Raw genomic sequence first — 144,179 nt, forward strand, 5'->3', positions numbered from 1 at the left:
CACATTTGGTTCCTTTTAAGCAGCTTGATCTTTTGGAGAGCTTCTCGTATGAAGCCAGTAAGTAACAAAGACTCGTGTTATAAGATTATTCTGGTAGTGCACATGAAGGACACGTCCCATGACTGCAGCTGCGGGCTGCAGTCAGTGGTCGGTGAGTGGAAAGAATGACTCGGCAAGAAACAACGAATTTATAATGGAACGTAACTGTGTTGTGGTCTTTTTGTAAGTTTAGAGTCTATGGGCAGGTTTTGCACATTTTTTTTTCAGGTGGGGAATTAGCTCAAATGGTAGAGCGCTCGCTTAGCATGCGAGAGGTAGCGGGATCGATGCCCGCATTCTCCAGTCTTTTCAGAGCGGATGCGATTACAAACCACATGGCAGCAGTTAAAATTATTTTCCTATTTACACCTAATTTTTCTCGTATAAGGTATAATTTGAGAAACCTGAAAGAACTATAATTTTTTTAAAACTGTATTGATTTAAATATTTCATTTTAAAATTTCAAAATCACATGTTTGTTCTTTTGTGTAGAGGAAGTAAAAAATATAATCTTTGTGTGAAATAATCAAATTTACTGACATCTTAATGCAATAAGAAATGACATGTACAATTTTTTGAGAAAGGGAAATTAGGATTTTTTTAATTGGTCCTTAAGTATTTGGTTAATGATTTCGTTCATTAGTTAACATTACATTTGATATTATAGTTAAGTGTGTAGTGAACAAAACTTTGTATTCATGCTCTGAGTAAGACTCATTATTTCTGCTCTATTTTGGTTGTATAGGCTGTTAATTAGAAAGAGTGGGATAAAACATTCTGTAGTTCTTTTGCATCTGGTATCAAGATTGTGCCTTTTGCTTAACTGAAATACCTTGGAAATTTTCTCTTTGAATATATGCTTGCACATTTTAAGGCTTCATGAGGGGTTTTTTTTTTTGTTTAGTGGTTTGTTGTTTTGTTTTGGTTTTAATTCTGATTTTATTTTCTTACTTGCTCATTCAGATATTTAACTGCTTGCACTTCCAGTCTGAGATAGCGTGAGGAAACAAGCAGAATGTGCTTCTTACACATACAGTGAATTTGTGCAATTAGGAACTTGGGAGTGCACATATTAAAACAAACAGAAATGGGAAACAAAAGTTATTAATTAGGCTCCATGTTAAGGGAGGAGGAGGAATCCTGCTGCATGGATTTACAAGTAGCACCTGTGAAGAAAGTAAGGGACATCTTCCTGTGACCATGGCAAGAAAGGAATTAACTTCTAGATGGAATGGGATAGAAATTGCATTTACTTATTTCTTATGTATTCTCCAAGTACTGGAGAGAAAAGAGGAATTGTGACTGTAAGGCTGCTTGATGCCTCTTCAGATGAAGTCTAATGGAGAGAAAAGTATTATGGTCTTGTCATGAGTCCCTTTTGGACTCAGGTAATAATTTAAATGTCTGTTTGCTTGGAATGAGACTCTTCAGTAGTCTTCTGTGGGATTATTATTGCCTCTGTGTATTCTGTGGTTTTGTTACTGCATAATACCTGACACTTTCTGTGCTTTTAAAGGGAATGAGTTATATTGCTCTTCTTGGCTGATCAAATGTAAATTGTGCACTGATGGAATCAGGGAATTTGGTGGGGCTCTGTTCAAGTGCAGTCTGCAACCACTTGAAAACATGAAAGCTCTCAGGACTATGACTTTTCATTACATTTATGCCCAGCTTCCTACATTGGGGCACTTCTGTCTATTAGGGCTTGTAAACACTGGAAAAGCTTACTTCTAATTCTGTTGGTGTAAATATGAATAGAAGTAAGAGTCTTTTGCTCATCCCAAGTGGTGTTTTATGTCCTTATTTTTTAGGTAAACTATCCTGTGAAGAATTTATAGGATTGAGAGACACAAGGGTCCTGGCTCTCAAAAGAACTACTACCTGAGGAAGTATGCTACTTGTTAATGGGTAAGTGGTTCCCAGTTCCCCATGTCAAAGGAGTGACCACACTGGGTCTATCTATGCTTTCTGAGTCAGAAATTGCCTAGAGATATTCTGTGTAAAGAACCATGAGCTTTATTTGTACTGCTATGTCTTTGTTTGTTGTAGTCTGCAAACAGGAAGTAATTATTCCTTAGGTGACTTTTATTAATATCTTGCTCCAAATATTACTTAGAAAATCTTTCAGGCTGAGATGGAGCTTGGGGACCATCATATGGCAGCTCTGGAGACAGTGTTGTACAACATGAGGGCCATCTATAGAATCTCAAGCGTTCAAAAAATCTCAACTCTGTGAAACTCTTCTTTTACATAAAATTATTTCACAACATGATCATCAAACATTTATTTTCTGCGTTGAGCACACTGCAGTTCTGATTTTTCTCTTGATGGGTACTGTGTGATATTTGACAATAACGTTTATGAAAGTTTTTTACTGAAATGGCTACCAATACCCTATTTTAACCAAGTTGTAAGCAGAGGTTGTATTTTGAACTCTTTTTGAAGTGAGTGAGAGGTGAGTTCACTACCATGTGTAAGCACTTAGAAACCTAGAACTGTAGAATTGTTTGTGTTGGACAGGACCTTAAAGATCATCTTGTTCCAACCCTTCTGTCATAGGGAGGGACACCTTCTTCTAAAGGAGGTTGCTCTGAGCACCATCCAGCCTAGCTTTGAATAGTCACAGCTTCTCTGGGCAACCTGTTCCACTGCCTCACAGTAAAGAATTTATTAATAATATCTAATTTAAGCCTACCCTGTCTCAGTTTAAGGCTGTACCCCTTGTGCTATCACTGCATGCCCTTGTGAAAAGTCACTCTCCAGCTTTCTTCTAGGCCCTCTTTAGGTACTGCAAAGCTGCTTTTGCTGGGGCCACATCTCCCGTATGCTGAAAAACCCCAACTCTTTCAGCCGGTTTGAAAGGAAAGGAAGTTACACCTTTAAAATGTGTTGAGCTTCCAGTTGTCAGATATTTTTCTTCTCAAATTCAGTGTTAAAAAAAAAACAAACCCTAACTTTGCCCAATATAAGAAGAGTGAAATAAAATAGTTTTTAGAGTCATTCAGCAGAGGTTTCCTCACCTAGGCCAGTGACCTTACACCTATTTGCCATTTTGGCCCATGTTTTATGGTTGCAATTAGTATTGCAGTAACTTGTTGCTGCTAAATGTAAGCCTTGACATCTAATGGATGGGTCTGGACACAGATGGACTGTGGAGTCTGCTGTATGCTTTCAGAGACTCATGAAATACAAGTGGGCTTTGGTTTGGTGAGTCTGTGGCTCTATTTCTGTCATGTCTCAAGACATGTAGGTGTGCTGTTCATTGTTAGCTAGAATCACCTAAAAAAGAAGGATTTACCTTAAAAATATATATGATCAGGCACTGGGTGACCTGTGCTTCTTTCTGACCTTGGAGCTGAGCAGGAATGTGAGCAGGAATAGGAGCACAGCCTGGTTACATGGACCACAGTGGACAAAGCTTGTGTAGAGGTTTCTAATAGCCCTCCTGCACCTGCTCTCAATTCCAAAAAATAGGAGAAGGGCAGCTCTTTTTTTTTTCTGTTCAAGGACACAATATTTTCTACAGTGATGTTACAACAGGGGAGAACTTTTCAAAATACTCTTTTTTTTCAGTATTGTTACTACTTCCACGAAAATACTGAAATAGGCAAGAGAATCCTTACAATCAGCTTGTTTTGACAACAGAAAGCTCCAGAGAGCATTTAAATGCAGCTTAAGGAACAGTTTTACTGGCATAGCTTACTTGAAATTCTTTTTGTGTAAATATTGAAACTCCTGCTTATTTCTATTGTTGCAGAAATCTGGTCAAAACTAGTAACTTGATACAAGAAAATAGAAATCAGTGGAAGGACTAAGAACTATTGTAGATTTATAATTTTTGTGTATGCAGAGATAGCAAAAACAGTATTGGGCTAAAAAGAACAAAGGATAAATGCAGGGAGGCAGAGCATTTTATGTGTGATGGTGGAGATGGTGCTGTGCAGGGCCAGGAGTTGGACTCTGTGGTCCTTGTGGTTCCCTTCCAATTCAACATATTCTGTGATGTCAGTCCTCGATGGGGAAGAGGTTTCAGGTTAGCTGGAAGAAAAGCATTTTGCATTGTTGCTCTTTCTGATCTCTGCCAGAAGTCTGTGAATTAGTTTAACTCTCTATAAACTGTGAAGGAGAAAACTGAGTGTTATTTATAAAATAGGATGTCAAGAACAGCATGTGGGTGTTGTCACTGGTTAGCAAGGTGTGTGTGACAGTCTCTTTTGTTAGAGACCGCTGCTAGCAGCAGCGCTGTGCTCAGGCTGCAAGTCCTGGGAATCCCTCATTGCAGTGACCCTGGCACAGGTTTTGGGATGTGTCCCTCTTTCAGGTGTGTTCGCCTGCAGGTTTCCTTGGTGTGCATTTCCCTCACATCCATGGGAATGCTGGCAGGGCCAGCATTTTAGGTTGTTCTGAGCCTGCTGCGCTTCACGAGCCCTCTGCAAGAGGAGCTGCCTTCTCCCACCTGCTATGGATCCCCAGCACGGTGCAGATTCTGGTTCCCAGGTGGGATGTGCAAGGTGCTACCGCAGCAGCCGCCTGCAGCTGAGCTCGGCACTGGCTCCAGGGGAAGGGCCTGGAACTTCAGTTTTGTGGTGGACTTCTGCAGGTGAAGAAACATGTAGCATCATGCTTAGACATTTGTGGAATTAATTTTCCACAGTTCTTATGCTACTGAGTGTCAAGTATTTCAGCCTTTGAAACTGTCACATCATTGAGGAGCTAACTGTAATTAGCACCTCTTCGATATATTTCTTCTGGCATTTTTATGGCTTTTAAATTTTTCATCTCTATTTCTTTTCTGCCTTTGGCACTTTTAAATTTTTTTTTTCTCCAAAGATCCTTCTGAATCTAAGTGTCTTGTTTGAAGTCAGGCTGGAAAACCAAAAAAAGTAAATGAAGTTTCACCGATTTCCTTATTACTGGAGGTTGGGGTGCGGGCTGAGCGGGGGTGGCAGGGTAGGGATGCAGCCACGGGAATTTGCTTCCCTGGTGTCAGACGTAGCAGTGCCTGGAGAAGGGGCTGTACCAGGAGAGGAGAGCACGCCCGGGAAGCTCGCTGCCGAGGGCTCCCGGGGGAACGGAGCCAGGCCGGCTCCCGGGACGGGGGCGCGCCTCGGGTACCGGCCCCGCCCCTGGCCCCGCCCCCGGCCCCGCCCCCCGCGCTCCCAGGGATGCGCCTCGTCCTGCCTGGCGGGAAGTGACGGAGCCGCTCGGAGGGGAAGTGACGCGCGTGGCGTGCGGGCCCGGAGCGGTGTGGGGGGGGCTCGGACAAGATGGCCGGATCCACAGGTCTGTGAGGGGGGGCTCGGTGGGCCCGGGAGAGCGGCTCGGGCTGGGGAGGCGCCCCGGCAAGGGCCAGGGGCGGGTCTCCTTTCTCCGGGATGGGGGGGGCGAGCTGCCTCCGGCGGGAGAGACACGAGTGGGGAGGAGTTGGCTTCTGACAGGGGGGAAAGGGAAGCTGCAGGGGCGCCGGGACAGGTTATCGCAGAATCCCAGGTTCACTTAGGTTGGAAGAGACCTCTGAGATCATCGAATTCCAACCTATGACCGAACACCACCTTGGTCAATTAGCCCACAGCACCGAGTGCCACGTCCAGTCTTTCCTGAAGTACCTCCAGGGACGGTGACTCCACCACCTCCCTGGGCAGCCCCTTCCAATGTCTGATGTGAAGAAATTCCTCCTAATTCACTTATGCCACCGATCCCTTCCGTCCGTGGGGCAGCGACATCCTTGTGAGGGCCCGGCCTGGGGGGTGCGTGATGGGAAACAGGGCTCCGAGTGCCGGGAGGGAAGAATCGGCCTGCCAAGAGGCAGCAGTGGATGGATAGGTGCTGGTGTACGTGAGGAAGGGAGGACATGTTGTTAGCCTGGTAACAGGTAAAAACACTGTGCGAAAGAAAGGTTTGTACTGAAGATTTGTCCTGGCATACCACTGGGTGAACAGAGAAGATGTGGTATAGTGGTTTCTGAAATAAAGGATTGTCTGTGTCCCCTTTTTATTTGGGAGAGAAGGGCTTTGGGCCTGTGCTGTGTTTTGGGACAAAGGTACTTCACATTGGTGGTGACTGTAGCATAGTGGGAAGGAGTGGAGTTCTCTTCCCTGTAGCATCCATTGGAGCCAAGGGGTCTCTCTCATAGGCAGATTTAAGGGCAGAGAGCTGCCAGTCAGCCCAGGAAGCCCATCTCAGTAACCAGCACACCATGTGCAGAGCATCAGTGTGGCAGAACTTTGTGGAAAGTGGTGGCAAAGAAAGGGACAGGCGTATTGCTTCAAGTGCTAAATGTAGAAGCACAGTTACACTGTCTCAGTTTCATTTCATGAGAGGCTTGAAATACAAAAAGACCTTTCCCCCAGTGCTAAAACCTGAAATCTTCAGGGGTTTGTTTCCTCTTCTCTCACCCTTGAGACTTCATAAGTGGGATTGATGGACCTCAGGATAGAGGAATGAATTGACTTCAGCAGCTAGTCTAGGGTGAATGTTGGTCATTAATTTATTTCTGCTGCCAGTCCACTGGATCAATGGGGGATTGGGACTATAACAAAACACGAGAAACATTTGTATATTTAAACTGGCCTTGGTACCTTGCTGTTGATTCTGTGAGAGCTTGGGCAGGTTTTGGGTTCTTTTTGGAGAAAGGAGAGTCATCTCCAGTTGGTAATACGTTTGGTGATGTGGAATTTCCAGAGTGGAATTTGATAAAGTTACAACAAACTAGGTTGTGACGTAGCTTTTGCTGCTGTGGAATAGCAGTCCAAAAGATAGCTATTGCCTTCTATAAACTGAGCTAGAATTGATATATTTGGAGAAACCTAAGTATTTACTCATCTGGGAATTACTGCATTTTATTTTGTTAGGACTCTTTTTTACTTTTTTTTCCGGTTGTCTAAGAGTAAAAGGGTTTTACTACAGAGCATCACTGAAAGACTTCAGCTTATATCTAGGCTCTCACTGGAGATTTCCTGTAATATGCTAGGAAGCAAAGTTGGTTTAGGTTGTGTATTGAGTACTGGCATTTGGCATTCAACCATATTTTGTAGTGTAGAATATCAGTTACTAAAAATTTTTGTAGTGAAAAAAGCTCTTCCTACTTCAGCCTTATAAGAATAAATATTTTTGGCTGAATTTTGATGGTTTCACTGCTGTAAGTGTTCTTTGCAGTCTTAAGAGTTATTTTAAAATCTCTTATATACAGCTACTCAGGGGGGGTGTTTTTGACTCTGAAATACAGCCACACTTAAAGTTCATAAAAAGCAGGAGATGTTGGAAACTCTTAATACTGTGTGACTGCTCCAAACAACGTAAAGGGCCAGTACTGCATGTACGCCTTGTTGAAGAAATTAAATTAAACTAATTTGTTGTAGTAAAATGCAGCAAGCAGGCTGAATCATCCACAAAACTGCTGGGAAAATTAGTCAGAGTTTCTAAAACAACATATTCTTGTGGAGAAAATACTGGAACTTTTTATTGGTACACACATGGTGTGGGGTGGGGGGGAGCGTTTGTTTTGTCCTTTCTACATAGTATGCAAAAATTCAGACTTCACCCAGAACTGCTCTTGCCAGGAAGCTGTGTTATAATCATTTGTGGAGGAGGGAAGGGAATGATTTTCTACAGACTTAACTTTGTTACAGATTTAAGATTTAAATCTACCTAGCTCTGTGACTTTAATTTGCTCTTGCTATAAAGTTCAACTTCATCATTATTTATTTCAGAGAAAAAAAGTAAATTTGATTGCATGAAGTCCTGGAATTAAATTCTAGCCCCAAGGAAGTCAGCAGCAAAACTTTTACTAAGATCAACTTTCTTATCCCAGAAATTCCTTTCCTGAGCTTGCTACTTCTGTGAGCAATCTTGTAACAAATGATGTGCATTTGACAGCTGAGGATTTAGTTAGAAAATAACTGTTCTTTAATGGTTGCCAAGGAAATTGTATATGTCAGTGTTACATTGCCACTTATGAGCATCCTACTGTCTTTCTCAAATCACCTGTAATGAGTAAATTTTATGTGTAGATACTGCATGTGCTAGAAATGGATATTGTGAGCTGCAGTTTGATGTGATATTGCAGCTCCTGCTTGAGGCTTGGTCTAGGTTATTTGTGTGAGTACTGCTGGAGGTCTGGGGTTAAACAAGCCAATGTTTCAGAGAAGAGAGCAGCTATATATAATATATAATCATCCAGTTTCATGTTGCTTAGCTGGAGATTAATTTTGTTAATCTGTTTGAAAATACATAGTAGAAGATGTAAATAAACACAGTTTCAGGTTAAATAATTCACTAAGGCATATCATTTAAACATCTCATGTGTATCTCAAGAAAAAGAAGCAGATAAAAAACATTATAACGAGTTAATTCAAGAATTAATTTCTGCATTTTGATAATTTGGGTTTCATTTAATATTGCCTTTTATATATAAGGTTTTTGGATTTCATTTAATATTACCTTATATATAAGGTTTTTGGATTTCATTTAATATTACCTTATATATAATGTTATACATCTCTGTATCTGTATATATATGTCTAAAATTTGAATGTTCCCTAAAAGAGTGATGGTGTCACTAAGTGTTTAGAATGTATGTGGGAAAATAGGAGAATTAAGGCAGCAGTGTGAAATATGGTACTGTAACTATGAGCTGCTAATTCTTTTTGCCTCCTTCCTCTTCCACTGAGAGCTTCAGTAGCTTGGGGGAGGGTGGATAAGGCTGAGTTAATGAAAATTCCCCTTGATTTGCTGAAACTGAGTGCTTGGTGAAGAAAAGTTGACTGATCTGCAGTCAAAGTTATATGAGATTCCTGATTTACTTCTAGTATGTAGTTTGAGCAACCTTTTTTGAGAGTGTGTTTGAAGGTATGCAACTGGATCCCTGTGAAATATTTTTTTCCTGTCAAATCTATACTTTTAATTTCCAATTATTCTACTCCATAAGGATGAAAGAGTTTCACTGTGTAACTTAAGTTGCCAATGCTAAAATGTCCTTCCCTTTGATTTTATAGATGATTGATTCTGTGAGTAGAAATGGCACAACACACATCAGTGACTTATTTTCATGCCTTTGTTTTTTACTTCTATTTGCCACCATTTGGTGGTTGTAGAAGCAGTTCTAAGCATGCATGATTACAGCATAAGGAAGCTGGTGTTAAAAGTGAAGGGCTGGAAGTGGTCTTGAGTGTGTTCTAGACTCCTTGAGCTGTGAAGCAAGGACTGAGTGTGCCATTCCTGATGGTTAGGGCTTCTGCTGTTGTTGATTTTGGCTTATTGTGCTTTGAAAGTTGGGGTTTTTTCCTTCCTCTCTTGAAATTCTCAATTGCAAGAAATTCTATAACGTGAGATATTTTGCAATACTTTTTCTTAAATGCCTTGAAACTCTTTTATTCAAAATGTAGCTGTTCTGTGCTTAGTAGGGTAAAGACTTATACCCTGTGTGGGAGACACCTGTGTTAAGAGCCATTCAGAGGAGTGAAAAAGGGATATATTCATAAATGGGATGTAGAAACAATGATTTAAAGACCATTTTTTCTATGTAAGGATGTGATATAATTTAAACTTTGTCTAGAAAACTCTGCACAGGTAGGCTTCTCTTTTCCTCTGACCTGTTGAATGTTCGTTTCCGTCTTCTTTTTTCTCCTTGTCGAGGAAATAGTTGTCTGTTTTCTATCCACTGTGTTTTACCTTGAAGGATGTACTAGTCCCTCCCATTTTCTCTTCTATGTGTTCATCACATTGTTCATTTATTCAGAACTGGTCAAAGAAGTCAGTTTAAGAGCTTTTTAAAATTTTACAGTTCTTGAAGTTTGTTCTGTGGGTTTACAGTGTTAGCTCTGTAAGTACCGACTTCTTGAAGCTGCAAGTAATCAAACGAAACAAAGGAAGTAAAATACTGTGTTCCATGAGGCAGCAAGTACTCTGTGTGGAGCAGTTTTCCATCCTGTCCTATACAACAAGGAATTGCAACTGTGATTGTTCTGCCTACTTAAAAACATCTTGACAAACTACAAATAATTTCAGCTGGATTGAGGCAAATTTAGATTACAAATGACTTTTGCAAAGAAACTATGTATAGATCATCAATTATTTCCAACTTTGGGGAGTATATAAGAAAGATACTCTGTTTCTTCTCAAAGCTTTGCCTGTATCATTTTCCAGGTTTTGTAACTCTGTCTTTAAATACAAACCTACTTATGTCTTTCTACCACAATACCTGTATAAGAATGTTCTTGCAGCAAAGCAACTTACCTCTGCAAAAGAAAAGTGGCCTACTTTGTAATCTTCTGTTTGTTTAAGAGCTTGTTTGAAATTCAGGGATGTTATCAGACATGGTATTGAAGCCCGTTATCTAAACTATTCTGTACAATCCTGGAAAATTTCAGCCTGGATAAAGGTACAGCAGAGTTTCAGGAAGCTATGCCTTTCAGCAGTTGGAGGCAGATGGTGTGTACTATAAACCTAAGCATTCATGAGAAGACTTTTCATGTAAGAATTAGATTTCCAAGTTTTATGAGTAGTTGGTGGAATTGAATTACATATGTATTTGTTAGTGTTTGTGTTTTGCCTTATGGAAGATTTTTCCAGAGGCAGTGTTAAATACATGCTGTGAAACTGTTCAGCTTCTTTTTGTTAAGACCTTTCCTCTCTCTTTCCTCTACTCTTTTTATCTGCTATTATCTTTTATTATTATCTGCACTATTCACTCTTTTTATCTACACTGTAGCTCACATTTCATCTTGACTGAAACCTAATGTAAAGTACTACATCAGCTTCAGCTACTCCTGTTAGGTTTTGTTGCCTTGTTGTCTCAGTTATCCTGTGGGAATCTCAGCACAGACCATGGAAAGACAAGAGAGTGCTGTGGGGAAAGCATTCAAAGTAGCCTTGATTTGAGTGTTTGGAAGGATTTTGCTATATGCTGTCCTCCCCAAAGAATGTTTTTCTTTGTATTTGTGATTTGGAATATACTAACGAGATATAATTCAAACAATATTTTGAATTGAATCAGTGCAGAAACTTATGACTGTGAAGCTGTCAGACTGATTCTGAATAACATGAGCTTCTGGTTTACAGTCTTTTCAAAAATGTGTGATGATTTAAGTCTGTGACTCTAAACCATTTCTAGTTAGCATTTTGGAAGGAGTGGAATCTTCAACACTTAGAACCTCAGAGCTCTACAATCTTTATTTCAGAAGGATGAGGTGCTTCAACTGGGTTTTAAAAATAGTCAGAAAAATTATAGATTCCATATGCTCTTTCCAGTGTACTCTAGATGTATGTAACAGCATAAAGAAAAAAAATCACCTCCCTCCATTGTATTTGTGACTATTCATAAACTGGATGATGTGTTTGCAATTTGCTTGAGTAAATCAAAACATTTTGCCCAATACATATAAAAGGAATGTCCTTTATTCAGTATATTTGTGGAAAATGTTTTATTCATATCCAATTTTATTGATATGACTTAGAACTTTTCCAGAGAAGGAATTGCACTTTTTTTTTCTTCTCACTGAAATAGAATGTGTAATCAGGTAAATACTAAATAATTTGAACAGTTGAGTACCACAGCATGTAGATAACAGCAGGCTGAAGTATGACCCACAAAAATAATGTAAGAAAATAATTTAGTCGCAGTTCTTTTTATTAAATATGTGGCAATTGTTGCATTTACTGATTATATCCGTAAGTGTATGGTTATGTATATAACTGAAAGAATAATATTATTTGTTTTACATAGATAAAGGATCTTTATGTTTTGGACTGTGGATAGGTGCTGAGTCATGTTGGCAAGGACCTTCATGCAAATGTTAGAACAACTGTTTGCTAATCAATGACTTGTAACCCGTTTAAGACAGCTTTACAGCTTTGCTAGACTAAATCCTTGATGCTACTCATGTTATCTGGGTCACACATTGTATTCTTAACTTTTAAAGCAGACCCTGGGAAAGCTGTTTCATGACGAGATGTTTGGCTCTGCTAGGTTCCATAGTCTCCTACTCCTGCTCTCCCTTTTTCTGGGAAAAAAAAATGTTTCTATGTCATTGTAATTTAAAAGGTAGCTTAAAAAGGGTGTGTTTCAGATAATTTTTTTCTTTCTGCCAACACAAAGCCAGGCTTAAAATGAAACTTTCAAAAATGAGCCATTTTAACTTTCATTTTTTCCCCCTGCTATTATTTAGCTTTGTGCTTTTAATAATGGGGTAATTTGTACTAAACGAGTTTGGGGGTTAGTTTTTAACTTTTGAGGGTAGAAACCAGAAAGATTTCTTTGCCTGGTAAAACCTTGATTCCTTAGACTGTTAAATCGGTTAATATTGCTGGTGGTTTTTGAAGTGACCTGTCTTTTCTAACTCCTGTTTGCTGGCTTCCTGCCTTACTTTGTTTTGTCCAAGATTGAAATAGTAATTCTCAATTTGCTAAGCATCACAACGTGTCACTTTCCATTATCTATCATTTCATACACTAAAACATATGGGAAGGTGGTTGAATTATTTAATATCTCATGTGTTTCATTCAGTGGTTGCCTATAAAGAGTTAAGTTTTAAACCTGTAGTCAGCTTGTGCACTTCCACCCTTCACAGAAACAGCCCGGATGTCAATTGATGAGTTATTTAGTGACTTAACTGTTTAGTACCTGTAGGGTTTTTCTTCTAGTGTGAGGCACCACTGGTCATGCAGTGTCTGAGTTAACAGAGGTCTTGTTTATAACAAAAAAATGCAGTTAGATATAACATAGACTGATAAAGAAATGCCACTAATATCGGTGCAAATTTGTAAAATTACTTTTAAGTAATTTGCACCTGTTTTCTTTTGGGGTTGTAGTCCAGTTTAGTGGGTTTTATAGTGTAGTTTTTTGTTTTTGTGGTAACTTTAAAAAAAAGTTTGTTTGGTTAAGGTATTTTAATTAGTTAAAACATTTGTGGGAATTTCTGAAGGCTGGGGTTTTTTTCTTCTTTATTTTCCCCCCATCTTTGTTTTTGCTGAGAGCTTGCTTATGCCTTCTCTATTATGTAATCTTAACTACATTTGTCATGAGTGTGATTTTTATGAGCACCGTTAGTCATTTCATGACAGCAGCAGTGCTCAAGATGATCCTGTTTGCATGGAAATGTAAAGACAAGGCAGTGTTGCTGCATCCTTGCTAACAAAGCTGAGTCCAGCTGGAGTTGCTCTCAGGTCTGGACTATATTCTTTGTGTGCACATGTTCAATCTTAACTACTCTGTGCTTCTTACTGATGTGCATATGATGACTTTTGCTCTTCTCTTGTATCTTGTGCAACTTCAGGATGTGTAGGGTGTTCTTGTTCCATAAAGAATTGGGAGTGAAGAGGGCATTTGGGAGTTGGGCTGCAGGAGTTGCAGAATGGAGGTTTTCAGTGAGGCATGAATCTTGGTAAGGAGAGATGGTGGAGATTGGGAAAAACTGGAATTTTTGAGAGATTGGCTCTTAATAGATGGGTGCTGGTCAGAGGTCAGAGCAGCTCTGATGAATCAGGTAGGTAATGGCAGCTGCACCTCCATCTACTGCTCCTCTGAAAAAGGTGCATAAGGGGAAGGGGGTGGCAGTGGGGAAGCAGGAAAAGAGGGGAGAGAGGAGTGACCATGAGCATGGTTAGAAGTGAATAAAAACTGAACAGATCTGATGTATTTTCCTGGGGGATAGTGACCATGACAGGGAGAGTCATGTGCACAGGGCTGCCTTCAGTAAATAATCCAATGGTTTATGTAACAGAATTGGTAGAAATCAAAGTTACTGGAAGGAGTAAACTCACTTCCTTCTAAATGATGCAAGATAAGAAGGGAGGACTCAAGTGATGCCTTGGTAAGGTAGCTATTTATATTGCTAGCAATTTCTCACACTTTAAAGCATAATTAATAAAGCCTGAAATTGTACAAACTTCTCCCTAAGAAGTTTTATATTTGGAATGTGGACTCTGCTGGAGAACTCAAGTTTGAGGTCTCGTCATTCTTAGTGTGAAACCATCGGCAGCTGAAACATATTAAATGAATTGATGTTGCTTTTACAGTTTTGATATGCTGAGATATCTTACTCCAGCATCAAGATTTGTGGTTTAAACCATTTAAACATGTTTGTAAATCAGGTGTGTGTCTGCCAATCCAGCTACTAATGGCTAGCTGTCTAGAAATTTATTTCTTCCCACCCCAATGAAACTAAAGCTAGCACTGAAAATGTCATTCTGTGTAGAATTTATCATTTTCAATTATTATCACTAGTAGATGGTTGATAGTGTGCTAATGTTATGAATATGCATATGTAATGGAAAGCCAGGTGAAAAAAACCTGCTTCTGTAAATCTATGTTGTCTTTATTTTTGGGGGGTTTTTAAACTAGTGTTAGTTCCCTGCCCTAAAGAAAGAAATACCTGTTCAGCCCTTTTCCCTGTCCACCAAAATCTGAATGCTGAGTTGCAGTAAATGACCAAGACTTCTGCTGTCTTAACAGTTTCTCATTAGCTGCCTTCTTAATATAAGCCATATTTAGAATGTTTATGGCTGTGGCTGGACTCCTATGAAAGTTATTTTCATGCAACCTAACTTAAGTTTTGGACTGCGCCTATGAAGATATTAGCAAATGTAGGCTTTCACTTGGGTGAAATAAATAGAAATTTTCACCAATATAATTCTGAAAACAAATATTACTTTACTTAGCTTTAACCAAAAATTAGGTTTTAAGATAAAGGGTTATAGCTTTCACCCTGCTGTGGCTCTTTATTGGCTCATGCTGAGAAATGTTCCTCAGCAAGTGACATATCTTTATATGAAAAAAACAAAACCCAAAACCTGATGAAATGCATACTTCAGTGTGATGCCTAGAATTGCACCTCTTCCTTGCAGTCTTCCAACCTGTGTGCTTTCAACATATTTAATTTCAAATATTGTAGAAGAAAAAGAGGTTTACCAGTTACGGGGCTCCTACGTAGTGTTTTATATAAATATATGCAAATACAGTAATTTCATGACCATAAGGCGCACTGGACTATAAGGCGCACCCCCGGGGAGTCGGCGAAATTTGCAACTTTGTAGATCAGATAAGGCGCACCAGACTATAAGGCACACTTTTTTTTGCAGCGAGGCTCCGCCCCCAGCTCCCCCCGCATGGTTGCTGGCCGAGGCCCCGCCTCAACCCGGCAGCCATGGGCCCCCGGGCCTGCCTGTACCCGGCAGGGCTGGGGCATGCCCGCCGCTGCTCCATGCCGCCTCTCCGGGGCTGGGCTATGGCCCCCACCCCTCTGTGCCCCCTCCACAGGGCCAGGGCGTGCCTCTGGACGGGCAGCTCCGCCTCCACGGGGCCAGGGCGTGCCCGCAGCTGCTCCGCCCCGCCTCCACCTGGCAACCATGGCCCTGCCGGCTCCCCCCACGGCTTGCAGCTCTCACTTCCGGTTTGGCAAATTTCTGAACTTTGTGCATCAGATAAGGCGCACCAGACTATAAGGCGCACTTCCAGGTGTGGGGGAAAGTTTTAGTCAAAGGTGTGCGCCTTATAGTCATGAAATTACTGTACGTGTGTGTGTGTGTGTGTTTGTGTGTGTGTACACACACACACATACACATATATATAGTTTTATTCCTGCAAAGAAATGCAATAACCCACTGAGTTCTTACCACTTCATACCTGTTCAGTATTGTAGCAAAACTGACTCTGAGTTACAGTGAGCATTGAGCACGTTTAATTCATGGCCATTTACTCTGTAGTATTCTTGGTGTACATCTACTTACTTGAGCTGTGGAGTCTCACCTTCTGCTCGTCTCTTATTAATTCTTCAAGTTGTCTTGTTTCTTTCTTTTGGGATGAATAATTTCTTTCTGCTTGGAACTGAATTTTTATCTGATTTTCTTCTTGAACTTCTGTTCCTAGAAAATTTCCACAGGTAAACATAGCTAGATCTGGAAAATCATTAAGACTAATGTAAAGTGGTATTGCTCACAGTTCTGTGAGGTGCAGACTTGATTAGTACCTTATTCCTCACCCTGATCAATGTGCATGGGCCACCTAATGGCTGCTAAATACCTTGGTTTCACCATTTAAGTTAACGTAGTATAGGACTTTCCCAATTTAAACTCAAAACTGTTCATGCAGAATATTCTGTTGCTCAAATTTTGTGGCTTTGGGACATAACTTGCTGGAGGAAAGTAGAGAAAAATAACATAGAGTAAATTCAAATATTTATGAATATGGCTGATATAAAGAATTATGAATTTGAATTTTACTGAAATGTATTGGAACTTTCCTGGAAAGCCATTAGAAATGTCAATTTTTCTTGAATAAAAATCATATTGTCTTGGTTTTTGGAAACAGTGATTTTACTATGTGTGTAGTAACATACTTGATTTTAAAACGAGCTACAAGAATAACAAAGTCCATTATTGAATTGCTGCATTCCACTACTAATGCCAGCAATAGAGTTCTGTTGTAGACAAAACTGTCATGTCCATCTTGGTGGTTGTAGAATATTTCAGGGTTTTGGAGCCTGGTTCCTGTGATCAATCTCAGATAACTGCATTATCACTATGGTACACCTGTAATACCTCCTGATAGTAGTTTCCTGATAGTAAGGCTTTTCTTGTGTGTATTTTCAGAATATTTACTAGACTAAAGAGTATGCGATGTCAGCAGGGTAACTGGCAAACAAGAATACCCATTAAGTTTACAAAAAAGTAAGCTTTTTTCAGTGGAACATCTTCTGCAGCCTGTAGAATTATTTCACATGCCCTGACCCTCTTTCCTTTCTATCTGTCCTTAATTTGTTTGTTTGTTTTGTTTTTAATGTATTGACCATTTCAAGGCCTGTTTAAGGCTTTGGTTGTTTTATGTTCTTTTGTGGGTGTGTGGACTGGTGTTAGTACAGCGTTTCAGGTTTTTGCTTCATTTTGTCCGGAGCAAGATGAATTGTTCAGAGACTGAAAGGAACAAGTTGTTTTCTCTGTGTTTCTCTTTGTATCTTTTTTTCTTCCTCTCCCTGCCCCAGGAGAAATTGTATTATGGCTTGAAATTTGCGAGACTGACGTCCTTCCCCGTTTTCCCTGTCCTTAGGAAATACTTACTTTGCTGCAAGCCTGAAGCTGATAAATGGGGTTTGAGAGGTTTTTCTCTTTGTTACCAAGCTGAACACAGTTTTCAATTTCTGTTTTGCTGAAAGTCAGTGTGCAAGAGCTAACTCATATATTCAGAATTGTTCATACTACAGACTTCCTGACATAGTTATCTCAATCAGGAAGAATAGCATCTCTGACAGTGTCTGACTATATTAATGTAGGATTTTTTGATATGACTTATTACTGTGTGCATATTAGGATTTGTTTCTAGAGCTGTCTTTTGGATTGTTTGTAGTATGAGGTGTGCTGATTTAACTATGGTAAAATGGTCCTGGTACTGATGTAACTTTCAGAGTGATTGAAGTCAAGAACTGAGGGAGATTTTAGGAGAAAACAAATGTTGGTATGGATATTGTTATGGACGATTATTCTAAAAAACATAGTTATGGGTCTAACAGAAAACTTCCCACTTCAGGCTCTGAGCCAATCTGTTAAAAATTTGGGTTATGGTTTGCTTTTGTAACCTGCAGGGACAAGAGCAGAGTGTAGGTTATCCCACTCTTGCCTGCTACACAGGAAAGAATCATTTGATGTCTGAGGAGCTTGGACTGCCAACTCTAATTGCAGGAGTGTGTCTGTGAATTGTTTAAAAATGTGATTTAATGTATCCAGTGAGCTCAGTCAAATCTGACCTAAGTGCACGTAAGTGTGATTGTGTGTTCTGTCTTAACGCTGCTGATTAAAGCACTGTATCACTGAGTGATTTGACATTACCAACTGTGGAACTCTGTCTAGCAAGAACTGGTCTCTCCAGGCAATTCTCATTTGTTACTCTAGTGAAAGTTGTTGGTGCTGCTAATGGACACTGAAGATTCCGTTTTATATTCTTTCCTGATTTTTTTCCCCCCCCAGGTTATGCAGATTCTGGATAAAAGCATAGCTATAACTTTTTTCCTGACTCATTCTTTGTGGTAGTGTGTTTTTTATTTCTATTAATTTACTGATTTAGAATGTAATGTCTGAAGTAGCTCCATATATATGAAGGTAGACCCTTATGCTTAAATGACGAGTTTTGTTTACTGAGTCTTCTTTCATTCTCTTCTAGTTCCAGGGTATTAAATTCACTGATAATTTCTTGGATTAGTAGTCCAGTTTCATGATTAAATTTTAAAATTAAGAACTATTGGTATATGTAAGCATGAGTGATGTTTTGTTTGTTTGTTTAACTGAAATATATTTAATTCATCTGTTTGTGAGAATTTGGTAAAAGTTGCTTGGCAGTTCCTGTGACAGTTTTTGGGCAGGGGTGTCAGAAGGGTGTTTGTCAGTAGAATCCACTGTGAGGTGACCTTTGCAGGTAAAGTGAAAAGAAGTTGAGTGGGGTGTGCTGCTTTTTCTCTTTGTTTTCTTAATCTGGATGAACTCGTCTATGTTTTCACATGCAGAACCTTAGTCCATCGTTGCAAAGAGCTGTGCTGGATTCAGTGTTGCATTGAGCTGTAAATCACAACCTGATGAAGGGAATTTACCATGCCTATAGCTCTGCCCATCTTAATATCGACAGCTTTAATCCCCGTCACTTGGAAGTTCGAGGTTTTAGCTGAGGAGTGCCTGTGACTGAGAGTAAAACCAACCTGTCCGTGCCTGTCTGAAGCTGCTTAGTGGTTGCATCAGCAAGTGGCATTGGGGAGGACACCTGGGCTCTGGTTGTCAGCTGAAGAATCGTGCTGGTTTCTGTAATTTCATCCTGCTAACTAGCTGCACTTTAGAACAGAAAGATGTTGTTTCATTGTCCAAATTCTGTAAATGAAATAACAATTCTTACTCAAATCAGTTAGGAATGTTGCAGAATTTTCAGCAAATACTTGATGAATTGCATTGTCTGGGTTAGAGATAAAACTGCAAGTTATATATGCACTATTAACATGCAGTTTAGAGTGTGCCTTCTGAAATAGCGAGAAGAATTTTTTTACTTTCTATTTGTACTAGGAGCAAACTTAATTTCTGGAAAAATCCTTGACTGGACTTCTAGACAGAAGTTCTTGTTTTTTATTTGGAAGGCGGCACAATCTTGAATGTGTGTTCCTTTCTTCAAGCTAGGTAAATTTGTTTTGTGTAAGGATTAAGTGTGATCAAAGCAGGCATGTAGAGTGCAATAGTGAGCACAAGGGCAGGAGTGGATGCTCAAGACAGTATTTAATTCCAGTTAATTTTTCTGGAAGTTTCTAAGACTGTAATTATAAGTTGTAGTAATGGGTTGTTTTTTGTTAGGTTGTTTGTATGTTTTTAAATCCACTGTGTTAATTTTTAAGGTATTCTGTGTCACTTGTCAGAAGTCTAGCAATAATAGTTTTCTGTTAAAATATTCAGTAATTATTTCAATTGTAGTTTGAAGTATTGATGATAAAACATTAATCATATATGCCAGGGACGTAGAAGCAATTTAGTGAGTTTTTGGGAGGAGAGTTTTGTTGTTGTTGACAGGGTTTTTTGTGTGTGTGTGTTGGTTTTTTGGGGTTATTGCATACTTTTTTTTTTTTAACAGAAGGTGTTTTTACTCTTATTTTTTAAAACATTGTTTTGCTACTTAGCTCTAGCAGTGATAAGAATGTTAGTGTGGGGAGCATGACACTTGCTCTCAGATGATTGGTCTCCTTTCAGAGCAGATCTAAATTATTTTCTGGAGATGTTCTGAAAGTTTCCCAAGTCCTTCACTGCTCCCCTTGGGCACTTATGGGAACCAGTGAACGCAGATAATATGATGGAAAAAATGTGATGAGCAAAGGTCAGTTCATCATAAGGGATTGTTATTTTCTAGTAAGTGTCATCTCCCACAGTTCAATGTGTTGAGTACAATTTTATGATACAGCTGAGTCAGTGCAGTGGCTTTGTGTCACAAAAAGCTCCTTTATCCTCACACCCATGGTTTTGCAAAGGAAGGCACTGAGAGATACCGAAGTCAGCTCTGGCATTTGTTTTTCTTTTTTCCCGAGTCAATTCAGTTGATTAACTGGTTGGATTTGATTTTTGCCTGAAGGAAAAATAGCTTTTTTGCTAAATTAGTGTGACAATTTGGCTAATAGAAGAGTCTAGTTAGTGCAAGAACAAGAGTTGTGGGAGAAGGCATGGAACATCAGGATAATGAGCAGTTGGGTGATCTCAGCTGTGTTGAAAGGTGATAGCACCTAATCAGAAATAAACGTAAATCCTGTTTGGTACCATCTTTTATATTCTTTTTAAAGAGCTAAGCTGTGACTCAGAAGTTCTGCAGTCAGAGCAGGGGTTCTGAGAAATGGTCGATTTAAGCTACTGGGGGTGCCTAAAGTAATGTGTGAATGCTAAAGTGCATGAGGTTTGTGGGTAGAGGTTGTTGTGGTTTTTTGGTTTTTTTTTAATTTGGGACTGAACATACCAATCAGAATCTATTCAGTCATGTGATGCAAAGTAGAAGTTTATCATTCTGGTTTGGCAGACTCAACTCCAGAACATGCATGAATGTGGAGTTAAGACTTTGTGGTTGAAGTGTGATTGTCAGTTCTTGTCTCTAGTCGGAATTAGATACATAAATGTACAGACTTCATGTTTATCACAAATCAGAATGGACCAGAGGAATGGGAAAATGCATTTCAGTGAAGGTTTTTAAAGGCTCTATGTCAAAAAATTGAGACGTGATCTGCTTCTTGATGTACTCTGCTGGTGCTTTCAGTCTGTGTGTTGTCTGGGCTGGTTTGTTACGCTGTGAGGACACTGGCCAAAATGTATAATTTTCTGCTCAGTTAACAAACTCAAGTAGTTCATTATGGGCTTAGATGAGTGGCAGTACCAAGGCAGGACAGAAGGTGAGGCCACACGTGGCTTAATTTCCTTCCACTGCCCTGATACTATACCCATAATGCATTTCCCTGGGAGTTTGGAGAACTTGGACATGATAGTTTCTCCAATTTTTAGAAACTTCTCCCTAGTTCTAGGGAAAAAAAAGTTTCAAATGCTGTTTCAGAGAAATTATAGTTCTGCAAGATAAGCTGTTTGAAGAGTTGCTAAAAGGTGTGTGTATCTAATACTGGTCCATATATCTGCATCTGTTATCTGAATAGATAATAATATAGTTTAGTAAAACTCTGTTTCTTGCATAGAGACTGCTTGGAGTACAGACCAGGGTAATATAAAACCTGAAATCACAGTGATATGCAAACCTGAATAACTGATATGCAAAACAGTTTTCTTTGACCTTCATCTTTCTCAAACTTGCTAATAACATCGTGTGTATCCAGGCTTAACTTTTAGTTTTATGGAGTACCTGGGTTCTTATAGTACAGGAAATGATCTTTAGTAGAAATAATGGGTAACACTACAGTTGTAAGAAGTTACAAGAAAAAATAAGTGACTACAAGAAGCTATAAGTAAGTGGAAGTTTTATGGTATTATAATATTGTTACTAAATTATTGTGCATATTTTATTTGAAAAGAAAAGCTTTCCATGAGTGCGTGCACAAGTGTTAATTACCTTTCTTCCCTCAGTGCAGAAGTACTTTTGTAGCTTTGATGCTGTAAAGCAATTGAGCATCCAGTTGTTTAATATCTATCAATATCTGCCTTTTTTCATGAATAATAATAAAAATCCTGTAATTATAGTTTGGTTAGTGACTATTAGTTGGTGCTCTCTAAAAGCAGTTAATCTTTGTATTCTTTTATGAATATGTCTTTATCTCTCTTTAACAATTTAATCAATGCTTCTGTGCATATTTTTTTCTCCTCAGGCAAGTGTGACAGCATTAATCACTAGATCTAAAAAGAATTGATTTTCAGTTTGTTTTCATATATTAGCATTTTGGTTTTTTTTTAAGCAAGTGAAATCAAGTGAAAATATTTCAGTCTTAGAGTTGACCTTTATTAGGATAATCTGTGTTAAATGTTACATACTATAATTATGTTTTGGAGTAAATTTGCCATATTGATTTTATGTGGATTCTGGTTGATTTGAACTTGACAGTCAATTGATTTTGAACAGTACTGGATCTAAACAGTATTGTGCTTGGGAAAGAGAATCTGAACTAAGCCATCTTAGACTAAAGAGAGCTCTCTTGTTTTCTTTTTTATAGCTTATATTGGTATTACTTGGTGGTAATTAACTTCCAGTGAAGCAGTTAATTGCTTCAAAGCAATTAGAGTGCTAAATAAATTTGTGCAGGCAATATTTGTTTGACTTGGAAAATATATTCAGCAGTTGCCAGTGTGTAACATATAAAAACAACAAAGTTTTTTACCTTTTCCTTAATGTGAGCAGTTAATTACATTATTCCATTTTTCTCTAGTTAAAGTACCTCGTAATTTTCGCTTGTTGGAAGAACTTGAAGAAGGGCAGAAGGGAGTAGGTGATGGTACAGTAAGCTGGGGCCTTGAAGATGATGAAGATATGACACTCACCAGATGGACAGGAATGATTATTGGGCCACCAAGGGTAAGTGTGGTGAAATAAAACGTTTTTATTAAGTTTTTAGGCAATGCAAAGGGCAAAAAAATGTTAGTGTTATACAGTGTAGAGGAATTAGTTAAAATTCAGTGTATGAAATCATAGAAAGAGTATATAAACCTTACTTTCTGGCATGTAAGTGTTTCAGGCTACTGTCCCCTTTTTCTGCAGCTGTCTGTAAGAGCCAGTTGTGATTTGAGACCTATTTTACTGAGTTACTGAGTTACGAGTATATTAATTCTGTATTTCCACTGTTACTGAACATAAGTATGCACTGATAGTACAGTAAACAGGTAACTATTTCTCCATTTTGTCATATGTGCCTGGTAATTTCAATTTTGTAGTCAACTGGCAATATATTTTTAACTTCCACAAGTTTTATCAAATAGTCTTCGAGTATAACAGTGTTAGAATTTCAGTTGAATCATACTTAAATCCAGAAGCTTTTAATTACCTCTAATCCTTCTGACCTTTGAAGTTCTGTTGAACTGTAGATTTAGGCTGATACAACTTACACACAAGAGGTGATTACTCCTTTTCCATCAGCCACATTAGATATGAGTGGAGACGTCTTCACTTGACTTGCTTTCTCATAAGTTACAATATGATGCAAAAGATCAGTGTGTAACTAAGACCTTTAAATGACCTTTATCTAAGCAGCCCTAAGTTAAGACATCTTTCACTGCTAGAATGAAAACTATCTTGTATGTCCCTTGGTGCTGCAGGGCTTACAGAATGAACTGTCCAAGATCAGAACTCTGCCTCAATGAAAATGTCTTCCAAAGTAGCAAAGTTCCAGGGACAGATTCAGTGTAATTCCAGTTTCTTTTGGAAGTCCGTTGCCACTTGCAGTAGGCTGCTTTGAACACCTGGATGACTTTGCTGAGCTCCTAAGGTTTGGGTGCAGTTGAGAGAGGACAGATTTAAGATACAGTTATAGTGACTGTTTGCCTCGGATATTGGCTTCTGTGGAATCAGTGTTTGAGTACATTTTGAAGGAAGTTGTAGTCTAATGTGTTGGGATAAAAACGTGAAAATTTGACCTAGCTGTCATAGGGTCTCCCTGGCTCTCCAAAAACTCTCCAGAGCTGTCAGTGACTGCTTTGTTGTTCAACTTAAGGTAGACTATTATGCATCTTTGAAAAGAGATTATGATGTGTATAATACTATACTTATAATACTGTTATGTAAGGTCCCACTTGTTTTAAAAAAATGATAAAAGTACTCAACCTGGCTTGGGATTCACTTGATAAAGAGTGCATGCAAATAATATATCTTGTGCCATTTCGGGGTCATGCAGCCTTACAGATAAAATGACTTGCAATATGTAGTGGCTGTGGAAAGTGGAAGCCACTAGCTCCCAAAACTGTGACAGCACCTTGAGAAGAATTGCATATCTAGTTTCAGGGTCTGTAAGAAGATGAGTGTTTTTTGGAGTTGGCTGGGTTAAGTAGATGGTGCAGTAGGCTAAAATGGAGAAACTTGCTGATATAGCCTGTGAAGCTCTTGTCATATGCGACTTCTCTACAGTTGGGAAAAAAAAATTGCTTATCAGTTTTTTTCCTTGCTTAATTTGAAAGGTGACCCAACAGCAAGAGAGGAGGGTAAGATTTGTTTTGGATTAATGGAAACATTTTTCTGACTTTCAGAAAATGGGATTTTAGTGTTTTTGGGAAGTTGGCCAGGGATGCCTGGCTTGCAGTAAAACAATGACTTGATAAATTGAGCAAAATTGAGAAGCCACCTGGCTAGAAATAAGGGAATGAGAATGAATGCTGTTCTTGGGATTTTCCGGACTTGTGAGCAGAGTTATATACATTTTGGCCTATTTTGACTATAACTGACAGCATCCCTCTCTGGGGAAGCAAATTGTTTTGCCTGAATGAATAATGAGAATTTTAGTTACTGTGTTTTTGTGCTGTGGTACTAACTATGTTAGCTGTAGCAGGATAAGATGACTTTTATCTGGCCTTTAGCTTTTTATCATAGAATCAGAATGTTAAGGATTTAAAGGGACCTTAAAGATCGTCTTGTCCCAGCACCCCCTGCCATGGGACACCTCCCACTAGACCAGGTTACTCAAGACCTCATCTAATCTGGCCTTGAACACTGCCAGGGTTGAAGCATCCACAACCTCCCTGGGCAACCTTGTCCAGTGCCTAATTGCACTCACAGTAATGGGAAAGAATAATAGAAAACCTTTTGTTTTGCATTGTTTCTTCTGACCCACTTGCTGTTCAGTCTCTGTGCTTGCTCAAAAATTATAGTACACAGTTAGGGTGCTTCAGTAGTCCTGTTTTCAATCTGCATTTTAATTAATCTCAGACTACACTGTTGTTTGATAACTTGGCTATGTGGTTGATATTTCTACTTGGAAAGTGACAGCTGACTGATGCAGAGCAGGTTAAAGATGCTACTTCTGAGAAACTGAGAAGCATGTTACTGCTTTTTTGTTCGTGTTGGCTCTATCTGTTGTGCCAATGCAAAGGCAGGTGTAGAAATGGAGTTCATCTTCCTTTTGGAACACAGAGGCACGTGCGTCAGTGACCAGCAAAGCACTGATCCTTTGCATGGCCTACTTGACAAAATTAAAAAAAAATAGAACCATATCTAATTTTAATGTGGCTTTGTCAAAGTATACTTGCACTTAGAATTATCTGTTCCATGGTCACTTTGGAATGACATCTGCAAACTAGCAGTCACTTTACTATCCAAGCTCATATATCCTTCAGTAAACCATGTAATTCTCAGCTGCAGAAATTTCAGACATTTTCTGTAGTGCTAACTACTTCCAGAATATGTTTCTCTTGCAGGTTATATTTTTATTTTCTTTTTGGTTGTATCTTAATCTCTGTCTTTCTCCATTTCCAATTTTTTTACAGTGTTAGGTATTTCATTACGGGAGAAGGTGGTAATTTTCCTAAAGCTAATTGATTTCTCAATTGTCCTGTACTGTGCCACTGTTGTTTTGAGGATGTAGGTGGATAGAAAGGATGAGAAAAAATGTGAATTAAAACCAGAATTGTATTAAAATTTGTGTATGGTGTAGTCAATAAGCAGTGTAATTTCTGTATAATAATAAGTAATTAATATAACCAAAGCAGTTGAAATCATTCAGTAATCCAAGACCTTCAGTTAGTACACAATATTAACAAATATATATTTATTTCATATTTATTAATTGTTATTCCTCTTGCCTTGGCTCTGTTTTAAAAATTTTCTTAATATTTAGCTTTCAGTAAAATGCATTAGTCTGTCTTTTTGCTTTCTAGACAAACTATGAAAACAGAATATACAGTCTGAAAGTAGAGTGTGGACCTAAATACCCAGAAGCACCTCCTACAGTTAGATTTGTAACTAAAATTAATATGAATGGAATAAATAATTCCAATGGAATGGTAAGTTGAAATGGTAAGATCAACCATGTTGTTAATTTATTCTAAAAAAATTTCTGTGAAAATCAGGTGAGGAATATGCATGTTGGTCAGAGCTTTTGTATTTAATTTTTGTAGTATAAATACAGATTTAAATTTAATTTTGGTGGCCTACTACTTCAAATCTTTGTGGCTTTTTGTGGCTTACCATTGAGATGAGCATTATTTATAATATTGAGACAGTTGTTTCTTTTAAATGGAGATGCAGGTTTTAGTTTTGTACAGAAAACAGTAAGTGTTTAAGCTGTGTGTAGGTATTTCCCTCATAATACCCTTATAAAAGGGGATTAGTTACGTATTGTAGTAGGAATATTGCAAACTCTCTCTGATGTTTCCACTAATTAAAAATGGAGGTTATTCCTGATGAGACTCACTCTGGATGTATTAACTCACCTCTAATGAATTGGTGTATTATACTCTTGTTTACTTTATACTGGATTTGTTCAAATCCAAGGAGATTCTGAACTGCGGTCTGAAGACCTTTTGATATAGCTGGTAATCACTTGCATTTCAAAGATCAATTTGCCGTAAGTTGCTTTTCACTGATCCTCCAGTTAGGGTGGGATGAGTTCACACACATAAGCTGTTGCAGCAGCTCAAGCGAGATTGTTACTCTGTTCCTCACCAGGTACTTAAATAACTGTGAGCAAGCGAGCTGCCCCTTTGCTCAAAGACAGGAGGTGTGAGCTGGCTTACATTTACAGTGGTGTATGCATTTACAGTGGTGTATACACAGTGCTGATGTGCAGTGGTGTAAATCAGCAGGAAGCACAATCACATTTGTGCATACACTTGTCTGTAGCGAATGCACAGTAATTGGGTTAAGGTAATACCTAAAGGTGCATTAGCATCTTTGGCTTTTAAATAATTTGTAAGATTTAAAAGAAAGATGGACTTGCATCAGCAAGGTGCGTTAGCATCTTTGGATTTTAAATAATTTGTAAGATATAAAAGAAAGATGGACTTTCATTTCTGTAATTAACAGTACTGAACTGTGAAGTTCAAGTGTCTCAATGACTGAAGCAGCAGAAGAGGTTCTTAGAGGGCCTTTTGAGCTGTTGTAGAGCAGTGTTCTGGTTGGTCAACTAAAGCTAGCGCACTAATGCTTCAGAAATAATCTAAAATTACTCTGAAAATGCTTTTATGTAGCCAACAATCTTACTGTACCTGAAGATCTTGTTAAAATTGCTGTCTGCAAATTGACTCACGCCCTTAATCACAGCTGTGCCTTGTTGTCTAAGGGTGTGTGTTTATTGAGAAGTTGTGAGAAGCAAAAGCTGCTCATAGTATGTTTGGAAGATGATTTTCATACCTCTTCCTGGTACCATAGGAACATGTTTTATTGTGATTCAGTGAAGAAGTATGCTCTCATGGCTTCATCTCTGCATACCTCAAGGTATAGATGTTGATTTTCAGAAGCAGGACTTTAGACTAGCAGAGCCTGAAGGCTCACGTTTACTGAAGCCAGTAAGTTTGAGCTTTTGCTTGGAAAAGTTTATGCTCGCTCAGCTTGCTGAGGAACAGGGTGACTACTGTGACAGGAAACCTACCTGGTTGTTTTAAAAGCACTGTTCAAATTGAGTCATTGCTACAGGAAAAACTGATTTTAATAAGTTAATAACCTTACATCAAACTATCATTAATTTTTCCCCCAAAGGAGAAACTTGGGTATCTTATGAAGGATTTGCTATACAAATGCATAACTTATTTTTTAATGGACTTAAATAGGAATAAATAGTATTTCTAATGAAAATAATTTTCATAATTGATGAATTTAAAACACATTTATTATGTAATTTTTAATGTGCCCATTGTCACAGTGTCTTGCGTTTTATCTTACTTTGTGGTCATTAGGGAAGCTGTGAAATAAACAGTGGGAGCATGTTCAGCATCCTGGAGCAGTTAATATTGCTGCTACCTGACAGTTCTTTCATGTTTCTTCCAAGCTGTTCTCCCAAGTTCTGGTCATCTTTCATTTAATAGATCATAAGTGATTTGCTGCATTCTTTGAATTAATGGCAGGGTTTCATCTGCAGACTTCCTCTACTGTACGTTCTTGTGCAGGGTTTTGATATGTTGCCAGCTTTTGGTCACATTGCTTATAGATATCAGGAAGAAGTTGTGACTTGCCAAAAAGAGACCTGAGACAAACAGCAGCTGTAATTGTTTCATTTTAGCAGATTACACTCGGAACATTTGCAATGTTGTTAGGGTAGGCTTGTATGCCAGTTAACATCTGTGGAAAAGTAGGGCCCACGCTGGAAGTTTTAGAGGGTGATAACTTCTGTTGAGTTAGATTGTGAGTGGTGGAGGGGAAAGATGGATAAGTGCAGTTATTGGGGATCTAAGGAAACTATTCTCAAACTGCCCTCTGGGCAGTGATTCTCAACATTCTTGACTTAAAAATCCCGTTACACTTTGTATGAAAAGGGCATGGGTGCAGTGAATTTATCAATACTGACAGGTACAACTTTATTGACTTTTTGTTTGATTATTCTGAGGGAAGAGTTTGTAAGTAACTTTTCCGCCAGCAGTATAAATTCAGGAACCACTGTTTGATAAATTTAGTGCAGGAAAGGAGAGAACTAGTTCAGTAATATTTTATCTCAGAAGACTTAAGTGCTCTGAGACACACGGTTAAATTGTCTTTCTTATCTGCAAGTTAGTTTTTTGTGGTTTTTTTTTTATTTACCTGTGGAACTGCTGCATTTGTATACTGAATTAGATTACTGAGGTCAAAAACACTAGTCCAAGTACTTGTGTAGGGATGGACAAAATGCTTTTATGTGCTAATGGCATCACTGTTGTAAAACTGTAGATTATCATTCCTAATGCTACAGGGTCTTTTCTCTTGGAGACTTACAGTATCCCATATTGATAAAACACAGGTTGCATTCTAATGTCCTGTTTGTTTTCCCATTTTCTTTTGAGGTTGTCTGTTTTTTGCATCAGATATGCATTTTGATAGTGCTCCTCAGTGGTCTGTCTTGCAGGATTTCACTTCTGTTCATTTAGATACCATTTACAGCTGGAAATACTTGTTTCCTTTTAAATCACTTGGGACTCTCAGCTGTAAATTTGTAAGCTGTCCAGTTACTGCTTTTAGTATGTTTGCTGTAGACTTTTGCAATTTGTTGAAGTTGCTTGGAATATTGTAAACATCGAACACTTTGTGGTATTGTGTAAAATAATTTGTTTTATTTTCAACTGTTTAGAAAAAAATAATGCATTTTATATATTGCTTCTCTTGCTATTGTTCAAGGTTCCACAGTGGTGTACATCCCCCCAAAACAGTGTAAAATAAAATAGTCTTCAGATTGCAGTTTGCAGTTTTATTAGCTTTTATGTGACCTTGAAATGTCTCCCTCTGTGTTCCGAGGTGTGCATTTGAATATTACCTAATGCTTTTGTGTGATTTGAACATAGTTTGTGTCACTCTCTTAAATGTCTTTAAATGTCTTATCATTGTTCTTCATAAATTGAGTTTATTATGCACTAACTTGCAAATCAATTCTGCAAGACAGAAAACAGAACCTGAGCCAAAGTCTTTGCTGCTGCAAGATGTTATGAAAGAAGTTGGTGACTTGCAGAAAAGAGACTTGAGATAAACAAGCAACAAAAATGTCATGTTGCAGCAGTCTTTAGTCAGAAAACATTCATAGCAATGTTAAAGAAGAGTTTGGAGTCTGTGAAATTTTTTTTTTTGTTGCAAATTCCCAGCAAAAAAGAAAACCAGGAGGAGCTTACTCTTAAGTGATCAGCCCTCATGTTCCAGTCTTTGTAGAACTGCATTATTTGAACAGCAGTGGTAACTGGCTGCTGTGTGCTGTAATTGAGGCAAGCATCCAGACCTGAGTGAGCCAACAGAGGCCAAATTGAGAAGCAAGGTGGTGTGAAAGCAGAATTTCCAGACTGAGGATAGATGTTAATTTCTGTAGTACCGGAGGAACTTACTTTCCAGCCACTTTGCCTCCTATCTACCACATTAACTTTATGAAGTAGTAATAGTACAGGAATTTCAGTTATGATTTCACCAGTGCTAACTTCCAAAACCTTTCTGAATTAGCTCATACCCTCGTGTATTTTAAATTGGCATGATGTTGCTGCATAGTAGAGCTTTTCTTTTGATGCTGTTTTTCTTTTTTATCAAATTAGTAAGTAATCTGAGTGCCATTTGTACTGTATCTTGATGATACATTGTTGTTGGCAACTCTACTGACTTTAGGAGGTTCCCAACTCTGAGCACACATTGTGTGAAAAGAAATGCTTGTAAGTGCTGAGCTGTAAATAAGGTCAAGGAATTCTGCTTAGGGACTTCTTTCCAAGGTGTTGTTTTAAACTGGGTGGGTTCTGTCAGTTCAGTTCAGAAAATATTCCCCCATATATGGTTTACCTGAGCTGATAGGCAGTAGCACTGTTAAAGAAACTAGAGAGGGAACAGAAGTTTCTTGATATAGTATTGCTGCTCAAGCCAGCATGTTGTTAAACCTTGGCCTCAGTTTTCTCCTACAAAAAGGTTTAGTATCATCTGAGGCTTCTGAAAAGCCTCACTTAAAATAATCTAGAAATAAAACATCTGTGTTAACGTTCATATTTCCGATTCCAGGGTTTTTTTCTTTCAGCTTGCCCTAATTAGGATGGGATAAGAACCTTCTTGATGTTTTATGCTGCCTAAATCATAAAACAGTGCTTTCCAGCACTCTTGTAGCCTTGCAATGTAGGGCTGCAACTCTACCAAAGGAATCCAGCAGCATGCAATAGCCCTATTCCTGCCCCAGGGCCTGCTTTGCAGCTGCACAGCTGTAGGCCCCTCTGTGTTCTTAAGTTCCTCCATGCAGGGGCTGGGGCTTAACCTGCTGCCAGAACAATTCCCAGGATGACTTTCAATTGCTGACTTTCCGATGGAAACCTCCCCATTATAATATAATTGTGTAAATTGTCCCACAGGTTTTATAAACGCATAGGAGAAGTCCCATGTCCTTTCCTTTCAGTTCATATTCCAGTTGGTAAGTGATGCACAGTAATCTTCCTGGCTCCTTAAGATGACTTACTGTGAGGAGGATGCAAAGAACTAAGAATTGTCCAAGCATTACAAACCAGTTATCTCAGTATTTCAAGACATTTCTTAGTACATATAGTGGCTCTAGATGTATCAGAAGCACCATGTAATATCAGTGTGAAAGAAATCACTAACAATACTTGTAGCAAAGAAACAGCAAGGGAAATGTTCCTTTAGAAAGGTATTCTATGGACTCTTGTGTGGCAGATTATTTTAAAGAACTGAGGAACACCCAGATGCATATATCAGCATAGTGAAGGTGATTACTTGTTTCTTTTCTGGGGGTAATTTGAAAAAAAACTATAAATTTTGTGAGATAGCAGCTCCAGTTTTGCAGTGAACAGTTTGCTGATGTCCTCCTCCCTTCGTCCTTTCCTTCTCACTAATATAAATAACAGCGCAGATGGAAGGGTCCACCTGCATGGGTTTTATTGCAGAATCTGTGTCTGTGTGTAAGTATATGATTGTTTTCCTGAAAATATTTTAGGAACACAGGGACTTAATGCCACAGAGAAGGTGTCAGGCAATGCCTAGACCATTTCTTAGAGCAATTAGGTCGATAACAGTTATTTACATAGAAATTTTGTGTTCCATTATAAATTAGATTTCTCTCTTCTTTTTTCAGGTGGATGCACGGAGCATACCAGTGTTAGCAAAATGGCAAAATTCATATAGCATTAAAGTTGTACTTCAAGAGCTAAGACGTCTAATGATGTCCAAAGAAAATATGAAGCTTCCACAACCTCCAGAGGGACAAACTTACAATAATTAATTTTAGCCGATTCTCAAACTTCTGTCTTAAAACAACAACCTTCTACTCATGTAATGTCTTGATTAAATCTCACAATGCAAACACCCACACATTTAAGAATTTCAGCTGGTATACATGACCTGGACATTTGTAAGAATATATATAATATATGTATGCCCAATATGTTTTCAGGCACTATGGGAGAAAAAGGCAGCACAATTATTTTTTTTCTCTTATTGAGGCACTGTCATTTAAGCATAAGCCTGAAATAGCCTATAATTGGAATTCAGGTTTTACAAGATGAAAGCATGACAGAAAGTGTCAGATTGCTGTGGAATAATATATGTTACCGAAAATAATTTCTGGAGAAGGCAAAATATAAATGGCATGCTTTATCCATCTTGCTTAGTAAAAGAGCTGCAGTTAAATTTGTTTTAAGGTAGCAGGTACAGTGAATACCGTTGCTCATCTTGTTTAATTTTGCAAGGGTGTGGGTGCCGACTACTAGTAGTGTCACAAAGTATGTTCAGGATTGTTTTGATACCTGTATTTATAAAATGGGGGGATTAATTTCTGTTAAGCAGCTCCTGTGTTACATGTATTGGACATGGCAAATATTTGTTTACAGTCTTTGTTCTAATAAACCATGCATTTAAGTTTTAGTGAAACAAAGGAAATGTATGGATATGTGATTGAGATTAAAGTTAGTCTTAAAATGTAAATAAAATGTGGAAAGTGTCTGAGGCTGTGCCATTTCTATAATAGTCATGTAATATATGTACAGTAACTGGCAGTAGTGGAAAGCCAAACATAATATTGCTGCTGGTGTTACGTGCACCTTTTGTTCTTATCACTTTTGTATGCTTAGTTTACTTGAGAGGTCAAGATATTCCATATGTTGCAGGGGAGTAAGTTCTGTCATCTGTAGTATCACTTCTTTAGACAAACTTGCGCTCTGTGTGTGTGTGTGTATATAAATATATCTAAAAAAAGTCCCCAAACACCAAACCAAACCCAAAATAAAAGCAAACAAAAAACCTCTTGCCTACCCATCTTCCCTTTAGTTCCCCTATAGATTCTTTCAAGAAATGAGCATAACTTTCACTTTGCTTACTTGACCTCTAAGCAGTTTTCAGATCACATTGCTGAAGTCTGTCCTACTTATCAGTCCTTTGTCTTGCTTTCTTGCATCTTTTCCTCTTTTATGTTACTTGCCTTTTTTCCGTGTCTGTTCCGCTTCTGCCTTTTCAGAAACACACAAAAAAGAAACTTCAGGAGGCTTTACTAAAAATCACACCTGTGCTACAGTACATCATATTTCCATTTGCTTAACATGAATCATTTGCTGTGATGCCACTGTGTTTGTAGCTAGAGGCTTTCTGCTTTTCCTGCAGTTCTTAGTCTTTTTTTTCAAGACAGTATTCTGTCTGGTGGGAACAATGGTTTTATTTCTGTTACTAATTTCTCATAAGCAAGTAGTTAATGCTGTTCTTTCAGCTATTACACCTTTCCCTGCCCCTCACCTTGGAGAATGCAAATCTTTGTTCATTTTGGTGAGAATATGTAACATTGGGAATGAGTCAACTGTTTGCATTGAAAAAGTGGATATAATCAAAAGCCATCAACAGCTAGGTAACTTCCTTTGATAAGCCTTTGCCTGTTTCTGATGTAAACAATGAAAAGCAATAATAGGGTTGGGGTTTTTTTTGTTGGTTTTTTTTTTTTTTTTTTTTTAGTGGAAAGGTTTGATTGATATTTGTCAATTTATGCTTTTTAGCCAAATTGGGCACTTCCAGAATTGGTGGATTTATAGCTGCCAGCTACCTCGTGTCTGTATTTATGTAACATATCATTTGTGATGGTTTGGCTGAAGTGCATTGCAACATTTTTTTTTCCCCTTGGTTTAATTTGAATGATTTTGATGCTATTAAATCTTCTTTCTTACACTAACACTGCTAATCTATATTGAATCAATTAAAATAATGGAACTGTACAGTTCTGAGATGTGAATTTTTGGGAAGATTACAACATAAACTATTGAGAGAATGCTTGTAGACTATTTGGTTGGTAACATAATTTAAGAGACTGGCTTATTCACAGAGCATCAAGAAGAGGTTGTTGTTTGCATGGTTGTGTGTGATGCAAGGTGATCCTGTAATAGTGTGTCCATTGTATCTATGAGAATCTGCATATCCAGCTCTAAACGGATACATTTTGCAGAAGGAAAAATCTGTTCTGGAGGGAGTTGAGCTGATTTCTGACACTGGAGTATGTAATACATGGATGACTATAAAAGTATTTCTGCAGTGATCTTAGGTGTATTGGTTTTCCATTTTGCTCACACTGGGACACTGAAATTAATTAATTGTGAAAATTTTAATTATCTTCAACTACTGCATAAAGTTCAGAGCCTCCTCAAAACTATACTGCTACGTGAAGAAGATTTTGAAGCACTGTGCTTACTCTCCTCCAGAAAAGTTACGTTTTGCAAGTGTCTATGTCTGATCAGTGTTTATTTCAAGTTTGCTTTCTCATATTCTTATGGTCTCCTTAGGTAGCCTACTTAGATGACAGAATTTTCCTCTCATGAGTATATAATTTCTGTTATATTATTTTGGCAAGATTTTAATTTGCCCTTGTTATCAAATGTGTATTTTTTTTTCTTTTCAAACCCATATTTGAAGCAAATTGAGTGAGGAGCAAAGTGGAAAAGCTCTGAATGCATAATTCTTTTAGTGTTGGTGGCCATTGGCTGGGATTTAAACTAGCTCTGTACTCTGAAGCATTGCCAAAGTTCTTGTGTTGGTTGCTTGAGGCAGGGGTACGTTTTCTATGAAGCAAAGGAAAAAAGCCAAAGATGGTATGACTCATACTTTGTTAAACCTTAAGAAACAATGAGCAAGCCTATGGAAATAGCCACATTACAAATGTTGTGCCTTACTCATAGATAATAAAGTGCAGAAAACGTTGCAAGGTGTGAAGCTACCAATGGCCTTGATTGCTCTCCTCTTCCTGAACGCAAGCTGAGAATACTTTTCACCAAGCAAGACAGAGTCAGCAGTGCATCCCTCAACTATTATCAAATAAATGCAGAATCCACATTTCTCCTCAATGTTTGTTACTGTATAGGGGATACCTAAAGAAAAAAATCTAGTGCATATTACAACAGTTGATCATCTATAATGGCAACAACTGTATAATTTGAACAAGTGTTTGTGTTTTACATGGTTACTTATATGGTGAGTTTGTAGCTATTTAGTAGCTTTTGGGACAATAACTCAAGGCCTAAAAATATTTGTTACACTTATGCTCTCTTTTGATGCAGAAGGCACACTTAGTAGGCCACCAGATAATTGTCCTGGGGCAGAGGCAGGATGTCTGACTACTACTTGCTTTAATTCTGGCCTCTAGTTTGTGAAAACTCAGCCAGATTGCCCTGGTGTGGCCAATTTCAGCTGCGAGAGGAGGAGCAGACTGGTACTAAGCAAGTCTGAATGTGCGTTACTGTACCAAAGAAAGATGACTTAAAACTTGTGTTGGTCTTTTATGTGAGTAAAATTCCAGATAGATGTGAAGCAGTGTGACAAAATATGTTTCTCGTCAATGTTTCCAAATAATGTGTTCAGAACTCTTTTGTGAAGTTTGAAAGATTTATGAGGTGGGGAGTTATTGGAGGAACATGACTGTCTGTAGTCTTTATTTAATAATAATGATAATAAATTTTAAAAATCTTTAAAACTTGTTAATCCATCTGTTTTAACTCTCTCTGTTGAAACAATTGTGGGAGGTTTTTTTTTTCTGTTTCTTTTTCTGCTGATTGCCTTATTTCCTGAATCAATGCGCTATACATTTTCTGTTGAAGACTCAACTGATCATTGGCTAAAGTATGAAGGATGTAATGCTGGAAGTATAAAAATAACATACTTGATGCTTTAAAAAACTCCCCACAAAATGACTTCTTAGATTACCATAGTGTTACTATCACAGTGGTCATAGTGGTTTATAATATTCTTATTTTCTGTTTCACTAAATGGATGTATACTTTCTGCTCAATTTGTAAATGGCTGTAAGTTTATGTGCAGTCAATTCTGTTCTTTAAAATACACGTACACCAACTGTCAAGTATCATTTTTGTATGCAAGCAGTTCTATAAAGATTTTTAGTCTTTACCATTTAAAAATAGTGATAAACATTTAAAAAAATTTGTATAAGCGACCAACTGTATAAATGGATAACTTCATGGAAGATGTTGAGATAATGCACATAATAACCCGTGTTCTGGATCTCTTGATAAAATTTGTGTTTTCTGTACTAATTTTATGACTTTTCACCATTTCTTAACAGCAGCATCCCAACCTTCTGCTTTTAATGCAAGCAGTATGGATTAAATGTAAACATGGTTTTATAATCTATAATATATAAACTATGTAGTTTGGGTTAGAAAACTCCAAACTGTGTATTTGTTAAATCAGAAGTATTGAAGGAATCGCTGTGCAGTTGTACTATGAAGGTTCTCCTAAGCTGGTTTGTGCTTGTTCCCACTCCTTGCTGATTGTTACAGATGTGTAGGTATGCTGATTTAACGCATTGGTATTTAAATTTTAGTATTACTATATCCTATTATTATTTTTAAGCACATGGAAATGACAAGAGAAGGGGGGAACAGTTTGATTTCCCTCTGCAATTTCTACTAAAAATTATCAAGAAAAGAGGAAACCTTGTAGAGGTAAATACATCTCTTACTGACTTGAAAATAGCATATGGAGAATATTCTGTATTTTTCCAATTGTCATAGAAATAAGAGCTGTTTCAATTAGGATGAGAGCAACTCAAACAGTAGAGCTGTGAAATTGTCATGAAGATATGGAAGAGGGTGTTTCTAGCAGATCTTCCAGCATCATGAAAATTGGGTTAATATGGGTGTGAGGGTCTTGGAAAATGATGTAGTGTTTGGAGCTCTTAAAATCAGCCTCAAGGACTTAACCCAATTCTCTTAATCTCTTTCACTTTTTTAAGATAGAATGTTCCTGCATACAGTTGTTAAAACATTGTGGGGAAGTATGGCAGGTTGAGGTGACTTTGTTTCTCTTAAGTTTTGGCAAAACTTGCTGCAATGAGGAGCTGTGTAAACCAAAAGTGTGGAAGTGTGTGGTGGTGGCAGCTGGCTCTTTAGTTTCCACATTCATCTAAGTGCTTGGTGATCAGCAGTTTTGGGTTTTAATGTGTGTGTGTAGTTAAGGAGTCAATACTATACTGAAAAGTCTATACTATTACTGAGAAAAGTCTACTAAAAGCTCTGCTTTTGTAATGGTATTGGGCAAATTGCCAACAGCCCTGACCTTTTCTGGCCAACAGATTCCTCCAGTGTTTCTTGTTTGCGTGACTGCAATTTTGGGAGAGAGCATTATTTCCCATCTCTGGGAGGTATGCTGCACTTTGAACTCTGGGACTGTCAGCTTCTGAGAAATCTAAAATAACTCCTTGCCACAACATCACAATTTGAGGATTTGTGGAGATGGTCATAGTCATCTTGGGTTGTGTTTTCTGAAACGATTTCCTGTCATATGTACATTTTTCTCTGTTTGAAGATTTGCAGATTAAATTTACTGTATCATATGATACTACTAACCTGTTGCACTATATGAGATTTATTACAGCATTATCAGAAAATGTTTCAGCATCTATGTCCTGTAAGTCACCATCTGTATGAGTCGTTGCATTTATAGGAAAATTCTCACGCCAAGTTAGTACTATACTTTCATTCCTTAAATGGTGTGACTTCGAAATACTGAAATAACATGAAATTTGATAGCCATGACATTTCTAGTTAACAATGTCTTTATATCTCTGTTCAATGACTTATAATTATTTGCTTCCTTGAGCTGTCATTCAGGTTGTGCATTAAACACTCATTATTTGAAGTCTTTGAGTGTCACCTCAATTAGTAGTGTAATGGTTTTTGATCTTTGGAGTGGGATGCTATGAACAGAGTACTGCTTCAGAAGCTGTTCATTCTACCACCCTGCTTTCAATCTGTTGAAAAATGTATTCTGAACTGCTCGTGTTCCTTAGAGTAGAAACTATTTATTCTGGCATTTCAAAACCTCTTCACTTTTACCTACAGATTTGTTAGGAGTTGATGTGTTACTCATGCAGTGTTAACGACATTAACTTGCAGTCTCTAATCCTTAATTGTATTTTTATGATTGTAGCATCCTATAATATCTGTATGATTCTTGTATTAAAACTGAAGTCAACAAGAATGGTGCACTACTTTACTTGACAGATGGACAGATCACATATGCTGCACTAAATGGAGGCTGCGGCTGAAGACACAAGGGCAGTGGAGAGGGAAGAAATTCTTATCATTTAAGTATATACAACTCAATTCAAAAAGTACGTGGTTCTCTGTCTACTTAAAACTGAGATGCCAACTAAGTATTTGCCTGGTTTTTCACATGCTTGCCACTACAGAGTTAAAATTACATTATAGTGCTATCTAGCTAGAGGGGTGACCAGTAACTTGTGCTCAGGTAAAAGGGCATAGCAAGGAGGTCGTGTGGTAGGTGCTTTTGTGCATAATAGCTGGAATCTGATTTATGTCTCTACTGTTTGAAGACAAGTGGCAAAATGTCTTAGTATTAAATTCATATCTCTACTGCTGTTTGGTGGGGAGTTTTATTTGGTCTGGCTTCTAATTTAGCAACTCTTACTTTGTATTTTCATACTATTAGTTGGGGTTATTCCATCTTGGTCTTTTAAGGGATTAAGACTACATCTGATGCATGCATGCATATACTTACAAAGCATTTAGGCAAATAAAATTGTGTTGTTCCTTAATCTCAGTTGTTTGGGAGAGGAGTTAGATGAGCTAGCCCAAAACTTTTTTTTGAATGGCCAGCTGCTGATATGTGGCAGCTGCATGCATTTCTGCTATGCAACACACCTTGCTATCACCCAGATCACCAAGTAGAAGAGGTCCAATCCTTTGCTGGTCTTCCTAGTTTCAAGGAAGTTACTTTCCAGGTCCTAACTGGAGGTAGCCTGGCCCAGCCTGCTTATGTTTACCAAGGAAAAGAGAGCCGTGCCAGTGTCTGCCCACCCTCCTTATTTGCCCATCACCCTTTTGCAAAGTCCCATGGAGGCTGCTTGGGAGTGGAACAAGAAGCTCTGTGGCTCCCAAATGGGGTCTTGGCAGCTTAAAAGCATGGGATCTTCTCACACTGGCCTTTCAAAACTCTTTCCTAACTGAGTAAAATTAAATTTATAACTTGACTCCTCAAAGTATTAGTTTTTAGTGGTGATGAATACATTCCTTCTTTCCCTCCTTGTCTCCAAAGCGGCCATTCCCAGTTAGGCTGTGATGAGGACTATTAAGTCGGGTAGCATGCTTTGCAAAAGTCAGAAATTAGTGAAAAATCTGAGAACTGGTTGCAGCCTGGATTCTCTGATTTCCTTACATAGGTGACGACATTTTATCTTGTAGTATTGAGAAGGTATTTTTTTCATCATTTCCTTTGATTTTCTTTATCCTTTGATTGTTCTTTATCTTTATGGCAAAACTTGAGTTTTGGAAGCTCTTGAATAAGCAGAAAGATCTTTGTGTGATGTTTAGAGATAAAAACATTGCAGAAAGCAGGACAATCCTTATGCAAATTTCACAGAACCAAGAATACACAATCTGAAATACTTTTCAAAAGAAATATGAAGATTCACGTTCTGCACTGGGAAGTGTTCATGTATGTAACAGTGGCAGCCAAAATGCATAGGTTTTGGGTCAAATTCTTACAGGCTAATTAAGCAGTGTGTGTGCTTAGGAGAGGAATGTCTGGTGCAGAAGCTTTTACCACCCCAGTCTACACTTGCCTTCATGTCTCAGTCTTCAGGTTTCATAGTAAATAATCAGAGCTCCATGTGTTTATCTGTTTTGCAAGGCCTTGTCTGTCCTCTAGAGAGTTGTCTCAATTCCTGCATCTCAGGGATGCAGCAATTCCCCTCTGCAATCTCAAATCTTGCTTTGTTTTTCACTATCTAGCTTTTTAACCATGGTTGGTTGTGCAGTGCTTCTCAGAGATTCATGAAATGTATTTCGAATAAGTGAGTGTACTGGTGGGTTTAAGATGACTACAGAGGAGTCCATGGGGAGCAGTTAACTAGGGGTCAAAGTTCAAAAACACATTCTTACGCTATTTTGTTTTTTAAAATTTGAATGCACAAGTGGGTGTTTGTAAGAATTTGCAGTACAGCTGAGCCACTGGTGCAGAGACTCAGTCTGGTGGAAGAGGAGTTGTCAGCTTTGGTTTTCTAGCAACTGGGGACAGCAAAGAAATGCTCAGGTGTGCTCTTATGGATGGGAATGATATTCCTATTTGGGTAAAAACAGCCATCCTGTTTATGTAACAAGTCATTGTGACATGGAGTGAGGAATATCTGTGTTGTCTGTGAACAGTGTGACTTGGCCTCATCTGTTTCCCCTAGAAATGTAACTTTAGTTTCAGTTCCTCTCCCATCCCCCATCTGTATTGTTCAGTGGATTTTGTATTTCTGTTTGTGCTGCAATCTTTGTAATACCGAGATCTATTCAGATATACCATTTGGTCTAACAGAACTAGAAAATGACATCATACAAATTCCCATGTTCCAGAAATAAATGGGCTAGATGGAGACCCTGGGGTAGCCAGTCTGGCATACCTGAATGAAACAGTGATGGGATCCCAGCTAGGACCTCTGCTCAGGTGCCTGCTTTTCTTGTCTGGCTTCTGCTTTCTTTTGCTCCATTTAAAGCTTGAAATAGGAGTAGTTAAACCCAGCTTTTGTGCAAGCGGAAGTTAGCAGTCTAATCTCATTTTTGTTCTTGAACACAAAACTAAGGTCTGAGGTTTGGTTTGTGAAGTACTTCCCACTTTATACATTATTAGTGTACATAATCAGTCAGACACCTGCTGTTCCTTAATTCACCCTTGACTGGAATGATTTAATTGATCACACAACTTTTGTTTGTTGTTAGATAACTTCACTACGGAGGTGTTGGTGGCAGATACATTTATTTCCCTGTATCTGAAGGAAGGTAACTTTTCTAATACATTTACTGTTGCTCGTAGCTATTTGCACAGTTTCCAGCGACAATTATATTCTGCAGTCTTTGATTTTCACCTATATTAGTTCTCTTCAACTCCTTCTCTTTTTTATCAGTTTGATGTTGCCAGGTCTGCAATTTGCATGGTACTTTTGAAGTCTCTAGAATGAAATGCCTGACTGAGCTGGCAAAAAACCCCAGTCATGGTGTAAAAAGTTTGGCTTAGGCCATTGCTATATCCTGACATGGATGTACCCTCTGCCCTGAGCAGTATTTCCTTCATGACCATGTGTTGTTATATTTGAGAAGTGTGAGTAGGGACTACAAGGAAACTTTCAGTGTTGCAAAACCATGAGTCCAAAAGACTTTATTTTGGGCAATTGGCATGTGGCTTGTGTAAAGAGCTTTTCTTCCTTTTGCCCTGTAGTACTTGCTGATTTGTAACCAGAAACTATTTACATTTCTTCATTGCCTGGAAAAGAGCAGGCTTTGGGGTGACCCAGTTACGGCATTCCAGTACCTGAAGGGAGCCTACAAGAAAGATTGAGAGACTATTTACAAGGGCATGTAGTGACAGGACAAGGGGGAATGGCTTCAAATTGCCAGAGGGTAGGTTTAGATTGGATATGAGGAAGAAATTTTTCACTCTGAGGGTGGTGAGGCACTGGAACAGGTTGCCCAGAGAAGCTGTGAATGCTTCATCTGTGGAAGTGCTCAAGGCCAGGTTGAATGGGGCCCTGAGCAACTGGGTCTAGTGAAAGGTGTCCCTGTCCGAGGCAGAGGACACTAGATGATCTTTAAGGTCCCTTCCAACCCAAACCATTCAATGGTTTTCTGTTTCTGCAATTATTTGAGATAAGACCGTGCCAAATTCCAGTTGGTGGAAAACAGCAGAAATCCTTTTGTTCTTTTCCTTTGGTTACCACAGTCACACCTTGGAGGTGGCAGATACACAGCATGCTGCTGATTTTGATTCACAGTAAACATTTGACATGCATTGAGTCTTTTTATCCTCCCCAGCTTGTAAACTCTCTGGGGTAAAGCATCCAGCATCCAAGCTCTAGTACCTTTGGTAGAGAGAACACCTGCTGCCCCATGAAAGTCTGGATTATTTGCCCTCACACACAAATTTTTATAAGAAGTGGCTACAAGAGCAAACATACCTTAAATAGTGTTAAGTTGCCTCTAAAACTATGTGTAATTTGGACACTCCAGGGAGGTGCCTGATAGCAGAAGAAATTAAAAGAAAAGTTATTGTTTCTGCATACAGGAAAATATTTTGAATGTAGAAGGGGGCCAAGAGATTAAAAGCATGTTTTGTAAGTGCTTATGTCTTTGCTCTTCACAACTTACTGAATATACAAAAATGAATTAAATTCTTAACTTCTCAATGTATACAACTTAAAAGGAAGAGACTTTGCAGAAGTTTGGGCAAATGTTCTCTTACTGAGACTTCTTGAAATTAATTATAATTGTTTTAAAATTAATCAATTTTTAAAATTGCTATTAAAAGTAATTAATTTTTTTTTCTCAGCATAATCTGCAGGAATGATGATGTTTGAATCTCAGTAGGCCTGCTCTAGTCCTAGGTGATACTTAAAATAAATTGGTCATTATTACTGGTGCACAGTTATTATTAGAAGTGTGAGTTTAGGAATGGCAGAAACTGAAGGTAAAACTTTGCACATTTACATGATGGGTGCTCAGTGCATTATTGCAGTTGAAGGAAAAAAGGGATTGCTTTCAAATGTTCAGAGTGCTCTACCAAATGTTTAACTACTGGGTCATATGATTGGTTTTGATATGACATCAAGCATTCAACATCAGAGACCAGACTGCATTGGTACTTCTATATTAAAAAAAAAACAATCTAAAACTAAAAATCCAACTGTATTCCTTACCCAAATGAAAATCGCTTTCATCTAAAGGTAAATCTTTGTTGAGTGCACACTTTTTTAAAAAGAGATACAGGCAAGAGCAGCCTGTTGTTCAGGCAGTCACAGGTAGTAATCAAAATGCTTTAAAAGTGGAATTTGTGTCCTTGTGGGAGGCAGCATGGCAAATAATCCTGTGTTATGGTCTGAGAGGTAACTGTGTCTTCCTGTTTCTAGAAAAGAGTGGGATCGATGGCTGCTGATAGGACTAATCAGAACAGCAGCGCAGGTGCTGGGGTTTTTGATTCATCAGATAATTAAGCCTCTCATCAAATTGAAATGGAACCTGGTGGAAAATTACCTGCAGGTGAGCAAGAGAAAGTCAGAGTGACATTTTCTGTGTTAGTTTATTAGGAAATGCATTGAGTTTTAACTGCCTGAAGGTGCTGCCTGTGGAGGCGAGTGTGGAGTTCAGATCCCCTTGTGGTCCGCTGTACAAAGACATTGATGTCCTTTGCTACAGCTTGGCCTATAGTACCATATCTGATATTATATACAGTAATTTCACGACCGTAAGGCGCACCGGACTATAAGGCGCACCCCCTGGGAGTCGGCAAAATTCGCAACTTTGTAGATCAGATAAGGTGCACTGGACTATAGGGCGCACTTTTTTTTTGCAGCGAGGCTCCGCCCCCAGCTCCCCCTGCGTGGTTTCTGGCCGAGGCCCCACCTCAACCCGGCAGCCATGGGCCCCTGGGCCCGCCCGGGCCCGACAGGAGCGGTGCCGCGGGCCCCCGGGCATGCCTTCACCCAACTGCCGCGGCACTGCCGGCTCCCCCCACGGCTCACAGCTCACGCTTCTGGGGTGGCAAATGTTGCAACTTTGTACGTTATATAAGGCGCACCAGACTATAAGGCGCACTTCTGGGTTTGGGGGAAAATTTTAGTCAAAAGGGTGCCCCTTATAGTCGTGAAATTACTGTAATATACAGTATAATAGCTGATTTTGTTCTTGTTGTGGGATTGATGAAAGCAGTCTTTACTACACTGTGGCCTTCCTCTTCTTTCTTGTATGGCAGTGGCATGTGCTGCTTTAGGTCTGGGTGATATCCAAGGGGATGGATTAACTTTCATTAAGGTACTTAGTGAGTGTGGAACTGATATCAGACATATTATTTCATTCTATGTCTGGGTCAGCTATATTTTCAGTAATAGATTATTGTATAATTATTGTCCTTGATGGCTATCATTGGCTCTGTGGTAATTGGAATGGTGCTGGTAAAAATCACTGAATGGAGAAAACCAATATAAGTGTTAAGGCATCTCTGACCCTGACTGCTTGGTTTTGCTTACCTGTAGAAAGAAGCAGATAGTAAAATTTTCGCTTGGCTTGTGGTATCTATGGTAGATGGTATAAATATTGAAGAGTTTCTTGTGAGAAGGGGCTTTTGAGCTTTTGTTCCAGCTGAATCCTGACCAGGCAGGTCAGGAATCCTGTCAGCTGGTGCTGGGGGAGCCTGTGAAACCATCCATCACGGCATACAGCCAGCAGCACTTTGTGCAGGAGGAGGCCACGGTCTGGGCTGGCAGTGCTTTTGTGTTCAGCAGCAGTGGCAGGGAGCTGCCAGAGGTGGTCCCAGCAGAGAAATTACCCCTGACTCAGCAGAGGCCACAGCCCAGAGCAAGCTGCTGAGGAGGGTGCAGCTCTGCAGATTTGGGGCTGGGGATCTCTCACTGAGGCTGGAGAAGGCGACAAGCTCCTTGTAGTGGGTAGCTGACACTGCTGCACACTGCAGTGGCTGGATAGAGGCTCTTTAGGAAGGCCACACCATAGATCCTAGTGGGAATGGTTGTGCTGATCTGAGCTTGCAGATCAGTGTTAGAGGGCAACAACACGTGGGGTGGTGCTGTGGATGTCTGCTGTAAACTGTGAGGAATTAGACAAAGCTGGTTTTAGATATTTGGAAGAAGTCTTGTGGTCACTCTCCCAGATCCTTGTGGGAGTCTAGCCAAACATCCCATTACATGCTGGAAGGACAACGCGTCAGGGCACAAGCAATCCACGAGGTTTCTGCAGTGCATTGATAACAACTTCCTGATGAGGTGATCAAGAAGCAAATGAGGGGACACACTCTGCTGGACCTTGTACTTGCAGAGAAGGAAAGACTGATCAGGGATGTGAGGTTGAGGGCAGCAGTAGCCATGAGTTTGGGGTGTGTGGGATCCTGAGATGAGGGGGAAAAGGTGGAGAACTGGGCTTCAGGAGAGCACTTTGGTCTGTTCAGGGATTTGCATGGAAGAATTGCAGAGATTATCCTGGAGAGAACAGGGGTCCAAGAGGGCTGATTGGTTTTCATCCATGGTGAGGAGTCATCCATTCCAATGAGCGAATCAAGCAAAATGAAGCATGGATTTATAGTGGACAACAATTTTCTACAGTGACATGACTGAAACAGTGGCTGTTCTTTATTTCAGCTTTATAAAGGCTTTCGTCACTTGTGTCCCATAACAGTCTCATAGACAAACTAATGGTATATGGATTAGATGCTTGGACAGTGAGATGGATTCACCTGGCAGAACTGCTGGGCTCAAAGCATTATGATCAATGGCTAGAAGTCCAGCCTGAGGCTGGTTCCTCAAAGGTATACCCCAGGGGTCAGTCCTGGGGTCAAATGCTGTTGGATATTTTCACTAATTACCTGGATGATGGGGTAATGTTTTGGTGCACCCTCGGCAAACTTGAAGACAGAAGTAAAAATAAAAGGAAGCAGTGCTTGATAGACCACAACTGAGGCCAACAGCCTCCTGGGCTGCATTCAGACTGTTATCAGCAGACTGAAGGAAGTGATTCTTCCCCTCTCTTCTGCACTAGGGAGGCCACATTTGGAGTACTGGGCCCGGTTCTGGGGCTCTCCAGTGCAACAGAGATATGGATATGTCTTCCAGTATTCTTTGGACTCAGGATAATGGAATAATACTGCTAACAGCTGAAGGACAGATCTCAATAACTTGCACAGAAATGCAAGGGAAGAGTTATTTTGCAGAACAGATGGAAGCTGAATATATCAGAGGAAATATTTAAAAAATGGACAAGTTTAGGTTTTCCATGAGGAAAGCATATATAATCCTCTTGGAATATTATTTTCCTTTTTTTAATATACAAACTATGTGTATGTTTATAAAAGATATAAACAGTGGATAAATACACATGCTAATGTGTATATATGCATTTGTATGTATATACAAGCATGTGTGTGTATATACACACTGAAGTATAAGTAAATAATACACAGAAAGAAACCACACTGTGACTCCAGGTCATCAAAACAACTGTTGCACACACTCTTGGTCCTGCTCTGTTACAAAATCTATCCTATTGTATTATTAATACAGAAGGGCAGGAGGTAAGCTCTGACATCAGTACAAATATGTAATTCCTGCCCTGGGAGATCTTCCCATCTGAATACCTCCTTCAGCTGCAGATGAGCAAAACTCTATTTTTGTGCACTTTTCTGTTTGGCCATGCTGCATGATGGGTTTACAAAACACTTAATGTGATGGGCTGCTGGGAAGGCTGTAACCCTGTGACCTCAGAAACACCAGGGATGTGCTTGACCTGCACCCACCATGTGTCACAGCTGAGCCCTGTGGAAGGCAGAAAAGTGTGTGGGAGTTGAGGAGCTCTGGAGAGAGCACATGTATGATCAGCCCAAACACAAACAAACAAGCCAAAAACCTGGGGTGACCGAAACATGTGTTTTGAATGTGAGAATGCCCACTATGGGAGATGTCCTTCTGGTTAAAATAAAGCAGGAAACAGCTTGCTCACTTATAATCTGTCTACTAATAACAGCTGCAAATTCATTAAGGTAATTACAGATCTAAGACTTTGAAGGCTCCGATCAGGTAAAATGCCTGAAGACACCAGAGAGTGATTTTGTGCTTATTTTTAAGGTACCTGAACCCTGCTTCTAGCCTGAAAAGGGCCTTGAGGAATAACAGTGTTTCCTTTATAGTTTCTTTAGAGGTGGGCAAGAAGTCCTGGGAAAAAAATCCCATGACTTGACACTGAAAATCATAATTCCCTTTACCCTTATTCACTCCCTTCCTTCTGAAGAGCCTGCAATGCTTATTTTGGTTTTTCCCTGTCATGTATCTCCTGCCTGAAGAAATTTGTAGCACAAAGGATGTAGTACAAAAGCACAAAAGATGATATGTAGTGCAAAAGCAGGACCTGGTGTGTGGGTGCTGATAACCTGGCTGTGAGTGCTTCTGTCTCAGCTGCTGGTTCTCCCTCTGGGTTCTGTGTTGGCAAATGTTAGGTCTCCTATGCAATAAGTCAATAACACTGTGATAAACTAAACTCTTCCATGTACTTGTTGTTTCAGTATTTTATTGAGAAAAACCAAAAACCCGCCTCAATTATACAACCCCATTGGAGAGGTCTTTCTTGGCTTTCAGCCTTAACTTGGATTCCACCACCCATAACTTGTATAAAAGTGTCTGGGGTGAAATCAGTGGTGGTGGCAATGCAATTTACACTTAGCATGTGGTGTTTATAAAATAAATACAAGTGGCAGCTGGTATAACTCATGAAAACTCTGTGTTTAGAAGGGGCCTAAGCCAAAGACCATCAGTCCATATAAAAGTTCCTGTTGATTTTAGATTGATCATTTAGCTGTGCTATGTGGGTATTGCGTGTGGCTCAAGTTAGTGCTTTATGAGGCACCAAATCTAAAATATTGAGCCTTTTTGTCATTTACTGTCCTGCTGTTTTCAATTTAATTATAGACAGGCAATTAACAGTGTAGGTGAGAGAAAAAGTGAATATTTTACTAGACTTACCCCAAAATCCACCAAGAGTAGGAAAAGGGCGTTTGCTGTTATGCATACAATAACTGAGCAGGTTTAAGCTTTCTAAAGACTGAACTGATCAGACAAATCACAGAGGTTCACATGTACACCTTGCCCCACAGACAGCCTGTGCAAAGATGAGAGGCTGATGGGCTTCAGGCATCAGGATGGAGGCTTGGGACAGGGATCCTTGTCAGTTGTTTTCCTCTCTCATTAGCCCCAGTATGTGTACAGCAACATTGTCAGGAGCTTGAATTTTTGTACTTTGCCAGAAGCTGTATAGGCATCTGTGTTGTCTGCTAATTCTGGGAAAGTTTGTTTGTGAACAGAGCAAGGTGAGGGTCACACTGAAAAATTGTCCATAGACACATCTAGCACATCAACATCTAATAATTGTTGACTGTTTCTTTTTTTTTTTTTTTTTTTCCCTTTGCAGTTGTTTTGCCAGCAGCTTCACTGTATGGCATGCCAGAAATCATTGGGTATTTTGAATGGCACTTCTATTCAACATCATTTTAACATCAAGACATTTTTAGGGACATTTCTCTCATGCATGCTGGCTGTAGCCTACAGGATCCTCTGTGAGCCAGAATGTCCCATGATCCGTTTGGGGTGAGAAATAGCAATTCGCAATGTTAAAGCTACCAGGCTGAGGGTATGGCTTTGCAACATCTGTCTTAGTAACAGCACTGGCTTAAAAAACACCCTGCACTAGGAGCTCTTTTCACCTGTGCTGTTTCCCATCCCTTTTTCATTAGCACAACTATTCATGCTGTGTAGTGAAGGAAAGGATTTGTTTGCTGTGTGTTTTAAATACTGGCTTGGTTCCCTAGTACTATTCCCTGAGGGATGCTCAGCAAGCGGTTATCTGGATAACTGCAGTCAGTTTAGCTTCTGAAAAGTCACCTGCCACACAGTCGTGGCCTGCTGGCTGCCTTACATCTCATGTACCTGCTTTTACCTGTGTGAAGTCTGTATAAAAATAAAACAAGTGTCAAGTGGTTTCACACAGCAGGGACAATTTTAAAGCCACCTGCCCAAGTGCCCAAAGTGGCTGTGCAAGGCACAGACTGATGGAGTTTGTGTTTCCAGCTTGGGAACACGGTGGCCACCAGTGCCAGCTGAGGGCAACCACAGGAACCAGGTGCTGCTCTGCAGGTGGCAGACTGCAAGTTGTGTTGGAGCTGCTTGTTTTTCATGCAGTGGTGTTACACTGTGTTTCTAGGTGGGGAAAAGTAGCGTTTATAGCCTTTCTGAAGGATAATGTTAATGCTGCCTTCTTATGTACAAAGGAAGAGAATCCCCATCACCCTGCTGTTGTCCTTGGCCTTGTGAGGGGGATGGAGGAGACTTGCCTGGTCCTTCTGTGTAGGTCAGAGGGATCTTAAAATTTACTATGTTGCAATGCAATCAAACTTGGTAACTGCGGGCCAAATTTTGGGGTTTTTTGTTTGTTTTGGAAAGTGACATAATTTCCTTTATTCGTCATTCAGAGGAGAATCCTTTTGCACTTTATTATCTATCTGGAAGCATATCTTGAATAGAAATGGTAAAGTTGGTCTCTGCTAAAAGGATATAGATTGTTTGTTGGCTGTTTTGCTGTTCTATTTCTGATCCTTTTTGAGGTTGGAAAGTATTCATCCTTGAGGTTTGTTCTCCCCTCTTCACCACCCTCCCCACCAACCATTCACATTCTCTGCTGCTCTGTGGCTTTATCCTTATTTATTTATTTATTTACACAGAGGTGCAGCACCCTAGGGGATGACTCAGATGTTCAAAAATAGGAGTGCATGGTTAGTCAGAGGTGGCCACAAACCTTGTAGACAATGCTTCCCAGGGGTTAGCTCTCCCTTTTGGTTTCTTTTGTTTTCTTTGCTTTCAGACATTTGTCTCCAGGAGCTCAGAGACTGCAGCTGTGATTTCCTTTTTTTCCTTCGTGCGGGGTTGGTAACAGTGATTTGTGAGCCAAAAAGTTGAATCATATTTCCATGAATAAAGTCATCACAGTATCAACGTGATGCCTTTTCAAAACATAGGAATTAAGAGCTAGTTTAATTTAATTTAGTTGGAACCCTCCACCATTTTTATTAAACATAAACACAACGTAAGTTGCTAAAAGCCTCTGAGAGATTTATTAAGGCTCCTAATTTAAGTCTTGTAGAAAAGTCTTCCAAGATTATACAATGAATAGATTTTTCATTCCACTAAGGGTTTGGATTTTTTTTTTTCCCCTTTTAAATGTAATTTGAAGTGCTACTTGGGAACACACTGTAATAATTTAAATCATCACACGTCTTCTGTTAGAAGTAGGGCTGTTCTGGCTGCCGTGGTTGTTAACCTGGGAACAGATGATTGAAATGATGAGCTCTAGTCTGATGTGTCACCACACTTGGGCAGGCTTAACATGCAATTCTTCAAAGGCAGTTCATGGACTACCATCATCTTTGCAAAAGAGACATTTAAGTCTCTGAGTCAAGAACCTGACATTCTTTAGTAGCTTCCTCCTTTATGTCAATGGGTCTTTGCATATTTAAAAGACATGTTCAGCATTTTCCATGTTTAAATCTGTTGAAACCAATCTGGCTTTGCTGCTGCACACTGCTAAGGCTCTGTCCTCCTCTGCCTTTAACTGCTTTATGAATAATTTACCAAAGAGCGCTCTCAATTATACAACATCACTTTTAGTGCTCCCCTGGGCTGTGGCCTGAGGCAGCTGCAGTTGGACACCGTTGGCAGGCACCTCCCAGTCTTCACCAGCTGATAGGTAAGAAGAGATGTGGGGCTCTGTGAGGGCCACCCCACCACTGCCCTCAATGCCCCAGGGGTCTCTGGTGAGCCACTGGTGAGCCCAGTGCATCTGGAAGGGAAACAGAGATGCTGCACCAGCAATCCTTCAGCATTCCTGCTCTTTGTCACTGGGAAAAGTCACCCACTCTAATTAGAAGAAAGTTGTTTAATTAAAAGAATGTTCACAAGTTGCTTAATACATTAATACAGAAGACATTTTTCCATTGCTTTCTGGGTTATATAAGGAGGGAGAAAAAGCTGGATTTTTACACCTGGACTTCATCCTTAAATTAATGATGCTGTCACAGGAAAAAGAGATTATGGGAATCGCCCAATGTTCACAGGGGGTCTTTGCTTTATTTTTTGAGTTTTGAAAATGTAAATTGTTTGTGACACTTTTTTAGTCTGGCTCTTCTCTGCTCATGTGACATAATGCTGGTAAACCCTCTCTTTTGAACAGTTTACTGAAATTAATGACAATTAGTTTCCAGGAAAAGAAATTGCGAACACTTTATGGCTTCTTGCTGGTATTTATTGCCATATTGACATACAAAACCATGTTTAGTTTTTTAAAGTAAGGATTAAAAAAAGATCCTGTGTGTTAATATCCTCAACAAATAGAATTCAAATGAACAGTCACTTGAACAACCTGTAGCTTAAAAGTAAATAAAAAAGCATCAGAGGGAAGATATGGGATGTCCTTTGCCTTTAGCCTTTTAAGATCAGTCATTTAAATAAATCTGAGATGTTCTGGTTAAACAAAATGTTACTCATGGAAGAAATCAGCAACCATGGTAAGAAAAGTGGAGAAAATTATTTTCTGTGCAGGATCCAGAATAATTAGAAAGAAGCGCTAGCTTGCAGTCAGGAACCATCCTGCGGAAGCAGGGTGTATGAAGGTTCTCTTCACAGAGGGAGCTGCTGGTGAGCAGCAGAGATAAATGTCAGTCTAAGGGAGACTTCTCTTCTTTACAAAGCCCAGGATGACAAACTCCCACTCTCCTGGTACCTTCTGGTTCTGAATAGGCTCAAGAGATGTACCCACTCCAGGCACAGTCACAGGCAGAGCAGTAATTCAGCAAGCATTAGGCTGTTGAAGGCACTTAAGGCATTCCTCCATCAGAGAGCTCTACTGGGTGTGTTGGAAGGGTCCAATTTCATTGTTGATACCACTGCTGGAACAGTAGCATGTGCAGCTGGCTGGAGCTGAAGCTGGGGATGTCCAAGGAAAGCTTGCCCAGCTAGTGCTGAGGCATGCATTACCCCTTGAGTTCCCTTCTGCTGGAAACATCACTGGGAAAGTACCACATGTAAGTAGAAATCCATGTACAAAAGCGTCCTAACATTTGTGAATTAGGAAATCAGACATGAAGTTACCTATATGACTTTACTGGTGAGTGTTGTTAAGGATTTTGACACGACCTCTTTGATTTTTTTCCCTTTATTTTTTCTCCATCATCCTCATTGCTACCTGTCCTTACTGATGAAACTTGTGAACACTACAAAGAAGTTAAAAGTGCCTCCAGATGTTTAGAGATGACTCTGACTGGTGTTTTGTTGGTGGTTTTTTTTTGTTTGTTTTTGGTTTTTTTTTTGAGAATTTGCTATTTGTTACTATTTAAAATACTCAAGTGTTTTTTACACTCATTGACTTCAGCTGGTACCAAATGCTCAGCATGTCTACAAATTACCCCTGGGGTGTCAGGTAGCACATCCAGAGGATGCAAGTTTTATCAGCTTTTGAGCACTATTGATTAGTTCATTATATGCATCAGCATCACTCCAGTAACCCCCACAAAGGCTGGACTTGAGTCTGTTTTTCTAAGACAGAATTCAAGCATAATTTTATTTCCTCTTTCTAAAGCCTTCCCTTTGTTTTGCACACTGTGGCCTCCTTTAAAAATGTAACATTTGTTTGATGCAGGATGTTGTTTTAGTAGAACAAAATGGGTGTTTTGGAAAGAAAGTTATGTTGTGTGTGGGAAAATATATAATATAAATGTTTGGGGAAGACTGCCTATTAATGCCTTTTAAAAATAATACTATAATTATTTTCCTCCCTCTTTTTCCTCCTCCTTTTTTCTTTTTGTTTTTCTTTTTTCTTTTTCTTTGCTGGAGCTGGCTCACAGTGCAGATCTCTGCTATTTGAGCTCCTAGTGCTGCTTTCAGCAATGGAGTTGCTCCTTGAGGCATATGTGGGCTCCACACCTCTACAGGGAGGGAGATGTGGCATATATATTCCACTTGGGTTTCTCAGGCATTTGCAGACTGAGGCAGCACGTTGAGCCTTCAGGCTCCAGGACTGTACTCTCTAGTCTATTCCAAGCTGTCTTACCATTTTTCACTGCAGCTCCTCACTCCTGTGAGTGCACTACTCCAGGATGGGAAATGGCACATCTGCCATTTCTTGGGCTGTTTGGTGCCAGTTCAGCAGCTTACTTGATACCCATGGTAGCCAAACCCTGCTGTTGGGCTGAGGATTTTGTCAAGGCAAACATGTCTGAGCTCACATCCTAGAGATGCAAGGCACTATAATAACCCCATAATATACTAGCAGGCTTTGAGAGGAAATTATGATAGTTTTTGTTTCTCTTTTTTTACCTGTTACCCACATTTTGTCTTTCCTACGTGCTGCAGGCACAGTTTCATTACAGCTAGTGCACAAGCAGGCATAGCTTTGGTATTTTGTGCTGTCAACAGCAGACTCTTGTTCTTCTTAGAAGAAGTGGGACACCAGGCTCCTCTCCTCTCCTCTCCTCTCCTCTCCTCTCCTCTCCTCTCCTCTCCTCTCCTCTCCTCTCCTCTCCTCTCCTCTCCTCTCCTCTCCTCTCCTCTCCTCTCCTCTCCTCTCCTCTCCTCTCCTCTCCTCTCCTCTCCTCTCCTCTCCTCTCCTCTCCTCTCCTCTCCTCTCCTCTCCTCTCCTCTCCTCTCCTCTCCTCTCCTCTCCTCTCCTCTCCTCTCCTCTCCTCTCCTCTCCTCTCCTCTCCTCTCCTCTCCTCTCCTCTCCTCTCCTCTCCTCTCCTCTCCTCTCCTCTCCTCTCCTCTCCTCTCCTCTCCTCTCCTCTCCTCTCCTCTCCTCTCCTCTCCTCTCCTCTCCTCTCCTCTCCTCTCCTCTCCTCTCCTCTCCTCTCCTCTCCTCTCCTCTCCTCTCCTCTCCTCTCCTCTCCTCTCCTCTCCTCTCCTCTCCTCTCCTCTCCTCTCCTCTCCTCTCCTCTCCTCTCCTCTCCTCTCCTCTCCTCTCCTCTCCTCTCCTCTCCTCTCCTCTCCTCTCCTCTCCACGGGTTTGTTTACAGGGGTAGTTTTGTATTTTTTGAAGCAGAGGAAAGAGTTCTATTATGGGTATGTCCTGTGGGAGGAAGTAGATGCAGGGGTTTAGTCTTGTCTCTTGCAGTGTTTTTGCTGGGGGAGTATCAGAGAAGGGGGCAGCTGGGATTGGACAGTTATCAGATATGTGGGTTATGGAAACCTTCACACTTCACACCTGGAAATCACTTACATACAATACAGAACGTTTTGTTCAAAATTGCAGTGAACAGACAAAACATCTAGTGTTTGCTTCTTAGCTATTCATAAGAATTTTATGTGTTAGTGCTGGTTGGAAAAAATACTTTGAAGTAAAGAAAAAGCAGAGAAGTTCTTAAATAGACTGTCCTCCCCTTCTGCAGCTGGCACAAGCACTGTGTTGTTGTTGCAGGCATTGCTGTACTGTGCCCCTGTTCCTTGGTGCTTACAGATTAAACATTTGAAAAGATGCAATCACTGTTTGTTCCTAATTGCAAAATGGAAGTGACCTTCAGCCTCAGCTGCCTTTGCATTATTCCTTCCAGCATGACACAACCTTTTACCTTGTGTCCACCTAAAAGTAATTGCTTTTATTTTCAAGTGATTCATTAATTTTTATTGCTTATGATGATGATGATGATTCAATAGTGATGTGCAAGTATCAGGATCTTCACTTCTTCCAGCCTAGATACCCTTCTTCTCTTCATATTTAACTTGGAGATCAATTAGTGAGTTAGAAATAAACTCCTGGTATTCTGAATCCAATCCACTTTTTGCTAGTTTTTACTATAGGTAAATTTTTCCTAAAGTAATTGCCCAATCATTTTCATTGATCTCTGAATTTCTTCTGGCTTGTATCCCTCTTGCAATGCAGAAACTAAAGATCAAAACATTTTCCACATGTACCTATACCTCGGATGAGGAATTGGGCAATGTTTGCATACATGTTCCCTGATAAATTTGCTTTACCACAAGTTTAGCAGGGGAAAGTGGAGTAGACATTGGGTTTCCTTCCACCCAAATCCTTTTTGTGGACCTACCCATAGTACAGGTGCCCAAACAGCTGCAGTTACACACCAAGCAGATAAAAGTTTGTGGCAGAAAGGTGAGGCTATGTGGGCAGGGAAGAGGTCAAGCCTTGTGAAGACAGATTCATTGCTGAAACCAAAGTATTGTGTAATGAAAAGCTGCATGCAGAGGGGAAAGTGGATTCACTTCTGTTGCTGTTTTACAATATGTTTTCTGAAAAGAGCAGTGGAGTCTGTCTCCTTCTATCTTCTCTTAGTGTTACTAGAGGAAAAAGTTAGTTAAGATTATTAGGAACATAACTTCTGGCAGGGTTCAATAAGTTTTTGGCTCTTAATGTTGTGCAGATAAGCAGAAACATTTTCATTTCACTGAACATGAGACTCAGGGGAAATTTTGCTTTTTGTATATTTTGTGGCATTAACAAAACACAGTTTACAGTGAATAAACTGAGTTGAAAGCCTGTGGGTTATGTTTCTCAAGAAGTTATTTGATTTTTTCAGTTTCATTCTACCTAGCATAATGTTACCAGGGGAATTTATTGTACCCCAGAGCATGAGATTTTCAGGAAACTTCACTTTATTTTTACATAGACCATAGGATTAATTCTAAAGGTGAAACTTGCTCTGTAGGTACCATTTTTCTTGATGACTGGCCAAAGCTTGTGGTTTATATTGCAACAAAAACAAAGAGTATACCATGCCACCTTTCAATTCCAGCCAGTGGAATACTCTCTTGACTTTACCTTTACTGCCACACACATGCAGTGTAATGTTCATATTTTACATGAAAGCAAATATCTCAGTATATCTTTTCCTTAGCAAAAATGGAGTTAGGGAGAAAAAAACAATAAAATCATGTATGCCTATTTTTAGTTTTAGTGCAGGATTGGAATTAAGTAGAATATAATGCAAGATATTTGGATCCCGAAGTAAATAACCAGATCTTTTTTTCTACTTCAAATTCCCTCTGCATTCCAATGCCTTAAATATTAGATGTCTTAAAATCCTTTGGAAAAAGATGGATATTGTTACAGCTATTGGTAAAAATAGCATTGTTAAAGTCCTGCTTAGTACACAGAGTATCTAGGTGTACGTAGGTGATTGTTGTAATCCTGGTTCTAAGGCATGATACACCTTAAGTCTGTCCCTGCTCCCTGTGACTGTGCATGCAGGTGTTGAATTTCTGATGCCAGGGAATGGCTGCTGAGATTCTCCCTCTTCCAGACCCAGCTTTTCTGTCTGCAGCACCCTGTGGACCTGCTCTTGAAGCTTGGATGGATTCGACCTTTTCCCTTTTCAGGAAAATTTCTCCTTTCAGGAAATACCACCCATGTTTAGTACAGCCACCTGGTGAATTTGTTAAAACCCAAGGTATTTGTAGCAAGACCAAAAATAAGATTAGGAAAAGAAGAGAAGGAAGGAGAAAAAAAAATTTGAACAATAAGAGGACCTCACACTCAAGCAATTTAAGTTGGGTTGACAGCTGACAGTTTGTCCAATCCCCTAACCTCAAGACTACGCCAGTTTAAGGTTTTTCGCAGGCAACTCTTGACACATGACCTTCCTGCATCCTGGCAGGTAGCTTTTTATACGTTCTATGATCTCTTACTTTGGTCAGATCCTAATCATGACAAAAAGCTGTGTAACTCTAAGCCTGGGTTAGGGAAATAATATCCACACTACATTTAATAGATTACCACTGACTTCTTGACCCCATTTTGTTGCCTGGAAGATGAAATTAAAATGTGTTATTGCTTTCATGCTTGCTGCTTGTTGAGGAGTCAAGCAGAAAATTCAATTACGACTACAGCTGCCAGATTATGTTCTGTGCCTTTGATTTGTTGTTTTGTGTGTTATTCTAGCTCAGCATGAATATCCAGAGTTTTACTTAAATAAATTTACTTATAAACTATCTCAATGCACATGAATGTAGATTGACACTTAAGAAACGAACATTCTGCAAAGCTCTGATTCAGCAAAGTCTTTTGAAGAGCTCATTAAAGCCGTTGTATTGTGTTATTTAGATGTAACCTGAAGTGCTGAGCACCAGTGGTAAGTGCAGAACATCATAGTTTTCTGGCACTGCTGTGCCATCAGCAGTGTGTACCTGTTTGGTTCCTCTTCTGTGAGGTGTACAAGAAGAAATCAGCTTTAAATGAATTAGCTGAGTTCTCTAAATCAAAAGGAAAGATTTATTTCCTCCATGGAAATTACTTTGAGGTATCAGGTCTTGTGAGAAAGGATGCAGTAATTCATGTCATTGGCAGGGTGCTTAGAACAGTTTTCTCCTTTCTTTGACTCAGATTAATAACTTGCTGGACATCAACATCTTGGCCTTCATTCCAATCATCCTCCTTGAAGTGTTTAGAGATGTTCTAGGAGATTTCTTTTTTCCCTAAATTTAAGGATGAATCAATTACATATGCAGTTCTTTAATTCAATTCCAATGTCATCCCTTAGGAAAAAAAGCAACCTTTTGGAGACTGCTTATATTTATAAGTAAATAATATGCTTCTCTTAATTATATAACAATTACAGAGACTAATGAGGGCAGGTCACAAACTGCTGGATGGAAAAGTGAATCTGACCTACTGGTACTTAGTAATGTGCAACAGAGGAAGGAAAACATGGATTTTCAAAATGCATATATGTATTTAATGTTGGTAGGTATATAAAAATAGAGAAGATTATTTTTTCTTTGTTTGGTTTGGTTTTTATGCTTGAAGTATTTTACCTGTAGAGTCACTCTGCTGCTGCTCTTCTACTCTGATGATAATTTATCAGCTTACTGACACATTGCAGGTGTGTCGGTGCTTTTGCATTTATTTGCAATCTATGGAGAGTTCGAATAAGTCGTGATGGGACCACTTTACATCTAGGCTTTGGAGTTTCCATTTGGTATCATACATCTGTGGGGTGAGTCATGCCATTGGAAAAAAAGAAGGGTATAGGCAAAGGGTTCCTGTATTTTGAGTATTTTAATGGTTTTCAGTTTCATGCTTTGGTTATAGCTTAAGCATGATGTTATGAAGAACATTATGACCTTAATAATCCTATAAAGACAGGCTGAGAGAGTTGGGTTTGTTCAGCCTGGGGCAGAGAAGGCTCTGGTGAGGCCTTAGAGTGACTTCCAATACCTGAGGGGGGCTGTAGAAAGGCTGGAGAGAGACTTTTTACAAGAGCATTCAGTGACAGAATGGGGGGAATGGCTTCAAACTTAAAAAGGGCAGGTTTGGATTAGATACTAGAAGAAATTCTTGGCTGTGAAGGTGGTGAGATGCTCGACAAGGTTACTCAGGGAAGTTGTGTACTCCCCATCCCTGGAAGTGCTCAAAGACAGGTTGGTCTAGTGGAAGGTGTCCCTGCTTGTGGCAGGGGTGGGTATTGGAACTAGATGATTTTTCAGGTCCCTTTCAATGCAAACCATTCCATGATTAAATGTGAAGAAAGAAAACCTCCAGAACTTTTCTACTGCACTTTTAGTCAATTGTGCAATTTTGAGATTCTCTGCAAGTTTCTTTAGTGAATACCTACTTGTCATAAATTTTCTTTATTTCCATAATTTTTGAGGAATTCTTTCTGAGGAGTTCTCCAGTCTTTTAAAGTGTTGAGATAACCTATCTTTAGGGAAACTGGTGCACACTAAAGCCCCTTTCTTCTGCCTTCTTACAGCCAGACTTGCCAATATGTTTTATGTATCTCATATCTGGTTTCTTTATATATCCTGCTTTCTCTTCTCTCCGTGTTGGACAGAGGATTGCTCAACTGAAGACCAGTGAAATGGCTATAGAGATGCTCTCCTCCCACCAGCCCAGACATCCCTTCAGCAGCTTCCACTCCGAGCCGGTAAAAATACGTAAGTTTTAGGGAAAGGCAATCACCTTGACTTGCATTGGCAGCCTGCATGATACTGGGAAGAAAACAATATTTTAAATATGAGAGAGGAAACTTTTGGAGCTGAAAGGGTAAGTAACTGTAGGTTGAGGCACATAGCCAAGTCTCTGCAAGCTCTCCACACACTGGTACAGATGCATGTTTCCCAAAGGTTTGCCTCTCCATAGGGTCAGAAAGAGTGCATTTCATTTAGTTCTTGAAAGTTCTGTGCATGCTCTGGCAGTCCACCACCTCCTCTGCCTAGTCCTGCTCTTGGTCAGAGCAGCAATCTGCTGTTGGGCTCTCTGTTGGCACATAAGAGGTGAAATCTCACCTGGGTAGGAGGAAGAGGAGGAGGAGGGATCCCGGTGAAAGGGCTGTGCTGGAGTACGCCCGTGCTGTTGATGACAGCTGAATTTCAGCTCCTCTTAGTGGCAGGATGCTGGCATTTCTGTTGGCAGCTGAGTTTGCTCACCATCTACTCAGGGAACACACCCCGATGAAGCTCACTTCAAGCTTTTTGCTTCCATGTTTGACAGAGTAAGGTCAGTAAGGAAAACAAGATTTCTCAGCTTTAGGGAGAGTCTTTCCCCTACCCAGCCATCTCACGTTGTGCTACAGCTTTGTGCTACAGGTTCATGGCTCTGTGCTGTTGAGCACTGCAGTGAGATATCTTAACCAAAATCCAGTTTTCAATCCAGCAGGGTGAGGAGCCGAGTCCCATGTTGACTCCCATTAGCCCTGTGGAAATGCCATGGTTCCCAAAGGACCTCTGTTTGCAAGAAGCTGGGTTTGTAACAATTACTGTTTTAACAATTTGGAGCTGCAGTGCTATGTTTGACAGCCATTTCCCCTGCCACTGGGAAGCCTTTGGCTTTCTCATGGTACATTACAGAAACCTTGCACAAACTGCTTAAGCACATAAAAAACACTGCTTATTGCTCTCTGGAGTAAAAACCAAAACATGCATCAACACGAGCCAATAAGAGCCAGTATGTTAGAAGACACTATAGAATTAAATGTAAGATCATCTAGCAGAGATTTAGTGCCAGACATAAAGAAAACACAAAAAAAACTCCTAAGACTTATTTTATGTTGTTTAAGAAGCGGTGCCTTGCTGAGTCCAAAAGTTCATGGAGTGGTTAGCGCCTTGCCAGTTCATACCTGAAAATGGGAGAACAGCATGTGTTTTGTAGGGCTGTGGTGCTTATAGAGCTTTTCTGTTTTAATATATTCTTGCCTTAATCCTGCATTTTTTTAATTAATTTTTTTTTTTTTTTTTTTTACCTTAACTTTGTAGCACGAACTCTTATTCAGGCTGCTTTTCCTTTTCTGTTAGCTCTAGAAGATCCTGTTCAGGTCACAGTCCTTATTTTATTATAACTTGGCAGAAAAAGGCAGGAAAGAAACTGTTTGATCTGAGAGAGAACCATGCAATACTTTTTTTTTAATAAACTCACATAATGAGGCAGCTGAAAGAAACTATGTCACAGTGACTTTAACCAAAAATAATCTTGTATAAACCAGTTTGCATTTAAACTTGGAAAGAACCCATCACAGTATCTTCCACACCCACAACCTAACCCGGAGTACCATTCCTTTGACTGGAATTGAATATCTAATCTTCAGCCCATAGATTAGACGAAGCTGTCTTCTAAGTGCCCTACTGCCCCTTGGCCTGCATTTGCTTCTCCTCAATTCATCACCTTTCTCTCTGTGAGGAAATCACAATGTAGATAATGTTTTGCCAAGAATCTGGCAGAGCTATCTTTCTTTTTCATTTTTTTTTTTTAATCACATTGAATAATGCTTCTGTTCCAAAAGCTCAGTGTTTCCATGAGCAGGGTGGACAATTTAAGGATATATGCATATATACTTAATATGTAAGCTGTCAAAACTTTAAAGGGATACTTGAGAGGATTATTTTCCTTTCTACCTAGCTGTGAAGATAGGCTACTGCTTTAAATGTGTAGCCACAGGCTGCAGGCTAGCTGTCCTAGCTCCCTTTGGATTTTGGAGTTTTGGCAAAAAGTTGACCTGGGTTTGAACTGTCCCAGAGTTGAATTTTCAGAAACAAAACCTGACCTAAGCTTTGTGAAGACTGAACTACTCCCAGTTTCATCTATCTGCTGTAGATGTGTTCTGTCCATAAGCTTATAATATTTGAGATACAGGGGAACAAAGGCTTGAGATACAATCGTATGACAACTTGTGACAACTATACCCAGCTGAATCTTGGCCTAAAGGCTTCCATAAATTTCTATCTGAACTATATTATGATGAAAAACATAGCACTGAAATGCATCTGTGTCATCTCATGTAAAAACTCCTTTTTTGCTTTTGGTGAATGCAAAGCAGCCAGTGAAAACACTTTCTGCTGTGTTCTATTTCAAATGGTTTTGGTTTCATTCATATTTACTTAAAATGGGAATATGGAAAACTAGAAGGACCTGGTATCTTCAGCCATTTGGAATGCAATGTCTCCACGACATAGCATCTAATTAGCTTTAGGTTTTATATCTGTCTAGTACTGCTAGGATGTCTAGGAACTACTTTCTGTTGATTAACTGAGTATTAATCCTGTAATAACATCCTCATGAGAGACGGGAAGCAACAAGTTAGAAACAAGTATTTAACTGTTCATACTGACCAGGGACTTCAAATTTGCGTAAATGGGGAGGAATTTCAATAGAAGTAATGTGACTCACAGCATACTTTTAAGTACCAATGGAAAAAAATTCAATGAAAGAAGCGCAGGTTCCCGAGTTCCTGCTGTGGCAGCCTGCAAAGAACTTGGTCTGGCTGCATCTCCACCATCTGCCACGGTGCAGGGTGGGCAGGCTGGCCGTGTGTAGAGCATTCCATGTGCTCCAAACCTTCCTGGAGCTACCAGTGCTCTCTGCTGGCCACTGAGTCCGAGGCCAGATCTTGGTTGCAGCAGCCACATCCCTGAAGTTTGACTGGATGAATCTCGGCCTTACTCATTGCTTATGAGCAAATGTGGGATACATGGGCAGGACAAAAGGGCAATTTTCTTGTGGTAAGTGATGGCATTAATGGGTTTAGACACCTTTCTTACTTTTGGTCCATCCTTACATCTCACAATGGACTGTTTGCTTAATGCCTGCAGGTATGTAAGACAACTACTACAGTATATTTACTGTATTTCCTTCCTTGCACTCTTGTCTTGAGTGTCAGAAACTACCAGATGAGAAACAACTCAGAAACATCAGTGGGGAGGATCACCATGGGCATGTCTATGTGAATACAGTTGTTAACCATTTCTTCCAGTTAGCTCTTACAAAGATTTCAGATGGAAAAACTCCAAAGGTGTGTCAGACTGGAGTATTTAAAATGAATTCATGTAGACAAAAGTCACACTTAATCTTTTAATCACTGAAATTTAATCACACCTAAACTTTTCCAGTGAGAGGCATTTGCTGACATGTCAAAATAAGGGAGGATAAAAGGAAAAAGAAGGAAAGAAACAAAAGGGAGCTAAACATGTAGAAGAGCATGAAATGTGACTGTATGGATCACACAAGTTCTTCTTCAATTTGGAATCCCAATTCTGTTTTACAAAACATAAAGGCCTTGTAGATAGGTAGATAAGTCTATGGCAGGCAGGCTGTGCTTGAACTGGAAATCTGGAACTGGAAGCAGATGAAAAATCTTTGTTATTCTCAGCTCCAGTTGGCTGAGGGACATGATTTGATCAGTCCTCTCTGTGGGAATACAAATAGGTAACCCAGCACAAAGTGTCATCCAGAAATTTAAAATAAGTTATTAATTATTTTAATAAATAAATTTTAATATTTATCTTAATAAATACACATTTAATTATTTAAAATATTGGCAAGTATTGTGTTAATAAACAGACAGGGAATATGTGGCTGAATGGCTTTGAATTTTGTGATTAAACAGCTGAAGAGGTCCTGGAATCTGATACAGGCTTTGCAATACAAGTATATTTCTTAAGAAATATATATGAGGAATCCAGAGGAAGTAGAAAAGTACTTGCTCAGAGTGCATTAAATGGCAGCTTGATTTCACAGCCATTGCAAATGGCCACTTCCAACTTCTAGTTTTGCAGATTAATAAATTAGTAAAATATATTTATTCATCCTTCCATGTGGGCAGGATCATATACACATTGCATAAAACAAACTTTAAATACTGACTAGCTTGCCATTAGTGACAGGAGTAATTTCATGGTTTAGGAATGGTATTCCCCAATTTAGTACTTCCATTAAAAACCACAAGCTGCTCCCCTTCCCTCTCTAGTGGGAGAAAAAAACAGAAATCACAGATTGAGATAAGAACAATTTACTGGAAATAGCACTAAAATAAGGAAACAAATAGTAACAGCAAATATAGTAATAACAGAAATATACAAAGAGAAGGTGATTTACATGCCAAATGCTCACGAAGCCCAAGTCAATGAAAAACAATGATGGACAGACCTCATGCCTTCCTCATGCCTCCTTCTTGGAAGAAAAAGAGCCCTTTCCCCTGTCCCTGGCTTTTCAGATGTCCCAGGTGTAAAACGGTATTGAATGCTACAAGATCTTTGCCACATCCCATCCCACTGACCTGGGTCAGAATCCAGGACAGTTCTAAACAGCTTACTTAAATGTATGGAAAGCACATATTCCCTTGCTTGCCACCAATTCTAGTCTTTTATGTAATTATAATATTTGATTCAGTACTGTTTATTACAATAGGTATTTACATTTTCTTTTTAAAAGCAGCCTTTGTCACTTAGTACCAGGACTTGGTATCTATGGCTATTTGGGTTGCTACAGGAAAACCTTTTCCCTCACTCTGACATCCTTTTTAATTTTCCCCCCTCTTTATTTTAAGGACTAAATGCTTGCAAGATGTTATTTTTCAAAACAAAACTATTTTTTGCTGTTAAGGAAAACCATCTGAAACCACGACAATTTTTTTTGTCTATCCCTGAATCAAAACTAGTCAGGCTGATCCAAACTAGAGGCTGGATGGTCTTAGTGCCAATTTTTCATTTGGTGTGGCTTCAAGTTATAAAAAGTACATCATGTTGAAACTGGACAGATCTGAAAGGAATTAAACATCAAATTGTTCTGGACTTTGTAAGGTCATGCACATGCTGAAGGTAGCGATGATGTCTCTAAGGAGCTTGTAATAAGACTAGATGTGGAAAAGAAGCTTGTTCACTCTTCTCTTTTTCTTAGGAATTGAAAAGGGGAATTATCATTGCAGCTATAAGACTTTAGTTAGGATCATTTAAATTTGGCTCATCTCGGAGTAATGTGAGCTTATCAGTCAGTGCTCCAGAAGCTGATAAATATAATTGCGCTTTTGAGATCCAGCAGATTAGTAGTAAGCAGTCTTACCACAGGAGATGCAATAAGAACCAAATTACAAAGAAATTGTAGGATGCTGAGTTTTGTCTTGTGTACTGATCCAACTCAGTCAAGTGTATGGTTTTGCTTTTAAACTGTGGTAGTGGAAGATTGAAGCTCCAGATGGGTTGTATGTGGCTATGCCAACATGACAGCACTTCCTTCCATCATAGCTTCTCCTCACTGCACAGTGCTTTTGGTAGTGTTTTGTAGCTCTTCCAGCAGGCACTGGTAGTCCTTGGAGAAGGAGGAACAGGAGGTTACAGGAAGGCAAGAGAAGGAGGGAAAGAATGAATGGGTTTTTTCCATCAGCAAGTGTCAGTTCTGCACAGGTATTCCTGCAGTGTGGCAGTGCAGTCCTCCTGCTCCCACCAGGGAGAAATCTGCCTCTAGTAAACGCACTGACTCCAAACAGGAAGAGTTAATGGTACAAACCCCTGCGTGTGAACAAGCCCTACACCTCCACACTGTGCTTTATTCTTCTTGGTCAACCATTTGTACTTTAATTGTAAACCCCTACTTTCTTCTATTGTTTCTCTCTCAGTTATTTTGGCATTGCTGCAAGCTTTGAATTGCTTCTCAGATGTGCTGTTTTTTGAGTGTGCATTCCTTTACTGGTAGCAAAGACATATGTACAGAACTTGAGGCTTTGATACGAGTTACACAATCATATGGCTTCGAAACCAGGACAGAGTAATCAGGTTTTTCTTCTTTTATTGACCATTATGAATTTGGAATATATTCTTGTTTGAGAGGTCGGAATAATGTAAAAAGCAAATACAAGATTGGGAAGTATCTTGTGTCCCTTTGGTTGCCAATCTGGGGTCTGGAAGAAATTTTCTTGCACTAGATGTTGGCTGCATTTTAATTTTCCCTTGTAGTTCTGAGCAGGAATCAGGTGGGTCAAATACCACAGGTCTCCTGCTCTTTGTTCCAGGAACAGAGTTCGTATGGTTACTGTCTCAGTTGTGGTGATGTCCAAAACATGCTGACTGGTTTCCAGACTGGAAGAAGGAAGTTGTACCTGCTTGGAGAGTTCAGTTGTTCCAGATGACAGAGATTGAGAAAGCATCCAGGAATAGCAGAGCTGTACAGAAAGGCTGGCTGTGGTCAGCATGATAACTGGCAGTCAGAGCTGCAAAATGTTGAAATAACTGGTGCTAGTGTTTACCAAAGGAGAGTTTTGAGAACGCGTGGGACAGACATCTTTGAGGTGTGGTTTGAGTATAGCCTGTGCTGCTGTGGAAGAGGAAACCTCTGAGTCCTTCCAGCTCTCCATGGCTCTCTCCAGTGTGAAGCTTTCTAGTGGCAAATGCATCCATCAGCTCCGAGCACTGTGCTTGTGCTCCTCAGGCATGATGCATTCTTGGTCAGCTAATCCCCCTTTTGGCAGAGTTACAATGTTGTGTGGGCAAAGTGGCCAAGGCCAGGCTAGGCATTTTAATTTTTTCCCCACATTTTCTGCATTTAGACAGCATAAAGTGATTTCTGTTTTTGGGAATTTGGGGTTTCAGCAGCCAGAAGTTTATGTATGCTTATGAGGAATATAATCATTAATAAACCAGATAGATTAGTAGAATAAATAACAAACGGATCTAGTAAACTAGATTTATTAGTTAGCAAAGCAAATTAGTTAGGATATATCAGGTAAAGTTGAATTTTTGTATAAATCAACACATTCTGTACAGGCAGCAAGGTAAGTTATATTCATCCATTTAATATTTTTTTTTGTTTTGCTTTTAATATTTAAGCATAAATCAGCTCAAGAAGAGGGAAATTTCAGAAACAAGCTGTTCATCAAGTGCATGGATTGGTCCAGATGGAGTCAGCTATTCTAACCAAGCTTTCAATCAAGATAAGGGGAGTTACGTGATTGATACTTGAGAAGAAACTCAAATAGCTTGAGGGTATATTGAAGCATATTCACTCATAAGGCAGGTTCTCTTTAAAGTAATGTAATGCTCTCTTCTGACTTATCAGAACTAATCAAGACAAACATGCTGGGAAGATCCTGAGTTGCTACCTCTGAAAGGAAGGAGGGAAAGGAGTCCTGCTCAAGTAGTCCAGTCATCTTTCTTTGGCTTAAATCTCTGCAGTTTCTCCTTATTTAGGTCAGGATTAGCATCACACAGAGCTGACTAGAGAGAGTATACATTCCTTGTTTTCTTGGAAGTGCCCCAGGTGCTGAGGCTGTGAACCCATTGCTTTTTAAAAATAAGGTTAAGGCAAACTACTACAAACTGCATTTTTGTAAAAGGACCTTTTAATGTTTTGTATCTCTGCGTGTCTCTTCCTCTGTGTTACAGATGCTGTGCTTCCAGTTGAAGGTGGGAAGCAGGGATCACACAGCTTTTAAAAGGGGGACTCATGAAGAATGTGGATGCACATCTCTTTGGCATTTTATTTCATCCTTAGCTGTCGAACAGCAGGTTCTGGGCTTGACAGTGGCCTGGTTATTCCTGTCCTTCACTTCAATCCTTGTTTGTGCTTCCTGTATGAAAGGCCTGTGTCAAGCTGCAACAATCTGAATTGTAGGTTGAAACTTGGCAATAGCAAAGCACCAAGTGCTTGGAGGAAGCTGTATAGGTAGAACAGAATGGGTTGCTTGGAAAGAGATGCTAAAATTGGGGGAAAGAATGAAGAAATATCATCTGAGAATAGCTGTGGAAGGACCATAGCCAAAACTGTGGACTTTCCAAGTGTAGATCATTTGAATCCTCTGGTGATCCAGAAAGAGTCTCAGCTTCTGGCTCCCTCTCTGCAACTGGAGGGCTGTGGGTTCAGATCCAGACTTTTCATCTGTTTCTTATGTACGTAATAGCCTGAATCTTAATCTTGGACATAACACCCTGAACTTTGGAGAAAACTTCAGTTGGGTCTTTGTTGTAGTTTTTAGAAAGATGTTGTGGACTAGAGCAAGGTTCTTGCAGTAATGCTGAGAGGTTTAATCTACAGCAAGCAAGGGGTCATGGCTGGAGAGTGCATAATGCCATTCAAAAATATTGAAAAAATATAAAAAGAGATAGTTGTGTGCACAACCTCCTGCCTCTGCCCTACCCCTCTGTATTCAACTCCTGCCTTCCCCAAACTGTTGTCTAAATCAATTTTTAATATGCAGTGTTTGCTGAAACATGGTTGAATAGAGTTAAATCTATCAGTCAGCACTCATGTTTTTGACCCGATAACATAATTTTTATAACCAGTCTAGAACTACATAGAGTTTTAAAAACCATTCCAGAACTGCATCCATCAATCAAATAGATCAGTTGTATGAATAAACAGGAAAAAGGTTATGTAATGGTGCACGATAATGCTCCTTGAATCATAGAATATCCTGAGCTGGAAGGCACCCACTAAGACCATGAAAGCCCACCTCCTGGCCCTGGACAGGACGCTCCAAGAACCATACCATGGGCCTGAGAGCATTTTTCAAATGCTTCTTGGACTCTGTCAGGATTGGTGCTCTGACCACTTCCCTGGGGATCTTGTTCCAGTGCCCAACCTGTTTTTCTAGGTGAAAAACATTTTCCTAATATCCAACCCAAACCTCCCCTGTCAGAGCTTCAGGCCATTCCCTTGAGTCCTGTCACTTCTGTCACTGAGTGTGAAGAGATCAGTGTCTGCCCCTGCTCTTCCTCTCACAAGGAAGCTTCAGACTGCAATGAGGTCTCCCCTCAGTCTCCTCAAGTCTGAGCAGACCAAGTGACCTCAACCACTCCTAAGGTTTACTCTTCACCATCCTCATGGCTCTCCATTGGAGGCTCAATGCCTTTTTTATGTTGTGGTGCCCAAAACTTCTCCACAGAGCAGAGCAGAGCAGGACAATCCCCTCCCTTGCCCAGCTGGTGATGCTGTGCCTGATGCCTCCCAGACAGGGCTGGCCCTCCTGGCTGCCTGCACATTGCTGGCTCATGTTCAACTTGCCATCAACCCCTGGGGCCCTTCCTGCAGTGCTGCTCTCCAGCCTCTCGTTCAGCAAAAAGTGGTGCTGGAGAATGCGGGCATCGATCCCGCTACCTCTCGCATGCTAAGCGAGCGCTCTACCATTTGAGCTAATTCCCCCTGTGCACAGTCAGAAAAGAAATAACTATATAATATATATCATAAAAAATGACTATTGTATGAATAATAATAATTCACGATTTCTGGGAAGTGAATGTACAAATCCTGTTCATTGACACTTGAGTCTCTATGTCCAATTCCTTGCATATGGGATGGAATGTTGTGTATCACATCAATTACCTGCAAAACTGTGCTACATTTTGGTTTGGCTCTTCAATGCAGGTTGGTTTCAGGACTCCTGGGTTGTCTTCACAACTTCACTCCTGGTTAGTTTTGGCCGAGTCCTTAATACCTATTACTCCATTTTGCCCATTTATTATATGACTGTAATATTTTACTTGCCAGTTTTGTGGGGTGAATGCAGACTTAATTTTGAGAAATTTTAAAAGGCTAGAGTTCTAGAAGTGTGGCCTTTTAATCTGAAATATCCCAGTGTGCATTTCTGTGACCTATACTTTTGACTTTTGCTATAAGTTTAATTCTCATTGTGCTTGGAAGGACATGAAGACAGACATGCAGTTAGTCCCTCTTATTCAGAGTGTGGTAAATCTGGCAGCTTCATGCTTGTGATTGGCATTAAGTAAATGGTCATACTAAGGAAGGTTACCAGAGCTTTTTGTGCAAAAGGAAGCACTACAGAACCTGAAAAAATTAATCTGGGATGAAAGGAATGTTAAAGCATTTCCAGAAAACACCATCACTGGCAAAAAGATTGCTCTTTTTCTTCTTGTATACAGGTGCAGAGGAGCTTTGTAGAGCAGGATGATGGGATTGATCCTTGTTTCTTTGATTGGTGTTCAAACTAGTGAATATGCAGTATGGATTGATACAGGTCTCTGCTGCCATGGGAGCTGCCTCATTTTTCAGAGGTGTTTTAAATCTAACCATCCCCCTCACTGTGATAATGGTAAGTATGTAGAGTTTCCGAGTATCTTTTCTTTTCTTTTCTTTTCTTTTATTTTATCTGGGACCTTTTACTTGTGGATTTTAAGTTTGGAAGTAACACTTTGACTGGGAAATCTGACCATCTTTTTTCCTATTTTTAAGTTTTTTGAGATTACAGAAACAATAATGCTATCAGTGGTTTACAAAGAATAAAAGGAATGTTTCTTCTGGGTTACAAAACAGTTGTAGGTTGCACTGCTTGCCTTGTGAATTCACTTCTGTGGGGGATGAGGGCCTTGTACAATTCACCTTTTAATGCTGGGGTTGAGTACGGCCTCCTGGATGGAGTAAGTGAAGGATTTACAGTATAGGCAAGTGATTTAATGGGAAACCTTACAGGTCTCTCTGGTCAAGTTGTGCCTCATAGATTTCAAAATTTTGGGATTCATTTGGACCACATTTCATACTTCGGTTTCCCCCTCCTTTCGTAACAGAACATCATGAGTCTGCACTACAATACTTTCCAGGCAAACTTTCTGAAAGCTGAAGTATTTGCAAATAATATTCTTTTACTTAGAGAGGGTGTTCTTTGCTGATTGCAACACCTGGGGACAGTGAGTTGGAACGCACAGCTGAAATTCAGCTTAATCAACAGAGAAGTGAAGTTGAGGTCACAAAGGGGAAGTTTTCACCCTTCCACAGCAGGACATTCAAGGCCTGTGAGTGTTAGTGTGTGTGGAAATTTCACCCATGACTAAACCCAGACTTGGCTGCCCAACTGGTTTTGCCCAAAAATATCTCACTGAAATCTTTGCAGATGTCAGAATTCACATGGAGTGACTAAGCCTGGATTTTCCCTCCTAGTACGCTGTTGCACAGTGTTTGATAAAGTGGCTGTTCATTGGCACTCACACCAAGCTGGGTCCATGTTAGTGATAGGTTGTGTAAATTGTGCAGGGAGCATTTCTCTTTTTTTTAATGTTCTAGCTTGAAAGGTGTCATGCGCCCAAAAAACCTTTTCTGTTGCAAAATAACAACTAGATTGATTATGGAAAAACTCCTTCAGTATCTTCTTGGTGCTTTAGCACTTACTTATCAATTAAATAATTAAGTAAAAATGAACTCTGCTATTTCTGCTTCTGTTATTGTTATTATGCATATTTTAGAAGTTACTAAGTGAATTGTTGACCCAATAAGTCTGTAAGACTTGAAGGGGAGAAGTTGATGCCCGAACGCTAGATGTAAGTTTTCTGAGAGCCCAAATTATGACTAAGCATAATGTCTTTTTCAAAGTAGGCCTGGATTTCCTCATAATGCCTCAATATATTTTAAGTATCATTACTGTTACCTTACAGTCTTTCTGCAGGTATAAGTCTTTAGGGGCAAAAGCAGTTGATTGACATTTTCCTCTGCACATGAGGCTGTGCTTTATCACAGAGAAATGAGAGGTGATTATATGCCAGAACACTTGCTGCTCTTAGATGCCAGGAACTGCTTTTCAGTCAGCTCCAGCACAGAGAAAATCCCTACATTTTCTTTTCTTCAGTTTCTCCCTACCTTCCCCACTACCTGTACTTTTTCTCTGTTTTCTAAGTGCCTCTGCACATGCAGTGTTTTCAAAACAATATCTGGGAACTCTTAAGAGCTGTAGGCAACCGAGTTGAAAAGGCCCTAGAAAAATGAGGATTGCATTGCAGTGCGTTCTGAATTCCCCTAGGTGTCATGTTCTAACCCTTCTGCGCCTCTCTGCACGGGCAGATTCTGTTTCAATTCATGTTCATCCAAGATAAATAGCTCCATTGCTTGAGGAAATATTAATTTTTGAGGAGAAAAAAGGTCTTGGACATGACGATGCAAACACATAATTAAAAGGTTGTGCCCTCAAACCATAAAATGCACATATTTTTCCTATATTGTCTGATGGGTTCAAAAAGAATTGGGAATGTTTGTTTTGGCTTTTCACAGCCTTCCATTTGGAAACAGTTATGAATGTGGGACTTGTAGTGAACAGGTTTGTAAGATGCTTTTTTTTCCCCCTTTCCCTCATGGCAGACCCCACAGGCATCTGCCCACCTCTTCTTTCTTGGCTGCCTGTTTCTACCCCCCATGCTGACACTTGACCCTCATCCTCAGCTTTTTGTGGCAAAGGGTAGATGTGGTGACATTTTTTTTGGCAAGTACAAGGAATAGCCTTATGACTTGCCTTCCCACAGCCTTCTGTTTCCCATGTCTTTTTAAGTGTCATGTGTCCTGAGCTTGCAGGCCTCAGGGTGCTCTAGATGTGAAGACGAATAGCATCTTTCCACAGTGTGTTTGCTCTCTGGCTAATTCTGTATTTTAAACTTTCCTTTTATTTTTATTTCTCAATAAAAATGTCTCACAAATGTTAAAGAGGAAAGGTGGCTCTGGGCTAGCCCGGTATTAGTCTGTGTCCAGTACTGTTGATGTGCCTATGTGCAAGCTGAGAGAAGTTTGCACCAATTTGGATCTTTTGTCCTATGTGTTGTTTTTCCTTCTATTACATATGATAAGAAGAAACCCTGACTGTCAAACCTTTCTTGACTATTCTGTTCAAACAGAATTAAAGCAGCATATCACTTTATTGGCCAAATTTATTTCTCCAAGAAAGCTCTTCTGATGGATATGGGAAATGCAATTAATCCTGAAAAGGTTAAGACTCTAAACCCTTCTCTGAGTGTGAAACACTGGAATATCAGGCTTTTGACAGAAGTAGACTAAAGGAGAAAAGAGATTATTCCTTAACATTTGAAAGTGGAAATGCAATGCTGTTATATAAACCAAAGGCAAATCTCCCCACAGGATTAACTCTCCTAGGACAGACTCTGTCCCAGAGTCTCCTGTGAATGTGGGGAGCTGTGATTGCTGTGAATGTGGCTGCTGCGAATAAACAGCTTGTGCTAATGGGCATGATGTTGGTACTGAAATATGACCACCCGATGGGGGTTCAGACCATTATGAAAAGTTGCTTGTTAATGTCTATCTGAGTCTGCAATATGGCAGAAATAGAAAGCAGTATATAAAATCATCTGGTTCTTAAGACAAGAATGAAGGCTCAGAAATGAGGTGGGTTCATGCTTTCTGTTGTTTGACACCTACATTAAAACAGGCAGAGCACTGTATATGATAAACTGCACTGCAGTAAGTGACCACTGTGCTATGGTTAGAAAATTTGGTATGTATTTGTTACACATATTCCATTAGTAATGAAAATGAACTTTTAATTTTTTCTATAATTTGAGTAGCTCACTTGTAATGTACACTTCTGACATGTTCCACAGCATTGCTGCAGGTCATCTGGAGTAAGTCTGATGAAATTGCTCGGACAGCATGTAGTAACAACTAAATCCTCACCTCTCCCTTCTCTGTGTATTCCTTCAGTGCTTCTAATTTAGGCAAAATGTACTTACCTGAAATTATAAGCAGGATGCATTGTTGCAGATTCTGGGGTTACAGTAATTTCACGAATACAAGCCGCACCAATTTGACCAAAAGTTTGGTGGAAACCCGGAAGTGCGGCTAATATTCCGGGGCGGCTAATCTATTAACAAAATTCTAAAAGCTGCCAACACGGAAGTGAGAGCCCGCGGCAGCCCCAAGCCAAGCTGGAGCCCGGCCGGCCCCGGCAGAGGTGGGAAAGCCTGGCAGAGGCGGGGCCAGCAGTGTGGGGGGCGGGCGGCAGAGCCTGAGCCAGCAGGGCGGGGCAGGGGGGCGGCAGAGCCCGGGCCAGCAGTGTGGGGGAGCCCGGGAGATCTGGGGCGAGCAGTGCAGGGGAGCATGGCAGAAGCAGGAAGGCCGGCGGGTGGGGCTGCCTGGCAGCGGGGGAAGCCCAGCAGAATCGGGGCCAGCAGCGTGGGGGAGCCCGGCGGTGCGGGGGCCTGCAGTGCCGGCCAGGGCGAGCAAACGCGGCGGCGGTGCAGACGGGAGGGGGCGGCCGGGGAGCCTGGCGGCGGCTGCCCCGCCGGCAGAGCCTGGCAGCGGCGGCAGCCCTGCCGGCCGGGCAAGCTAACATGGCGCAGGGCGGCCGGCATGCCTGCCAGCGGCGGCGGCGGCTGGCCCGCCGGCAGGACGAGCAAACACGGCAGCGAGGCGGTGCTGACGGGAGAGGGGGGCCAGTGAGCCCGGCGGCGCCTGCAGCACCACCCGGCCGGCCCCGTCGGCAACCATGAGCGGGCCGAGCCTTCCTGGCCCCGCCCCGAGCCAGTAAAGCCCGCTATGCCGCGATCCTGTTACTAATTGGCCAATTTGTGAAAGCTGCGCACGGCTTCTCGCTACGAACGAAAGTGCGGCTAATATTCGGGGTGCGGCTTATCTATTGACAAAGACAACAACATTGTCGAGGCACCGGAAGTGCGGCTTATACTCCGTGCGGCTTGTATTTGTGAAACTACTGTACTCTTCTCAGTTCCTCTGAGAGAGGCTCTCAAAAAGTTCAAGTCCTTTCACAAGAAATTAAAGTGGGGCATTGTTTTACAGATGTGATGTGAGGATACAGCACAGACAACCACCCAATCCAGGTAACTAGAGGGAAGTTATAACAAAATCAGAATGGTGATACAAGATGTTAGAAAGATAAGCAGAAAACTTCTAAAATGCATATCAAGTCTGCCGGGTACCAGTGCAGGTTTTTCACCAGAGAGTTGCTCATTTGTTGTAGGACACAAGATGCTGCACTTGAAACCCTTTGCAGTGATGATGATGCAAGCAGGAAGGATATTTTTGAAAATACTAACACAGATATAAATTCTGAGTCTTTCCTTCTCGAGTTGAGTAAGCTAATAGTGCATAGCTGATATTTGAAGACCAAACAGTGGAAGAAATCTTTGGCTGCTAAAGAGATCATTAGGAGGCCAAGAATCCTCATTGACTTTAAATCAAATTTCTCTTGAGGGAGTCTAGATCTAATGGATGAGAGCTCTATTCTACAGGCAAAGATGGATAAATTGTACATTAACTGGGCAACAATAATGATGTATATCAGGCTTGGATTAAATGTGGATATTAATTGGGTGTAAGTTCTCAGGTTTCTTCTTGACAAATGGGATGCTAGAAAAAGTCTATATAGCTGTGCCTTTGAGCATCATTGTGGGTCTCTTCCAACTCAGGGTATTCTGTGATTGCTCATTACATGAAACAGTAGTGCCTGTTTGCCTTGAGCACCCCTACCTCCATTTGGGTGAGGGCTGTTTCTGCCCTTGACCTCCTGTTTTTCCCTCTTCCCCTCTGCTCCTTAAGCTGGAAAGTAAGGGTGAAAACAGCCCACAGTATGAAATGGTTTGTCCCTCCACGGTTTATAAGTGCCTGCTGTGTTGTGTAGGCAATGAGAGCCTGCAAAGGTTGTTACTCCAGGAGGGGCTCTGGCAGAGCTGGCCGGACTTGGAGGTGAAAAAGGTTATCAGTCCAAACTATGTCTTATGTGAGACTTGCTCATGCACTTGCTGCCTTAGAACTTGCCATGGTAAGAGAAAGGCCAAGGTCAGGTTGGATGGGACTCTGAGCAACCTGGTCTAGTTGAAGGTATCCCTGTCCATGGCAAGGGGTTTGGAACTGGATGATCTTTAAGATCCCTTCCAATCCAAACCATTCTATGATTCCATGAAGGAAACAATAAAAATACTCTTTAAACAGCTGAGTTTAGAGTCAGCTAGAGTGCAGGTGCCTTTCTGTAATGCATAGTTTCCACCTACTTTGTCTTAAGCTAGTTTTCTTCGTAAATTATTAAATGGTCAAAGTGAGTGCTGGCACAGAGCTGGGCTTCTGTACCAGTGCCCTTATGTTCCTGCAAATGGAGCAGCAACTGACCCTGAAGTGATGGGCTCAAGAGCTGTGGCACAGCTGTGCTGTGAGATTCAGAAAATGGAGACTGTTGGATCTTGCTCCATGACAGGTTTCCAGGGCAGGTCTTACAGCATAAGTAATTACAGGAAGCAGGATATTTTGCAAGATGTCAAATTAAATGTTTAAATCGGTCCTTTTGGTCTTAAGAGAAACCAGTCTTGTTTTCAGCACATAAAACATGGTGTTACATCTGGCTAGCTGAAGAGGAGGGACTTCCCTTCCAAACTCAGTGCCATCCAAAATGCGATCCTTTCCTTGATAAGGATTATAGTTAGCTGAGGTGCGAGGAGAAAAATTCTCTGAGAGCTGAATATGCTTTTGGCATACCAGGAGGCAGGAGAATACATTTGAAATACATTAATTTCTTGTTCATGTGAAAGATCTTATGGTCAAGTAAGATTGATATGATCTTATGGTCAAATGTAGTAAAATAACTCTGTGGTTGGAGTGATGGTAAACACTGAAGTCTGTAAGAGCTTGTTTTTTCACAACCACCCGGTTTAGAATGATTTCAAAAAGTTTGCTTCTCCTCTGTTTTTGACCAAAAATGAGGACTTCAGATTTTTTTTACAAAAACCTCGTTGTTCTATGTAAACATTTTTTCTTTAAGGAATGAAATATTTGTCATGAAACACCAAAGAAACTGGAGGCCCAATACATGGTGCATCGTGGGAGACGTAGTTTAATCTAAGAGGCCAAGCCAAATCCAATTTTAAAATTCTCAAGAGATGACAATATAGCATTCCAAATGAAAGCTTCTTGGGTTCTAACCTAAAAAATACTGCTCTATAAGGATGATAAACAATTTGTCAGGTCACTGAAACATTTTATAAGGGATGTATTCTTGTAGGGAAAATGAAATGAGCCCCTTTTCTCTTGTAGCCTTGTGAACTCAGCCCAAGGTCAGAACAAGTCCCCCCTGATTCCTTCATAAATCATCTGTAAAGAAGAACTACAACTATGGGACAGTTGGTTAGCCTGAAGGTAATTCCCAAACTAGAAGAGAATCCAGCTCTATCTCTAATGTAGCTGTGTCAGCTTTGGTACCAAGTTTTATCAGTAAAATAAACAGACACAACTGAATTGTACATGGATTCAATTGGCACTGAAAGTTCAGTTGTGCATCTGAAATATTGAAATCGAGATTGCATCTCTCTTTTAAATACACACATTGGAAATTAAGTTGTAATTTGAGAAGATAAGATTTTTATATAGTCATTTTTCTGGCTCTAGCTATCAGTAGCTTTAAAAAGTATTTTATAAATAAAGGGATGTAGTGTATTACAACATGCAGTGGTACATTTGGGACATGTAACACAAACCTTAATGAAAGTTCACAAGAATTTAACATGCAGAAGTTATTTTAAATTCACAGTATCTTATCTATTTTCAGGTTTTTTTTGAATTGCAAAATGCAATTGGGATGTCTTAAGAACTAATTCTTTGCCAAATTTAATTTGTTTCCATATTAAAGGCATTTTCCAGTTACATGAAAGCATCTGAAACCATTAACTGTTGTTATATTTTTAACTTTAAAGCTTTCATAATGCTGCCAAGAGTGTTTTTTACAAATTTTGGAAAAATTATTTATCTCTAGTACAAAAACTACCACAATAAACCCTTTTTTTTTTTTTTTTTAAATTATCTTTTCTGGCCCGAGGGGTTCATAATAGTTTTGAATGAAACTCCCCATGTAACTGGGTGCTCTGATGAATGGGGGCTTGGGGCCAGAAATCCCCATTTGATTACTGGACCCTGCTGAAACAGGAGTGAGTGGTTACACAGCACAGCAGCTGCTGTGCTGGGCACGATGTGTCGGTGGGATGGAGGCTCCTACTGTAGGTCCTGAGAGAGGTAAATCCCTAAGGAAAGACCATGGTCCCCCTGGGGCAGAACAACTTTTTATTTGCTACGGTTTCTACATGTCCTCTGTTTTTTGGAAGAGGAATAAGATTGGGTCCAGGACACACAGTGAACGTGGATGAAAGGCATGCTGCTGTCATGAGCAAGACTGAATGGAGATGGGCATCAAGGGGAAGCTGTGAAAGTACATGGAAAGTGGAAGCATTGAGGAAAAGAGGAGTATAAATGGCGTCCAGTGGGGACCTGTCCTAAGGACAGCTCTTTTCTCATCAAAGAATGATGATGGAAAAACTCTTGAGTGCCTAGAGGATGTGGCAGAGCAGAGCTTGCAGACCCAGATCTGAGCTCTTTTCTTGTATCTCTAAAACAAAATCATCCCAACTAACACCCCAAACTGGCAGTGGCCAAGCAGGTTGTTATCCATTGGTGAGCTGTGCAGCAGCAGGTGATTTTTGAGCTGCTGCTGCAATGTGTGAAACAGCAATAGCTGACTTCAGACAGGACAAAGTTGCACAGACTGTGGAGACAATTGGAGTTGTGCTGCCTGGTGCTTCAGATCATGCAGCAAATGCTCGACATCAAGTCACTCTAGTTATACTGCTCCCATTTCACCCTGTTCCTCAGTCTGACCCTTGTTTAAAGAAAACATAATTTATTTGGAAGGCTTGAGTCATACTTTTCCCTTTCTCCCACTTGTTTAGCAGAGTGTATGCAATACTCGGGAGGCAACAGATGAAGACAAGGGAGAACTGGCTGTAACAAATGACTGCATCCTCACAGCACACTTTGGCAGCACAGACCTTGGGAGATTTCTGATTGTGCCTTCCTGTGACTTGCTCAAGATGGAAGGGCGTGAAAGGGACATTGTGTTCCTGGAACAGACATGGAGAGAAAATGATAGGGAGCACACTCTCTGTCAGGAGACGCACTGCTGTGTGAGAATGCAGTAGAGGCTCATGACAGGTCATGTTGTGCTACATAGGTGTAGATGAGAGAAGATTTTGACCCATGTTTCAGAATAAGTACACATGTGCATGCTCTGGATCAGGGAGCATTTTTTTGCACTGCTGGCTAACACGGCATGTCCTACAGAGTCCTTACTGAAAGGGCAGGAAGGCATATGTGCCCACCCAACAGGCAAGTTCAAATTGTCTCCTCCTTAGTTGCTTAAAAATAGTTCAAAAATAGATGCCTTAAATGCTGTTACTCCAGCAGGATTACTCAATAGTGAATTTAGCTTTGGATTCTCTCCATGGCCACAGTCTTAATTTTAACTCCTCATGAAAGAATGCCACAAGGCTTCTTTTCCATCTGATTTTGGTGGGGAAAGGAAAATCTTTTGCAGAAGCTGGGACAAATGAGTAGTATTCAAGATTTTTCACATCATGTTTCCTTAAAGAAGGCAGAGGAAGTGCATAATTATTTGGAAAATAATTTGGCAGATTCTTCCCACTGCTAGGCTGTTTAATGCATCATCCCATCACGCTTAAACCATTTAGGGATCACTTTCCGTTTTTGATTACACCTGAGATGGTTCACAGAAATTGTTTTGACAAGGCCTAGCTTTCTGTTACTGAGCTGTCTGATATTTTTTCTAATGAAAAGATTAAACTTGAGTAAAACAGTTTTTCAAAAATCTTTGAGCCTGCAGATATTCCTAACAGGGTAAGCATTTGCTCTCCTTCCACTGCCTGTTGTGAAGAGCCCGGTATGTTCAGGTGGTTTAACAAAAGTTCAACACTTTTTCAGATTGAAACCTTTTTACAAAGAGGAGGAGATGCAGAATACTCTGGTACAGATTCTAGTCTTATTCAAATTAATCCTAAAATAATTGGAGTAACAATGCATAATCCGCAAACTGTTCAATACACTAGGTCTACTATTTTCTGTTGAATTTACTCCAACTAGGGAAAGAGCACTGTGTATTTTTTGGCACTAGCTTTTCTGGAAAATGAAATAAGTGAAACTATTCTCACAGAGAAGGGGATGGGGAATGGTTTCAGGACCTCAGATTTTGTAATGCAGTTCTTTAAGAAACTGGCAGTGAATGAATACCTGTGCTCATTTAGACAATAGCAAGATTTTGTAAGTTTTCTGTTACTTAAGGTCTAATTCCCACTGAAGTTAAAGTTGAAATGAGTTTCTCAGCCTGTGGTGTAGAGTATTTGTCAAAAAGGCTCGGTAAATCCTTGTGTATTCTGTGCTGTCTGTAGTTCAGTGTCTCCTTCTCCAGCCTTTTCTAGACCTCAGGAGCTGGGGACATGAAGACTTCTGGCATTCTGAAGATATCGGTTTTAGCTTCACTTAAATACAACAAAGATTCACTGAAGTTGTCTACTTTATTTTAAAAAATGCTCATGAATCATAATTAAAAGCATTCTGCAATTCTGTGAGTTTAAAAAGTACCAGCTTGCTTAGCTGGGTTATTATACAGTACGGAGCTTGTTTTGAAAAGATTTAATATGTGAGCCTGCTGAATGTTTGGGCATATTCAGCAACACACATACACAATGCTGCTCTTTTTATTAATAGAAAACTCACTTGACACAACATGCACCAGTGTTACCTTTCTGACACAGATTTAGATGGCTTTGAAACCTCCTTTCAGGGTTTTATGTCTGCTCTGTACATAAGGTGAAGAGCCAGATTACAGAAAAAAAATCACTGATAGATGTCTTTCCAGGGGATTTTGGCAAGAGTCATTGCTATCACCAATACTGTTTCTGATACCACTTGCATCCATTGCCACAACCTGTCAAAACAGGTGTATTTATAGGCCTTGAGGGACAAGAAATCATTGTACAGCATTTTCCATCAAGTTTCCAAGGACTGAGACTCAAAGGATTTTAATATGTTTCCAGGGATTACTTAGCCATGCTGAGTATTTCTGTGTTCTCTTTAGCAGTCAATGTCCCGCTTCTGTACTAGGTCGTAGAAAAAAAAATGTTCTACTAACGAAATCATCAACAAAATGCTGGTTGGCTTCAGAAAAAGTCACAAAAATATTTAAATTCACATCAGAGAAAACTGGCATGAGAGCTTACTTAACACTATGAATTAAGTTAAATGAAGAAGTAGTGCACCAGTGTGATTCATCAGGAGTACTTTGCTTAAAAAGTATGTGCCTTGCATTGAGATATTTTTTCGTGCTCTGTCTTGGCAGCAGTTAAGCTCTAGGGTACTAGAGGCTGCCTACTCCTTGTAATGGTTTGGAATAGTTAATGGTGTTGAGTTCTGGAAGAGGAAGAATCCCACTAATTGTGCAATCCTCCTGGCACTAGGGTTTGGCAGGACGTCCTCACAGTGAACCTACGCTGGGTGTGCCGCCCTTTGTAGAGTGTGATGCACAGCTTCGTGTGCCTCAGGCTGCAAGAAATAATAATTTTCAGCAGGGTGAGGGAACTTTAGTGCATAACTTTTCAGGGCTAGCATGACAATCGTGACTTTTGAGGAGATTTATGTTTACTGTAATGCAGTATCCCACTTTTCCAAAAATTTTTAGCGGTGATGGTGGTGAGTGATAAGGAGACAGTAAAGCAAGTTGAGTTAATGAATGTAGTCCTAAGATTATAAAGGATTTCTTTAAAGGTGAAGTGCACAGGAAAGGAATATTTTTCACTTTGTTTTAAAAAGAGAGATTAATGCAAGTTCAGGAAGGGAGTATTCAGTTGTATCGATATGTGAAGAAGGTGCCTCTTTTGGCATAATCCCAGATGGAAATAGTGGATCATGATAATGGCATTTTAATTCATAGTTTGTCAAGACATTATTAAGTGGCAATTAAAGTGGCTCAAGTGTTCCAGCACACAGGTTGCTGAGGGCCAGCAGATGATAAGACCAAGATAAAAGAAATTGAAATGCAGATCTACATTGTCTATGAAATGGTTGTGACAATACAAGTAACTTAATCTTGTTTGATGTTACTTCCATAAACTCCTATTCTCAAGAAAGCTGCATGCACAGCTCTTTTACTTCTGTGAATAGGGAATTGTAGTCTTCTTCCATTTTTTACATCAAATGGTTAGCTTACAGCCTTGTTCGTATTTGCTCCAAGAGAAGAATGAACAAAAGTTTTCCTCTGGCTACAAGCCTTCCACCCTTTGGAAATGTTCTCTTGACTATGAACAATTTTTTCTTGGTGTCTTTTATAAATAGGAGCAAAAATTTCCAATGAGGGAAGTTCTGGTTGTACGCGCGAGAACTGAAAGGTGCTTTCCAGGGGGAGTGTGTACTCTTCCACAAAATCTGGGAGAAGACTGGGGAACTGTGCCTGGAGGGAGTGTATTGTGCCAGCTGCAGCCTCAACTCCAAAACTGTTTGATTTGGCTGGTAGTACTGAGACTTCATGTCCTTTCCCATCCACCCCCTTTTTAAACTTGCTCCCATACATACTGCCTTGTACCTTTGTCCTGTTTCTTTTCCTAAGTGTCTTCTTAATTCCAAGCCTTTTAGTTTAGTGTAACCTTGTGAAAAATGACAAAATGATCTCTTCCAGGGTGTTTGTTTCTTCCAAGGATGATGATTTTTATATCATCTGAAGGAAAAATATTCTGCCTTGTCTTTGTTTGGTTAGCCAGACAGCTCTTCTATTTGAACAAATCTTGAAAAAATAATTAAAATGCAAAACAAATACATATTTTTTCTCTTTTTGATGGACCCTCACTTCTGCATTTGTCCCTGTAGGCTGCGAGTAGCAAGAGAGATCTCTGGCTAAGTGGGTTTTCAGTAGAAGAAATAAAATTGATTTGCACTATGTAGCTAGCTGATGATTTTTTTCTTTTATATTATTGGAAATATCAAGAGTTCAGGGAATATTCACTGTGTCAGCAGCCTTGTGCCTAATGAGGTTGTTTGGACTCTGCTCTCTGAGCCAGAGTAAAATCTTTGAAACATGTTAGTCACAATTTAACTGAAAGTGGAGGAGGTTTTTAACAGTGAGCTTTAAGTAAACTGCATCTTTTTGAATTTCCTGGGCAGCTGCCTTTCTCCCTTTGATGTACTGTGCCTGGTGATGCTGTTAATGAAATGCATAATTATGTGTTATATAATAAAACAGACCTAACATGAAGGTGCCTAATAGATTATAATGATGTGGAGGCCTGAGAAACTTAAGACTATTGGGGGCTGTTGAAAAGTTCCTCTGGTGACAAAGATGATGTCTAAAGAGGATTGAATAACTGTGCTGATAAATTAATTGTAGTCTCTTTGTGTGTAAATTACATTTTTGAGGATTTTGTATATAGAGAGATTATTGAAAAAGAAGTAGGTACAATTTACTAGGCTGCTGATGTATGAAGTGTCAGCACTGAGTGCTTCCAGTGCCTATTAGAGCTGCTGGCTTTGCATAGATGGGTGCCCTAGGCAAAGACATTTTTGGCACAGCCTCTCTCACCCGTAGGATCAAAAGGAACAACAACAAAAAAAAATCTGGCAATATGCACAGAGAGTAAATTGCATCCTAAAGAGCAGCCCCTAGAATGCAGTCTTGGAATGAATATCGATAAATGAAACATCAGGCTTTACAGCTGTAGAGTTGTAGGCATTTTGTGATTGCCCCAAACTTCCCTCCCTCCTTTCTCTGCTTTTGTCACCTATGTTTTCTCTCTCCCTCTGTAATAATCTGTATAACTTGCTCCTTTCTGAGATCCTTTAGGAGCTGGTTTGTATACATAGGCATTTTTCAAAGGACAGGGTGTAAAAGCTTCCTGCCCATGACCACATGGGCTCCTGATGGTGCTGGGCTGTGGCTGGGCTTGCTTGGCTGCTGCTCTGGGCTCACAAGGGCTTGTCTGCTGGGAGAATTAACATGCAGGGAGCTCCAGCATGGATTTACAGCCTGCTAGTTGCTTGGCACTAATTCCCTTGGGTGGATGATTCTAGTACCTACTAAGAGTGCTTTTGCACAGGTTAGCTTCAAGAGTGCCTTTGTGTGAGTTAGGCTGGCTCCTTTTTGAAGGTGAAACATGCTGTTTTTCACTTCCCAAGCACCAAGGGTACCCAAACGGGCTGTTAGTGCAGAGTAGCTAATATGCAGTAAATTCACACCTGAGCTCACTGAGCATGAGCTTCCCCACGCAGCTGAATCCCGAGGCTCTGCACTTTGTCTCTCTCAGCAGGGAGCAGATGGCCCTTCTCTAAACAGGGAATGCCAATAAAGCCTTATGAGGAGCACAGATATGTGTGCATGAAGTTTCGTGCCTGTCCATGTGCTTATATGAGATTACTTGAATCTATCACAGTTCTTGAGTTAACTTCTGCTTCTGTGATTTTTGTTAAGATACCCTAAGGAGAACTTGGCTGCTGAATTACCATCGTCCTTGCCATTAATAGACTGGAGTCTTAGCTGCAGGTTTTGGTGATTTCTTCCTTCTTCCTCAGCACTAAGACAGCATACATTTTATTATATGAATCACTGCATCTTTTGTGTGTAAATCTTTATTTGTTGCAATTCCCTTTCCCAGAATTTATTTGAACTCTCAATAATGGTTTTCTCTAGCTCTCTGAGTATTTGAATGTGAAATTAAGTCAATTTTCAGATAAGACTGCTTTAGGCTGGGGTTCATAAATAAGTTGATCTATAATTAGTGCACAACTTCACTTTATCTTAAGATCACATTATGGGTTAAATTTCTGTGCAAAGTTTTCTTGATATTTTATAGATTATTTTATCTGGTTTTATGCTTATGCTTCAAATATATAATTGATTTTTAAGTCATCTGCACATTTTCTTTATGTTTTTTCCTCCAGTATTGCCTATATCCAAGAAATTCCATCTATAGTGAGAGTTCAGAAGAACTCTGCAGGCACTATTGTGGCCAAAGTTTAAATTTACTTACATACAAAAGATATTGCTCAAAATGCTTTTAACATGTCTTTTAAAAAATGACCTCAGCCATCCTAGCCTGCCAAAGATAAACAGCATTTCTTCTCGACAGGCGTTAACCCTTGGAGGAAGTGAAGTCCAGCACTGAACTCAGAGGCACTTGCTCTGAGCATTCAGAGCAGAGGGGACCCATCCTCCCTCCAGATCCCAGTGCTCAGGAAGGCTGCAGGGCTGGGGAAAATCAGCACAAGCCTCAGGGTTTCTCAGTCACAGATGTAAAATGCTGGCTGAATGTTTCTGACAATAAAGGAGGAGGGTCTGGGCCAGGTCAGCTTGACTGTTCTTCCTAGAGGATAGAAGGGTAGGAGGAATGGATAAAATGGGATGAAAACCAAGAAAAGGTGACTGGAGAGCCAAGCTCTGGTTGTGGCTGTTCTGAAGATATTCTGTATAGGTTAAAACAATCACTTGAAAGTATTTTTCAGAGTTTAAGTTTCAAGTTTATATTCAGAGTTTCAGTGTGCTTTTATAGCTTTTTATAGTAATTTTTGCTGTTGGTTTTATTCCAGAAGAGTTTCCTGTAGCAAGATACTTTAAAAAAACCTTAAAAGGAATCCACAGTAAAGGAGTATCCATCTGTGTGAATGAGTTGCAGCAGATAAGATGAAGCAATTCTTAAAATCCCACAGTTGCTGTTTTCCTTTCAACTGACATGTTCCTGTTTTTAAATAAAACAGTTGAATGCTAGGTTTAAAGAGAAATTCAAAGAATGCTGTGGTGTTATTGGAAATCTCTGGCTATGTCCAAGCAGAAAGAACAGTTGCATGACTCTGTTGTACATGGCTGACCAGGACATATGAGTCCTTTGTTGGGAGATGCTGTAAATCACCCTGAATGTTATCTTTTCAAATCCAGAACAGAGACAGAAGGAGGGTGAAAATTTGAGTCTGGATAAATTTCCTACAGCTTATCATGCAGAAATGTGTTTATTGGCATTCTTTGAATGTAGATATTTGAAGTGCCTAACAATCTCTAACTGATGAAGTCTATTAAATGGCCATGTGCTGTAATTTACTTTGTCTGAATTGGAGAAAAGTTCCTGGGCAAAAGCGTCTTAGTCTTATGAGGACATGTTGCGTATTTAGTCCCAGGGTAATTGCTAATGAATATACCTGTTTAATGCAATGCAATGATAGGGGAAATAATGGGATGTGAAAGGAGATGGCAATTTTCACTAAAAAGCCTTAGTAAGGCATCCTAAGGAGAATATTTCTGTGCAGTGGTTTTCACTATAAAAAATATTTGACTTCAATTTGAGTGTGAGACTCACTTCATTGTGGGTCTAAACAGCATTAATTACATTCACATCACTCTGTTTTGGGTGTAGGAGGATTCTGAGTCCTTTATTCAAAGGCAGCTGTAGTGGTGTGCTTTAAGTCACTTCCACCACAGGCGTCAGACATTTGCAGTAGCAGGTCAGGTGAATTTAGTCTACCTTTGTGCTCAGTTACAGTGCTTGTATACAACCATGGAGGTAAAACAAATTAGCTCAAGGGTAATAAAGGATTAAAACATACTACATACCTCACCACTCATCTGAACATACAGTCACTACACAGGGAGCAAGGACAAGTGTACTTAGAAGAGGCATTTTGGGTGAGATACCATAATTTGTGCATATGATTTTCTACAACCAGAACTTCATGCCAATTCATAGGTTTGTGGCTGTGGGGACAGGGACCCATGCACCATGCCTTGCATGCCCAACATTGTTCTGCATGGTGACTGATGTTCCTTCTGCTTGATCTCCTGAGCTGGACTTCTGCTGGAAGCTGCTTCATTCATCTTCTGGCATCCTTCAAGACAATGTTTGTACAAGGAGCTTGTTCTGTCAGGAAGCAGGAGTGAGGGAAAACAATTTTATATCTCCTAAGCTCAGCAAGAAAGAAAAGATATTTGGATTTGTTTGCATTTTTAAATATTTGTCACAATGCCAAGCTATTTCAAGCAATCTGGCTATTTCATCTCTACTTACTATCCTCTTCTACATCAGAATTATCATAAACCATCTGAAATATGGGAATCAGATGTCAGTTTTAATGTAAGAGTCATGCTTCAAGCTGACAGGGATGGGAGGGGGAACTGTCACTGCATCAGCCAAGATTCTCTTGTGGAAGTGTTGATTGATAACCTATACCTGGAAAAGGAGGAGGTTGCTTTCCATTCCCTTGTGAAAGAGGTAGGTTGTCCTGTGCAGCCATTGCCTTCATCTCCAGGTATATGAAAAAAAACCCCAACCCAAACCTGCAAAGTCCTTTGTTCTGTTTTTTCTTTAGGTAGAGCTCACAAATGATATCCAGTCCTCCTCATTGATGGTGCTGGCTGTCATATTGGCCAAGATGGTTGGTAACTTGTTCAGCAAGTTCCCTCATGAAGCTGAGATGCATTCCCTACTTGGATGTGGAACCTTCTGCTCCTTACAGGCGAAAATGGTGAGATCTCTCATGACGCTGAGCTGTAATTTTTCTGTGCCGTGTTTTTTGCAGAGGCTGTGTGGGTTCTCTGAGACCTGGGGCTTAGAGAGAAAAAGGGAAAATGGAGACCCTGATCCTGAACAAGTTCCCCTCTTTGCTGTACAAAAAGAATGCAAATCTCCTGTTCTCTTCAGGCTTATGGTGGGATCTGAATTACCAATGCAGTCCTGAGAGCAGTAAGTGCTCCGTAAAGCCCAGCTGGATGATGTTTGTTAGTGGTCCGATTGAGAATCCAGTGGGGGTTTTCACAGACCATTGTCACTGTTTCTTGTGAGCAAAAGCTGTAGAACAGAGGAAAACAACAGAGTATGATGGAGTATGGTTTGACTTCTGGATGACTGGTCTGGGATTCCTGTATTTTGGGTACCATAAGATGTACACTTTCAGGTGGTGATTCCTGCCATCCAAGGACAGCAACTAAAGGGAGGTAAGAAGAATTGTTCTCTGGAAATGCTTGCATTAAGACTAAATGAATAGCTTGGAAAAAAGTTGCATCCTTTATTTTTTTAATCTACATTAATCCAACATGTGTTGTCTTTCAGTGTATGAACCAGTTTCCAAAGCTTTTTCATGGCATTTATGCCAGGTAATATGCACCTTTTCCTCTCCTAAGTGTAAGTACTGGGTCTGTATTTATCCTCGGTAGTGACAACTCTGTAATACTGTCTTCTATAAAATAATTAGCAGAAATGCTGGTTCTTTGAGATGTTCTTTAGGAATTAATTAGGTATATATCCACAGCCAGAGCTCTTTGCAGGACACTTCACTTTTCTCCCATTACTGAGGTCTACTGGACAACCTTTTAGCTTCAAATGACCCTCTAGAAAAATAGAATGTTGGCGACTCACTTTGTCCACATTTTCTTCCAAATGTAGCCATGTCTGAAAGGTTTTAATAAGCACATTGAATGCTGGGTATAATCTAACTATTTATCATGAGAGGAAAAATTGCCAGCAATGCAGTAGGAGGAAATAAAAACAATCTGTGACATTATGGATGACTTCTATATGTACCACGGCAGATAAAACAGAAGGGAAGAAGCCATAAAGTTTCCCATGGTATTCCAATTAGATGACAAGCTCATGGAAAGAATTATAACTGCTTTTCTGGTTCAGAGTGAGGTCCTATTCACTTGAAGGACACATATATATACACATATATATATATATATAATTTCATTTTCCTCCCACTCCTTTTTTTTCTCTGCAAGTGCATTACAGAAAGTTTCTGGATAACCTGATCACAGATTATACCAATACGGTATAGCAAAATACAGAGCATCACATCTTGGTAAGGATTTTACAGCTTTACAGACTGCCAAGTTTTAGCCTAAATCCTCTTAGACATAGTCTGAATAGGCTGATATATATCTCAAATAGCAGATGTAGTTGCTAAACTGCTCTCCATCATATTTAAAAAGTCATGACAGTCAGGTGAAGTCTTTAGAGACTGGAAAAGGGAAACTTCATATCTATTTTTAAGAAGGATGAAAAGGCAGGCCCCAGCAACTATCACAGACAGTGGAATTGTAACCTCAGTAAGTTTGTGGATTATGAAAAGTTGAGTAGTGCTGTTTGTCTGCTTGAGGGAAAGGATGATGCCATCCATAGGGGCCTTGGGAGGCTTGAGGAGTGGGCCACTGTGGACCTCATGAAGTCCAACAGAGTCCTGCACCTGTGCTGGGACAATCTCTGGCGTCAGTACAGACAAGGAAATGAATGGACTGAGAGCAGCCTTGCAGACTTGGGGATACTGGTTGGCAAAAAATCAGATGTGAGCTGGCAATGTGTAATTGCAGCCCAAAAAACCAGTTTTATCCTGGACTGTGTAAAAAGAAGTGTGACTAGCAGGTTTACTCTGCTGTTGTGAGACCCACCTGGCACACTGAATCCAGATTTGGAACCCTCAGCACATGGATCTCTTGGAACAGGTCCAGAGAAGGTTCACAAAAATGATCAGATGGCTGGCACACCTTTCCTTTTGAAGAAAGGCTGAAAGAGTTGTAGTTCAGCCTGGAAAAAAGGCTCTGGGACACCTTGTTGCAGCTTTTTAATACTTGAAAGGGACTTACAGGAAAGATGGAGAGAGACAGAGAGACTTTTTGTCTGGGTCTGTAGTGACATGGTAAGGGTCAACAGTTTTAAACTAAAAGAGAATAAGTTTAGATCTGACATAAGGAAGACTTATGATGAGAATGCCTCATCCCTGGCAGTGCCCAAGGCCAGGTTGGGTGGAGCAACCTGATTTAGTGGAAGGTGTCCCTGCCCATGGCAGGGGGTTAGAACCAGATGGTCTTTAAGGGCCCTTCTAGCCCAGACCATTCTATAAGTATATGACTCTATGTCCCTGGTCTCTCCAGCATACTTCTTGGATGCTCTGTTACCTTGTTATTCTCTCAAACAAATGAAACTTCACCATTCAGCCACTTTAGACCTCTGGGATTTGGATTGATCCCCATCTCTCTTATACTTGGGCATCCTAAACCCTGAATAGTGACTCAAGAGATTTCTGGTCTGCCTCTTAAAGTAAGATATAATAATTGAAACAAATTATGAGGCCTAACATGAAGTATTTGTAAGAATTCCGAGCCCTAGATCTTGTTATTTCACCTAGCATGGGCAACACACAGATTAAGACAAGACAGTAAAAAAAGTAGTCTCTTTACACGTTATCTCTCTTTCCTATTGCTTCTGAGCATCCTTGAAACTTCACCAGAAGTTCTTGAGCAGAAATTCTACAGAAAGGTGTCTGACAATGAACTTTTCTGTCCATGTGTTTTCCCTGTGAACCAAGGTTTCTCTTTCTTTTTTTCTCTCTGACTGATCCTGCAGCTAACAAGATGCTGTGGGAGCCTGCCTATTTGCTTCTTTAGTCTTTTATCTCAGTGACCACACAGTTTATGTAAGGCTTTGCTGTTTGAAAGTTCCACTTATTTGCTACACTTTAGTAGTATTTTTATCTTCAAATGCCTGTACTCAGATGTCATTTTGCAGAGGCTGTCTTCTTTCTCTGGTGGTACAGCTTGGTTGAGGGTTTGTTGCACTGGGAAAGTGTGAGTGACACAGTTAAATTCGTGCCAGGTTCTGCATTTTCTTTGTTCAGTATTTTCCTGAAACATCACAAAATGTATAAACTGTGTATTGCTGGATTCTCCAAATCAAAACAAGGACAGGGGTTAGCTATGTCGGAACTGGTAGCTAGCATGTATTTATAAACAGGTGATAAATTATATTTGTGTATGCAGAGTGAAAGATTCAGATAACTAACAGCTTGCTTAAATGCTGCATAAATTTGGATCCTTCTTCAATAGAAACTGAAAAATCTTGGGTAAACCTCACCTGGTTGGTAGCAGAGAAGAAAAGTGACAGACTCAAAAGAACATGGGATTTTAGGTCCTCAGCACTGATACTGTCAAAGTGTGGATCTTCTCTTAGTTCTTCATTAGTGTTAAGGATGATAAGGCCTTCTGTGTTTGATCATCTTGTTGATTCCTCTTACAGGTCTGGATAATATCCCCAGGCTGAAAACATGCCACACACTGAATGGAGAAACAAAAACAGCCCTTAGATGAACAAGGTGGGGGGGCAGCATCAAGGCCCAGCTCCACAAAGGAATGTGACTCCCAACTGCTGCACAAATCAGTGGGTACATTGAGAAGCCACATTATCTACACACTGACTGCGAAGACATCTCTGTAAATACTGTTACATACAAAACTGGTGGAAGCGAGACCTGGCTCTTCAGTGGTATTTCACTGCCTAATTTGTATTTAAGCACTGTCATCTCTGGATGCTCTGCTTCCTATGGAGCAGGGAGGCTTAAGATTTGTTTTCTTAATACTCATTATATTTTTGGAACCTCATTGATCACCATGCCTGTTTTATTCCGTGCTCTGGGTGATAAGGCTCCAAACACAGCTGTATCTAGTACAGGACTGCTACAGTGCACTATGATTTCCAGCTACATTGCACACCACTGTAAACACCCCCCCTTATAAAATCTGGTTCACTGGAGCACTCAAAGCTGCTGGCTGCCAGGGAATGTTCCTTAATGAGGGTAAGGAGTACTTGAACACATCTATGACTTGGCAACCCTTCCTGCTTTTTATAAGCTACTATACACTTCAGAGAGAAAATATCTTAGAGGCTACTTTTTAATGGGACAAGTTTACTTAAGAGCTGAGTGGAGTTGGTGCCAGTAGTTCTGTTTTGTTCTAGCTTAATATTAGCCTTGTCAAAGTTCTTATAGTGTCTCCTGGGTGTTTCTGTATTGCATGCCATATAAAACTGGTTTTGGGAGCCAAGAATTTTGGCTGGAATATATATTATAGTGGTCTCATTATATTTTTCTAAAGTGTATCAGAGGTGGCCCTATATTAAAGATCCATAGAGCAAAGCTGATTTTTTTTTCTTTCTCCCTTCTAGTTTTGCCTTAGCCCACAATGCAGACATAGGATCCAGAATATGAGCCAACCCAAGTTTGAGGGTTATTTGGGTTCCAAGGTCTTGGTATAGCCTGTAATAAAATTTGGGTAATTAGTGATTTTTTTTTTTTTAGATGATACCTTGGATTTGAAAGTCACCAGACTTTTGGGAGGGTGCTTTTGGTTTGGGCCTGCACTAGCAACTACTACATGAAAAGATTCCTTTCTCATCTTGCTGACATAAGTATTCACTCAAAGACAGCTTGCCAACATGGTGCAACATGTGTGCATCCTGTCTTGCCTCTTTGAGGAGATTTGTGTTTTATGATTCCTTGGTGCTTTCTTACTGACAGACATCATTAGGTAGTGGACTTGGCAAAGTTTTTGCATCGAGGGCATCCAGCCCATTCTTTTCTGGATGTTTGTGGGGGAAGCTGGGTCCTTTTCTGGCTACACAAAGGAAAAAGGGAGCTGCTGTAACGAGGCCATGCTTTGTCTCAGGAGAATCCTGGCTACCACAGAAAAGATGGAGAGAAGGTGTTGAGATGTGGGTGAGATTTGTTAAAATTATGTTTGGGCTTTAAGCCTATGTCAGGTTTAAGAAAACATGGTAAAGAACCATTTTTATTCCTTTTTTTTGCCTAGTCTCCTGTGCTGGGTTTTGAGTTTGGGGTGATCCCATTACCCGAGAAGCAGCTGTGTGAGCCATAAACAGTGGAATTGAACCCCTGACAAAAATACTGTGGCAGAACCAGAGCAGCAGAGCAGCCTTGCCTTGGTTTCAGTGTGGGGCTGTTGGTGGTGCCCATCTGGGATGGGTGGAAGGATACATTGCTCCCTCCTGCACCTGCAGCAGCTCTGTGGGGCAGCCCAGCGTGTCTCCCTTTATGATCCTCTTAACCTGGCCAGGGGCTTATGCCAGCTTGCTTCACTGTACACCAGCCTCCAGACTGTGCTTGCATGCAGGTTATCCAGAACTGCTCCTAAAAGCAGCAAAACAAAGAGAAGAGTTGGTGCACATGGATCTGTGTGAAGAAGGTTAATCTGAGCATGAATGGAAGGCAAACCTCCAGCTGGGCAGAGTTACTGCTGTATATTAACCCAAATATTTATGTTATGGAGGCATGCTTTTCTGACAGGTGGTGGTAAACAAGGCTACTTAGCTCTGTAGCTTTCAGGAGACTTGATTTTCTCTCTTTATAGGAATTTTGGTAAAAACCCCAAAACTCAGTGACACTGAATGAGCTTCAAAGATGAACTAATGGGTCTTTTCAGCTTTAATCCTCAGAGAACAGAGACATGATTTCCACTGCTAAATTTCACCCCAAATTTCAAATTTTTCATGAAGTGATTTCAGTGTCCAAATCTACTAGGAAAAAAAGTCACATGCAAACAGTTTAATTGTATAATTGTGAATATTCAAAGGAGACAGAGAGGCTATATGGAGGGAAGCAGGAGGAGTTCTGTTTTCAGGCCTGCCCCATTTTCTCACATTGCTTTGGCCAAACCAATTCATTTTTAAATATTCTCAGTTACAGAGGAGAAAACAATGCCTCCATGCCTCATGTGGCTTTCAGTGTCTGTTGTCTTTGCCAAGTATTGTCAATTTCTTAAACAAAAGCCTTATGTAAAGGCAAAATTTCTCATCAACTCTAGAAGATGATTTTACCTGCTCTCGTTTTGACTGTTTAATGAAGCTACTAGTTAAAGGTACTACATGAATCAAAATGATTTTATTTATTTAGATTGGTGAAACCATAAAAAGAAGCCCAAAATTCCAGTTGCATTACTGTTTATTTTTAGAGCAGACTCTGAACAAATAAAACAAATTGCCTTTCCCATGCTAGAGTAAATACCAACAGATATAACCTTTCCTCCAATCTAAAATAAACCTTTTCCAATCTTAGCCATTCCCTTTCCTAAAATGTCGAGGATGAGAGCTGGCACTGCACCCTCCAGGTTTGGAGCTGCAGGCTTCCACAGAGGGGTGGGTGAGGAGCAAGTGTGGAGCTGGCTGAGGCCAGGGATTGGAAGGGCTGGAGGGATTTGATTGGAAGGGCTGGAGGTTGAGTTTAAGCACACTGCTGACCCACTGCCCTTGGAAGTGCACTGGTAGTTACTGCACTCCTCATAACCAAGGATATACAATAGAAATTACGAATACAGGGATAGTGAAGACGAGCCAACAATCTGTCGGATTGAAATCCTTGAAGGACCTCGTAAATACTTTAATGTTTACACAGGGCCTGTATATTTTCACAATTACCTTTCCGTGAGCCCAAAATGTTTTACACTGGAATGTTTTCAGGCTTTAAGAAGTTTTATTTTCTGATATGTCTGAAAAATGCAGGCTCAGCTTCTCTATTGGCCCATTTTTTCTCATGAACAATTAAAGCTGAATTCCTTTTTACCCCCAAATATGCAGAATGTAAATGGTGAGTTCTACCAAAATTGTGTATTGATTATGATCACAATGTGGTAAGAAGAAAATGGTTTGAATTTGCAAAGGAATGTTGTACCATAAATTGGCAAGAAGATGCATCTACAATATTTGCCTCTCTTATAATTAAGAAGTGATAAGAAAAATGAGTTTTCTGTAGAGAGATTTTTGAGAGAAACAAACCTATAAGAAGTTTGAAAGTTTTGAAGCATTTTTTTTAAAACTTCAGAGTGAAAGTTTGGAGGCATGAAGACATAGATCAAGTCCAGGGAATTTCGAAGCAGCTGACATGTTCCTCTGGTTTCTGTCACAAGGCGCTTCTCTTTTCTGTCCAAAACAAGGCTCCTGCTAGAGTGTGACTGGGACTGTCATGGAGCTGGCACACCTGCTGCATGTATTAGACATGCAGTGACAATGGATTGGTACTTAATACGAGGCTCTGGCTCTTGCTGTGAGGTCCATTGTGAATCGGCTGTAAGGTCCATAGTGAGTGTAACACAGATCCCTTTTGGCTCACGGACAAGACTTTCTGCCTGATGTTGAAGGAGGGATAACAAATCCACAGTGACTTTTGGTGGTGTTTTCTGTTTCTGGGGAGTCCTGAGAAACCAAAAGAAGTGACTCCTGCACACTCTCTGCAGAAGGAAAGGCGCTGAAGCAGCATCTGGAACTAATAACCAGTGTTTCACAGCTCACTGGTGGGCAGCAAGGGAGCCGCTCCGGCTGCAGCAGGCCCTTACGTAAAACCTGCACACAGTGATTTTCAGCTGTGGGAAACTTGAAACAGCTTCTGTTGGCCCAGCAAGGAGGAGACTGCCTGACTCCCTTTTGGTTCACCTGGGACGACAGGCTCCCTGCGAGGGCATCGCCGCAGCCTTCAGATGTGGTAGCACGCAGGTGGAGCATGCACACACACACGGGAAAATCACATCCAACCATCAAATGGGGTATTCCACTAATTGGAAAGGCTGTTCTGGTGTCTGGCCACCATTTGGCAGATACTGACAGTTTCCACTTAAAGCCAGCCAACCTCACCAGAAAGCCAGCTGTGCGGCTGATCTCATGAAGATGTCATTGAGCAACCCTTTGAACTCCTTCAAGAAATGGTGGGTCTGACTCGAGACAGGCTGGAATCCCCTGGGGGGTCTTTGCTGGATGTGGGAATACAGACATCCATTGACGAAATAGTTACACCTCAGTGCTCCTGAGTTGCATGTAAGGATATCATCTTCATTCTGGCACCGGGGACTCCTTCCAAGTTCACCTTAAGCTGAAATAGAACCTCTTTGCTGTTCATATATATGTCACTTTTTCTGTTCCTGTGAGTGTTGCTACATCCTCATAAATATTGGTGGCTTGTCATAATGGTTGCCATGATTAACAGAGTTATTTATTTAAAAAGAATAAACAGATGGCACAGAAGACTTCAGTGAATTTCAGAATGTTTGAGAAATGAAATACCCTTTTTAGAAATATCAGTTGTGTGAAGGTGTTAAGTGCTATTTCACACAATTGCAAGGGAGCTTTTTATTCAGTACACTGTGTGTACAGAGTAACAGCAGAAGTAAGTAAAAAAAAAAAAGACTCAGAGTGGAGTAGTTTTATGAAAAGCCATAAAGAGATGAGCATAGTTTTATTAGTTGCTGCCATTCAATACATGGAGTTCTGACAGTAAATGAATGGGACACAAAAGCCATGTCAGACAGAAAAAGCCTAAGGAAGCTGAATCCTGGTGTTGGGGAGAAAGAAGGAAAGAGAAAGTAAGTCACACACATAAAAAAAATCTGTTCCCAGAACTGTGAGTGTATATATCAACCACATTTCACTATAAATACACTGTCAGGTGCAGAGAGACAACCACTTATTTCCCGGAAGAGCAGAAAGTAATACCAGCATCCAAGGTATTCTTTTTAACAAGTTCTGCACTTGTAGCCGGGGGTTCTTGGCATAAGTCATAAGTGAGGAAAAAACATGTGCTGCACGTGAATGGTATGTAGAAAGCAGGGGGGTTAGTTAAAGGAATCTTTTTAAAAATTATGAAAGTTTGTGGAGAATTGTAGCTCAAAGTATTTTTGTGAAAAATTAATTATGATTCCTAATGTGAAAAAGATATAAGAGGGATATATCTCTTTTAGAAAAGGAAATGCTGAAGTTTGAGGGGTTAAATGCCTTTCCCAAGGAAGTTGACTGTACAGCAGGAAGGAGAAGTGCATTTGTTTGAAGTTCTGGTTAAAAATGTAAAACACCTCTATTTACTGGACTGGGAACAGGGTGTAATCTGTATCTCTAGGTAACTGATGTTGTGTTTTAATAACCTGACTACGCTTTTCCACTACAAAGTGTCTGATTCTTGGAGGGACTGAGAAATTTGAAATATTTGTCAAATTTTTTTCCATCTGTGTTACTTATGTTTACTTGTTTTGTAATCTAGTAGACCTAAATCTTGATACCCATTTTGACTAAAACATCAGTTGATAATCTGTGCCTGATTATTAAAACATATACAGCTGTCACTGTCCATTCCCAAACATTTTAAAGCCAGAATTTTTAATACACTAGTCAGTGATTTCTTGGACCAGGGAGAGTGGAAAAACTAAGGTGGCTGGTGCAATACATGAGGGTGGAGGCCCTGAATGAAGCTTTTATAAAAACTGTCTCATAGGAGGTTTCCTCTCTTCTTTCCAGTTTGGATTAGGTTTTTTGGCATCTGTCCGCAAGAAACTCATCATGTCTTTGCATTGAAACTGCAAAAGCCAGCTTAGTACTTTCTGAATTTCTCTTGGATTTTGCTTTGCAACGATCCATCCAGAGAAGATACATTTCCCTGTTTGTTTGGTTATAAGCAAGATCACAAAGCATTTATTTTAGTGCTCAATTTACTCTCTTCTCTCACATGTCTCTTCTTCATTCCTATGGAAATTTGTTTGAAATACTTCTTTGAATTTAGATAGCTTGTACTGGTGTCATTTTGAGAAATCATTTTCTTTGCCTCTGGTGTTATAATGCCACGGCAGATGGATTGAATACAAGCTTTTTTTTTGGAAAACATTAATACAGGCTTAGATAATAACTTGGAAAATACAAGGATAGCTGAATCATTGTCATTTTTAATACAGTAATAATCAGTAATATGTTCTAAGGTTAGCCCATTAGACATTGAGATAGCTAATCTGACATTGGATCCTTCTGTCTGTGTACACTTACACACATATATGTTATCTCTTGGGATGGCTCTGCATTACTTGCAGGGCTCCTTCTCTCCTGACCATTCAGCTGAGAAGCCTTGCAGCAGGGTGTTTGCTTTTGGCCCCCTGAGAACCTGGGGGCTGCATCATCCCCCATGTCTTGGAGATCCCAGGGGAGGGCTCATAATCCTCACAGCTGTGGTGAAAACCCATTCTGGATTCTCTCGTGTTTCTACCAAAAGTGGGCTTTTACAGGTTGTGTCTGCTGGATGCAGCTCTCCAATGGCCACAGTGCAGCACTGGTGAGACCAGATGTGTGCCTGACAGCTGCTTCTTGGAAACGAGACATTTCCACACCTGCTACTAATCATGTGGAGAAATACCCAGTTCTGGACTGAAACCCAACTGAGTTCAGGTGCCTTCAGGTTTGGGTGGAAAGAGTGAGTAGGCACTGTCAATAGTTCTGAATATTTAGATGCCTGTACTCCCCTGACATGGCTAATGAAGGCTGCTAACTAAGATTTGTAATTTGGTTTTGGACTTGTAGTGTGAAAACTTAGTCAAGAACTATGACTTTTATGTTTTTACCTATGGTTTTGCTTGTGGTGAATTAGTGGTTAAGTTGCTGCTAGTATAGTTCAAGCATGTGGATCCACTTCCATGATCCTTTACCCGTTTTTCCCAAGGTCGAATGCACATCCTAATTCATTTATTTGTAGCTAAATGCCCTTGCATGAACTACAGCATCTATACAAAGTGGGTAGAAGCTGCTGTTCTTCTAACTTAGTAGTATTTTATACTCATGGTGCTGGCGGGAAAAACTTAATAAGAATGACGGAAAATAAAAGGAACAGAAAAGCAAACTCTTGGAAGACAATCTCCAAACATTCAACATCTTCCCCATCTTTCCCACCCTTTGCCTTCCTTGCCCCAATCCATCTCTTTTCCAAAACACAAAGATCTTTTTATCTCTGACCTTTGTTTCTTCTTTGTTCTGCAATTTTTCAAGCATTAGAAAGAGACAATTTGCCAGTAGATTATGAGACCTTGTGGAAATCCATTTTTCTTTAGTGTACAGTAGTTGCTAAACATATATAACTTTCAAATCCTCTCTGGGAAATAAGTGACAGGGAGACATTCAGCTAATCCAAACAATGCATTTCACAGTAAGTGCTGTTTTACCAAAAGCCTTTACACTGAATAGCTAAATGTCCCCTCATTTAGGGATATTGAGGGAGCCAGGATCAGGGGATGCTGGGAAACTTGTTGTCTTACAGTCAATGTAAATATTTGTAGATATTCTGAAGGGAGTCTGAACCCTGCAAAACTTCTGGCTCCTGAGTTAACCATAAGGATTTCTCACTTAGTTTAGTGTTCAACTAAAACAGAGACAGCAAGGAGTCATAGACCTGGTCTTCCGTGCAAAGTTCCACTGAAGACTGATTTTCAATAGAGCTAATTAAACAAAAGCACATCAGTAGCATGCATGCACTTACATCAAAGCACACAGAGATTTTATAGGTTTAATTTAACTTTAAATCAGCTTAAATGTGTCTATTTCATGGGCTAGCACTGAGTGGAGCGAATCAATTTTAAGTGTAATTAAAGTGGTGTTCTTTTCCAACACAAGGTCTTATAGGCCTTTCTGTTTCCCTTTATTGATCTCAATGGTATTCTATGAACATGCTAAAAACCTCTTTTTCACACAACATCCTTGCAAAACTACTGAATTCAGTCATCTGTGCATGATTAACATTTTTGCAGTACATATGTACTATTCTGTTACATAGCGAGATCCATATTGGCATGTAATTTTTGGATAAGCTTTTTCATAGTTTGTTTTCACTAAATGTCTTGTTGAAAAGAAAATTGGTGGACCCATGACAAGTATTTAGAAATCTTTTTTATGACTTTTAAGACAAGGAAAAAAAGAATTTGTATTTAAATGTAAGCAATTTCCTGTGATGTTGTGAGTTTGTTCACAGTAGGGCAACCTTAAAGGTGGCAGATAGTAAGAAAGCTAATATAAATAAAAAACCCTGTATTTATAATTTAGTAGCAGCTGCAGGTCATCATACCAGTGTGGATTGTTCAATACAAGAATAAATATTCCATTTTTCCAGCAAAATGAAATGTATTTTAAAAATTCAACACTTTCTAGTCTCGGCAAGTGGAGACTAGAACAGAATAACTCTGCTACTTTGCCAATATTCATAACACGGGTAAGTAATTCTAACATCCTCCAACCTGACATGTTCCCCTTAGCTAATGAGTCTGTTCTCTTAATTGCTCAAACTTCTGACCATTCTCAGACAAAAAAACCACTGCAAGTATTAAGTAACCCCCAAAACATCCTCCTGAGAGCTATTTATACAAGATGCAGTGGTCAGTCAGGGCAGTAAAACCATGGTTTACAAGAAGCCCAAATAAAACCTAGGGCTGTCCTGAGCAGGATGGCCTGTGGCGAGTCAATGGGTAAACATTCTCAGTGCAGAAAGAAAAAAAAGGGAGAAGCAACCTAAAACAGATGAAGGCAAGTCTGTGAATAAATCCAAGAAAACAGCATTGTCTATGTTCCCATGCACCTTAATCCTTGTCATGTGTTTGAATTAGGATTATGCTTCTCTCCCACCCACCTTAAAGTCCTTTTAATCATTTGAAACATATAAAATATGGAATAAATCTAGTTGAAGAAAAGTTCTCTTGTACTGCAGGTTGTCTAAGGAAACCTCCATGTTATGATTAGATCTGTTATGGTCAGATCCTTAACAATTTATTTCAGTGGGAAAACTTCCATTGGATTTAATAACAACAGAGTCTGAACTACATTTTCATGAATCATTTCAAGACAGTTTGCCATTCAGGGATATTGGCTTCTTACCAAATTACTTTTTTAGTTAGATCATACGGCAGATTGTCTTTGTTCCATGTTATATCCAGTCCCATGGATGTGGTCTTGAAAGCAACCTGAAACTTGGATATCATAACTTTGGTGACATAGCCCTAATACTTTAACACATTATGCTACTATAGTGAATTATGTTTTGAGAGAAAATGTTCTCACATGTCCTATAAAAGAAAAATTTACACTGGATCTATTTCTGTAGTGTGGCTACAGCTCTGTGTCTCTCTTTGAGGTAAATTTATTAAAGTAAGACACCTACTTGATAAAATCCAAATGTAAGTACCCTGCATTATTCCGTAGAAAGGTATTTTCAGCATGGTAAATGAAAGGTCCTTGCTCGAAGCTGCATTTTGAAACCAAGGCCACTGTTGCATCAGCACAAGCATGAAGCAGCAGTGGCAATCACCAGCTGAGCAAAGGGTCCTTGGGGAGGCATTTGGGCAAGCTGGTGCTTGTGAAGGTTAGCAAGGGTTTTGACATTGTTTTACACCATGTTCTTGTATCTAGTGTATTCTGTCTAGAGGCTGAACAATCAGATGGTAAAATACCTAGTGGGGAGGTTGCCTTAGAGCGTACTGATTAATGGGTCATTCACTGCCTGGAGCCCTCACAAGGGGAGCACTGCAGGGTCTGTCACCAGAACTGGCCTGTTTAACATTTCCATAAATGACTTGGAGGAGACAGTGCAGTGTGCTTTCAACAGAATCGCAGATGTTGACAAACTGGAATGGTCAGGGCTGGACCTTTCATGCTGTGAGGCTGCACAAGTGGGGCTTGTTCATCCTGGAGACGGGATGGCATTGGAGGCCCCTAACAGTGTGTCCCCTCCTCCTCACCCCCATAACTTTGGAGATCACCAAGGACATGGAGCCATGGTGGCTTTGGAGGCCCCTAACAGTGTGTCCCCTCCTCCTCACCCCCATAACTTTGGAGATCACTGAGGACATGGAGCCATGGTGGCTTTGGAGGCCCCTAACAGTGTGTTCCCTCCTCCTCACCCCCATAACTACTGGAGATCACCGAGGACATGGAACCATGGTCTCCACAACACGCCATGGTGAACAAGGAAAAAACGGCACATGTTGAAATGAGATGTTCATACTGGATATGAGGAAATACCTTCCCACCATGAGGACAGTGGGGTAGTGGGGTAGGACACTGGTGTGGTTGCACACTCTTTGGAAGTCTTTAAGACCTGACAGAAGAAATGCCCCAGCACATCGTTTGAGCTCATGGTTGAGCTCACCTTCAGCAGGAGGCTGGTCCAGAGAACTGCTGAGATCCCTTCTGACTTGAACCATCCTTAATTATGATCTTACAGATACAACCACAGTTTGGCTTGGTATTTACCTGAGAAGCAATATATTGGTAAAAGCTTTTTTTAGCCAATTCTTTTTAAAGATGCCTTGGCCTTGTAACAGTTTTTCATAAAACAACTCTTTTGCCTGCTTGTTTCCTACACCTCCAAACCAAAGTTATTCTTTACACCATCAGAGAGAAGACTTTATGAAAGAAATTTCACTGATGGTGAACACTGAATCAGCACAGTCCTTAGTGTGTTTTTACCTCTGCAAAAGCTCACTGATGATAATGCAAGGTGTATAGTGGATATAGGCAATACACATACTTCATAATCCCAGACAAAACCAAGATCACAGAAGATACAATGAGATATGCCTCACATTTTTGAAAGTGGCTGATTTGACCAAACATAAGGATATTTCATAGGTTTCTGCAATAATGTGGAATATTTGCTTTCTGTGCAACAGAAAAAAACTGTGAAGTTGTGAAGAGTGAAAATGTACACTCTGCTAAGAAATATACTCTAGAAATTGCTGGAATGAAACAGTACTCACTCTTATTTAAAAACCATTTGGGGTTTCTACATAGTTCACATGATTCAGGAAGTAGCTATTGTCATTAATCATGTTTTCATATTGTGTTAACTGTGATAGGTCTATTGTATTTCTAGACAAAGCTTATGGCAGGCAAATATAGATTTTTATCTGGCCTATGGAAATGGAAAAGAGGCAGAGGATGAGCAGGAATCTGCTCACTTAGGAACAATGAAATTCTTTTGGTGGAGTGTTTTATACAGCAAGCAGCCACAGTGGCACAGTTCTGACAGCAGCTTGTCAGCATCTATGGTTCCCTTTGAGTTTCCCCACTTGTACTTCATTAATTGGTAGCACTTAGTGAGGTTAAGAATGAAGAAAACCCATCTCTTGGGGATTTTAAAATTTTGTTTTCAGTAGTTGATACTAAATTCTGCACCCAGCTACTTTGATTTTCAAGGTAAATTGCTACTCATTTTAACTCAGAAACAAAAGGCAGTTCAGAGAGTTTAATTTTTTTCCATAAACTGGTGTTCTTCGTCCCTTGAAGTGTGGCTCGGTATTTTTATCTCTACATTGCCTGCAGTCTGTTTCATGTAATTGGGGAGGGGTATGAAGTTTTTGCTGCACATAAGACTTTTTTTGGAATTAATTTAAATCTATCCAGTTTAGAAGAAGAAACTTGTCTCAGCTTTGTAGGTGCCATGTATGAAGTGCATTGTCTTCTCAGCTCATTTAGTCTTAGGCAGGTGCTCATATAACAAACCATCAGAATAATTGGCTTGAAGAAACAACCTCGTGTCTGTCAGGAGGGAGGACAATAATTAATAACATATGGAAAGAGTTATTTTTACCACAGGGATGAAAGGTACCATGGCAAAACAGGATGTGGGCAAATGTATGCTCGAGTTGTCTCTGTCTGTGGTTTGTGTCAGCCTGTGTCTGACCAGGAGGTTTTGGCTTATGGTGTGTCCAGATGATAGTCAGCATAATTGATTTTTTTTTTTAAAATAGAAGCTATAAAAAAAGCTTATAGCTAGAGCAGCTCATTTATTTCAGTTGTAAGAGTCTGACCTACTATAATTCCATAGAAATGACTCTTAAATTTTGCAGAAAGTACCTTTATTTTCCATTTTACCCAACAGTTAGAAATAGTGGGTACACATGTTTTTCAATTTTGTATGTTCACATTTCCTGAAACTTTGCCTAGAACCTGAAAACTGTTAGAAAATACTGGAAGAAACCGTATATGATTTGTGAGCTATCTTTGAAAGGGTAATTTTTCTAGCTGCTACCGCTGCAAAAATCCAACCCTATTGCAATGATAAGCGTAAGTCTGAATTTCTCCAAAGTGCTTAAGTTTAATCTATTTGATATCATCGAGAATTCCAGAGGATTTCAGCTCAGATTAAAGATTTTTTTTTTAACATGAGAAGTCATGCAAATTGATAAATGGGTCTTATGACATCCTGCCCAGGATGACCAAGTCATGCATATGGTAGAGTTTATCACGTATCTCACACAAAGCAAGGCAATGCTTGATAAGCACTTTTATTGGGTAATTACATTTAAAAAAAATTTGCAAATAAAGCAGATTGATTTCCATCTTGAAGTAATTTACTAACACATTATAAACTCGTCAAATACTAACGTGGTGCAGTGTGCCATTTCCTGTTTACTAAGCGATCCTTTGGCTGTCTGCTTTGTGTCTTTCAGGCTGAACCTGGAACTGTGCTCTGCCAGGGACGTCATGGAGCCTGGCGTCAGAGCCCTCCACCTGAAGGAAAACATTGCCTCCTTGGCTTGACTTTTTGCAAATACAGCCAGTTCCCAGTAGTTTGCAGGCCCAAACCAGAACATGCAGAGGTGTTCCAGGGAACTATTAAAAGGTAAAAATGCTATCAAATTGCTATTTATCAGATTTTTTTTTCTTTAAGCATCTGTTTGTGAAGATTATTTGGCATGTATATGAAAATTGTTCTTACTTTAGCATGAAAAGCAGGTGTCCTTTAAAGAAAGGACCCAGGTCCTTTCTAGCACAAGGTCATCTATTGCATCAGGAATTTATGGAAACAGCAACAATGTAATGATCTTATGGGAACAGCAGAAAAAGAGGAAAATGCCCTTCGGAACCTTAAAGGTTCACTGAAACAGTAATTTAAAAGGATTTGAATCCAGTTATTCATGACATTTCCCATGCCAATTCAAAGCTGGCCTGCTCTTTCTTCACTTTTTTTTCCCATTTTATTAGTGTATGCTTTTACAGGAAATGAGTTAACATAAATCATATTACAGACAAGATAAGCAACAAAGTCACTGGAAGTAACATGCTAGGGTAAACAAGAATCAGACTAAAAGAATCCTTGCCATATGGGGCACTCTCAAAAGGCATATAAAATCTCCTGATAAATGAAGTATTTATGGTACTGTATTTCATATGACAGCAAGAGTGAATTCATCCTTTTAGGAAGGGATATTAAGACTGTCCTTTGAGTGGTGGGTCATGAGTGGGAGAGGCAGTGACTTTATTTCCACCTTGAGTATCCTAGAGGAAAGGATGCATATGCACCTCCTACTGCATTGGAGTTCACATAGCAAAACCCTATGAATTCTGCTTTGAACCACAAAAAAAATGGACACACATAATAAAAACACATGGGCAGTTTTGTTTTGTGATATTATAATTTTTCATGATTTCTTTTGTCCTGAAAGGTTGTAGTATTCTACATCTTTTCTTGTACAGAATTTTTTTAAAATTCCACTTCTATTTTACTACCTTAACTACATGGTACTTGGAGCTACCTGTGAGCAAACAAGGATACAAGTACTATTTTCTGTCAGTGTGTATGGTGGAAAAAACTATCTGTGCGTCATTAGTGGAGATTTGATTAGGACTTGCCAACTTGCCCACTTTATAACAAATTTTCAAGGATGAACTACCAGCAGCTGAGTGAATATTTAATAAAAATTGTGAACTTGCTTCAGTGACAAGTGAAACAGCTTGTATAAACCTTTTAGGAAGACAAATGTCTGCTTGCAATGAGAATTGTACACTGGGAATTGTTCGGGTTCCAGCGGCCTGGAGGAGTAATGACATCAATAAGTGCAGAGTTGTATACTTGTGTATGATACATATATTTGTTTCCTCACAGTGATGTTATCATAAACATAATTAAAACAAAATGTGCTAAGGCCCTAAAACCTAAATTTCTGAGTGATAGTCTGCAGTGTGTACCAGTCTGAAGATATTATAGAGCATAAACTAGTGTGCGTTTTTAGTTCTCAGCTGTTCACAGCAGTAAAACTGGAAATCACACTAGCAACAGCTACAGCCAAAGTTCCTTTAAAATTCACTTTACAGGCCCAGGCTGCTGAGGCATATGCAGAGTTCATGTAAATACTGTCGTGCTTTATAATACAGAGCAAATTGGTGTTGGAGGAAGCAAAAAGGGGGAAAGCAAGGCTGATACTAGGACACTCCAAAGAGAGGTCGCTGTAGAGAAAAGCTGATGCTCCCTGAAAGTTCTGATGGGTTTGTGGTTTTCTCAATCTTCAGAGCTCTTTCATGATACATTCTACTGGAGCCTTTTTAAAGGGATGAAGGAAGAAGTTTGTTTCCCTGTCACTTTCAGCATAAATGAGCTGTTGTTAGACTGTTTTGAATAAAACCAAGATAATATTATAGATGGTTGACAAAGAAGAATCAAATAGCTTTTTTTGGCTAGTTGGTACTTCACTCCAGTGAAACACACACACAGAGATTGTCTGGGAGTAAGAATTGTGCTCTGGGGTGCTCTGACAACACTCCTCCTTGCCCCAGTGTTTGCCCAGTGGCTTGAGGACTTTCATGATGGATTCTGAGTGCCTTGTCCCCAGCAGGGAGCACAGATGACTTTGCCATTCTGCTGTTCTCACCAACACTGGGAAGGGAATGCTCTGCAGTCATCCTCTGAAACAACTCTCCAGTAATGTGATGTGTCATGGAATTTGTGTATTCATGACCAGAAGCAGTTAGGATTTAGGTTTTCCATCTTACTCATAAAAATTACAGCTCTTGCAGCACGTAGCTCTTAAGACCAAGATGACAAATGCTGTGAACTCCTTAAAGGAGAGGGGTGCTGTTCAACCTCTTACCCTGGCACACCCAAGGAAATCCCATATAGATGTAACATGACCACAGCAGGAAAATGTTAAGTTATTTACCCATCTTGTACATCAATAGCGTTAAAATGGAGGATATTTGGCTTGCCTAATATATCTTAGAAAGGTGGCTTGGGGAAGATGTAAAAAATAATTGCCATGATGTTTTTGTTGAGAGTTACCTTGGATATAATTATTGATTCTCAAATATGGTTGTTGGGGTTTTTTCCCTCTGGAACAAAAATGTTGTTATTGCATTAAAAAGAATGGAATAACAAGCTAATGAAGAGAAACAAACACTCTGCTAAGCTTGCATGAAGGCAGTGGCAGCTCATAATATTTTAATAACATTTCTCATTTATATGTTTTTTGTGCCATTTTTTTCTCATGAAATAAGCATGGACAAAACACTGTAAATTTGGTCCAAATATAAAGTTATTCAGTACCTGACCATACTTGGAAACTGTAGCAATGAGAGTTGCTGTACATGGATGAAGTGTTGTTATGTTTCATAACACACATGAATAATTCTGACCCTTTGAAGAGAAAAGGTCAATGCCACTTCTTACAAAAGCAAGGATGGTGGCCAAGTGATGTTGGCTGGAATTTGCACGGGCCAACAAATGCACCTTAGTGTTGGCCTGTAGCAAATACATAGATATTCCAATTTTATTAAAAGAAAAACTCCAGACATGTCTCCCCTCTCCCCCAAATCTCCCAGATCTGCCTAGCAGGGCCAGATTTTTCTCCTACTCTTTGTGATCTGGATGGTTACCCACTGGGGATCGAGATGAGATCACCAAACACGTTTTTCCATGGGTGACCTAAATCTGAAGTGTTATCTTCCCCAGCTGAGCAAGCAGTAGAAAATAAAAACAAAAGCAACTACTAAAGAAAACTTCTTGGCTTTAAAATTGTTAAAGAGGAAGCAAGCTGTAGCTGAGAAGCAAGTTTCCAAAACAAAGATCTCCTTAGAGTAATACATTTGACACTTTGCCACAGTCAGAGCTCCGTGCATGCCTGGGAAACCCTTGCAGATTTCAGCTTGAGGAACATGTGGCCGGTGAACTTGATGCATTGGTGGGGATGATTGACTTACTGTGTGCAGTGCAGAGGGCTGAGGGACTGGCTGGCCCCCTTCATTTCTCCCACAGTAGTGATGATACTTGCACATCAGAATAAACAGGCTATTCTTTTGCACTGCAGCTGAAATGCCTCCCCTGTTGCCCCCCAGTGACTGCAGCTGAGCTGAGCTGTTTATGAATGTGTTAGCCCAGAGTCCGCTGAGAGCTGTAAAAGTCATGCCCTCAATGACATGCCCTCCTGGCTAGGTGGAATTCATTCTTCAGTGTGACCTGAGGATAGGACCACTGCCTTCCTTCCCAGGCCATTTCTGCCAGAGAAACAGCATGAGGCTGTAAATGCATATCGAGGAGTTGTTGGGAGGTCCCTTGGCTCTCTTTTGTCTTGGCTGCTCTAGACTGTGGCTCCAGATCCTCCTCCAGCAGGAAGAGATAGAGTTATGCTTCTGCCTAATTTCTGTGAGACCAAATCAGAAAAAAGAGCTATTTTTTTGTTTCCACATATGTTACAATGTACTGGTGCAGGGCCATTGTGGGGCAATGAAGTGGTTCTTTGACATGATGAAGAGATTAGACATATCATCACTTGTGTTTTGCTGCTCCATCTTCTTTGCCAGAGGTTACTTCATAATGTAAAGCACAGTAAAACCAGAAGACATGGTGGATTTGAGGAGAAATCTGTAGGTAATGAATTTCTTTTCCCTGTCTGTGGACACGTCTGGGACGTAACATGGAGGATGATGATACTCCATGGTCAGCAGCAGCACCTTTGCTGCCATGCTCTGCATCCTCTGATTGCTTCCCTCTACAGGCGTGTGCACTGGATGACAATGTGCTCTCTACCAAGGTGCTTTTTTTCTGGAATGCTGTTCATTCCTTGTTTTATGTAGGTTTCCTGCATGTTTGTGACTGATGAATACTATGTTCCTCCCAGGGACTGTTTAGGTCTTGGTGGCCTTTTTTGCCTTTGCCTTCACTTTTACCAAGGAAAATTAGGGAGCAGCTTTTTCGTACTGTGGTTAAATCCTCCTGGTGTCCATTGAAGTAAAGCAGGTGCATGCTGGCGTCTTGTTAGACCAGGATCTGTCCCCTCCATGTCCTTTGAGGAAAAATGGTGAAGAGAGTCAAAAGCTGGAATGCTGCCCAGCAATCTTAATTTCTGCCTTGAGCACAGCTGTGAGACAATTTTGCTGGAGAAACTACTAGGTTGACAAATACCACTGAGTAGCCTGTTTGGGAATTTTACCATAACAAATAAGCCATTTTGTTCACGCCTGAGGCTCTCAGATCTGTACCATACGCACTTCTCCTGTCAGGCTGAGGGTTGGATTCCCTGTGTTTGCCTCTGTACTCTTACCTACACAGCTGTTAGCCATTACTCTGCATTCTGTTTGTCTATCTTTTAGCTGAAGGAAATTTTTTTTTTGCTTGATTTAATTTGACTGGGATAAAGTAATTATGCAGCAACCACGGTATCTCTGATGGTAAGCAGACTGTACAGAATATAACTGTCTAAGCAGAAATGGGTAAAACTTGGTTTTATGCTACTTCTGTGGGAGATGTGACATTTTTGGCATTGTGTCTGCATTTTTGTGTGTATTTTTTCACCTAGGAAACCCCATCTCTTCCCACCCATCAAGTTTACTGAAACTTCAGCATTTGTGGTTGAAATTGGTACTTTGAAGCCAAAAAGAAATTTAAATAAAATATTGAAGGTTGTTAAAAATCCTTGTACTTAAACATGTTTGTTCAACCTGTTTTACCACAGTTGGATGCCCCATCCCTGGAAGCATTTAAGGCCAGGCTGGATGGGTCTTTGACCAGCTTGGTCTATGGGAGATGTCCATGCCTATGCAGGGCTGGAACTAGATTATGTTTAAAATCCCTTGCAATCCAAACCATTCTATGGTTTTATGATTGTACATTGTGGATCTGCTATGCAAGAGTGTATTGACTGTGTGTTTGCCTTACTCAAGTTTGTTTGATACAAATGAGGTGTTCACAGTAATTAATTTTCAGGACGAGGTTGGGAATCTGAAATCCTTTGAAAAGATAAAATATATCAAAAAGCTGTGGTCTTCATGTAGCTAAAATGTTACCAGAGGTTGGACTTGCAGAAACACCTATTGATCGAAAAAATGAATTTCCATCCAAAGACATTTCAAAAGGTCCAATACCCTGGAAAACATATTCAATCCATCTTAAAATAAAACCTAATTACCTCTGAAGGCCTTGTTCTGAAAGGTGAGTTAAAGCCTGCTGCTCTGTGTAATCCCACAAATGTGTTTTGTAAGCTCTCCTTAAAACATCCAGCTGGCGCAGCCAAGCTGCACAGGCCCGCGGAGCACAGCACGGCCGCTGGGATGCTCCCAGAGAACCCGGCGGGACTCCAGCGCTCTTGTAGATCTGGATGTGGAAACTGACTTCAGTGGGGCTGGGAGCGCTGGCAGGAATGCTGAGAGTTACATCTTTCCACTTCAGAAACTCAAGGGAGATATTAAACATCCGCTTGATCAGCAGCAAACTCCCAGCTCCAATTCTCGCTCAAAGGATATCATGTCTAATGGAGCTGAACTGCCAGAAAGCTGCACCTGAGTGAGGAGGATTGGTGTCCCAGGTTAGTCCCCAGTCCAGATCCAGAAGAACTGCCAGAGGATGGAGCCAAACTTCATTTCTGTTGGCAATGTTTATTTTGCTGCTGTTCTTTACTGCGCTCCTGCACTTTCTGCTTCCTTTGTGGTAGGAGGAAGCCAGGTACAGAACAGTGTGTGCTCATGAAATACTTCTACTCAGTGGTCCTGCTTTAGAATCCCTGCTTCTGAGGTGGTGTGGGAAAGGAGATACTCTGCTCTCCTCAATCAGAAAACATAGTAGAGCAGCTGTTCCCAGTAACAATAATGACACTATTGCTGAGACAAACATTTTCACAATGATGCATGGGAACGCTAAATCCAAACCACATTGTTTAGCTAATGCATGCTTTCGCTCTGCTAAAGGGGAATGTCACATAACTGAGAGTAAATTGAAGAGATCAGAGTTTAGAAAATATGACAAAGTTGAAAACTTAAAGCTGTAATACACAGTAACATCCTTTAGCAGTGGAATCAATGATCCAAAGTGGTGTGTGTATGTGTATTTTATGGCAGTTTATTAGGTATGACTCCCCTCTGGCCAGTCCAGTGAACAGACACTGTTGTGAGTCAGGAAAGCTTTCTGCCAAGCACTTCAGTGAAATTGAGTATAGCATATAGATCTCTTTTCCCACAGAACATATCAGGCATTGCAACATATCACAGATATGTCGGACTGTAGGTATGGTTTCTGGCATTTTTCTTTAATCTGCATTCCCAGCTGGGACTAATGAAACATTGCTCTCAAGGCTTGTGCGTGCACATGTGCTCAGAGAGTCCTCACACACTGTTTCACTAAGGTAGTACTTTTATTTTCCTTAGCAAGTGGAGAGGTACTTGCCTTCAGTAGTGATGCAGTGCAACAACTTAGAGGAAGGAAAGTTAAAGATGAATGGAGACCTGAAACATTTAATTCATAAATTAATTACTGAGCCAGTGATATCTACCTTAATATTGTGACAGCCTTGCTGCTGGCACTTTCAAAATAACTGATACAGGTTTGAAAGATTGTTGGAGAGCCTTTTCCTTCTGGCACTGTTGTGGAGAGATTGCTAAGTTTAGATCACAAGAATGCAAAGTTACTCAATCAAACACAGAAGTCTGCTAAGTTAATGCAATAAATGGAGATAAAAATGGGGTTGTGTTTCTTCCCAGAGGATCATGGTCAACTTCCCCCCTTCCTTTTCACTGTGCCTTGGCTATAAATTCTGGGCAATGGTGATTCTACCAGGTCTGATCAAAGCTAGACACACCTTTGGCACTGGTTTGAAGGCTTCATCTGAACTTAGCCAGTAAAGAAGAAAAGAGGGAAGGGAAGCACATTAAGGACTTGAAAACTATTTTTAGGTGTGCAGACTAGAGAGCTGACAGCAATATCTGACAGCAATACCAAAGTGCCTTTGTGACTACTTGCTTTTCATGTTAGAGAGTAGAGTCTGTCAGCACATTGATTGTTTTTACTGTCCGTCCTCCTGCTTTTGAAGAGATGCTCTAGTTAATTTCAATGATACACTATACAGAAATCTTGCCTATTAAAATAAATGGAATTCAGTACTTTCAACAAAAGCCCTGGACATTATGTTCCTCCCATGCATTGTCAGGGTCCTGGGGCACTGAAGCTCATGAATAACACAGATGGAGGAAAGTTTATAGAGTCTGTGACAATGGTTTTATTTCATATCCGAAGTGCGAAAAGTTTCTTCCAAAGAACAACAGTATATGATACTTTAAAATAAGTAGGCCTGTTTGGTCTGACAAATAATTGTGCAGGTGCTGTAGGACTTTGTGATGGAGCTCTTTGCAGTGAAAACTGGAGTGTTGCAGAGGCTGTGTGCTAACCCAAAATTAAAAACGTATGCAGCCACACTGCAGCATGTGGGTGGCTTTTAGGCAAGTGCAGAGTGTTGTTAAATGTCGAAATCAAATATAGGCATGGGGAAAACTGGTGTGTGAATGGAAAGACTGATCACATACTTGTCCTGCCATTTAAATGTGTGGTAGGCTCCTCTGAAACTGAAAGTCTGCCTAGCAGCAAGCCAGCTTGTAGGGAAATACAAATCTGATTATAAGTCTTCATAAATTTCTAAAATCTATCCTTTCTGCAGGTCTGAAAAATAAAGTTTGCATTTACAATTTATTAACATCTGCCCTTGCATTTTCATGTTGAGGCTGTGGACTTACTGCCTGCTCATTCACTCTGATGGTGTTTCCTATAAAACCTGACAACTGACAACTTAAGTAATGAGTATTAATTTCAAAACATAACCCTGATGTAGAAGAAACATCTGTATTGTAGATTTGAAAACTGAAGTACAGAGATTAAATATTTGCTCAGAGTCCTTTGAAAAGCTGTAGTAGAGACAGAATTTGATCTTTGCTCTGGAAAACCTCAGCCTAGTACTTGATAGTGACCTTTTTATCATCTTTGAGGTAAAATGCCAAAAATTCATGCAACGCTCCCTCTTCATTTGAAGAACAAAATATTAAGTAAACAGTAATGATTTAGCCTGCCTAACCTGAAGCAACCCTGTAACCTTGAGGTTTTATTGTGTAAGATGTAGACTTGGTTGATTTAAAACAGTTCTTGATATGTGATGACCTAGTCCTTATCTACTGTCTAGTTGACCATATGCAGAATACTCTTCTTTACAAGTTTAAAAAAGAACAACACTATTTGAAGTCAGGCAAATGATTGCATTGGATATAGGCCAAAACAACAGATAATATCAAAAAAAAAAAAAAAAAAAAAAAAAAAAAAAGGGAGAAAAAGGAAAAAAAAGGGAAAAAAAGAAAAAAAAAGGAAAATACTTTTGGTGGACTAATGCAGGACAAATAAGCCTAAAGCTTTCTAAACTACATGAAAAATGATGCTTCATGTTATTTAATCCTCCCTCCTCCCCTTGTCCCTTTGTGTAGCTATTTTATCCATTCAGTTTAGGAAAGTCCTGCCCTGAATACTTTTGCCAGTTGCATCACCTTTTAATGGTCCTTCTGTTCATTTGCAGCTACTTTGGAGCTGAAGTTCCTTTTATGTCACTCACCCAATATTTAGAATTTGTAGTTTCCTCAGATAATTGCCATCTTGACAAGAAGAGTGACACAATCAGCTGTCAGATACTTTTCATTCCTGACTTCCATGCCAAAACTGACATGTGGATATTGGGATAATAATGTGTTATCTTAATTAGGTGTATCTTCATGATACATGCTTTTTAACAGATAGAGCATATGAAAATACTGCAATGCCTTGCCAGGGTATCTTTGAAATGAGATTCCCTACTTAAGAGTTTTCTTCCTTCTTAAATAAATAAAGAGTAAACGAACAATTGCAGAGTCCAAGTCTGAATCCTAGCACTTCCTGTTAAACTTCACAAAATAGTGCAAGAAACATGTTTGGTCTGCTTTCTAAGGCTTGATGATGTGATAGGAAGGATGTTGTATGTAACATCAAAGAATGATGTTGTTATACCTCTGAAGCCCGACTTCTGGAAGTCCAAGTGAAATAATGTATGTTCATTTTTCTCCAGAATTAGGCAGTTTTTAATAGGCTTGGATTCTTATCAGAAATGTTCCAATAATTTCCTTCATTGTGTTTGTGTGTGCTTTTTTTTGACTATCCAGATTTCTCTCACACTTTTCAAAGTTTTGTTAAGTGACTCCCTGCTGGGTTTAGTTAAGAGTGGTGCCGAGCAAATTACAAGCTGCCAAAACCAGCCAACAAACCAGTGGTGATGAGCAAATGTTTCTGCTCTTTCAGCTCATGGTGAATGCTACTCTTTTCTTAATCCCAGCATCACGTTCAAGTGGAAAATGGTGCAGTCTGGACTACAGACAGACCTGAACAGTGTTTTGGACCTAGCATACAGAGTCTGGCTGAGGATCAGGGTGGATCATAACTTTCACACTTGCTATCTATATACGTTAGGATTAAAGTCTTGGGAGTATTCCTGGCCCAGTGATCATTCTTGAAGTAGACTTCTTGGAGCTGTGCATGATGATCTAGGAGCAGAATTTAGATCTGTGTATTTAGTTCTCTTAGAATGATTATAGACCTTTTTTGTGAAAGACTGTAGAATGTGAACCTTTAGAGAGTCCTGCAGAACAAAGCATGTAATGCACAAAAAGTAATTAATGGGGAATGACTGGTTAGTTTCTTTTTATGCTCTCTGCTGCAGTGAATATATTCTGAATATATTGTGTTTTTCTCCATTTCTTCTTTCAAATGTAGTCTAGTAAGTGGAATAGGTCTTGCCTATTGTAGCATGCCTTATTAGTGTGTTCTCATCATTTTTCTCAAAACCAAGTCCATTAATTGTCTATGCTACATGTCTGTATGATAGCATGCATGTGGTAGGTGGCTTAGGGAAGATCAGTGACTTTCCCAGGAGGGGAGATGTGAGCCCAGGGCAAAGTGTTTGCTCAGCCATTAGCTCTGCTGCAGTGTTGCTCTCATTTTAGTAATCTGAAAGAGATTTTATTAAAATCAAAGTCAGTCAGATATTAAATTAAGACAAATAAGGTTTCAATAGTTAGGAAGAATACCCAATTCCTTCTTTGTCCTGTGCATGGGATGTGCTTCAAAGGTAGGAGCTGGCAACAGACTCCAGTATTTCTGGCTCTGCCACTAATTTCCTTCAGAACTGATGTTTTTTTTCACGTTATACTCAGACAGGCATACTTCTTTATAAAAATCCCTTTGAGAACCTTAGATGAGATACCAAAACCATTGAAAAAATGCAGATTTCAAGACTACATAGTGCAATAACTGACCATTTCAGAAGAAAGGGGTCTTCTCTACAATGTTAACTTGCGGGAGGTGGAGGTGATAGAAAAGTTTTCTTCAAGCGTGTCTTCCAGATCCAGAAATGCAAGATTCTCACAGAATATCTTGCTTTAAAAGGTATTTCAGAATAAAGGACTTGAACCTAGTTCATCCATATTTAGTCTCTAGGATCTTTTGGATCAGGCAGGCATGTTTTCTTAGAATCATAGAGTCATAGAATCATTAAAATTGCTAAAGAACTCTGTGTAAGTCCTCTGTTGTGGAGTGCTAATAACACCTTGAAGCAGACTAACCTTTCCTAGGAGACATTTATGTTAAAAACAGTAAATCCCTATAACATGTTTTGTTTTGAATAAATAATATTTTTGGACACAGAAATATTCAGTTGAAAAACTCCCAGCTTATACCTGGTGTTCCAGTCACATAAGCCACTTGGTATGTTGTTTATATTTTTTCTGATGCCCTAATGAAGATTAGGTGTCTGCTCTCCTCTGAGTTCATCAAGCACATAATTTAGCAGTGTGTTGCACAACTTTGTACTACTGTATTAACTCCTAGCTGTAATCACAGAACAGGGCTAGCATGATGTTAAATATGCTACAAACCAAAAAGATTTGTGATGGTCCCCAAGATGTCTGTTATCAAAACATAAGTTAAAAGCTGAGAAGTGGATAGTATGAATGGAGTGTGTGTATGTGTGTGTGAGTGTAGCAAACAAACGCTAAGATAACAATGACAATTTTAAGTATATTGCTTGTCAAGGCTTTATCTGTGTAATGCAGAAAGGTGGAACTCTGAAGAAAGGTTTGAAATTATATAATAATTTATAAAAATATCCATTTTAACATTACTAAGTCAGCAATAAAATTAGATGTCTTAATGAACTCTAGAGTGCAGTCCTGTGAACGAAGGTTTCACTGATGATTTAAAATAGGACATAATCTTATGGCAGATCTTGTTTAAATTTAGATGTTACTTAAGAAGGATGAGGGAAGCAACAACAATCTACCTATTTGTATCTAGATAATTTTATTTGCTTGTTTCAGGTATTGACTTGTTGGGTGCAAACTAGACAGTTCATGAGCTGGTCCTGCCAAGGACAAAGTCAAGGAGAGGTCAAGAAAAGTATGTAGGATAGGTGATGTTTTTTAATGTAATATGCCAAACCTAAATCAGAAAAAACCTGTGTGATGCTGCTATTGCTGACGGATGTTTAGGAAAGTCAAATATGTGGTCAGCCCACTAATACTTTAGAATCAGACACAATCTCAAGTTGGAAGATCAAGTTGGAGATCCATAAGTATTATCAAGTCCAATTCCTTGTTCCTCACAGGACTACCTAAAACTGAACTATATGGCTAAGTGCATCTTCCAGATGCTCTTGAACTCCGCCATGACCACTTCCCTTGGGACCCTGTTCCAGTGAAGAACACCTTCTCAGGGAAGAATACTTTCCTAACTCTCCTGATGCAGCTTCATTCCATTTCCTCGTGTCCTACCGCTGGTCACCAGAGAGCAGATCAGCACTCCCACTCTGCTACTGTCCTTGGGGAAGTTGTGGACTATGACAGGTCCACCCCTCAGCCTTCTTTTCTCCAAGCTGAACAAAACAAGCAGCTTCAGCCACTGCATTATGTCTTGTCCTTGAGGCCATTTACGGTACTGGCTGCCCTGCGCTGGAGACACTAATAGTTTGATGTCCTTCTTATATCAAGAACCCAAACCTACACACAGTACTCACGTGTTATGATATCTCTGATGCTAAAGCACTGTCTACTTGCTGTTTAAAATTTGTCTGTTATAATGAATGTAGTCGTCTGCTCTAACTTTGGTTTAAGGCTGTGCATGCTGCTGGAGAATAAGCACATCTCTGAGCTGAACACAAATGATGTGTCTTTCTCCCCACCTCATCTGCTCTCCTATGAGAAGGTAACCTCTTTTCTTTCAGTTCTTTCCTTGTTTAATAAGCATACTTGGGTGATTTAGAATGAGTACTCCTTGAATGAAGAGATTATGTAACATATGTGGTTGAGACAAAAAGCTGATCAGGTGCAACTTAAATTTAAGGATGACCTTACAGGGACAGATCTTGTAAATTATAATGACACTCAGAGTCCAGAAGTTGTCCAAGACTGCTGGTAAAAGTTTCTTTGCTCAGATAGGCCATCCCAGTCTTCTCTTTCTCAACTTCTCTATGGATAGCAGAATTGTTATAATATTTAATTCAGTATGGGATAGCACCTCTCTCAATGATGAGTGTTTATAAAAACTTTCAAACGTGAAGAGCATGTAGTATTCTTCCCCTTGATAGATGACCAAAGGATTTTCAGGAATAGTAAATTAAGTGTAGTGGAAGAAAATTGTGAGTTACTAAAGCAAGACTAGCAATGTAGTTTAGTTTTCAACAGGAAAGTCATCGTGTATGACTGAAACTTGGTCTGTGCATGGGAATGTGGCTGGCAAAATAATGTTAAGAAGAAGCAGGGCAGTTATGCATGACGAGGTGACAGTACACAAATAAGTATTCCTATGGAAAATGTCTGAATCTTAGCTGATGGCTGATACCAGTTTTGCTGCATTTTTCTGCACTATGCAATCATGTAATTACCACTTAGTAAGTGAATTTTAACAGCATGAAAAGCCTCACCCCTAAGCCAATGCAACTGACATTGTCTTAACAGAGATACAGTAAATGAAAACAAAAATTTGTAACTAAAGAGTGTTCTAATTTAAATTGCTAATTTAAACCTTACTGGCGAAAGAATTTATAAAGTTTGGACAAGTTCTGCTGGTGCAGCTCTGCTAGAAGTCTTTTTGTTAGGAGTCAAACTGGGAAAATCTTTTGAACCTTGGGTTCTGATGTGCTGCACAGAAGGAAAAAGAAATGAGTTCTTGCCTTTTCCAGATAACGGTGGAGAAGCTGCCCAATCTGTCGCGCCCAACCATGCTGCTGAATCGCTACACTACAGATCCCTGCTATCAGCAACTCTTCATCAATCTGGTAAGACTGAAGCCAACTCTAAAAACAAACATTTCCTCCATGAACAATGTGTTTGTTATATTTTCTCATTTGTTTATGATGGCTGTGTCAGCCGCACTGATTTACATAAACACTGCCAATCCTGGGACTTTACATTCTCAACAAAAGTAGCTGAGTACAAACAGCATTCCGAAGTTTTAATTCATATTGTATAAACATAACAGATGTTGATAAAATGAGCCAAAAAGAAAATACAACAAAGGAGACCATTTCAAGGGGGCTTTTGATTAAAATACATTCCAGATTGACAAAATGATACAATGTTAATGGAATAGATCATTTAAATGTCATTATTTGGCTCTTATAGTCCTATAAAACAAATATAAAGCAACGCTTTTGAGATTTAGACTCCATTACAGTACAGTGCCTATACATCAACTTATAAATAAAACTATATTTCTTCTCCCTTTCCTTTTTTTAAAAATCGCTGCTATGACATCGCCACATTTGTTTCCTAAATACTGTACTAAAATACAGGGTCAAAAAGCAATAATAAGTTTGGTATACAGAGTAAGGCCTAAAATAAATACATGATAAACAAAATAAATGCAGTTTCTGCCTCAGTGAATTTCCAGTCATTGAAACTGAGATGAGTGACCCTGAGAAATTCAGTTCAGAGGCCTAATTCAGTTGAGTTTTCTTTAAAAAGATATGAAACCTGCTCCTGTTTATTCATGTGTAAAAATGAGGGGCCTTCATTTGAGATTATCTGGTCTAAATCCCTTGGTTAGAGAATAGCTGGAAGGTGAGAAAATTTATAAAACCCACAATGCTCCTAGTATGCATTATCTAGTTTAGTTGACGAGTTATAATAGATGGGGAAAGTGAGGTGGAGAGAGGACACATGACTTTCCAGAGGAGGTCATACATGGAAGTGGAAGCCAGCTCAAGCTGAGGCCCAGTCTGGTGCTTGTGCCATTGGGCCACACAACTTTTTTATTATAGAAACCTATAGAACTCAATTACATTTCATATTGATGTGACCCCTGAAGCAACAAAGTTTAGTATCCCTTTCCACAACTTATCACTCATGAAAGCTCTGTTTCTGATATCCACATAAATATCCATTGTGAATTTCCTGGGTGCAATGATTTCCTGTGGTTAGTATATTCCACAGCAAAATTACAAGTGGTATCAAAAGAGGAAATCTCTTTATTTTTAATTTGTTTTCCTCCTTATGTCTTTGAATGTCGTGTCTGTTCTGTAAATGAGAGAGGGAGAAGAGATGTGCCCTTCTATGCTGTGCATTTATTTATTTATGTTTTCTCATGCCTCTGTTTCAATCTTCCTCTGTCTGGGGAAGCATACAATTGAGAAGCATGATACACCTTCTTTGACAGAACTGGCCAAATCACAGGAATAATACTGGGGAATTAGCGAAAAAACAAAGTCTTAGTGAACAACTACATGCTCTATAAAGACCAGCTTGCTTGACAATAAAATGATCTTTAGCTCTGTTCCTATCAAGAAACCATTGAACCCCTCATAGTTTTTAGTCACCAGAGTTTAGTACTGGTAGACCCTCTTCTTCTCACACCCAGGTGATTGTTTCTCTTCCTTGCAGCTTATGTTTCTATGTGAATTGATTTTTATGAGCATGTACTACAAAAGATTGTAGAATGTCATAAATGGTTGTGTAATGAGCTAGCAGCAGTAAAAAAAATTTAATACTTAATAAACATTGGGGTCACTGACTATTTTCAAGTAAAATGTTAGACCAGAAAAGTCTTAGACTTAGAAAGTAGACCTCAACTTTGTTTCTCCAGTCGGTGAAATTTAAGAATGTTTCAGTCATAATAATTTATTTAGACTGAATCTTATGGTTTACCAAAAAATAAAGTTGTTCTTTTACTATTATATTTCCTGATGTTTTAGGTATAATTAAGGATGTGAAGCAGGGAGAGAATCCATGTTCTTACTGGATCCTGTAGAACCTGCAGCTCTTGGGGTGATCAGCAGGAAGGTGATGCCTTTCCTACTGGAGGAGAGGCTCAGGCTCCAGCTGGCACCAGAGAGTCCTGATGCCAAACAGCAGCCCCTGGATTCAAGGCCACGCATCCCTTCTAAGCTTTGTCACTTGTTTTGGAGCTCAGGTTCTTTTTCAGGAAAACACAATCAGAGCTCTTCCACTTGATTCCTTCCAGAGAATACATGCTTAAAAGGTGTAGTAGAGATTGTAGCCCCAGGGCTGTGTCCCTTCAGCTGCTTGGTGACTGCAAAATTCATTAATTTAAATGCTTGTGAGACAACATGAGAATTCACATGTTTATGGAAGACATAAAATAAGATGTGAAAGATGGATGTCAAAAATGCTTTTGTCATGCTATGTCTATGCCTCTTGAAAAATATCATAACCATCATCAGCAGCTATGTTGGCAAAACTTTTCAGTGAAGACTAAAGCTTCAGTCTCTGAGTATCTGCCTATTAAAAAGGAAAATGTTTTAGATTTCCTCTTATGATTTGATGTTTAATTTTGTTCTGTTAAATACCAGAGAGATTCCCACATAAAACCAAACATGTATGAGGGAATCCACCACTATTAATGTTATAATGAATACCAAGGAAAACTAGTAATAATTTATTGGTTATAAAAACTTGCCAAAATTCCTAAAAGTGAATTTCTGGTATTTGAATTATGCAGCTCTGACTCTCCGATAAATCAAAGATTTGTAGGATGTTCTCTAGTTTCCCTTTAGGAATTTGTCTTCATTATTAATAATGTTGTTTTTGTAGCACCATAGAGAATGCAGAGCACTTTAAAACTGAAGAGTCCAGTCAATGCATATAACTGGCAGCCCAGAAATGCTCAAAGTCACATGAAACAGGCTTTTGAAATGGTAATTTAAAATGTGTCATACACAGGATACAGAATGCTCTGCAAATCAGCCAGCTAAGAGATATGGACATGGATGTTTATTTAGATAGTGTTACAGTTTGTAATCTTTTGCTCATTAGTACACTAGCAGGGTCACTGTCACTACTGAGCCATGCCTCACCTACCTGGAAAATGTCAAATTATTCTTGAAGGAATTAGGGTTTTTGTGATATCAGAACTATCTAGAAACCCCTTGTGATTTCATCTTAAGGCAGTGAGAACTCTTGATAACCAAATCTACTCTTGGGAACATGGTGCTGTGCAGGGCTGGGAGTTGAACTTAATAATCCTTGCAGGTCCCTTCCAGCTGAGCTTATTCTGTGTGATTCTGGGATTCTGAAATCTGAGTAACCTTGCCATGAAGTTGCATTTTTGGTTCAAAGCCCATTGCTGATTTCCTTTTCCTTGTTTTATTGAGTACACAGAGTATCACTTTTCTAAGACCTGAGTAATGTAATTTTTTTTTGCTTACCATGTCTGTGGCTAAATGACTCAGTACAAATGGGAGTTGGGGTGTAGTTTGCAGAGCATGAGAGCTTGGGACAGCCAGGATAACAGTAACTTGTTACACAACTTTGAACTGGTCACTTAAATGCTTGGCATATCGTTGACTCTGCCATTACATCTGGAACTGTGATGTGAATCCACCACAGGTACTGTGAAGAGTATATGTAGGAAAGGTACTATAGGAATATAAACTATTTAAAAGAACATTTTGGGCTGTCCAGTTGTAAAAATCATAGCAGGGCTGCCTTTTATTTTTTTTTCTTTTTTAGTACAACTGTAATTTCTAAGCAAAAGTTTACACAATTTACATGGAACTTCTCATAGTTGTGTTGTGAACTGGGTAGGGCATGGCATGGCTGAATTTTTCCATATATTATTATCTATCTAGTTTCATTGCTAGATGAGGGTTTTTTGGTTTGGTTTGGGTTTTTTTCTTTTTTTCTTTTTTTTTTTTTTTGTATTGTATATGTGCTTGTGAAGACACACAAAAGAGAATTCTTTCCAGGACTGAAAGGAGTGTCTCCTTTATATTCTGGACTCCAGTGACAAACCCATCTTATCACAAATTATAATAACCTAATACATACAGGAAAGTGAAAACAGATGAAAATGGTAGGAAATTTTTCATTAGTATGTCATTCTCATGACCTTTATATAGAAAAGGTCTCTAAGGAATCACAGTAACAAGTAGTCATATCATTTAGGCACAAGATACTTTTTTCTTTTGTCTTCTTTAGTGTATGGTAAATGTTCTACTAATTCTTGATTTATTTTGAACTAAAGGCTAGATAGAGCAAAGATACCATTTTATATAAGATACATTTTGTCAATTTTCACCATTTTTTAAATCCAAACTTCAGTGACAAAGGACTTCACAACAAAATTCAAGTCTTTGGCATTATTTTTGCTTTTACTACGTATCTGTATCTTTCATCTGGATCTTCATGATGATGATGTTTTCCTAATAATTCTTTCCCTTTTAAACTGAAATGTGTCTTAAAGCACAGGTAGACTGAAGTTTAGATCTAGGATTGCAGTGCAGTTGTGCAAAATTCCCAATTCAATTAGGAAAACTGCCTTCACATTAGAGACACTAAACCGTCTATGCATTACAGATCCCTATGAGTGAACATAAACTGTCGTGAGAAGTTTTTTCTAGCATGCAGCTTTAATATATGGTTTTACAGGTATCCTGCAATGTCCATTATGTAACACTAGTCATGTTTTTCCTGTCTTGTGATACTTACATACTTTAGAGTTAATTGCCCAGTGTTTTTAAACCGCCTGGTTTATCACAATGGAGAACCTTTCAACATTATTGCACAACAGATTCTTTTTTACATTTTTCAAATGGGATTTTGTCCTTTAATCACATTTATTTGCTGACTATGAGCAGAAAAACCTAAAGGAGGGAAGACAGATGAAGAAATTCTTTGTATCTACTTTATATAAAAATGATGACTTTAAGGATTCAGGGACCAGCATTGCTAAAGGTACTGGGTAATATGATATGATCTATCATACCTCAAGGCTCAGATAGCCTTGAGCCAAAAATCTAAATGCTAATGGAAATGTAGCTGCGCTCTGCAAGAGTAGCGCCTGGAAAATCACTGACGAGGAAGTGCTGCAAAATGTTACTGTTGTCTCTGCTGCCCCTTTTCACATAGCTTCAGCTAACAGAGCTGTCAGTGTACCTCTGGTGATTATGAAATCACTTAATGAAATGAAGTGCAACCAGCTCTCTACTAAAATAGTGCTTAATTAAGTGTGACCATCAAGTGATGGGAACCACAGTAGTATACAAGGCAATGCTTGTTCATTCCTGAAAGGCCTATTAAAGTAAGAGGAAATATGTCATCAGCACAGTTGTCTGAATGTCTAACACGGTATGGCATGGGAATGCCAGCATCAGAGTTCAAACACATAAGGAGTTACAAACCAGAATTATTTACACTATGTGATTGTAATCAATGCCTAGACACTTCTGAGGAGCCAAAGCAATGAAATGGTTCACTAACTTGCAGTATCTCATTAAACTGGTGGATTTTGCTTGGCTGAGATCACAGATCATAGACTCAACATTCTGCCACTGAGGCTACTCCCTGACAGCAGAGAAGTGGGGAGGAATTACCAGCTTCTGCATATTTTATTTTGAAGGGTTACAGAAAGGAATTTGTACTTTTGTGCAGCTTGTACTTGCAAAACCTCTGTAGATGTGAAGTCCCAGAGCTTCTGCTGGGGTGTCGCTGTAATTGCCCCTCTTATCTATGCTGGAGCTGAGATGTGGGATATGAAGTAGTCTACTGAAGATTGGAAAGTGAGTCTGTGGCAGAGCTAAAAGAACTTCAGACTCCTGATTTCATCTTTTAATCTCTTTATTGCAAAGTGAACCCTAAAGCTAGCACTAAAAGAAGGTCTCACATGTCGTCTCACATTTTGGCAGTTTTGCCACACAGAAGTATTTCTAGTATGATAGAGCTGTCCCTAGTATACAGAGCAAAGTCACCCATGCAACCGGGAGGACTGTAAGGACTACCCCCATGGAGCAGGCACTGTAGTCCTGCACAAGTTCTCTCTCTCTCTCATTGAGAATGCATCCTGGAAGTCTCCCTAAGACATGCTGGGCCAGCAAAGCAAAAGATGGGACCACTGCTGAGTCACTGCATTGCACATGCAGAAGGTGTGGATTTCTGTGTAAGCATGAGACGTAAAAAATAAATAAACAAGACTTGGTATCTCTGGTATGTGTGTGTATTCATAGTTGTGGACATGTGCATATATGCAGGTAAAAAACCTAACCCTCTTGTAACTATCATTCATAATTTAGAAGATAGGCAAAGCACCAGATGAGGATACATATTTCCTTTGAGAAAAAAAAAAGGAGGAGGAAATAAATTATGTGTATCTGGAGCTTCATTATCCTATACAAGCTACTACTTACAGAAATCTTTTTAATTCTTAAGGGGTAAGCAGTAGCATAGAGATCAGTATTGGTGCAAGTTAAGGGTTGAGAGCAAGGCACAGTGGCAAAACATACAGAATCAAGTGCCCAAGAGAGCAGTACAAATAAGAAGTATTGCTTTTCTCATATGACTACCACAGCATAGAACAGAAACATTGTTCACAAAAATGACATGCATTTTTAAATCATCCTGGGCAGGTTGTGTCTCTGACAAGGATCTTTCTTGCATCGTGTCTTTAAGGTGAAGAACATCTGAAAACATCAGCTCTTTCAACCTAGAAAGCTGAGTTTCACAGAATCACAGAAGAATATACATTAGAAGGGTCCTCTAGGGGTCATCCAGTCCATCACCCTGCTCCAAGGAGGTCCAGGTAGATCAGACAGCCCAGGCTATTCAAGCCCTTTTTACGCCCAAAGATGGAAAATCCACATCCCCTACTCCAGTATTTGACCATCTTCTCTTATGAATTAGAGTTTCTCATGTTACATTTTAAGTCTATTGCCTATCATGGAATACATGCAGGAAATCTGACTCTGTCTTATCTGTACTCTAAGGTAGCTTCTGCAGTCAGGTCTTTGAACCTCCTCTTCTCCAAAGTGAATGGAATTATCTGTCTAAGCATTTCCTCTTATGCCTGTGCTCCAGTCCCCCGCCCAGTATGATGCCCTGCTGCTGGAGTTCCTCCAGTATGTCAATGTTTTCACTGTACTGTGGAGACATCTCTTCATTCCCAAACTGGCTTGTGCAGGCATCTTACTAATCTTCTCTATCATTCAAGTTTCAGCATATATTCTGCCAACAAAAGCGTGATTTCATTAGAAGATAAGCCAGAACATTCATTTTTTTGAAGGAAGAAACCTGGGGACAATGGAAATGTAAAGCTTTTAATCCATTGCTACCTTTCCCTCTATAAAGCAATGTGTCTTTATGTTCTGGTCTTTTTCTCAGCCCACAATTTTCAGTGGCTTCCTGCACCGAAAGAAAATCTTCACAATCCCCTCTCACCATCCTGAGAGAAGTATTTACATCAGCTTGGGCCCTTGGTTGTGATGTCTTCTCTGCATCTCAGAACTCTCTTTTCAGCTTCTGCAGAAACTCTCCTTGTGTGTTTCACCAGTCTGTTAAGATTTGTTCTTCACTCCAGAAACTTTTTCCCCGAAAAGTTGCTCAACTGCTCTTGGAAAAGCACAATTTTCTCCTCCTTCCTGAGGATGCCCCCTGAGTGCAGCCACATTGTTGTCTGCTGTCTCCTGAAAGGAACATAATGTCTATTAGCACAGAGTAGCTCCAAACGAAGAAATTAAGAAATTAAGAATTACACACTCAACATATTAACAGAAACATCCACAACATTGTTATGAAAAGTTATTCATTAGGGTCTGGCTGTGATTTTGGAAATTACTCAGGGTAGTTTTATAACAGTTAAAAACTGTAAGGTGCTGTGTGTGAGGCTTTGGGGTTTGGACATATTTTTCCACGACTCTTTACATTTGTCAGCAAGAACATACAGTTCCTTTGACAGTAGGACTTGGGTGGGCCGATGGCTGCTGGATGCTGTAATAGGAGGTTGGCAGGACACAGAATGATAAACTTACTTGTCAACAGCCTTTCTGGCTTTCTTAGGACAGACTGAGCTTTGTACCTCTGCAACTTGCGTCCCATGTAGGCCCTGGTAATTTTTTTGGTGTGGGTTAATTGATTTTGTATTTGCTTGCTGCTGTTACTTTGTCTGTCCAACATGGAACCCTCCTCAGCCACAGAAGCTTACAGTAATTTCACGAATACAAGCCGCACCAATTTGACCAAAATTTTGGTGGAAACCCGGAAGTGCGGCTAATATTCCGGGGCGGCTAATCTATTAACAAAATTCTAAAAGCTGCCAACACGGAAGTGAGAGCCCGCGGCAGCCCCAAGCCAAGCTGGAGCCCGGCCGGCCCCGGCAGAGGTGGGAAAGCCTGGCAGAGGCGGGGCCAGCAGTGTCGGGGGCGGGCGGCAGAGCCTGAGCCAGCAGGGCGGGGGAGCCCGGGAGAACTGGGGCTAGCAGTGCAGGGGAGCATGGCAGAAGCAGGAAGGCCGGCGGGTGGGGCTGCCTGGCAGCGGGGGAAGCCCAGCATAATCGGGGCCAGCAGCGTGGGGGAGCCCGGCGGTGCGGGGGCCTGCAGTGCCGGCTAGGGCGAGGAAACGCGGCGGCGGTGCAGACGGGAGGGGGCGGCCGGCGAGCGTGGTGGCGGCGGCGGCAGCCCTGCCGGCGGGGCGAGCGAAAGCGCCGCCGCGAGCCGCGAAAGCGCCGCCGCGAGCCGCGAACCGCGAGCCGCGAAAGCGCCGCCGCGAGCCGCGAACCGCGAGCCGCGAACCGCGAGCCGCGAACTGCGAACCGCGAGCCGCGAACCGCGAGCCGCGAACCGCGAGCCGCGGGGCGGGCGCGGCGCGGGGCGGGCGCGGCGCTCGCGAGGCGCGGCGCGGGGCGAGCGAAAGCGGCAGCGGGGCGGACGGCGAGCCCGGCGGCGGCAGCCCTGCCGGCCGGGCGAGCGAACGCGGCAGCGGGGCGGTGCTGACGGGAGAGGGGGGCCAGCGAGCCCGGCGGCGGCGGCAGCACCAGCCGGCCAGCCCCGCCGAGCCGTGGCGCTGAGCTGGGCCACCCGGCCCCGTCGGCAACCGTGAGTGGGCCGAGCCTGCCTGGCCCCGCCCCGAGCCAGTAAAGCCCGCTATGCCGCGATCCTGTTACTAATTGGCCAATTTGTGAAAGCTGCGCACGGATTCTCGCGACGAACGAAAGTGCGGCTAATATTCGGGGTGCGGCTTATCTATTGACAAAGAGAGCAACATTGTCGAGGCACCGGGGGTGCGGCTTATAATCCGTGCGGCTTGTATTCGTGAAACTACTGTATTTTGTATCTATTATTCCCTACTTTGTTATATTGCTTCCCTCAGCCAGAAAGAATTCTTCTTAAATTGTTTGCATGTTGGTGGCAACAGAGATGGAAGACCAAAGAAAATAAAGAAGAGATCCACAGTAAATGTTGAAAATGGGATCCATCCAGTGTGTGGCATGGAAAATAAGGCTACAAGGCTAGGGAGACCCCCAGTTGGGTGACCGCAGGACTGCAAGCCAGAAGAGTTTACAGAGCACCTCAAGAGGAAGCAGACCTATGGCTCCATCTGCATTCGGTAAGGCCCTTTCTCTGAAAAGCAAGCTACTGGCATAGGTGTTTGTTCCCTCCGTCTGCACTTCCATCCTATGAGTCCGAATTATTGTGTAGTATTGGAGGTCTATAAAGCTTCCCATGGCATGGATTTGGGATATTGCTAAGATAGATGTGTGGACCAGCCTGCTAAAACTATTATTGTGTACTGCAGGCCAGATGCCTTTAATGTCCCATCAGTTCATAGTTCATTTGTGGCTCTCCAGTATTCGGAGTATTTGCTCTTTCTCTCTCATATAGCACCTTTTTATTTCCTATTAGTCGTGTATTAGTTACAATGCAGTTGATTAACAGCATTTTTCTACAATTAATTTCACTGTTATTTTCTCTCTGTATTTCTGCCCCTTCCCTTCCCTTCCCTTCCCTTCCCTTCCCTTCCCTTCCCTTCCCTTCCCTTCCCTTCCCTTCCCTTCCCTTCCCTTCCCTTCCCTTCCCTTCCCTTCCCTTCCCTTCCCTTCCCTTCCCTTCCCTTCCCTTCCCTTCCCTTCCCTTCCCTTCCCTTCCCTTCCCCATCAATTCTTCACCCTTACTACTGACTGTTTGGCATTAAAAAAACCATTTATTTGCAGAAATGCAGGGAATATTGCTTGTTTTACTTTACAACTAGGATATTGGTGTATAAAACGAATCACTTTTTATCTCTCCTTGTTTTCCCTTGTTTCAAGGTAATTTTTCCAGATTAGTGCAAAGCTTTGAGTGCTTCTGTTTTTCTTTTTAAAATAGAGGGCTCTGAATTGCCATTGCCTGGCACTGCAGGTATGGTCAGAGTGGTTGCGTTTCTTGCTCATTCACTGGCCTCAGAATACATCTCATTAAGGCTATTCAAGGCAAGCTCACAGTTTGCTGGGGGTGAGACATACCCCAGCAAATGTCACCTTTTTATTAGAGTTTTGTAGACTTGAATGAAGCTGGGTAGAGCTGCATAAAAGGTCTCTGCAGAAATAAACAGAGCAGATCAGGGGCTAAGTGCAGTTTTCCCATGTGATTTATATATTTTAAGATTAGGCCTGGCATTTTGCAAAATGCTGTTTGAAGCTGTTAATTAGGTTTGCCTGAATAGACCAAAACAGACACAACTAATTGGTTGAGATTATAGCTGTAAGATTGTGACCTCTCACAGTGAAATCTCTCAATATATGTTCTTGTTTAGGTCTGTTCTGTGTTTTTTTTCAGAGCAGGCAGATAAAGACTGCACGGTATCACTGAGATAGTGAGGAATACTTTGGGGAGTACCATCCCTATCTCAAATCCATGTTAATAGGAGGTTTCTTTACTGAATACCTGTCTTCATTCTACTTGCATTTTTGACAGGAAGAGCACTACCAGGTGACTTTTCAACTTTTTATGAATAAAGCCCAATAGGAAGCCTTTTTACAGCATCAGTGCATTGACAAGTACAAAATAATTTAATCAAGTCTCACAGTCCATGCAGTTACTGGCAAACCTGATTCATTTTATGAATAATTTCGCTTGGATCTCAGCGAGAAAAATGTTCTTATTAACAGTATGAGCAACAAATTTCCAGACAAAAACATGGAGGAGGGAGAGTATGTATAGACACAGTCTAGGGGGGGATGTGACTTCATTGCAATTCACACGATAAGAGGGTTCACTTCAGGAGCTCGTAATGGGACGGAGACTTGAAAGGCCAGGCTACAGGAAATGGGGATGGTGAGTCAGGAAATGGCAGCCTTCCCTCCGAGTCATCCTTGAACCACTGCCCTGGTGTGCTCAAAGTGGGAATTAGTAGAGATGCTGTTCCTTCAGAAGAGATTTCAAACTGGGGTCGTGAGCATTTGATGTTGTCAAGTGTTACGTGCAGTTTCTCCTTAACAGCATGGATTTCAGCTCCCACATCTGCTCTGATCCCTAGCGTGAGTGGCTGCCTGTGCTCTCTAGCCGTCCCTCTCTGCAGGGGCAGATATTCCATGCCTCCTGCCTGGCCTGGCTCTCTGTCCTGCTGCTGGGAGCCCTGTTTTGCACCTGCCTTGCTTCTTGTCAAAGTCACTGCATGGCTGGTGACCCAGAGGTGTCCTGCATAGTGCTAAATACCTTTTAAATACACATTACTCTGTAGCACTTCACTGACTTATCAGAAGCAAGCTTATCTGGCTTATCTGTTAGGGGGGCAATGGCAGTATTTGGTGGTTGCATGGGCACTCGCTAGAAGGGTACATGGGGTGAATTCCTTTGTCAATGTCTGCAAGTATCTAAAGGGTGGGGGGGCAAGAACATGGGGCCAGGCTCTTCTCAGTGATGCTAAGCAATAGGACAAGAGCTAACAGGCAGAAACTGAGTCACAGGAAGTTCCACCTGAATGTGAGGAAGAACTCCTTTACTGTGCACTGACCGAGCACAGGAACAGATTTCTGAGAGAGGCTGTGGAGTCTCCCTTACTGGAGATATTCCAGAACCATCTGGATGTAATTCTGTGCCATGTGTTCTAGGAAGACCCTGCGAGAGCAGGGAGTTTGGACCACATCTGGTCCCTTCCAAGCTGATCCATTCTGTGATGCTGTGACTGGGCGGGTAGGCAGCAGCAAGGCCGAGATCACAGCTGGGAACAGGCACCTCAGCCGGAACGCACCTCTCAGCTCGCCGCTATTAACTGACAGGCCGGGGTTACGCTTCGTAGCGGATTACGGCCCAGAGGAGCCTGATGGCAGCCGGGGCTGGCGGGGGACCCCCGAGCGAAACGCGCCGACGGGGCGGAAAGGCGCCACCTGCTCCCGCCCCCCGCTCCCGGCAGACGCCCGCCCGCCGCCTCCCGGCGCCTGGGCCGCGGCCCCCGCCGGGCCCGGAGCTGCCGCCGGCCGCCCGCGGCGGCGCCGGGCGGGCCCCTCCGGCGGGGGCGGCAGCGGCAGCGCCGGCAGCGGCCGCAAGATGCCGCCCTGCCCAACGCCTTGGCGGCCGCGCCGCCCCTGCCGCCCCGGGCCCTGCGCGGCCGCCCGCGGAGCGCCCTCCCCGCCTGGGCCGGGCCGGGCCGGGCCGCCGCCGTGCCGCCTTCCCGGGGCGCAGTGCGCCGCGCCGCCCCCGCCCTGCTCCGGAGAAGGCACCGTGTCCAGCCGCACTCACAGAACCTCAGAGTTGTCAGGGTTGGAAGGGGTTTCTGAACTGCATCCAGGCGAAACCCCCCTGCCAAGGCAGGGTCCCCTAGAGCAGGTGACACAAGAAGGCGTCCAGGTGGGTTTTGAACGTCTCCAGAGAGGGACACTCCATGACCTCCCTGGGCAGCCTGTGGCAGCACTCTGCCACCCTAAATGTAAAGAAGTGCACAGAATCACAGAATATTCTGGGTTGGAAGGGACCCCTGAGGACCATGGAGTCCAGCCCCATCCCTGCACAGCACCATTCCCGAGAGTTCCCAAGAGTTACAGCCAGTGCCGACAAGTGTTGTCCCATTGCTTCTTGATGTCAGGCTGGTACTGTGGCCACTTCCCTGAGGAGGCTGCTCTAATGCCCACTCTGTTGCAATTTACTGTCGTTGTTCCTCATCCTGTCACTGCTCACCACTGAAAAGCGTCTGACACCATCCTCTTTGCACCTGCAAAGAGATATTTATATGCATTAATAGATCTCCTCTGTCTTCTCTGGACTCCACAGACCAGCTCCCAGAATCTCCCCTCATTAGAGAGATACTCCAGACCCCTCATCATCTCGGGGAAGTGGTTCTACTGGACTATAGGCAGGTTTGGGGTAGCTGTTAGTCAGGCTGGGTGAGGCCACTGAATTCAAGCACTCAGGACTCTGCACTGGCCAGGATTCATCAGGCTTCTTCAGGGAGAGCAGAGCCACCAGCAGTGGGGTTATCTTACAGTGACAGAGGGATAGGTGCCAATAACTGAAACCTAAGCGCTCTGTTCATTACAGGTGATGATCTCAAATGACTTTTCTTCAAGACAGACCACAACCAAACAGCAAGTAACTAGATGTTGAATTTCAGTAGCAATTGACTGTGTTGCCCTTTTGAACCTTGTGTGTTTTGGTTTTCCCTCATTGAGCATTCCCTTTAAAAGAAGTAATACATTGACTGCATGGTTTTTGGGAGCAAAACTGTCTGAAGAACATAGCCTTGTGCTTTTACAGCCGGCTGACTGTGTGCATTCATTGGGGAAAAAGTCGAGAGCAGTTAGACCACACTTCCAGGCTGGCTCTCAAGGAGGCCAAGGCCACTGAGATTTTGGGATTATTCATATTTCAAAGCCAGTTTGAAATACAAAATTGTTTAGAGTCTAAAGGAATGTAAATAATTGTCACATGTAGTTGTTGGGGATTTTTTATGAGAGAGGTTTGTATTACTTAAAAATTGCTTACTATTGCTAATTTAGCATCTGCATGGAATGCTGTATTGTCTGGACTGCTGTATTTGCAATCAGAGCAGATAGCAGAAGCACAAGCACTTCCTGTACAGCTTCTTGGCTGTGACCTGGACTGACCCCATGAACAGCTAGTCAGGGTGAGCAGTGTTGGACTTGGATGCTTTCTTCCATTTTTGCTGGTGTGTTAAACCTAGCAAAACTGCTTGGTTACTCGGCTGAGCTTGCCACGTAGTTCCAGCTATACTGTAAACATCTGTCTGCCAACTGACTGAAGCCACTGTGTTCATTTTGTGTGGGCTACTGAACAGCTGTCAGATGGGAATGACTTGGGTTATCCCATGTCTTAACCAATGTTCTAAATTCAAGATGTTCTGAATGTCTTTATCCTTGCCTGACTTACCTGTTTTTTGACTAGATCCTTCTGAGCTATATGTTTTCAGTCCCTTAGTACACCTTTAAATAACCCCCAAGAACATTTTGGTTGTCATCCTTCTATAGAACTCAAGTAGATTAGACAGGAGCATTGAGTTCATTGGATCACTATGGATCCACTCAGTTCTTCTATGCATCTCCTAACTGATAGAATCCCATCTCTTAGAGACTTTGTGATACTAGTTTTGACAGGATGCATTATGGGGTTCAAGATTACATCTGAAAACCATAAAACTACAAAAAGGGGATTTTTCAGGACAGCGGTACAAGAGCTGAAATCTCAGAATTTTATTCTATCAGCATGGACATGTGTGTTGCTTTCAAGGTGACAGTAGGGTGCGATTGAGAATACCTGAGCAATGAAATATATTACAGACTTGGAAGTGTTTGGTTTGGAAAAAGAGTGCTTTTCACAAATGTTAGTATGCATTTAGCACTCACCTTCTGAAGTTAAATGAGAATTTCAAAACACTTGATCCTGCAAATCCGACTGTCCATGTATATGAAGGAGCCTAGGAATGTTCATGCTGAAGTTGGAGAAACAGCCTGGTTGAAGAGATCATCATACACATGGTTCAGCTTCAGGACATAAAATTTGGGATTTATTTGGCTGAATACCCCCAGAAGGCATTGTTAACTTCTGTGTGACTCATCCAGGCTGTCTGAACTTTTCAGACTGAAGAAACGAAGTAATGAGCAGGCTCAAATATGACTGAGCTTCCTGTATTGCTTTTAACAGAAGGAGTTTAGAAAGACCTTTTTCATATTCTGCTGATCCAAGTTGAGTTCAGTGACTGGGCAAAAACAGGAGAGAAAATGCTGGTTGTGGGATGCCATTCTTGCCAAACCTTTTCAGCCTCCAACGAAGGCTTATTTTGGCAGAATGTTAAGCAATGCTTTTTGGACCACTTTTTATTTTGGGAGGCTGATGGGAAAGATGCTCCTCCCCAGGCACTGAACCATAAATATTTGACTTTTATACAACCAAAATTCCTGTGAGTAGACACAGAATAAGTGACAAAAAACCTGAGCATTTACCAAACCTGTGGAATGCATTTCAACTTTGCCAGGTGTTTGGCTGTAAGACTGTGAGGTCCCATATTTAACAGCTCATATACTTTGCCAATAATATGTGAAGTGTTTCATTATCTTATACACTGTAGTTGGCACACATCAGTTTGCAGACAAAGAGCAATGGTTTATGATATTTGTGGATTCCATGTGCAGTTGTAGGCATGAAATGATGTGTGGTGTATGATAAGACAAATATATAAGAATAAAAGAGTTCACATAGCAAATATAAGATACTTTCAAGTCTCTGATAACTAGAACCATAAAGTGCTAAGTAACATCAGTACTTTGATTTTTGTTTCCTTTTATAATTGCTCAGAATAAAAAACAAATAAGAGGCATGCCTTCAGTTCACTCAAGCTGTTCAAGGAATACTTGGGCCAGCACTAATTTACTACGAACTAATTTATTCTGAGACTATAAAATAGCCAGAGCTTTTTAGGATATTCATCCTAAAGGCCAAATATATCACAAATTAAAGGTGATTGTCCACCTTAATTTAGGTGGACAAGCTTATGAGACCAACTGCATACAACTACATATTCACCCCAGTTCCCAGTATCCAGTGAAGTATTTCAATCAGTATTGAAATAATTACTGCAAGATTCTGGTTGTAGTTTTATGGATTTTTTTCCCCTGTGGTGTTTTCACTGTTTGCTGAGTTTTAATCTTTACAGAAAAAAAAATCAAACAGTTTGAAACTTTAACCTACTTCTAAGTAAATCTTTGATTGAGTAAGTTTTTATTGTGTTGCTTCGCAGCATAGCAGTGTTTTTAAGTGTGCATTTCTTTATATAGTATAAACGTTGTGCTGAGGTAGGGTCTAGGGATGAAAAGCAACTGCCTCTTTGCACCAGCAACTCCCTAGGCATGGGAATCTTGTGTGTTGCAAGAGTGGCGACGTTTTCTGTGGCAGTGCTTGCAGCAGCCTGTGTGGTCTGCCCTGCTGGCCTTAGCAGCCCGTCTGAACTGGCAGGGGCCAGCAGCCCGGGAGACCTCGGTGCCTGGGTGAGCCCTCCACCAGCCCACCACGGAGTCCTGGGGCTGCTCCCCAGCTGCAGCGAGCAGGGCAGCTCAGGGAGATCTGCTCTGTCTCACCAGCTGTAATGCAGAAAAGAACAATTATGGGTATCCAGAAGAGCGAGGAGGAGAAAGTTTGACTGTGAAAAGCAGAAGAGGGAGCTTCTTGCTTTCATGTCTTCTTCAAGGACTTTGGCAGACTGGTGTGTTTTGTGGTGGTTCTGCTGCTGCTTAGGACAGATGCAATTTTTTTAGAGAGCTAGTGATCCTTTCCATGTGAACAAGAAAACGTCGTTTTTCTGATGCTGAATTTCAATATTTTTATTATTCCCCCCTTGAGGTGTCTTAGAAGTATGGGAGATGATGTAAATGAGATTTTTATTGTAATTTCTAGTAAATTTTCTGTGCTGTAAACACTGAAGGAAAAGCTCAAAGGCAGTCCCATCTCTTGTGGGACTGGAGTCTGTTATTAGTCATCTGGCCAAGAAGTGAGGACAAGAGTAACATTATTTACATGTTTTTAAATTAGTAGATTATCAGCAACAGTATGAAATTTAACAAAGACAAGAGACAAGACTGTGTACCTGGGAGAAAGCAACCCTGGATGCACACACAGACTGGGCAATGAGATGCTGGAGAGCAGCACTGTAGAAAGGGACCTGAGGGACCTGGTCACTGGCTAGTTGAACATGAGTTAGCAGTGCCCTGGAAGCCAGGAGGGCCAAGCGTGTCCTGGAGGACATCAGGCACAGCATCACCAGCTGGGCAGGGGAGGGCATTGTCCTGCTCTGCTCTGAGCTGGGGCAGCCTCACCTCGAGTGCTGGGGGCAGTTTTAGGTGCCACAATATAAGAAAAAATTTAAAGCTATCGGAGACTTCAAAAGGAGGTCTGTGAAGATGGTGAAGGGTCTGGAGGGGAAGCCATACAAGGAGTAGCTAAGGTCACTTTGTCTGCTCAGCCTGGAGGAGACTGAGGGGAGACCTCATCGAAGTCTGAAACTTCCTCGTGAGGGGAAGCAGAGGGGCAGGTACTGATCTCTTCACTCTTGTGACCAGTGACAGGACTAGGACTTGAGGACATGGCCTGAAGCTCAGTCAGGGGCAGGTAAGTTGGGTGTCAGGAAAAGGGTCTTCACCCAGAGGGTGTTTCAGCACTGGAAGGCTGCCTAAGAAAGTGGTTTCAGCACCAAGCCCGACAAAGTTCAAGAATTGTTTAGACAATGCTCTCAGGCACATGATGTGATTCTTGGGCTTGTCCTGTGCAAGGGCAGGAGTTGGACTTCCATGATCTTTGTGCTTCTCTTCTGACTCAGGATATTCTATGATTCTGTGGTAACACCTGCTTAGATTCAGGTGATCAATAAAATTGCATATTAGAAGTTGTCTGAATTCAGTGGTTTCTTATTATCAGAGAAACAGGCAGTTCTAAGAGATGCATATTTCTCTTTGTGTCTAAAAGAAGCAAAAACCCAAGAAACTTCCAAAAAGCCCGAGTGTTTTGAGGAAAACAATGGAAATAAAGCTTTCCACTGAATGTGTCTTATCATACTAATACTTTTGTGGCTAGTCTCACTTCTAGTGACTGTACAGAAATAGTTCATTGATATTCCTGAAGGACAGTTGTGAAACCCTTTTTCTGGGACTGATGATGAGAAGACCACAGGATTCTGATTCCTGTATCAACTTTCTACATTTCCTGCTTAACCTCCCTTTTAAGGAAACTGCCTTACTTGGAGAAAGAAGCATACACAGATCCAGATTCAGCAGTGTTTTCTGGCTGATATGGCAAAACACAGTTTTTATTCTCCCAGCTTCCACAGGGGAGTTCACTATTTTTGATTTTATCTCATTTGTCAGGACTCTCCCTACAGTGGACAGACAGAAGCTTTCCACAGACATAAAAAATGATCCCCAGTTTGACTATGGGAATCTGTTTAAAACAGGCATTGATTTAGAGAGGACTTAAGAGTGCCTTAATTATTAGTCTGTCATCTATTTTTTGCATGTTGGGCAGAAAATAATTCAGTATTGTCTAGCTTTTAGTAGTAATATATCACGATTAAGATGTTTATGTAGGACAGGGATAGCAGAAAAATTCTGAGAAGGCTTGCTGGTACATTTCTGAGTAGACAATCCTAAAGGTGAATCAGTTACTGATGCTCTCTTAACAAGGTGGGAAAACCAAATACAGTAATTTCACGAATACAAGCCGCACCAATTTGACTAAGATTTTGCTCCTAAACCGGAAATGCGGCTAATAATCAGGAGCGGCTAATACAACCTCAGAAGTGCCTGCCAGAGTGCTGAGCCGAGCAGCTGCAAAGTCGGCATTTTGCGATTGTTACAAATCGCTACTCTGTTGCACCGCGGGTGGAGCCTGGCTGCCTGCAGGCAGCACGGGGGGCGGGGAGAGAGGCGGGAGAGCTCTCTTTCCTCCTCTGCCACAGCCCAGGGGAGAGACGGGGGGGCCCGGTGCCGCCATTGCCGTGGCCCGGGGAGGAGAGGGGGGACCCGGGCCGCCCCTACCGCGGCCCGGGGAGGGGGGGGGAAGCCCGCGCCGCCATTGCCGTGGCCCGGGGAGGGGGGGGGAAGCCGGCGCCGCCATTGCTGTGGCCCGGGGAGCCGACGGGAGCCCCGCGCAGCCATTGCCGCGGCTCGGGGAGCCGACGGGAGCCCCGCGCAGCCATTGCCGCGTCTTGGGGAGCCGACGGGAGCCCCGCGCAGCCATTGCCGTGGCTCAGGGAGCCGACGGGGTGCTTTGTCCCCGCCCGCCGCCGCCGCCGCCGCAGGAGCGGGGAAACTCCGTCCCTGCCCGCCGCCGGCGCCACGGGCGCGGGAAAGCTCCGTCCCCTCCCGCCGCCGCTGCCGTAGGAGCAGGGGAAGCTCCGTCCCTGCCTGCCACCGCGGGGCAGCGCCGACCCGGGGTGACCGAGCCCAGTGGCAGCGGCGGCCGGCCCCGAGCGGCAGCACCGGGCTGGGCCACCTGGCCCCGTCAGCGGCCCCTAGCGGGCCGAGCCTGCACAGCCTTAGCTCAGCCAGTAAACCCCGCCCTCCCGCGGTTCTGTTACTAATTGCACGCGGGTCCTCGCTGCGAACGACAAAGCGGCTTATATTCGGGTGCAGCTTATCTATGGACAAAAACCGAAATGTTTGCCAACACCCAGAGATGCGGCTTATACTCAGTGCGGCTTGTATTCGTGAATTTACTGTAATATCTGTTTGGGCTATGTGCGCAGCCTTTGAAAACATGAATATGAGGTAAATTATGGTTATTGTTAGTGAACTGCATCTTAAATGAGAGAAATGTCAGATGATTATTTTCTAACAGTAATCATCTGTATGAAATGTCATTAAAATACTTGTGAATAATTAACAAAATTAGATCACTGACATTTTATCAAATCTTTGCCTAAGACCTGAAGATCTGGTGCAATAGGCAGTTTTCATGAAGTGAAATAAAGGCCAGAATACCATCTGCCAAAAAAATAAACCTGTTCAATGCAGAGAAGGAAACTAAGTTTAAGATTACAAGAATTTGTGATGTAATTTCAATATTAGTTCATCTTTTTTTGGAAGACATTAATGCATACAGAAGTAATAAGGCATGTCCTGATTTGAGTGCACATTTTACATCTAGGAGTGCAGAATGTGAAAATAAATTTTTCTTATGTTGCATTTTAATCAGGATAAAATGGCAGTTTAAAGTTGGAGAGTGCACATAACAAGATAAGCAGTGCTGCTTCAGCACAAATTGCATGTATTGTTAGAAAGAGGTATGTACTTAGAAGGCAAATGACAGCCCTGAAGTTATGGTGGAATTGTAAAGCATTGGTGTATACTGGTTATCTTTTACATCATTCTTACAACCTTGGCACACATGGTTTATGCTCAAGAATTTAATTTCCTTAGTTTTATATTTTTTTTAGTCTTTAAAATCTGCCATATATCCAAGAAAGAGTATAGTCAATTAAAGAATTTCATAAAACTTAGTTTCTCAACAGCAGAAATTATTAGGGAAAACGAACATTTGCATCAACATTTTATTTACACTAATGTCCTCTCAATATATTGTCACAGCTCTCCACTGTTGTTGGGAATTGTATATGCAGAAGTCAAGCAGAATTTTAATGGGCAGATAATTAACAGGTAAATGTATTATCTCTATGCTCTGTAAATTAGATGTTGTTCTTAAAGAGTGGTTTCAGAAGCCCTGGTTTTCTTTTTTTAAAGCTAAATTTCATGTTCTTATGTGTTTTGTTTTGGTTTTTTTTTTAACTGAGTTTATAGTTTTTGAAAACACCAGCATGCTTTATGGCGACTGGTGATTTTTATTTAAACTGATTCTATACAATGCCTTGAAATATTCTTATATGTCAATGTAGCTTGGAAATATGATCCATTTCTTGGAGTGTAGCTAATAATGCTCTGGACTCTTACTATTGTAATGGTGTTAATTCTTCCCAGTCTCTGTTTTGCTGGTCTGGCTTGCACAAAGAGTTTAAAAAGGCCAGGAACCTAAGACCACCAGCATTGCAGGGAAATAACATCTGAAAAGTTCCCAATCCTACAGTCTGCCCTCCTGCTGCTGAAGAGCAATAACAGACTTGATTTGGGTTTATTTGTGGATCCCTATTTTATAAAAAAAACATATCAAAGAAATAAATCAGTGCAGATCTTATAGGATGTTTTATCTGTTTTGTTTTGTTGGTTGCTGTAGCATGACTGATAGAGAAGGAAACACACTTGCTACTGGGAACATATGTAATGTTATTTTGTTTATTGTGGTACATTTCTGTCATTTTGATTCTATACTCAACACTCTCTCCCACCTTATTTTATTTTTTTCCTCCTAAATCTGCAGGTCAGATTTTATAGTTACCAGATTGTGTTTTTGTTTTTTTGGGGGGGTGGTTTTTTACCTTGGGTCAATCTTGCAGTTCCTATTGAGTCCTTACTTTGGAAAAAAACCTTCATGATTTCAACAGGTGGTCTTCTCCTGGAATCATGTCTTGGGTTTTGCCATATTGAGTGCATGATGTCTTTTAGAGAACTGAAGCTGAAATCAATGTGCTTCTTTGTTCTGGTACAATGTGAAACTGTACATTAAAGTCTTTATCACCAATCAGGATGTCCAGAACCGCTCTTTGAGTTTGCTTTGTTCCTGAAGTCTCACTGAACTACGTACATGATGAGAAGAGCAGTAAAGAGAGACTGTGAAGTCCATGCCCTCCTTTCAGAGGCCAAAGAAGGAGGCATAGCAAGGTAATTTGGGACAGAGTCAAGCAAGTCCATTATTGTATTTTTTTTGCTTTTGTGTTGCTTCAACAGGTGAAAGGTGCGTTCTTTATTCAAATGGTGTAATATGGAGATGTCCTTTGCACATGTACCTATAATGCATGTGCTGTAGGGTTGGGGGAAATGAGATCCTGTGTTTGCTTTTATATCCAGAATCTGCTCTGTTAAGTTGCCAGGTTCATTACTAGTTTCCTTGAATGCAGAAGCATTTCTGTTTTGCAGGTGCTTTGCTAAAATTATGCTTCATTGTAAAGAACAGGTCTTATCCTGTTTGTATTTTTTAAATCCTACATTCACTGGTGTAATCACATAAGCAATTAATAATAGCCAAACAGTAAAACAAGATGTTTTTGATTTGGATTTAAGTTGTCGAAGAGTCCTTTGCTGGGCATGTAACACTCTTCAATTGTGTGATTGTTTTAATCATTGCTAATGAAGTTGGCACAGCCATGATGTTGTTTTTGGCTTTGATACCTAAAGGACTTAGTGAAGTGGCTGGAGCATTTGGTTGTGTTCCACATCTCACAGCATCGTGGGACACTGGGACAGTAGTTGCTTCAGGGAAGCAAGAGAAAATCAACACTGGAATCATCAGTGTTCATCTTCACTCCCACTTCGATTCTGGTCTGGTTTCTTTTAGCTTCTCACTTCTTTTCCTCAATGCAGCAGCAGGAGACCATCATAATTCAGTCTGTGCAGAAAAAAAAGAAATACTAAAAATGGCTTGATCTCCTTTTTTAAAGTATGTATCTGAGGAAAAGTAGGTGATACTTTAGGGCTCTTTGATAAAGTGGTTTAACAAAATCTAAGTGCTTGACATTTAAAGCTAATCAGGTTTAACTTGGGAATAAACTGAAAAATAAGTGCAAGGGTAAGTAGTTAGTGGAAAATTGCTAAGGTGTATAGTAGTCTTAGTCTATAACGATGTCTTTAAAACAAGATATCTAAAAGATGTTAACTGTAAATCAACCAGAAGTTACAGTTTGTGTTATCAGAAGGCCGATCCAAATGGAGATGAGGATTTATCTCGAATTTCTAGGTTGTACGACAGGAAGGCAGTAAGGAAAAAGTGAAGTTGTTTCTTTTTAAGTGACTAATACCTTCCAAATTTTCTGTCAAATAGATCAAATATGGATTACAACTTGACAAGAATAATAAATGTTTAAACTCTATGTTTTTTTTGCCATTTTTCATTCTTAACTAAAGAGTAGGCTCTCTTCAGGAAAAACATGATAATGATGTCTAACTGTTAAAATGTGCTAGTTAGCACTTTTGAAAGACTTCGCTTAGGTTGTAGTGTAGGAGAGGAAAGCTCCTTCCTTCTCTTTTCATTATATTGTCCAGGTCCTGACCTCAGGCCTTACTGTTCAGAAACCAAAGAGTTCACCCTTTCTTTGCTTCTACTGGCAGTTCAGGAAGCAGGAATAAGGGATCTCCCAAATTATGCCAATGATGTGATGGGATTTTGCTTCCCTTCCAGCTAGGAAGGACCTAGCATCATCCTAGCTGGTACCACTGGGATAGCTGCAGGACTAGACCTGACCTCTCTCACTTCTAGGGAATGTAGGCAGAGCTGGCACACTGGATTTTGTCAGCTACACTGAAGTGCCCTAAATTTATTCAGCCCTCTGTTAGTGTTGGGCATATTTAGAAGCTCAGAAATTATATTAATATATGTATGTCAATAGGTTGAAGGAACAAAAATATTAGAATAGAAAACGTACAGGAGTGACAAAATAGTTTGCTGGTGGATAAGTGGCTTGATACATTAAAATTAATGTTCAAAGAAACTAAATAAATTAACTGTACCCCAATGTGCCTGTGGTGTTAGTTAAAAGAAATATTATAGTATTGTGGTTGCAATATTGATCACTTGCTTGGACAATTAATAATGAATGTGACATGATAAGAGAGGGTAAAAACTTAAAATAATAACGAAAAAGTGTTTCTGTATAGGAAGTACAAACATCATGAGTGTATAAGACAGAATTTTTTTTTGCTATGCTATGAATGAAATTTTAGAGTGAATGGCCACAGAAGAAGGAAGAAGAGAAACAGCTTGAAATTTATGTCTGAGTTCCTGAGACAGACTTTACTAAAAGGTAACTGTCAAACAGTCAGTGCAGCAGTGATTGTCATGTACTGAAGCTCAACATTCTTGTGGGCATGAAAGAGCCAGAGAAATGTCAAATAAAACGGAGGAAATCTCTCTGAAAGGAAATTAAAACAGCCAAAATGTTAAATTCCTTGAAATGTCATGAAGTATGAGGGATGGGTTTAGGGTCTTTTTGCAAGGTATTGTGCTTTTTTTTTCCTCTGAAAATTAGTGTTTAAACAGATCAAAAAAGAATAAAAGAAATGAAAAGGCATAATTGAATATGTGGAAGTCATTACAAATAAGGAACATACAAAGGAGAATTAACTTTCCCAAGATACGTACCAAAACATAGGAAGGTACACAAAAAAGATTTTAAAGAAATTTGTGAAAGATAGAAAAGTAAATAAATTCACTTTTCTATCTCAAACACATTAGAAGTTGAAACTCTACTTCTGTTTTTATAGAATATGATAACCGTGTGATAGCAGTGTACTGTACTGATGTTCAGTATGGAAGAACTTACAGCTATTATAACATTTTTCAGGAGGAGTGGAAATAAAATATATTCAAATTGAGGCAGAATGGTTTTAGGCTAAGTATAGCATAATTTTTATATTATTCTAAAGACAAGCACTGCTTACTGAATAGTTTAAATGACACAAATATGAAATTGCCAGATTGTTAACTGGAATATGCATCCTAGCTGTTTGGGGGTGGAAAGTAGCTGTTGCACTGCCAATCTAGAGAGTTTGGCTTTGTGGTAGGCAGATTTTTAGAAGCTAAGTAATAAAGATTAGGTGAGAAGGCACAGGCATATGCATTATGAAAAATTGACATTGTGGTTTTGTAGCCCTGCCTCGCTGTTCTGCCAGTTTTTTTGAAGGAGTTAACGTAGGCTGGTTGGATGCTGTGTGCTGCTCCAAGAAACATGATCCAAAGTCATCACCATTCCTCTTATAAAATTATGATGTTGTTCAGTAAGTGGGAAAATTCCCTTCTCAGAATGATGTGAGAAGTAAAAATTTAACTTTGCGGAATAAAGGGTTTTTCCACTAAAGTCTTACTAGTTTAGTCTGCATACATGGGCCTATTGCTGTATTTATGAGAGGATGAAGGACAAGGTAGGCTTGTTCAAGAAGAAGGTCCTTTACAGGTCACCAGAAAAAAGCTCATAACACTTAAAGACTGAACTATAAAGTGGCAGATGAAATTATATGTTAATAAATGCAAAGTAATCCACTCAGGGTGGAAAGCCAGCTGTGACTGTATGTTATGCAGTGTCAGACTCCACATAAACTGTTGCTGTTCAGGGAAGTCACCTTGAAATAGTTGCAGGCAAGTCTATGCAAACCTTAGCTCACAGCCAGTCAAAAAGCTAAGTAAAATGAGTAGAAAGGGGACAGACAAGTAAACAGAAAACATCCCTGACTTTGCTTAAATGAAGAGTAGATTTCTTGTTTTTTGTAACAAGGCAAGCAAATAGATGTATACTAAGGGTTATTATACAGTTATGTATTGATTGATTTCACAGTAAGTCAATCTAATTTAAAAACAGCAGACCCAAAGAATGACAGAAATGTCAAAATGTCTAAATGAAACTTTTCCCCCTCAAAAAAGAAGTTTTTTGAGGTCACATTTCAAGTTGCTTCTCCAAGCCCTTGCAGCTGTGGGATTCACAGCCTCCTACTTGAAAAGAATTGTTATTGATGTGTCATATCATAACTACCAAGAAACGTCAAGCTTTTGGGAAAACAGTCTAGTGAGCAGCCCACAATCCTTACAGAGCCATTTCAGTATCTCTCAACACATAAAATTGTCAGCGATCCACCAAACAGGCAAACATCCCTGGATATTTTGACATGTATGGTATGGAGTGATGTTTAAAAATGGTTTATGTTAATAGTTACAAGTTAACTCTAAAAATTGATTTGTGGTAAATAACACTTCTTGTGCAAATCATTTATTTAATTTCAATGTTAATTTTTATTAAGGATGAAAGATATGAAAGATGCAAGGTGAAAAACAGCAGTAAGGTTTTCTTGTGAGGGAACAGAGACATAGTCATGCAATTGTCATGCATGTGATCCAGAATTTTATCAACAGTTACCTTAGCTTTCTTTTCTCATTCCCATGCTTTTGGGGATTTGAAGACTGTTCGTATCTCCCCCTTCTTCCTGTGCAATAAATAGTTAAGAACATGAATATTTTCAGTGTCTTGGGGCAGTCCTTTGAGTTAACATAGGAGAGACACTGTGTCAATTATTGTTTCAACATCTCCTTCTGCAGACTCACAAATGTATCCTGGATGATATTTGGTGGTTTCAGACTTGAAGGATTTGAGTTAGCCAGAAGGATTTGATTATTGTTACCACTTCCTTAATGTCAGCACAGATTCCATCAGCTCTGGCAGAAATGATAAGGACATTGCCTACCCTGTGCTTCAGATCTGACTGTTACACAGATTTAGGAGTATCCATCAGTTAAACAAAATAAATATATATCTATATATGCATATAGAAATAATGAAATCTGTATCTCTTGTTTGTTATCCCTGTACTACAAAATATTAGGGAACACATTATGATGTCTGTTGCCTTTGCAGAAGTTGCAGTAACTCTATTTACCTAGCATTTCTTTTTTGGATGGTCATATTGACTGCTCTAAGTGACATCAAACTCAGGCAGAAAGTTTCCAACTGAGACAAGCTCTGCCAAAACAGAAAGAATTCTGTTATTGTTGAACTCTAGATTCCTAACATGCAACTCTCAAACAGCAGTGCTGTGTTTTGGGAAATACTGATCAACTGGGACTCAGAAACAGGCAACAAAAAGACTTTGCTGGCTCTGAATGGCAAATTCTCTTTCTCTGAAAGGGCAAAATGACAGGAGGTAAGGGATGTTTACAGAGAGTGCTTGTTATTCCTTCTTCCTTACACATTTCTAAATATGCAGTTTCCTATTTGAGAGGATTTCTTAGTTAGGTGGAACTTGTATTTCTAGCAAGTGTTAAAAATAGAGGAAAAAAGGAGAGGAATAGGATCAGTGGGCCTAGTGAGAATGAGAGGGATTCTCAAGCATACTAGCCAACTTTAATTATATTTTGCAATTTACTGTAAATACCTTTATGGTATCTTCATATGTTGGGGGGAATTCTCCAAACTTTTGCTCAACTAACTTCCATGGGAATTCTTGTGAATAATGACCTTGACATTCATGATATGGAAATAATTATTGTTGTACTGGATAGCCTGTCAGCCTGTCTAGTACTTCCACAGATTTTTGCATGTGCTAAGCTGGGCCAAACCTTGAGAAAAGAAGCTACATCAGGGTGCTTTGCTTTTCCTCCATCCTAAGGACTGTATACTTTTAGAAAGCACAAAATTCATGCCTAGACCTGGGAATGATAAAATCACTCACCCTTCTTCTTTTTTCCCCCTCTTCTTTTTCTGATTAACATCCTAGGTGTATTGTTCATTAGTTCTTCTTGCCATCTGTTGTTGTCACTTCTTGGGATAAAAATCTATGAAGAAAAGTATCTCCCTACTTGATAATTTTTCCAGTAAGTGCTCATTTTCTCCCTTTGCTCATTTCTGTTTATTTAAGGAATTACCAAGGTGTTGTAAAGGGTAACTCATAATGGGGAATCTGGGGATGTACAACATGACATGAGGACATCATAGGAACAATGTAGACTTTGCTGCTGGCACTGTGCTAGCTGGGAGGGCTGTGCTTCTCCTAGTGGGAACATTAGCAAGGCAAATGGAAGAGGACAGGTGCTGAGCACAGCAGTTTGGTATCAGCAAGGTTTGCAGGGCACCTGTGCTCTCAGTCTTGCTTTCAAGGGCTTAAAATTCATATGTAGCTAGAGAAGAAACATACATGTCTCAAATCAAATAAAGCCAGAGTGTAATTAAATAATAAAACATGACAAGCAGTGCATTTCTAGGGAATTACAGCAT

General features: G+C 40.4%; 1 protein-coding gene, 2 non-coding genes and 1 pseudogene across 3 annotated transcripts; 3 read left to right on the forward strand and 1 right to left on the reverse strand.

The window, feature by feature from the left end:
* The first annotated feature begins 269 nt into the window (after positions 1-269).
* TRNAA-AGC lies at positions 270-342 on the forward strand. The gene has a single exon. It is a non-coding gene; the product is annotated as a tRNA-Ala (tRNA).
* Positions 343-5,215: 4,873 nt separating this feature from the next.
* Positions 5,216-32,533, forward strand: UBE2V2 (ubiquitin conjugating enzyme E2 V2). Its single transcript, XM_033063906.2, has 4 exons — positions 5,216-5,322; positions 22,392-22,537; positions 25,822-25,947; positions 31,668-32,533. Exons 1-4 carry the CDS (start codon positions 5,307-5,309, stop codon positions 31,812-31,814), a joined length of 435 nt encoding a protein of 144 aa, XP_032919797.1. The 5' UTR covers positions 5,216-5,306; the 3' UTR covers positions 31,815-32,533.
* Positions 32,534-41,114: 8,581 nt separating this feature from the next.
* On the forward strand, positions 41,115-118,571 carry LOC116996800 (annotated as a pseudogene).
* Positions 67,941-68,013, reverse strand: TRNAA-AGC. The gene has a single exon. It is a non-coding gene; the product is annotated as a tRNA-Ala (tRNA).
* Positions 118,572-144,179: the final 25,608 nt, after the last annotated feature.

The sequence above is a fragment of the Catharus ustulatus genome, chromosome 1, assembly GCF_009819885.2.
Source record: "Catharus ustulatus isolate bCatUst1 chromosome 1, bCatUst1.pri.v2, whole genome shotgun sequence".
NCBI lineage: Eukaryota > Metazoa > Chordata > Aves > Passeriformes > Turdidae > Catharus > Catharus ustulatus.

Coding starts and splice junctions, on each gene's coding strand:
- UBE2V2 (XM_033063906.2), top strand. Junction 22,538..25,821: donor TGATTATTGGGCCACCAAGG/GTAAGTGTGGTG, acceptor TTTGCTTTCTAG/ACAAACTATGAAAACAGAAT. Junction 25,948..31,667: donor TAAATAATTCCAATGGAATG/GTAAGTTGAAAT, acceptor TTCTTTTTTCAG/GTGGATGCACGGAGCATACC.